Source organism: Desarmillaria tabescens (genome assembly GCF_030435595.1).
Source record: "Desarmillaria tabescens strain CCBAS 213 chromosome Unknown EV420scaffold_64, whole genome shotgun sequence".
Lineage (NCBI taxonomy): Eukaryota > Fungi > Basidiomycota > Agaricomycetes > Agaricales > Physalacriaceae > Desarmillaria > Desarmillaria tabescens.
The window spans coordinates 130,572-242,988 of NW_026848363.1; the positions used below are offsets into that span (position 1 = coordinate 130,572).

Here is a 112,417-nt window from a genome sequence, read left to right on the forward strand (position 1 = left end):
TTGACATGACATTTTGAGTTTATGAAGCTGGGCTTTTCTGAGCTACCTGAATACATAACTCGAACTATACGGGAATCAGATCCGCTCCTCGCACAAATGCTAATCATGTGTGTAAAACCCAAGCCAAAGTGCTGAGTCGAAGTATCCCCCAATGAGCGAGCTTCAACGCATCAAGCAAGCGTCAACATTTGGTACTTACCTTCATTCTAATTTTTCACCGGATAAGGCCACTATTATTAATAAATGCCTCTAACGACAGCTTGCTACTTTTTAAAAATTGCTCCTAGTCCTCAGTCCCTCTCATTAATAATTTCCGCTCCTCCTCAGGGGAGGGCTCCTGCTTATTCAGCCTTTGTGTAGCATCAAATCCCGCTGCCCGCCTCTCGCGTACTTTTTGCTGAAAGGTAACGATCGATCTTTCTTCAGATCTATCTCATCTCTGTACCTTGAAGTTTGTACCTCATGATTCTTGCGCGCGCGTTGTCCTCGTAGGCATGGTCCGGTTCCTCCGCGATCACGTGTACCATATCCGCGCCGTAGCTACACCCGCGACTATCACCAGCGATTCCCCATTCCCTCTCTTGGACCTAGCGATACGGTGCCACCATCATCGAATGAGAATGGTCCGCTGTGTCCTTCTTCACCTGGAATCTCTGTCATCGCTTTCGTCGTCGTCTACGTTACCAATCCGCAACCAATCCTCAACAGAACTCCATATTCACTCACAGTATGTCTTCATCCGCTGCCGTATGTCGGCTTGACGAAGAGCATAGGCACGTGCACCGCCCGCTGCGCCTGGAAGGGCATGCTGACTTCTGTTGCGCCAAATACCGGTGTTGTAATTGTGCGAGTGTAAAACTCTCTGCATCTCCTCTCGAAGGAGAAACGACATTCTTCGTCCCACCACTGCATGCGAGCTCTTAATTTGCACCATTCAATTCGCAGCGCTAATTCGTTGGTCAGGAAACTGCTAAATTTCAAGCGCTGTAATGCTATTGACTCTCCCAAAGTTTCCTTGCTACTGGCATCTCTCCTCTTCCTCGGCTTAAGACCAGATATCGGCACAGCATCCTCGATTCTCAGAATCCTGTACCTGCTCTTCCATTCCTTCATTTCCAGAGGCCCCGCCAGTCGCCGGAGTGCTTCGCACACCCGATTATATGGCGCTATACTCCAGGCCTTATCTACATGGCAGCCGTCGAACAGGTGGTTTGATGCGGTCCCAATTTTCTGGCCATGCCCATAAATGCCCGTGTGATCGATCACGTAAGTCTCCAGGATGATTTTCCGCCTCACGATGCCCATCGGCTCCGTCGCCTGAGCACATCGAACTTCCCATTTGTAATGCAGTAGTCGCTTATCGCACACACAATCTTGCGTTATGGATCTGCCGAGATCCGGAGATGCGAGCACGAGGCGAGGAGTGGCGATCCTTCAAGTGAGGTAAGATCGATTAGAAATGTTGTACGTCGTTACTAGGGAATATAATGGATTCAGGCGAGGGTTCGTGAGGAGACCTGAGTGGTCCGGTTTGCGAAATAAAGGGATCAGTAAGCGGGAGGCAATTACTGAGGGAAGTAGCCGGTAAGCGCGGAGCAATTACCGATATAGAAGGCCTGTAAGCGCGAAGCTATTACGGGCCGTGGGTGAAGGCAAGCGCTAAGCGTAACCTTCGTGTTGGTGTCAGAAAGCGCTAGGCGTAGCTGAGGGTTCACGCAGTGAAGGTGTCCTGAAAGTGGTAGATTGGTAAAAGCTTTTTTAATACAATGTTACCTACGAGTTTATATACTAAGGAGAGGTTCGAGTCATTATTATTCTATAATGTTCCATGATATTCTAGTATCAATAGGAAGAATAGAGAAAGTAACAGAAAGTACGAGCGAGTCAGTATTAAGACCGAGAAGGCCGAGTACGGGCATATGTTGACTCATGCACCGAATCAACGGATACCCAATATCCATAACAATTCTCCACCTGCGGTGCGATCCTGTTCATCGTGGATAGAGCGAGCCTCAGGCATGTAGACCTACTGAACCATGATTCAATCCGTCCTCACGAACCTCTACTCCTTCAACGGAACCACTTTCTTTGGAGGTATCGGCAAAGGAGGAACACCAGGATTAACCCTCTTCACGAACAGATTGTCCGTAACGAGACACGGAGACGATCTCGACTTGGGGACAGTCGGTAGCGAAGGAGGTGGAAAACACCACTCTACTCCGTTTCGAAAGACGATGCGCTCGAGGGTAGGACACGCAGTAGTTAGACGAACCGCGCGTGCACATTCGCTCGCTACCATCGAGTGGCCGGAGTGACTTATGGTTGAGGACATCGAGTGTGTCCTAGGTCGTTTCGGGAGAGGGAACCTCTCGTCGAACTCTTCCTTCGCTGGTTTCACTTGTGCGATCCCCAGTTTACGCATAACCAGTACCCGGAGAGACTTAATGTGGGAAACGACGCCACCCCAATACGCCTCGCCGCCCTCTCCTTCGATCTCGAGTTCCTCAATGTTGGGGTATGTGACGACCTCGCTTCGGAGATTCTTTTCTTCTTTGCGTTTACCGACGGACTTGAAGACAAAGTGGAGACAGCGAACGGAGGGAGGGAGAGATTCGAGAGTGGATGTAGGACGAAACCCGCATATATTGGGGTGGAGATGGTTATAGACACGTCGATTAGAGGGCGAGAGGGTGCAAGGAGGATTATTAGGTGTGGCGGGGCATGCAGGGTTGTGAGATTAGGGAGAAGGGTAGCGACGGGATGCGTGAAAGGATCTTGAGTGGGTGTTGGAGTCGGTGGTAGCGGGGATAGCGGAGGCATCGGAAATAGAGACAGCCGACTAGCTGTGGTGGGGCGCGGAGAGAAGCTGTGTACGCATCCGAGTGGCGGGAAGTGGCGTAGACGGTGGTGACTCGTCACCATCGTCATCTTCAAGCAGGGACGGAAATCGCAATGAAACGACATTAGTTTGGCCATCCAACCACGTGAGAAGGTCTGCCTCGGCCTGCCCGGAGAGGTGGGTGTCGCCAAACTCGATATGCCGGAGACCAAAGGCGGAGTGATGTCGCACGATGTGAAGGTCAAAGGAGGGGAGAACGAGGGAGTGGGGGTTGTCCGTGCGGGCAAGGACGCGTGGTATGAGGTACATCCAGGCTTGCGGTGATGGCCATGCAGGGACGCGAAGAGAGTGTGTGAGCGATGTGAGGTCCCGTCGTGTGACGAGGAATACCCGCAGTGCGTCGGGGCTCTGCACACCGGTCATGTCGAGGTCGCCATATAACACGGCTTGGGCTGCAGCGAGGAAGTCGCACGAGAGCAGGGTGAGTGCAGGCATGGACGTGCGTGAGAGAAATGAAAGGATCGCAGTCAGCACCTCTACTGGAAGAAGTGGGGCTTACGCTGCACCTGGGGCGGGCAGTATGCTGGGAGAGGCGGGACCTAAACACGATACTCATGCTCCTTAATCGACAGCCTGGTTCCAGACAGCCTGCGAATATCATCCATCGATGACTCACTTGATGACGCCGAAACCTTAACCCCCCTCCTCTTCAGCCTGTGACACTGACTCTTCCACATGTTCCACCACCACTCGTGGTTTGCTAAAAAACAGTCGACATCCTTATCACTAGCCAGCATTCTGTTGCAGCGTTGCGAATGGAGAAACATGATCGACGTCTTCGACCACTGGGAAAAGCGAGGTTTATCTCATCTAGCCATCGTAGGGAAAGGCGCCAACGGACGTACCAAATTCTAGAACCAGTGGTGGCCGCGTAAGAGATGAGACAAGCGAATGAGCTAGCCAGGAACAGTCAGGGATCAGGGCTTCTTTTCATCCCGTTCTTCAAACTGAGGGTTGTTGGGACACAATCAGCGAGGATGAAACGAAGCACCCTGCTCTAAAGTCTAGAAAAGCTACGTGATCGGCCCGATCTCGCCGATGTTCTCCGTCCGCTGTCATCTTTCTAAATTCTGCCGTATTCTTTCGCGTCTCAAGCCTTTGTAGACGTTGTCCCTGTCTTCTGACGAGAGACAAGAAAACAACACCCTCTTATCCCTCAAAACCAGTTACCACTGAATTGCGGGCAACATGATATCCTTCCAGTTTGGTGTAATGGCACAGATGATGCATGTCTGAACGGAAAGGCTTCAAAGAGTAGACTGGTGTCCTTAATCTGTGAGGGATGAGTCAAAGTTCCATGAATGCCTTAGTAAGGGATCGAGAGCCTGGCATATCCCGCTCCAAGGCTCTTAATTCCATGTTATCATAGGCTCACAAGGCACGCTTGACCTTGAAGTGCTGTTTTTTTGGTAGGGCTGATATTCAGGGATACTCAAGGATACCGAATGGTGAAGTAGCGCGTGTACTCCTCCTCAAGTACAATAATATCTCAGTGGTTCGAGTCTTATCCGCCATACTCTGAATATCCAGCGCTTAGACGCCGGTTAGCTTTTTATGGAGAAGAATCTCGCAAGTTCTTTCTACTAAGTCTTATCTCCCCGCCTCCTCACTCTTTTCGAGTAGTACGTCTCAATGGTCCGGGGCTTCAACAAGATCAACGTGAAGGGTATCATTCACTTCCACGCCCAGACTGGAAATATGAGACACGTACCAGTACTACAACAGGGCGATGGCTATCCTTCCCGAACCTTGACTTTTAGGCATCACATTTGCGGAGACCTGCTCTTGTTCATCGGACGCAGTTTGAAACATCGTCGCTATCAATGCAGACGGAAGATTGTTCCACAGGTTCTGGGTTCTGTCTTTGCAACCTCAATTCCTTTAACGGAAGTTGTTTCTTTTTCTGAGGAGGTAATGCCAGAGGAGGAACGTTACGTCTCGTATGATTTTTTTCACGAACACGTCGTGGTTGGGACTCTAATCCTTCTGGAAAGAAAACATAGTCGAGAGTAGGAAACGACTTAGTTAGATGGACGTGTTGATCTCCCGTCGAGTTCTAGGTTGTCTATCTTGTATTCTGACATCCCCGCATTACACATTACAAGCATACTTCACGGCCCTCTCCCCCATCTCCGATTGTTCAATGCCGGGGCATACAACGACAGCAGTGCGGAGCCTTATAGAGGTATCGATTGGGGAACGGGGAGGGTGCAAGATTATGTTCAGATAGAGAGACCATGCAAAGTCGCCAGATTGGGGTGCGGAGTAACGGCTAAGTATGTGTGTGGAGGTATCTTCAGTCGGCGGCACCGGAGGCACGGGAGATATAGAGAGCCAACTCGGAGCAGAGAGGGCGGGTACGCGTCGGAGTGGAGGGAAGCAGGTGGACGGTGTTGAGTCATTGTCATTATCATTATCATTGAGCTAGGCTAGAAATCGGAGGGAGACGACATTGGTCTAGCCATCCAGTTATGTGTATTACTATCACAGCCTAAGCCTTCACGCAAAGCCGAGAGTCGACAAAATCGATACAATGCACACTGAAGGCTAAGCGATGGCAGACAATGGGTAGATCAAAGGGAGAGGATACAGACGGGAAAATGGTGTCCATATGAAAGAATACACTGGATATAAAATAGGCACGCGTCTGATATATCTTCCTTGGACAAAGAGAGTGTACTGACCGCGTATCAGATTTCTGTCGTTAGTTGAACGGAGAAACACACGATTTCCTTAGTAACTCAGGTCGACACTCGTAATTGTAACAAGGGTCGAAAAGTGAAAATCAACTTTAATTTCTATACTATGGAATCAGGCGTAGAAAAAACAAAAGAAATTCAGCATCCTCAACGCGAGCCTGGGAATTCGTACTGAGATAGCTACAACTGTGAAACTGGTCGACTCTATCCTCAAACCGTCTTTTCTGTTCAAACCGCCTTCTGAACCACGCTGTCAAGATGTGCACTGCGGAACGTAGTAGTCTGATTAAAGTACAGATGCCTTCACTATTCAGATTGTGGATCATCCTTGCTCAATATCTTTCTCCGTGAGACCCATTTCAAGCTTCCTAGAACCGAGTAGCATTTCTTCCACCTTCTCCATCGAAGTCCGTGATGAGTCTCCGACGACCCAGTGCAGGTGTAAGTTTTCCTCGATGGCTCGGAGAGTATTCAATCGACGGTAATCGGAAAGAGGCATATGGTTTACTTACCCGATGGACACCGCTGCTGTGATCGTTTGTGGCCCTAATACAGTCTGTAAGAACATTGACAACTTCTTTTAGATTCTTTTTCAGACGTTTCGCATCACCTGGAGGTATGACTTCGCGACTGTCGGAATAGTAGCTTTCCAGGAAGGAGTCCTCATCTATGTGCCAATCCGCGATGTTAAGCAATGTATTCCATTCATGGTGATCAGGAGCAATTAAAGCCAGTGCAGATAAGATTGGACGTCGCGGGATTCCATTGAGTGCGACGCTCATACAAATGGAGAGAATGACGGATGCTTGATGCAGGTCTTCGATATGTGATTGAAGTACCTCAGACTAAATACGTAGAGTGTGATGCCCCATGGCCGTCTCGTCAGTCGCCTCCGAAAGTAGGGTGATATAGCCCTGAAACCCTTCGATGGCCCATATATGAAGTGAGCCTCGCTGGGCGATATACTGCAAGCTTCGTTCCTCTCTAAAAGTTTCGTATGCATTGAAAATACCACCAGAGAATCCTCGACCCAACAGAAAACTAATTACCCCAAAGAGAGAGCCAAAGCGCTTATAGGGTACGCGATGGTTGCTGTACTGCTAATATTCATCGCTTTGGGCCAGGACGCGAAGGAGATTAGAAAATAGGGACCTCATGGCCCATTCAGTGAGCGGCACGACGCCGCCCAAGTCAGAACCTTGCTCTATAAACCAAGCCATACATGCAAGTGCGTGAGCACGACATGTCCAAACGAGGGGCCTGTACTGTGGCAAGCCTTTCTGAGAATGTGTAGAAGTCCCAACGAATAAATCAGATGTGATGTAAGAGAGTATCACCTCGAGTACTCCACGATGACAAAATGGAAAAGGTGAAGTGTCAGGATCGTGAATGCCCCTACTAATCGCATACCGCATACAATGCAACGATTAACAGTCGGTATTTGGAGATCGTAGAATTATTATGGAAGAAGCGACGCTGACTCGAATGAACGCCGGTCAAGTTTAACTCGGAGTGTTCCGAGTTGAGTACCAAGAGACGCATGATTGCGAGTAGAAGTGCCGGCCTTGGTCGACGTTCCACAGACTTCTGATACAAATCAAAGTTTTCAAAGAAGGAGAGAAGATTATCGAGAACTTCGTCAGGGAAACATTCAGCTGCGGTGTCCGCCAAAGTCATCCAGGATGATGCGGAAGAGAGCCGGTCTGGGAGAAATAGGGACGCGACTAAACTGGAATCGCTCGCGCGACTAAATAATCCCTGATCAACCGCACAAGTGAAGAGGATTTTCCATACAACAGGATGGTGAACATCATTATATGTTAACGCGTTCATAACGACTTGATTTTGCCAAGGCAGGCTTGCAGGCATCCGGATATGTGCAGCTTCGAGGCAAGTTAGCATTGCCGTTAAACCACAAAAGTAAATGTGCTTCTGTGAGAGATCCAGATCATAACTTCTGAACTGAGGGCGTAACGGAGGAAATCGAATCTCCAGCCGGAGGAGCTGCTCAATCTTCCAATCGATATCTGAAATATCCTTAGGAATCCACCGAGAACTCCCACCTCTGTTCCGGACCTGTTCCATGCAATCCAGCAACATCACTTCTTTATCGTCGCGTGTTTGATGCCAACACTCCAAAAATAAGGAAATTTCCGGAACGTTTCTGGTGAACAAAAACTAATTTCGGAAATCGTTCCACCGTATCTCCCTCGCCGAGATTTCTTTATACAGTAGTCCGTCCCGGGAAAAATCCCATACCCTTACTCGATATGGATAACCCCCGGATGTGGCCGGGGCCGAGTAGTTTCCGTAATTAGTTTTCGGACAAATGAAAGCGTCCGGAAATTTCCTTATATTTGGAGTGCAATGTGGTCCAAAAATGTGATCGGCTAACTCGTTGTAGTCAGCAGGCAATCCGGATAGAGCCCGGACTACGTGATGACGGATGGCCGATGATGACGATCTCACATACAGCCAAAGAAGAACCTGAAGATGCACGAATAACTGCGCCTAGTTCCTCCTCCTCGTTCATTAACTTGCTTCCTCTTGACTGTAATGTATCCACTGATCGCTCTTCAGAACTTCTGAAGCTACCCAGTACACCGCCACCGCCATAGCGACTTCTTCAGGCGCATGTGTTATCCCCGTCGGTGCCATTATCGGAGTCGCTATGTATCTGTTATATCCCTCACCACGAGCACCCTGCTGCTATACCTATTCATTCGAGACAGGAGGAAGCGAGCGCAAAACAACTCGGACACAGAATCCACTCCGCCACCCTCGGAGAAAAAGGGCGACCATGATGTAAAGCCAGAACGCGTCGCGCGGCCTACCTTGGCGCCGCATCCTCGGTCCGTCCGGAATTCGTCGATCTCGTTGGAAGCCAGATAGGCCGCTGCTTTACGGGACTTGAGGGAGCAAATCGGGTCCCTTCGGCGAAGCCTTGCAAGCGCCTTCAAGTCTGAATCCCGGGCGGAATTTGGTGAGAGGCTAGGTCGTGAGAAGAGCGACTCGCTGGGAAGCCAGTTCCGGTTGTGGGTAGATCGTGGTAACCAGGAAACGCTGCCACCAGAATACTTATCCCACCGGGCTTCTGTGGGTATAAGTGCGGGATGACGGCAGTGTAATTTATTGATATCTTTGTTTATGTTTCTGCATTCGCTGGATGGCGCGTGCGTGGTCTTGGATCAGTACGAGATTGTATACCAGCTGAACCGTGTACAGGAGACGCGTTTTTTACTATACAAATTCAATATTTTGACATGATGAGGGGATGCCGGGTGCCATGTGTGCAGGAATCAAACATATGCGATTTTGTCAGGAAAAGGCCAGTCTTTGATGTTTTTTTCTTCTTGCAATTAATGCGACGGCTAGAAGAGGTATAACACGGGAAATTTTTGTCTTTTGATTTTGTGGGAATTAAATGAAAGGATAGTAAAGAGGGCCAAATCCCGTCCCGCCTTGCTTGATGGTTCCCACATTCCGCTCTTTACCTTGATGGGATTTGTTTCTCGTCGAGCGTGCTTTCTTCGACATGGATTACGGGAAATCTTCATCTACCATCCGAAGGCAGAACTTTAGGTGGATGGTTCTCACAGGTGTGTGAATAAGCGACCTTATTTAAGTTCTCTGTGCGATGAGAAGCATTTCATTGAGTACCCCCAGTTCAAACCCGCGCCAGCGCCGCAACCTGACTAATGATTCTGGCTTCGTGATTCACGTTCAGCCATCGTGACTGCATCGTGTGATCCGATGTTTACCTGCGTGCTTATATTGGTCGAAGCATTGTCCACGGTGTCTACCTTATCTCTCTTTCGATTACCATGATGTCCTGGTTGCTCGATTTGCTTGCTTGTGTCCTTGCAGCTACTCTTGTTGTATTCATACGTTCCCATTATAGTTCAAGGTCGCTACCACCAGGACCGCCTGGCCATTGGTTATTCGGGAATGAGATTCCAAAAAAGCGGTGCATCGTTCGTAGCGTGTTTTGCTATAATCGGCTTATTCTCGCAGGGCGTTCTTGAAGTATGATGAATGGACGAGGGTGTACGGGCCTGTTTTCTCTCTGACTCGGTTTGGAAAGGTATATATCGTCGTTGGCAGATACGATGTATGTTCGTATTTTATGCTGAAAAACTATGAGACTGATATTCGAATGTAGGCGGCTATGGAAATAATGGAGAAGGGCAGTATCCAGACATCGGACAGACCAAGGGCTATTGCTGCCTCTGAGACGTTCTCTGGAGGTCTGAGGTCTATCCTGCTGAATGATACACCGAGATGGAGAGCTTTGAATAGGTTGGCCACCTACCATGGTGAACACAAAAATGAGTTTAATGTAACGTTTGTAGGGCTTTCCATGCACACTTAAAGACCAATAAGGCAGCGGCATATGAACCTATACAACTCCGTCACGCGAAGAAACTGATTGTTAATATCCTTGACGATCCGAAGAGGTTTACAGAGTACACAAAGATGTATGGACTTCTTTCGTTCCTGGGTATACATCGAGCTCATCCAATTAACCAGATATGCAGCATCTGTGATTCTTGCCCTGACCTATGGGAAAATGACACCGACGACATACAATGATCCTGATCTTCAACAAATGATTCTGGAGGCAAACCGGCTTCGAATGACAAATAGCCCGGGAGCCTACCTCGTGGATACGTTTCCCGTTCTTCGATGGGTTCCAGGGTATCTTTCCGAACTTAAGAAGTGGCATCAAGATTCGCTTGCTTTGTGTCGTCGGTGTTTAGGGTATGTTCAGACAAGGATGGTGGGTGCATTGAACACTGTTTTTTATTGGAAGATACTTATGTGCTTGTCCAGGATGCTGGAGAAGAAGTACCCGCTTGTTTTGGGAAGGATCTCTTGCATAATAAGAAGATGTCGTTTGACCAAGCTGCGTATCATGCTGGTGGGATGTTTGCGGCAGGATCGAATACGGTTCGTTTTCCTTTTGCCCGTTTTCTGGTGACTGCTGAAAACTCTAGACCGAGTCTGCAATAATATTCGTTATCATGGCAGCTGCTTGTTTTCCTCATGCTGCAAAAGCTGTACAGAGAGAAATCGATGAGGTTGTTCCTAGCAATCGATGTTAGTAATTCGGTCTCTTCAGGTACATTCTTACTAAATACGGAATGGGTAGGTCCGACGTTTGAGGATAGGGAGCGCCTCCCGCAAGTTATGGCGTTTGTTTTTGAGTGTTTTAGATGGTGAGTATGTTTTTCTCGAAGGTGACATGCGGCTGCTTATATAAGCTTCAAAAAGGCGACCGTTGTTCCCAAGTGGTTGGTCTTCCGTGGCTTATCTGCCGATGACGAGCTGCACGTATATTAGGAATTGCGCATGCCGCTTCTCAGGATTTCATCTGGGTTAGTGCTCTTTTAGTTCTATGGCTTCGTCTCACAAGCATGCTTCAAAAATAGCAAGGCTATGTGATTCCCAAAGGAGCTACTATTATCGCATCGCCTTGGTATGTCTGTATTCCTGTAACTTTGAACGCCCCTTGTTCAAATTGATCATAGGTCCATATTCCGTACTTCTGATGTCTTTCCGAACCCCGAAGTGTTTGATCCTCAAAGGTGGATCCTTGACGGTAAATTGAGGGGCGACATCAGGCAATTCGTTTTTGGATTTGGTCAGAGGCAAGATTTCTTGTGTGTCTAAGGCTTTCCGAATTGCTGATGTGGATGTCTGCAGAGTTTGTCCGGGATCACGTGTTGCGAATAGGTGAATGTCCTTTATTTCTATTTTCTTCCGGGTGTTTATTTTATTGATGGCGAAAAGGTCGCTGTTCATTAATACGGCACTTCTTTTATGGGCTTTTGATATTGTTGCGACTGAGAAGATTGACATGATGGCGTTTGCTGATGAACCGGGAATGCGTCCTGGAAGTTTTGGGGTACGCTTTGATCTGCGGCTGGGGAAAGAGAAAGAGGTTTGGGTTAGGTCGTTGATGGTCGACTGAGCGAATGGAACATCAAAGATGGAGATTCGGATCCAAAGCATTGGAGAAAATAAGGCAAATATTCATACTACTTATGACATCAAGAACCACCCGTTAAAAGCCTAGTAATAGATTATTCAGTGTAGCGGTAAGACTATTACTCCTTGCCATTGTAAAGGATTTTTAGCAGAGGAATCCAAGCCAGGTATGGGGCCAAACAACGCTCCACATGTTGTCATCACGGGCATAGTTGCATCATCGACGTGCTTGATGTGCTTGACGCCATGGGCCTGTGCGCTCCCGCCTTCAAGCGCCTTGCTGTTAAATTGGGCCCAAATTCTCCGCTGATTTTTTGATGTGCTGAGCTTCTTTTGATTTTTTTTATCAACGCGGACGTACGAGCTCAGTGATTTTTGACAGTTTTTGATGTACGGAAGTTATTTCTGTCCACCTTTATGTCGCTGTCACCTGTTGTCCTCCCTCCTCCGAAGATGATCAGGTTCGCATGTTTTCCTTGATATGTCGTCCCTTTTTCGGTGTCAGCCCCTCCATATGTTTTTTTTAATGATATTTTTCCACCGCTCCGACATTTCTTCAATGTCATTTTCTATCATTTCTAACATGCTTTTTTTTGGGCCTGCCGCAAAACGAATATAATCGAATCTGCTGTACAAGATCTACATGCACCGTAGCTCTATCAACAGGGTTACCTTTTCTTCAGCCCGTAAATACGCTGGATTGGAATTTTTTTTACACCACTGGGGTTCGAACTAAAACACCGTCGATGATGATATACAGCGTGCAGTGGTACGACCTAGGCCGCAGAGCCATTGTTGTAAGTGGTAATAAATACAATATATCCGATTATTGGGCTGAAAAAAATGCCCGTCGTCGTGCCGTGCATGCGGGGTGTAGGCGCTGGGGGCGGGGTCGTCGGTAGTGTCGATACCATCGCTGTTGAAAGATGAGGCTGCCTGAGAATCTGGGGTGATAGCCCGCAGGTGGAGCACCAAAAAGGCAGCAAGGCGAGGTCGACGGCTGTTTGACAGTGATGAGGGGCCAATCCAGCAACATAGACTATGCTACTGCATTCTCAGTCATTGAAAACGGGGGTTGTGAGGTCATTACGAAAGCGGCGGGGCTGTAAGGGGTGATACGAGGAAAAAGAGATGAGCATCGTGATGCGGAGCGAGCAGGCAGCGAGGACGGTGGTGAGGGTAGATATAGACAACATAGTTGTGTTCCCCCACTCAAAAAATGGGAGATGCATGAGCTTGGGGACTGTATGCGGGCTGCATGGCATGGTAGGGGTCACCCCTTCGTGTCCATTCTACGTAAAAATCCCTATAACTATAGTGGAACCACTTTTGTAATAATCCCTATAACTATAGGCCTGTCAAATTCATGTATCCGCTAGAAAGCGAAGTTATACGTAGCCATGAATTTTCACATGCAATCCATTTCTTGGTCTCTCCCCACCACGTGCCCAACCAATTCCCGCCTCGGGTTTGCCGCTCTTGCATTCCCTATTTACGGGTATCAGTAATAAAATATTTAGTATTCATAATTAAAGCATTGTAAAACAAACAAATATATATAAAATACTATATAATACAAAAATAAATTAACATATAGGCAGCATGGGCTAGGGATGAGCTAGGGAGCGATTTAGGGATCGATGGCACTAATGAACGTCATGGCGGGCTCGTGAGAGAAAATGGAGACCACCATCGGATCCCCCATGTCTTGGAGGACATTTGACGCCCAAACGGACGTCAGTGTTGCTGCCGTCGTTGGACGTCGGCGGCCCGATCTCCATCCTGCCCTCCTGCCCTCCCCCTTCCTCCCCAGTATGCTGCCCAGTCTCCCTCTACATCCCTAGCCTAAGATCCACCCTAACCCTCGTCGTGCTCGAAGTCTCCTGGCTTTTCCGTCGTCGTTGTCATTGTGGTTGTCACTGTTACAGGTGCCGTCCCGCTGCATGATGAGGTCCGATATGGAAACCCTAGTGATATCCTGTGTCGTCATCGTGCCGCGCTTGCGTGTCCAATGATGATCGAGGTCGATGCGCGTGTGGGGGGCATGGGATGGGTCGTGGCAGAATGTGGGTCGTATCGGGGCAATGGCAGGGGTGCATGGGTCACGTCGTCAACGTACAGTGTTGCGGTCATATCTGGCAGTGCTGCCTCGGGCGAGGGCTTATGCGTGGGGTGGGGATGAAATGATCACTACCCGGGGATCTTGGGGCTGCCGGATACGCCAAAAAGACCTAAATTTGACATGTCAGTATAAAAAACAATTCAAACGTACCATATACCCATGACAATGGGCAAACCAGATGAGTGAGAGGGCAGGAAAGGAAGTGGACGTGGTGGAGAGGAACAGAAAACGGTGCTGCACAGCCACTCGACCACGGTACGGTTGTGCGGTCCGGGGTGATCGACCGAGCGGAATGCATCATCGGGATGCTTCCACTGCTCGATGTACACTCTCCGATGCCCCAAAGTGTATCGGAATCTTGTATTATAGGTATAAGGATTGTGTATATATAATTTTTAATGCAACAGGATACCCTCATCTCATGATAATCCTCAATTTACATTGGTTGCTCCACATTTTAGGGCACTTGTAAGCAAATATCAGTTCTATATATCTGTGCACCATCTCAATAGGTATGTTTTTTGTTGAAAATGCAAGGTTATGTCTAGTATAAGTCAAAATAATGGTCCGATCCACCCTGATCTGCTTATAGTCTCACCATTATACCGTTTCATGCATAAGAAGTGAAAATGGAATCAGACAAAAGTTCACAAGCTCGTTTTGTGTACTACGAGTGTTCATAATATATTCACTTCAGGGCAGATCCATATATGCATTTGTATCATTGATAATTCACACAAGAAGTCTTTTTCTCATTTGTTATATCATTATTTAGATGCACATTGTGCTGCATACTTTTGTAAAAGTTGAATTCAACAATTGTCTCACCATTATTCACATTTATTGGTCGAATAAACATGAATTAAAGGCTAATTTATTGGCCTCAAATGTAAAATCATGAAATGTAGATATGACTATCATATTTTCGAGGTACAGAAAGCCCTAGGAGTACGGGACTGCAAGGGTATTCTATCCTACGCCCCTAATTGGGGTGCATCCGGCAAATTCCGACTATGGTGAGAGTGGCATTTTCCTGTTTGCGTATCAGTTGAATGACAGTATTTGCACTCTGTTAAGCATTTATATATCACATAAATGTATTCTAATTAAACCGAGCCTAAATAATCTGTGTGCAATGCAGAATTTTACCAAGCTTTCAAACCCAACAGAGCTGCTACTGCATTGGGAATGATATTTTCCCACAGTTTTATATGTCCGAGTACGCACGGACGCATCCAGCCAAAATAGGCTGCGCGTGGGTCGGGAGGCAATAGTAAATCATTAAATATTATTTTTCTGGGCTGTGATTTTTTTTTCGGGCCCAAGCAATGAACACCGATCCAGTGCCCGTGGACCCTAACTTGGCAGCCATATGGCAACAGTTTCTGGACCTAGCTAGGGCTGGCGAGACTGCTACAAGGGATACATATAATTAGGAATCAAAAAGTGATGGCATCCCTACAAGATACGTATCATTTGACATTACTATAGTTATAGGGAATTTTTGTAGCGAATGGACACTATAGCCTCTAGGGGTCCATGTTGGACTAGGAGGGGGTGGGCAGTAGCGGGCGCTAGGGCGGTCCTACAGCCATGATTATGGGCACATCCGAGACGCTGTACATTTGTCCATCGATGCCCCAATGTGCGCAGCAGTGTTTGTCGTTGTCGGTTGTCCACATCCCGAACATCGTGCCGCGGTCCCTCCTAATACTTTCCTGCCCTTTTCCGCAACTCTGCATCATCGACCGACCTCCCCATCCTATTCCTACACTCCAGCATAGCTCTGCACCATCGTGGATCCCCTCCAGTCCCTCTCGTGGCTGTCTTCATCCAGTCTGTCATCGTCGCTGCTCCGCTGATTTTGCATTGAAACGTTCCCACAGCTGCAGATGGGGGGCGATAGTGAATACTCCTGCTTTCTGGTGGTCGTTTTCATGTGCAAATCCCATGTACCACGGCGAGTGGTGCCGATGTGGACGCTGGGGTCGTTGCATGATCGAGATGGAATCGAGGCTGGCTTTTTCTGCCATGGCGCGTGTCGGTGGGCATAATCGTCGCTATTGATGATGGAGAGTGTGTCGTCAGTCGTTTGGGGCTGCATAATGTGCGGCCTTGTGAGAAGGCTTACGCGTGGGGTGGGAGGGGCAGTATGGTCACTATCCGGGACTTTTGGGGCCACCGGATGCATAAAAGGTATCTAAAATGAAGAGTAAGCAGCACACTAATAATCACATACCATTTTACATCTGTGAAAGGCTTTTCAGCGAGCAAATGGGTTATCGTCCATGGTGTTGGCTGCTCGCGAGACCGTATGGGTGGGGGATGTGGATGCAGTGGGCCGTGGCAGTGTCCCGGGCAACATTACATAAGTTCGCATGCCAAAAAAAAAACATTCGCTGGCTAGGTAGATGGTCCCCTACAATGAGCAAGCGTCGACATCACAGGTCTACTGGCTAGGCCAAATATACGATTCCTAAAATTCATGCCTGAATTCGGGCTTCGAAATTACACGGAATACCAGGAAAACATATCCTGACATATAAAACCGGAGGAGGGAATGATTTGACAGATGTGAAATATGATCAGACCGAAAATAGAACTCACATCAAGTTCTAGGCAGGTCATGATGGGCACATTGGAACACGATATTGAGCAAGGATGATTTGGAATCCTGGCGGTGTTTTGAAGAACGAAGATTACATGCAACTGGGTTTAAATCCTCGAATCAAGAAAGGAAAGTAAGGACAATTATTGATAAGAATATATACATAAAGGGCAGTGGAAACCGATAGCCGTGAAATGAAATGTACATAAATTATGACACAATGTTAGTATGATTCCCGAATAGCAAAGTGCGAACAGACAGACACATACCGGGTTTTGTCCTTACGAAGCTCTGCTCCTTCAAGGGAACGAAGTTCTCCTTCTGAGGGTATCGGCACAGGAAGAATATTATGTTCGATATTCTTCACAAAGAGATCGTTTGCGGCGAGACATGATGAGGATCTCAAGCAGGGGAGAGTCGGTAGCGAAGGAGGCAGACGACGTCACTCTATTCCTTTGGGAAAGACGACGCACTCACAGGGAGGGCGCATATTGGCTAGACATGGCTACGCATGCAGGCTTGCTCACCACTATCGAATGGCCGGAAGAACTGATCGTAGAAGACGTCAAACGCATTCTGGCTCGGTTCGAGAGAGAGGACTGTCCATCGAGCTCTTTTTTTGCTGCCTTTACTTGTACCATTCCCGGTTGTTATATATCGAGCACTCCCAGCGGAATGACGCTATACCAGCATGATTCACCGCCCTCGCCTTCTATAACCAGCTCCTCAATGTTTTGGGCATACGAAGACCCCGCCCCGGAGGCTCTTTTCTTTCGTGCACTTACTGACAGACATGAACACGAAGCGTAGAAGGCGGAGAGACGAAGGAAGGGACTCGTGTATGGATGTAGGACAAAATCCAGTATATGGTCAAGCGGAAAGGGTGATGCAGAGGTACGGATGGTACGAGGAGGATTGTCGGTGCGGCGGACGGTGTAGGTTTGATAATAGAGTGAGCACAGAGAGAGCGCAGGCACATGCAGGAATGCCGGGTAATAGACGGTGATGATCCATCGTCGTCGTCGAACAGAGACAGAAATCGGAGGGAAAAAACGCTGGTGTGGCCATCCAGCGACGCATATAACTTAGCTAACCTACTTCTCCTCATTTGTGGAGAAACGAGTGCTGACCCACATTTGGTACAGTGCGCACCAAAAGCTGAGTGATGGCAACAACATGTAGATAGAAATCGAAGGCTGCAGAGATGGAGACGGTGTCTTCAGACTGATGAGGTTCCTTCATATATGACGGTAGTTACCCATAATGACTTAAGGATCCCGCACGTCAAAGTCACAGTCTACGTCGCGCAGAGAAAATGACGCAAACCCGGGACACGAGGAGAAATGATGTGACAACAGTGAGAACTTCTACTTGTAGGACTGTATTTCGCACAGGACGATAGGTGCGGAAAGGAGGAACCTGGAGATACGCACTGATTAGTGTATGTTTCTCATTGCTTCTTATCCCGATGAGTGAGGAACAATCCATGTTATGGATATTGGGTATCTGTTGATTCGGTGCATGAGTCAACATATACCGGTACTCGGCCTTCTCGGTCTTAATACTGGCTTGCTCGTACTTTCTCTTGTTTTCTCTTACTTTCTACATTCTTCTTACTAATGCTAGAATGTTATGGAGCATTGTATAATAATAATGACTCGAACCTTTCCTTAGTATTTAAACTGGTAGATAACATTGTATTAGAAAGACTTGATCAATCTACTACTTCCAGTACCCTCACACTGCGTGAACCCTCAGTTACGCCTAGCGCTTGCTAAACAACCCATTGGATATGCCTAGCGCTTTCCAATACCAACCCGAAGGTTACGCTTAGCGCTTGCCTTCACCCTCGGCCCGTAATAGCTTCGCGCTTACAGGCCTTCTATATCGGTAATTGCTCCGCGCTTACCGGCTACTTCCCTCAGTAATTGCTTCGCGCTTGCTGATTTCCTTTATTTTGCAAACTGGACCGCTCAGGTCTCCTCACGAACCCTCGCCGGAATCCATTATCTTCTCTAACGACGTACATCATTCCTAATTAATCTTACCTCACTTCGATCACTACTCCTCGCCTCGTGCTCGCATCTCCGGATTTCGGCAGATCCATAACAATCCAACACTACTGCCTCTCTACCTCGGGTTCTTGCTCGGTGAGGTAACAGACGAAGATCCCATTTCGTTGGAAAAGGACATGGCTTCGGCTTTGCCTCTTCGTCCTTCAACTTTGACGCGCGTGGCCGTGTACGTATTTGCTCCAGCTAATCTCGCCTAAAATTCAGATTTGGAGCACGGTTGGAAGGAAGGGGAGGATTCGCATGTAAGAAAAGCGTTCCCGAATAATTTGGCAACGAGAAGTAGAAACGAACTTCTTCTCAACTGAGCGCGATATCTATGCCAGCCGTGGAAAAATAAACCCTGGGTTGGGTTTTGTCGACAGGTATATAAACAGAGGATCATCTAACGTCGATCCAAGTAGAGAATTGCCGTGGTTGGTGGAGAGAGAGATGGGAAGGGGGTATATGTCGACTGCAAAGGAAAACCAGAGCGGGGTTGTATTAGCGAGAGGAGTAGGATATGTATCCGTGCAACGTTGTGGGTTTTTTGACTGATGGGTAGAACGGGGCCCAAATTTTCTCGGTATAGGAAGGGGAGGGAGGGGAGGGGGATCCTGATTCTTGAGACGAGAGACGAGAGATTATCATTATTTCGGCAGCGGGGACCGAGGGCGATATTTACGAGTTAGTCTCCCGAACTGAACGGAACATATTTGATGGATGGATGGGAGGGAGGGGTAGGAGGAATGGAGAAACGGGGGAGACGGTGAGGCACTTAGAAACGGGATCTGGCGATGTTGGGATGGATATGGGTGCTGGTGAGAGAAGTGTATTTTCCAAAGGGTGAAGAACAATATACCTTGGGATATGACGCATCTCGCGGAACACATCAGAGGGAAGGAGAATCGTTGCCGCTGTGGCCTTTCCTGAGTCTATGATGGGCAGGGTACTCAGCCGAAAGGGAGGGTCGACAACTTGGATGATCGTGTGAAGAGAGATGCACGATAGGGAAGGTCCGTGAGAATGAGAGCAGAAATCGTGCATAGTGGTTCACAAGGCTATTTTTACAAGATGATACAGTGTAACCGTGACCACCGAAGTAACCGAAAGTCCAGAATACCGGCTGTCGTAAAAGGGTGAGGTTATCAAAGATATGATCAGAAGGACAGAAAACATAGGTCATTGAGGGGACGCCAGATACGCCGCAATATTTACATGAATTGAGGATCGGGGGACAGAGAGCAAGTTGTAGACGGGGGAAAGAAATCAAGAAGACAACTCCGATTCGTAGGGCAGCGCTTTGCACCGGGGGCCGTGGAAATTAAATTTCGGAAGCATCCGTGGAGTAAATGAAATTGACGTCATCACGCATGCAACGGCATCAATTGCCGTCAAGGGCAGCCAAAAACTCTAGATTTCTGATTTCCCTTTCTCTCCCACTCTTTTTTTTTTCATGCACGACGACGACGACGTTCCTCCAACGGCGACACACTGCCACGACGATGACGCCAGTTAAAGCTGGAGGACGGTTGATGAAGAGGATGTCGACTATTTTTAGCAAGCCGTCGTCGCAACGTGTGGAACGGGTGGAGGAGTCGGTGTCAGAGGCTGAAGAAGGAGGCGGAAGTAAGGTTTCGGCGTCATCGTGTCACTCGTCGATGGATGATATTCGGAGGCCTTCTGGACTCGGGCCGTCGATCGAGGACCATACTAAGCATGCGTATCACGTCCAGGTTCCGCCCCTCCCACTAAGGCTTTGACTTTTCTACCATCGACCGATATTACTCCACACGACTGCGTCGTTCTCTCCTTTATCTAGCTATCTGGCTACAGTTGTGACTTCAAATAACCCATACACTAGACGTGTATGGAAATTCGACAATTAAGTGCGTTCTCTTCTCTCGTTGAAATTTAGTACAACGTGGCTCTAGGAACAGCACACGACGCAAGGGCACGGTGCTTCTTTTTTGGTAGTGCGAATTGTTAAACGTGTGATCCATCATGACCTCGTGTAACCCTCTTTCTACTACCGCCACCTCCAGGAGTCATCAAATAACTTTAACGAAGGTACAGCTATCCGATTTCTGTTGTCTTTTGCCCTGTAACTCATTTTCTGAAACTCGCAGATGTCGTCAACGACTAATCCTCCCGATGCCTGTCCTACATGTGCTTGCTTCACGGAAACAACGTTTTCAGGCCACGAACGTTCACCTCGTGTCTCAAAGCTGTTGAGATGCAACGATCCTCCGTCTGACGGAGAACTCTCCGATTTCCAGAGCACCGTCAGGAGCGGCCCTGGGCATCTCGCAGACCTTGACCAGAAGATAGTGCATGCCAAGGAACACCTTACTACGCTAATTCACGAGCGTAGCGTTCTTGAAGCAAAAATCGATGATGCTCGAACACTATCTTCTCCTATACGAAGATTGTCATCTGACGTTCTCCGCGCCATTGCTCTCGAGACCATCCCTTCCTCACACGAGGTCATGAATTCCACCTTGCAGCGATTCGACAGCTGCAATAGTCTCGATAGCAGGGAATCGCCCTGGACGTTGGCGCAGGTCTCTCATAGGTGGAGGTCAACCATTGTGAACGCACCGGAGGTGTGGTCATCCATGTCACTAGTGATCAAACACGATGACAAACCCACAATAGTCGTCCGTCAGATGTTTATGACTGGACTCCGACTTGAGAGATCTAAATCTTTCCCTCTCACTGTGTCGCTTTCAAGTTCTCCAGATGCAGATATTTCTAACCATCCCTTGCTCTTTCTCATTTCCACGCGCTGTTCCTTAATAAGAAACCTTCGCATCGGCGCTTCCCTCATATCTTATCCGGTGTTCTCATGGTGGCGAGGACGTTTTGATCAGCTCTATAAACTCAGTCTTACATCGCCGCCTCTGCCTAATCGGGGGCAACTGTCATCGGGAGGTGTAGAGTCTGCCATTGACGTTTTCGAATATGCACCGAAGTTGAAAACTGTCGGCCTGTGGATCAGCGATGGCCTTCATTTTTCTTTCAGATTCCCATGGACTCGGATTACTCACCTTGGCATTCAAATTTTTGATCAGCAAGATATCGATATCCTTCGACAATTGAACAATCTGAACCATCTCCATATTGCATATGGAAAGGGTGTATTCGCAGTCCCTGCAGATCATAGAGCCATCTCTCTCCCGGATCTTACCTTGTTGACCCTCACGTATCGATATAGAAGGCCAACACCTTCCCTTCCCTTACACCCCGAAAATGACCAGATATTCTCTTTGCTTTCTATCCCCAATCTCACTGATCTGAGTCTCATCTACCGTAGAGGATTCAGCGTTTCCCCCGCCATACCGGCGTCCAACACGATTACAACGCTAAAACTCGAGTTTAGCGACGAAGGTGACGACTACCAGGCTCTAACCATACTGTTCCAATCCCTCACCAATCTACGCCACCTTACTATATCGTCTCCCTATGACATTCCAACATTCATTATAGTATTAATGCTGGTACCCCTGCTTCATCTACGAACCCTCGACTTCCGCCAATTGACCATCACTTGTGAATACGCCATGTTCGTTCAGATGATCAGGGCTCGCAGGAAAGGGAATGACCTGAGTATAGACCAATTGGAGAGCGTGTACCTTCGTTCTCCCCTTACCCTCAGCGACCCCTACACTAGTATGTGGCAGGATCTAATTGACGAAGGGTTGAAGGTCGTGTACGGGAAGTGACAGGAACCTCTGCGCTTTGAACGTCCGGAGATATGAATCATTGCATTCTCTATGTAATGTACCCTTTAAAATTTGGGGTGTATAATAGGATGGCCGTAATCACATAACTGTATCGCGCTCTGTTTTTACTTACTATTCCATTGGAAAGACGACTCGCTCGAGTGCAGGACACGTTTTGGCTAAACAGGCTACGTGTGTACGCTTTGCTCATCACCATTGAATGGCTGGAGAAATTGATCATAGAAGGCGTTGAACGCGTTCTGGTTCGCTTCGTGAGAGAGAACTGCTCATCGAGCCTTTCATTCGCTGTCTTTTACCGGTTCTCGTATGACGAACACTCGGAGGGACTTGAAGTGCGGAACGACGATGGCACTGCGGGGTGTCTTTTCTTCTGTGCGCTTATTGACAGACATGGAACACGAGAGAAGGATGGGTGGAAACAGGGACTCGACTGTGGAAATTGGACGGAAATATGCGTAGGTTGGGCGCAAACGGTAATAGCCACAGGATATCTTTCGTGAGGCTAGCGCGTTAACGTTAGGATCGGGCACTAGAAATTCAGCGTGGTCACCTGCGTGGTACCACGCGTGCGTGGCGCGTGGCCACGCACGCCACGCAAGTCATTAGTTGAACTTGAGTTGAACTTGCCTTGACAGTACATATATACTGTGTGATGATAAGAATACTTCGCTAAACATATCCTTTTATCTATTTCTCATTCATTGGTAAATTGTCTGCAACAAATAGACCTTTGTTCGAACATATTTCAAACCAATTAGAGTTTTTAAACCTTCAAATCTCGATTTCTAGGTACTATTGTATCTTCCATGAGTGTATTTAGGATTATAAGAAAGTTAAATATCAAAAATTAGGTACCCTCTCATTTTGCCAGCTTGAAGTTATTAATCCAAAGATGTCGCGACACTATGAACATCAATTCAACGTTGCCTTCGTATCAATGGTTCCTTGATTGCTCCAATACCACCAAACTGATCATTTAATTTCCACAAGAACGATCTTTCCTTAAGTACGGATATACCTTGGACCACGCAACCAACCACGCTTGCGTACCACGCAGCCACGCAGCCACGCAGCCACACCACGCAGGCTGACCACGCACAGCCACGCTGACTAACCACGCAACCACGCAGGCACCACGCAGGCTTCGCATAGAGACCACGCCGGCCCATATAAGGTTACCCTCAGAAAGTGCATCCTTTGTATAATTGCCTCTTAATTGGCTTGTTTCTTCGGTGTCATTCACATCAAATATAGAAATCCATATTCCTTCTCATGTTGTCCTCTTCACTGTAAACCCCACATTGTGTACCTTATTACTTATAGCTTAGCAGACCACCTCTAAGGCCTTTTTATACTGTTAGGATACTCGTAAAATTATTTACTTCAGCTACAATACTTTTGATGTTCTTAAACTTCGCAATCCAGTTCGAAATTTTCATGATATTGACCATATTTTGAAGTGTTTCGATATCCCACCAAAGCTGTCATATTTAAATCTTACAGGCATTGACAATCCAGCTGATTCTACGCAAGGATTGACAGAAAAGAACGGAACGCGTCGACTCTCGAGTCGCGTTTGATGGACTTGATCAACTTTTGATGGGAGTCCGGCAATTTGTCAACCACGCTGACGACCACGCAACCACGCACCACGCAGCCACGCAGCCACGCAGGCTACCACGCAGAATTCTTCTTGCCCGTTAGGATCCGAAAGATCCCGCATGTCGATTTTGCCATAAAATACGCCCTGAAAAGTGCAAAGTGACAAAGAAACAGTAAACGTCCTAGCGACAACATACGTGGAAGAACTGAGGTATGAGAGTCACCGCATCCACTGGAGTCTGGAAATGGCGGAATGTGACGCAGCTCTGACACCAACTCTTCTGCACCTCATGCCTGGATTTTCTTCGACTACGCGTCACTGTTGTTTGACCCCGTTGTATCAAATATCTGGCATGTCAAGGGTATAGTGCAAAACTGTCTACGTGACACAGATAAATCCGTGAGAGAGGAGCGCAAAAGCACCGTAGGAGAAATGATGCGATGTCAGTGAAAACCTTTACTGGCAGAGCTGTATTCGTACAGTTGTTTGGCCGGTGATAGGTGCAGAAACTTGGCGAAACCTGAGCACAGGACCTCAATGCACCGACTACTGTATGTTTCCTGCTGCTTCTTTTTCGCACCTTCTACACACATTGTAACGGACATCCGAAGAGACTGGAAGTGAGGAACAATTCCATGCCACTGCCCTTTCCTTTCTTGCTTAGGTTCCTCCTGCCATCTACCGCCAGGAGATCCAGATTGAGAGTGCTGAAACTGCGAAGATTGGCGGTTCTTGGAAAGAAACGGGATATATAACAGGCAAAGACCCCCGTTTTCATTTGAAAAGGAAGGAAGGAAGGAAGGGTACCTGATGCACATGTGGCAGGCGGCCCGACCCGCCTTCGGGTTTCCTTCCGACTTCAACTGTGGTGCCCGCGTTTCTCTCCAACTAACCCCCACCCCCCCTCCGCTCCCATAAAAATTCGGATTTGGAGCCCTGACCTCGCATCTTCATTTTTCCTGCCATTCATACGACCACTATTGATTTTATTCTGATAGAGTCAACAGCGAGGATTTGACTTCTGATGGGCATGTATGTTATCCCTGATTCATGAATGTTGGGCGAGTGTGCCCTTGAAACCATGGATATACCGCTGGGTGACAAGGTCTAATTGAGGTATCCTCGACAAACGCTGAACGTGTCTACATTATAATGGAGGGATTTTCTTCTCAGACATGATTTCCGGAGACTGGAGCCCTGTTTTTATATCAGTCAAGTACATGCGTGCGAGGTGGGGAACCTTGTAGACGACTCCTTATTGAAAGGGAATTCTTCCCGTGGTTCGAGAGGCCAGGAAAAAAAAAAGTGGACGTGGATCGAGCGTGCTTGATTAGTTTTTTTTTTTGCCTTGTCGCAGTGTGGTGGTGGCGACAATTTGTGTTTGGACTACTTGAATTAACTCCTCTCGATCTGGAGAAGAGGGATCAGCCCACCCTCATTGGCGTTCTGGGTATTGAGTATTCAGGGAGGAGGGGAGGAGCCTCAAATATTCTTACTTCAGACGAGACGAGAGATTGCTGTGGGAGTGCCCGCGAAATCTATAGACACATAGCGTATAGATAAAGCTACACGCGGGCGATTTTATATCCACTGAATACGTCCGTACTTGTCCACACCACAGTAAAAATTTATTTCGGAGAACAGCTTAGTGTGAAAGAGGATTACATTACTCGCTGGCAAAGCACGACTATAGCGATGTCTACCTGAGAGATATGCGCCTCGGAAGGAAGGGGAGAACCGCGCTCGAATAACTGGGCAACGCTTGAAATATCCATCAGAGTCGAATGTCGAAAGAAGTATATACATAGAGACGGCCTCTTCTTCTTAACTCCCGAGTTGTTCAGGGACGGAATGAAAAGAAAGTCCCCATGCCCGCCGTAAAAAATAAACTCTAGGCTTCGTCGACAGTAATATTCGAGGAAATCCAAACAGCTGGGAAGCAGAGCTGCGTATAGATCCGTCTAACATCGGAACCCGTCTGTGAATTTACCGTGATGGTGGAAGAGTGGATGTGTTTAAGAGATGAGAGGGGGTGTATTGCGACTGCAGAGGAAAACAATTGTCCATGGCGCCCATATATGGACCACGAGGCCGAGTTTGAAGTACCGGGGTCGTTTCGCAGGGGTATTAGTGAGAGAAATTGGATATACTTTATATGTATCCTTGCGATGACTTGTAGGTCTTTGCCTTCTGTTCGCGACTAGGGATAATTCCGTTGAGTACCTGATGACATGTAGAGCTGGATCCAGCTTGTCTTTAGCATTTTCGGGATTAGTATCCATTATCCAGGAAGGTGTCCTGATTCTTGTTTGGAGAGATTATCATATTATTGCGGGGAGACGGAGCGCGATATCGACAGGGAACTGTGGTTAAGTAGACAAGTCTCCCTAAACTGAACCAAACCGAATTTGGTGGATGGATGAGAGCATCCTGTTTAAAAAAGTGAGGAACAATCCAACCTGGGCAACAGACGGAAGATCCCGTTTCGTTGGAACGGGAATCCTTCAACTGTGATGCTCTGCCTAGGCCTAGAAATACAGAGTTGGAGCATGGTCGGAAGGAAGGAGGAGAACTCGTGCACCCATCGAGAAGTAGAGATGGGGGGCTCCTTCTCAACTGAGCGCGATATCCATGCCCAGCGTGAGAATAAACCCTCTGCTTCGTCGACAGTTTTATAAACCGTAGTGTATCCGTTGGATGACTTGTAGGTTTTTTGGCGATTGAGGACGATACCCGATGATAGGTAGAGTCTATTTTCCGTATAGGCAGAGGGAGGGGGGTCCTGATGCTTGAGATGAGAGACAAGAGATTATCATTATTTCAGCGAGAACCCTAGTTAGTCGCCCCCGAACGGAACTGAACCTGTTTGATGGATGGATGGATGGGCCCAGCGTCTGTTTAGTCGGGGTGGGAGGAATGTAGAGACGGGGAGATGGACGGGTACCTCCTAGCAACGGCATCTGGCGGTGTTGGGATGGGTGCTGGTGAGAGAGATGTATTTGCGAATGATGAAGAACAATATACCATGGGATATGATGCGTTTCGCGGAACACATCAGAGGGAAGGAGATTGGTTGCCGCTGGGGCCTTTCTTGAGTCTATGGCGGGTGGGGAACTCATCCTGGATGATCCTGTGAAGAGAGATGCACGATAGGGAAGACCACTCAAGTCCGTGAGAATGAGAAAACAGTGGTTTACAAGGCTATTTTTACAAGACAGCACGGTTTTGGTATAGACAGGCTCGTAACCGTAACCACCGAAGTAACCGAAAGTCCAGAATACCGGCTGTCATAAAAGGGTGAGGTTATCAAAGATGAGATCAGAAGAAGAGGAAATGTAGGTCGTTGAGGGGGATGACGCGATATTTACATGCATTGAGCCAAGGGAAAGAGAGCAAGTCGCAGAGAGAATTGAAGACTCCGAGTACTTTGCGGCGGGGGCCGTGGAAATTAAATTTCGGAAGGATCCGCGGAATAAATGAAAGTGACGTCATGAGGCATGCGATCTGTATCAACGGCATCAATTGTCGTCAAGGGCAGCCAAAACTCTAGATTTTCCTTTCTCCCACTGTCTTTTTTTCATGCAGGGTCTCAGAGACCACCATGTTCCTCCAGCGTCGACACACTGCCACGACGATAACACCAGTCAAAGCTGGAGGACGGTTGATGAAAAGGATGTCGACTATTTTTAGCAAGCCTTCGTCGCAACGAATGGTGGAACGAGTTGGAGTTGTGGAAGAGTCGGCGTCAGAAGTTGAGGAAGAGGTCAAAGTGTCCGTGTCGTCGAGTGAGTCATCGATGGATGATATTCGTAGGCCGTCTGGGCTCGGGCCGTCGATTGAGGAGCATGCAAAGGTTATGCATGCGTATCGTGTTCAGGTCCCGCCTCTCCCTGCATACCGCCCGCCAAAACCACTGTATGATACCCCGCCTTTGCCAGTGGAGGTGCTGTCTGCGATACTCTCGTTCCTCCCGCGCACGTCGGTACCCGCACTCGCCCTACTCTCTCGTGACTTCCTCTCTGCAGCCCAGGCTGTGTTATACGGCAACCTGGACATGGCAGGAGTGCAGAACCCCGACGCACTGTGGGTATTCCTCGTCACACGACGAGACCTCACATCGCTCACACACTCTCTTCACGTCCCTGCATGGCCATCACCGCAAGCTCGGATGTACCTCATACCACGCGTCCTCGCCCGCATGGACAATCTCCACTCCCTCGTTCTCCCTTCCTTCGATCTCCACATCGTGCGACACCACTCTGCGTTTGGTCTGCGTCATATAGAGTTTGGCAACACCCACCTCTCCGGGCAGGCCGAGGCAGACCTTCTCACGTGGTTGGATGGCCAGACTAATGTCATCTCGCTCCGGTTTCCGTCCCTGCTTGAGGATGGCGATGACTCGCCACCATCTACGCCACTTCCCACCACTCCGACGCGTACACGGCTTCTTTCCGCGCCCACCACACCTAGTCGGCTGTCTCTATTTCCCATGCCTCCGCTATCCCCGCTACCACCAACTCCAACTCCGACTCAGGATACATTCACGCATCCAGCGGCCACTCTTCTTCCTAATCTTACCACGCTGCATGCCCCGCCCCATCTTATCATGCTCCTCGCACCCTCTCGTCCTCTAATCGACGTGTCTATAACTATCTCCACCCCAATATATGCAGGTTTTCGTCCTACCTCCACCCTCGAGTCCCTCCCTCCCTCCGTCCGCCGTCTCCGCTTCGTGTTCAAGTCCGTGGGTAAACGCACAGAAGAAAAGACACTCCGTAGTGCTGTCGTTGTATGCCCTAACATTGAAGAACTCGAGATCGAAGGCGAGGGTGGCGAGGTGTGTTGGGGTAACGTCGTTCCCCACTTTAAGGCTCTCCGGGTACTGGTAATGCGTAAACCGGGGATCGCACAAGTGAAAACGGCGAAGGAAGAGCTCGATGAGAGGTTCCCTCTTCCAAAACGAGCCAGAACACGCTCAACGTCCTCGACTATCAGTCACTCTGGCCACTCGATGGTAGTGAGCGAGCGTGCACGCGCAGCCCGGCTAGCTACCGCTTGTCCCACCCTCGAACGCGTCGTATTTCCAAACGGAGTAGAGTGGCGGCGTCCGCCTCCTTCGCTACCGACTCTCCCCCGCTCGAGATCCTCGCCGTGTCTCGTCACAGACGATCTGTTTGTGAAGAGGGTTAATCCAGGCGTTCCTCCTCTGCCGCCCCCTCCGAAGAAAGTGGTTCCGTTGAAGGAGCAGAGGTTTGCGAGGACGGAACCGGTGGAACGGGGGTTTTGTCCTTGATGACAGTGAGGATGATGATTTGTTCTTCAAACCCAGTCCGAGGAAGGAGAGTAGCTCGCTGCAAGGATGTCGCGAACAAGTCGAGGTTGATGTTCAAGGTGCTAGGAAGATGGTCATGGCGCTTGTATAGCACTTCGTGCGTACTCGTTCCTTCCTCCCGCTATTCAAGAATTATGCTAATACCTCCTCATAGCTCATCTATCGTTACCCTCAAGGCTATCGCCTATTCATGTACATATACTTATCCCTATCTATCCTTACCTTCCTTCCCTTATTCGCGGATTTATACCCCAATTACCGTGCTATATTCATTCTTCGCCACTTCGCTGTAAACGCCTTTATTCGAGACCATCCCTGATGAACTAGCCATTCCGAAAAACCAGAGATTATGCCGCAACCCAAAAACCCGAATTGTGCCCTAACCAACTGTGACCGCGAATTCCGACTTTCCTACTCGTTCGTGCTTCTCAACGTCGACTCCCTGAGGAGGCCGTATGTGAGCGAACGCGAGGATATGGTGGGCGTGAAATTGAAAGAAAAACCCCCTCCATTGCCCTTGGTATTGAAACGGGGGGAACTTGCCCTCCACGATGGTTCGCGGATTCGTCAGTGCTTGGTGGCGTGGTATTCCAAAAAGAAAAGAAAAAAAGGCAGCTAAGACACAAGTTCAGGCCCAGGTCCCGCCTTTACGCGAATATTCGTTCTCTCCCACGACGCGCGCTAACGGGCGGGTGGGTGGGTGGGTAGTTCCTCACCACACAGACACGTCTGCCTTCTCCACATTTTTCGAGCACGGCACGCTGACCACTTCTATCTCGCCGCTCGCTAGGGTTTGGTAAATGACCTTTTCTCCTTCGTTACTACTTACCTTTTTTTCATCGCAAGTATGTATCCTCATAAATCATGGATTTATACCCAGTGTTCACCTCGACCGTAAAGGGTATCCTTCTTCCTGGCGAGTCAAAAGCTTAGTATGGAAGGTACATATGCTTCTACGCTAAAACGGACCTGGCACCCAAATTCATCTCCACGTTCGATCTCGAACTTGAGGGTGTGCTGGAACTGCGATGGCGTAGAGGATGTCTCTCTCTTTTTCTTTTTGTTCCCGTCTAATTGCAAGGCTGTCATTTTCATAAGTGCCAAGATAACTGCGGCGAAATTTGGTTGGCTAACTCGGCTGTGTCCTTTGTAAGCTAAGAGAGAGGCACTGTTTAATATAGATACAAGTCAAAGTTCTCCGATCCAAAAACCAATGAAATCCTTTGCGCCTCGGGCACTAAAACGAATATGAACGTTTGTCGAGAAGAACAAAACCGGATCTTCAGCCTCGGCCAAAGAATCATCACCAGGCGTGAATCTGAATTGCTGTCCCTAAGGAGGAGTCAACGGTGGTGAATTGAAACTAGGTTTCACGGTGCCAATACGTACGTACGTGCATCGCGTTTAGATACGGGGAATGAAGTAAGCCTAATATTTTAAGTTGATGGCAGGGGGAGATGAGAGACGGGGGCAGGTCAATGGGGAGTGGACGAGCCACGATGAGAACGAGGACACTCCCATGCATGCACTGTGGAGTGAGTTGGATTCTAAATGAAGGGACGAGTAGCAAGCCCTGATATCACGGCACAGCTGGGCCCCATTAAATGACGTTCGATGGGAATGCAACTTCCACGCGTAGAGAAGGCGATGATGAAATCGGAAAGTGCTGTCACTGACAATACGGTCTATATAGTAAAGGGGAAGGGGAGATTAGATATCCTTGTATCTGGGGAAGAGGCAAATTCGATAATATATTTTTTTTCGGGTGCATTGTGAGACTGAAACTGTAACTTGTAAGACGTAAGAAGAACCATGGCGCGAAGAAATGACTTGAATAACTATGGAAAGTTCTTCCGTTGAAGGAACAGACGTGGTTGAGTGGTGTTTTGACCTTGATGATACGATTTATTCTTCATCGAACCGAGTCGGAGGAATGAGGGCAGCTCGGTGCAAGAAGTCAAGGTTCTAGGAAGATGGGTCATGGCACTGGTATAGCGTTCGGTATGTTGCCGTTTCTTGCATGATCCATCTCGTTATTTAAGCATCACGCTAGTAGTGTCTCGTAGCTTATCTATGGTTACTCTGAAAGCCATTGTCAATATACTTATCGCTATTTAATATTACCACCCTTTTATACCCAATTAGTATGCTGTCTCCGTTCTTCATTCCTTCACCATAGACTTGTTCAGCATTCTTCATTCTCCCCGCTTCCTTGCGGCAAGCCAAAAGAGAGGAAAGTACTAGCAGAAGGATATACAAACTATGCGACTTTGGTAAAAGGTTCGAAGACCCACCGAATGAGAATCGGCGAGCAGAAGGGAAAAGCGCACCTGGCTGTTTTCGCTCCATATTCAGCTGTGCGGTGATATCTCGCTTGTATTCAGATAGGATGAATGCCGTCGACCGTGTGTGTGTGTGTGTGTGTGTTGGAATTACTGTACTGGCAGGCATTTCTGTAATAAATCGATAAACACTGGAAGCGCATCGGCCATCGTTCGATTCTCCGAAATGCCGGCTCCAAGGTGATGAGACATAGTCCTAGTATGTTATATGTTCCCTAATGAGGCAGAGTAGTCCCTCGTCATGCGAGGATCTGTTCTTGACGGCAAGTCGTAAACTACACGTCTGTTATATCCGAAGTGATGGTCATACTAGAGCAATATCACCCCCCCTTCCTCCTTCCCTCCCGCGAGAACCTTTTCTCGTATGTCCTAAACCTGGACGTAGCTCGTTGCTCCCACATCCTACCTAGACCGCCGAGGCTACGTATCCGGTGAGTGAGAAACTTTCTCGTGCAAGTTTTTAATCATGGATCTCAAGCGTAGCCTTTAATAATTAATAGATTCGAAATCACCCGTGAACTTGGGGCCATTGATATGCCATATTATCTCTCCAGTCGTGTTATGAACACGATTTATAAATACAATTCACTACATAATATTTACCGACCTAGTACTATTATTCATTTGAACATCGAGATTCTCCTTTGCGCGATGCAAAGAAGAACTGCTCTCCATCGGAATACTGATGTGCTGAAGAATAAATATCAGATCAACAAGGGACAGCGATACAATGTCTACATACTGTGGCTTCAGTACCAGAGTTGTGACATGTGAGCGCCGGGGCATTTGGTTCTGACGATGCATCCTTCATCCGAGATTTCCGGGAGTTTAACCTAGGAATGCTCGGTTTCCAATGAGGGTGAACGACAAGTCAACACGTACATGGCAAGTAGTGAGTTGATATAAACTGCGACATGTTAGATTAGTCATGAATGCCAATAAAAATATTGAAGGCCCACGTTTTGGAAGGATTAAAGCAATGCCATAGAAAATAAGAGTATTCGGCCACACCAGGTACTGTAGTTCAAAGTCAGATTGTCAAACGATATCATATGATAATCTTCCGTACCGTGATTAGAATTAGTAAAGAGCATGCGCTTTCTGTTTGTGAGTTTCCGTGTAATTTAGAATCCAAAGAGTCATGTGTACCTTGTAGCCAAACCTGAAATCACACCGAGCCGCATCATACCGAGAACCATGTCGGATGTTCTACAATAGCTTAATGTAATAATGCATCAACAGTACGAAATACTTACTTGGAGAAGCCGGACACCTGCCTGCTTTTGTGCAAGTAGTAGCACATAGACAATGCAATGATGAAATCAGAAACCATTGGGATCGAGTGAACGATGTATACTGATCCCTGGAGGATACTTCAGGTGACATGTGCATTCATGCTCATATTCATATGCGGCGTACCTTCAACCTTGGTAACGCCTGGAAAGTGGATACAGAGTACCTATTCAGAATGATATAAGCCTTCGCAACAAACTCACAGAGGAAAGTGGTTTTGTTACATATTTTGGACAAAATCTAATTATCTCGCGTGAGAGAAATACGACTGAATGGTGAGTGATAGCTTACAAATTCCGTTTCCTGGATACATTGTGAATCAAACTAGAGAGGCCGGAGATGTGATCGCTCACCGACAGCTACTGTGAATGTAAGAACCTGCCAGTGTATTGTTAGGAACAGATATATTCGTGCCGATGGACAGTGCACACCACAATCCAAGGGAGAATTCGATGGAAATAGCGGCCAACTATAAAGGGTTGGAGATATGTTTGTCATAAAAAATGGGGAAAACACGAACGTTTCCAGATCCGAATAATGTATATACTGTGTGATACATCAGCGAATATGTGTGGGGCCAAGTTGGAAACATACCCTTGGACACCTATGATGATGAGGATCTGGGAATGCAGATCTCAGATTCGGATCATATCAGAAAGATATATGACAAACAGCGGTCAGTAAGTGAAGCTAACGATATAGCATGGTGATTAGGCGCTACTCTGACAAAGGAACCAAGATGTACATTAAGGCTCCTGGTTCAGGAAATTCAGTAAGGTTCACAGAACGTTCCTAGAATTTGATCCCTTACATACCAAACGATATGATGCAGCCCATCATAGTTCCCGAACAAGTCGATTAAATAATGATACATGGCATGGGTATTCAGCACAACATGAAGCGCATCAAGGATCCTGGGTAACCATCATGGAAATCGTGTCTTGAAATGGACTCGTACGTACCACAGTATGCCGACCTGATGAATGAGGTAAATAAATCCAAATTTTGTCGGATATCTGACTTATGGAGTATCGAAGTATCCACCAGTCGTCAGGATATTTCTTGTAATACCTGGCGACTTGTGTAGTCGTTATTCCGAAAAAGCTGTTACGGTAGTTAGTAAAGAGAAAGGCGAGGACAAATCATACTTGCATGGCGGCTATCGTTGCACAGATGTAAGCTACCCCGAAAGTCATTCCCAATGATGGAGCAGCGACTGAGAGTTGCGATGACATTGTAGGGTACGAGAGCGAAGACAGGAGAGATAGAGCCAAGAATTTGGGAGAGCCAATCTCTTTATATCGCCCGCAGAGAGACATTGATGGAACAACAAAACAGTCTTCTCTGCGACCTTGATGACGGATATCTATTGGACACAGCACATGGAAAAGGTACAGGGTTTCATCACCAACGTAGAATGAATCATGCAATATCAAGCATAACGTTACCGGACGTCCGATTGGCGACAATATCACGCTTGTCTGTTCATCTCATTTGCATTCATCAATATAGACATCTCTCGGGACTGGCATCGAGTCGGGTTCAGATTAGCACCTGATTATCTGGACTTAACAGCAGGCTCAGATGATATTCATCTCGATGCTTACCCCAAATCTCGTGTTACTCGGTCCGAATTGGGGTATATTCATTAAAGTCCCTGCAGTTTTGAGTTTCTAGGTCAGAGACAATCCCGAGCACCGACAAACCAAGCGTGGAAGCCATTTATCAGGATCCTACGTGGTAGCAAATCAAAATGATGCACAGAAACCGCAAAAAAGGTGATGTATGCTCTTCTTCCTCCTTTAGATTTGTAGGATTCCGGGACGAGTATCCTCGCAATGTTATATTACATGAATATATGTTCCTCGCCGAGCCATTTCAGTGAGGAGGTAATTCAATGATGTCGAACCAGAAGCGCGCTTCTTTCAAATGCACACCTGGTCTAAAAATAGATGTGAGAATTGTTTCGGATAGAACCCCTTAATTCAGACGCTCAAAGCTAAACATAAATACATGCTTTCACCTGTTGCTCTAGCTGGTTGGTGGGTAGCGCTGTCCTAATCAGCACAACAATAGATCTTCTTTTCTACTATACCTGACGATAATCAAAGGCAATACCGGTGGTTTCGAGGCGTCGGGTCGGATAATTACCCTCCATCTGCGGGAACTAGACTGGTGCAGGTTTATCCCAACTCCTCTCATTAATATGGAGGCTCGTTCCCAAGATCATTTGGGAAGCGCTGAGAACTGAGGTGTTCCGAAGAACGAGGTCATGGCCCTGTACGTACCATCGACGGATGATCTTCCTTCCTATTCTCGCAAAAGCAATTCTCTAGCCCCAATCTTTCATTCATGTACATATTTTCATCGCTATTTACTCATTGCTACTACATATCCCTCTGTATGAGATAAGCGCTAGCTTCGAGAACCCAAATTGTTAGGATGTGGACCTTGTCGCTACATGCACGCAAAGAAATGAAATGATACAAATCAGATACAGGCTCTTCCCCCTTCATTGTATCTGCATGATTCCGAGACAAGCATCCCCGCGATGTTTACATGTATGTCCCTTGCCAAGTTGTTTCAGACTGAAGAGGTAACTCGGTGATCATTCGAACCAGAAGGGCGTGCTAGCATGGTAAACACAAGATTCGCTTCGAAAACAATGTGAGCATCGTTTCCTTGGAATCCCTCGATCTAGACGCTCGATGATGGACTAAAAATATAGGTTGTCACTTGTTGCTCTAGACGATTGCCAGCGGTGCATAAGATGTTGTAGTCAGGATACAAAAATAGACCATCTCTTCTATGATACCTGATGATAATCCACAGCAATACCGGTGGTTTCAAGGCGCTAGAATGTCACCTTGCCACATCCCAAATGAGATATCTGCCGAAAGTCGAGCACTTGCCCTCGATCTGCGGGAGCTAGACCAATGCATATTTCGTAAAGAGACGAATGATTTTCCTCAGGTATAAGCCGAACGAATAATGCATACTCACCTACTGAAAGATAATATCAGGTCTGTTAGTAGGTAAATGGTCGAATGAATTGGTACGGCGCAATTCGCCATTCTGAAATTTGAAGAAAATATCCTGTCAGAAAAAAGGAAGATTAGACGTACGGATAGTAGATGAAAGCAAGAAAGAACAAGGAGGCGACGAAATACGACATTGAGGTCAATACTCCAATGCCTGAGTGCGAAGTTGTAGGCGGGGTTAGCCGGAGATACTTGCATTCGAAATACAAATACCTACACGCCGTATATTTTGTTGATTTTAAATATGGAGGAATGTGAAACTGCTCCGAAACGAGAATAGACGCGGGGGGTATGGACCTGGTGGCGGAAAGTCAGGAATCGCCTGTAATCGGGCCGGTCCGGTAGTCACGTGTATCAGGCGCCCTTCCTTTTGAAATTCAAATTTTGGTCTCGAAACGGGAACTTCGTCTGTTACCTCCTCGCCGCTCGATGCAAAGCTATTAGTGGAGTCGCGTTTCTCTCAAACACAGTGGTTACCAATGTCTGCAGACTCATCTCACTGGGTCCTGATGTGTAGATGTCCGGAAGAACTCGAGGTAGAAGTCAGGGGTAGCGAAGAATGCTGTGGTGTGGCACTGTTCCTCGTTTCCGGACCGCCTAGGCATTGGTTATAGTGCATTGATGAGGTATGAAGAAGAAGAAAAAAGTAGGAAAACACTCACTAATCGGTTGATCAGTGCTCAGCAGGTTGACGTATTGCATTCAGGTCCTGCCTCTCCCCGCCTACTGCCCCCCAAAACCACTGTACAAAATGCTGCTTTTCCGTTGGAGGCCTTATTTCGATTGTCCCACGAACCTCGGGTATCGCATTCGCACTGCTCTCCTACCACTTTCTCCGCACTGTGCAGACAATCTTGTACTCTGACCTTGACATGTGGAACGTTCGGTGACAAGACACCAAATCATCGCAGCGAGTAGTGGAGCAAGTTAGAGGCGCAGAACAGCCGGTGTCGGAACTGCGTCACGCTCCGCTTTTGCTAGTGGAGGTGGCGCGAATACCGCTATCTTGCGACTTACTCTGTATTGAGCAGGCCGTGTTGTATGGCAACCTCAACCTGCAGAATGTTTGGGATCGTAACATCGTGGATATTCTTTGTCACATAGAAGAACCTCACACTGATTCCCTGCATGGCCATCACCGTAGACGAGTGCCTATCATATACCCCGCGTATTCGCTCGCATGGACCTCTGCTTTTTATCTCTCCCTTCTCTGATCTCTACATCGTGCGCCATCACTCTGCCTTCGGTCTTTATCATATCGAGTCTACAAACACTTGTCCCTCCGGGCACGCCGAGGGTGATCTTCTCACGGGGCTCGATGGCCAGAGAAAATCCGTCTCACTGCGTTTCTTTCACTATCCAATGACGACGATGGCTCACCAACATCGACACCACTTCATACTGCCACTACGTGTACCCGCCTCCCACTCTGAGCCCGCTAAGCCAAGGCGAATCTCTCTTTCTCCAGTACCACCGCTACCACTGACTTCAATATTGACTCAAGACGCGTTCATTCTTACAGCCGTTACTATGCTTCCTAATCTCACTAGTTCGCACGCCCCACCACACTTGATAATCCTCCTCGCGTCCTCTCGTCTTCTGGTTGACGTGTCTATCACCGTTTCCACCTTAAATTATGCTGAACCCCATGTTACGGCCACCCTCGAATCCCTCCCTGCATCCGTTCTTCGTTTCAGCTTTGTTTTTAAGTTTGGGTAAAGGCACGAGACACTCCGCTGTGTTATCGTTGCCTGTTGGTAATGCATAAGCCGGGGATTGCTTCAATGAAAAAAGGGAAGCAGAAGCTCGATGAAAGGCCCGCTCTCACGAAACAAGCCAAAACATGGTCGACGTCATCAACCATCAGTTACTTACGCCACTCGATGGTTTTCGATGGTTTTAAGTGAGCATGCACGTGCAGCTCCTTTAGCGAACCTGTGTCCTGCCCTGGAACGCGTCGTCTCTCCCAATGGAGTGGAGTAGCACGGTCCATCACTCACCACCGACTCTTCCCTATTCTTGATCCTTACCATGTCTCACCGCCAACAATCTGTTCGTAAAGGAGATCGATGGTATCGTTCCTCTTGTATCGGAGCAGGTCGAAGTTCTGGAAAAAATGCTGATGGTACAGGCGTAGTGCTGGTGCATATCAATTTCTCTGTTCTTGCTATTCAGTATGTTGACAACGCCTTGTAGATTATTTACTGCCATCTTAGCAAAGCCTACGTTCTGTTCTACCCACCGTCACGTTCACAAGCATCTCTTCGTATATCTGCGTTTTTATTGACATTCATCAATCTCAGACTGCTCCTGCAGATCTCGATGTCCACATCGTGTAGAGCGCCACCATTCTACTTTTGGTCTACCGCAAGGCCTGAAGCAACTCTACGTTACCATCTCCGGTTGTATCTCCGCTTTCCGTCTCTTTGCAATGACGATGATAATTCGCCCTTGCTGACGTCACTTCCCGCCACTGCCATGCATCGTCGCATCTTACTCATCTTAAAGTCCGTGGTAAACGAAAGGACGAGAAGATGCTTCGCAATGCCATCATCGTCTACCCTGACATCTTCAATTGAAGAATCTAAGGTAGTGGGTCAGGGCGGTGGAGTGATAGTACACGTGGCTCATCTAGCAATCGTGTGCTCCGCCTTTAAACATGCCATGTTCCAATGGCATAGATTGACACCGCCCGCATCCTTCCCTCTCAATACACTCTCCCTCTCGATCCTCATCCTGTCTCACCGCCGAAGATTTCTTAGTGAAGAAGATCGATTTCGGCATCCTCACTGCGCCACCACCTGCTCAGAGGAAACTCGTTCCCCCAAAGGAGCAATTTTCTGTCTGGCCTGACGGCTACAGTGACAACGACCTGTTCTTTAAACTGAGTCTAAGTCGGTCTCTGCTAAGGTTGAGGCTCGAGGTATTGGGAAGATGTCGATGATGCTGGTATAGCATCCAGTATTTATCCATTTCTTCCGTATTACTTTTAGGGATCATGCTGACAATTCCTCGTAGTTCGTCTATTGCTACCATCACAGCTGGTTTATTGCTTGTTCATGTATATCTTCTCACCGCTATTTATCATTACTGGTGGATTTATACCTATAGCATGCTATCTTCCTTCTTTGTTGCTTTCTAGGGTGCGGGGTGTCGTTTCGAGATCGGATCGGAACAGGATTGCCCGTGTTCGCTCCCCCGCGGTTAGTTCTTGCGCTAAGTTGTAATTTCGCCTATACTCGACCATGGAATGTTCACCAGCAAAGGAGGAATGCAACTGGTCCGGCGAGGGCTGACGTCGCATGGTAGACCGCGTGTGTTGGAATGCCTATACTGGCAGCCTTAGAATGATTTCAGATGACCCGATGCTTCCATCCGACTCGGCGCCCGTCGTTCATGCATCGTGTTGACCTCTTGCTGGGAATTTGTTATGGTCGCCGTACGGTCGGTGCGTTTATCCAATGCGTGTCCTACCATTATGGAACATGTGGGGTTCTGCTCCGTCTCTCGATCTCTGCGTCCCCGTTCATGTTACGCTCATTCATGTATTTTTATCACTATTCTTCGACTCTTTATTATCGCTTCAGAGCTTACTTTGTTTCAAGAACATCCGTGCTGGTCCAGCCAGCAAAGAGGTCTAAAGGCTTTTTTCTCACGCGACTCTGACAAGCGCTGGTGATATCTACTACACAATTCGGGATGTATTGGAGTTACTGGTGGCTGTACGAGCCGTCAGGAATCAACTGGCTCCGAACCCGTTACGTACCGTACCCGCAGTTTTCTTTTCTTTACCGTTTACCATCATGTCAACATACATAGGTTAAATGAGTTGCTCTTTTCGTTCCCTCCCGTGCTCGAACTTCAACAATTCTATAGACAAGCAACTTACGTGAAGATCCAAAAAATTCGTGAAGGCCGAAAGAATGGGTCAGAAAGCATGATCGACATGGAAATCTATCGTACAGACTCCGGACCACGTCCTGCGTCATTGTCGCTCAAAATCTTTGTCCTCAGGCTGCATGTCCTCATCGAAGTCTCCGAGTCCTTTCTTCCCCTTTTGCGATCCGCATACGTGGTGAAATTTCCGCCACCAGTTGTTGTAACTGAGTGTCTTCGACGGCTATGAGAAATCTGTCAGCCCATGACAGATTGGAGAATTTATATTGTCTACATACCCAATTGACGCCGCTCTTTCCATCTCGTTCTGCCTCAAGACACTTGGCCAGAATACATACAGTCTCTTTCAATTCCTTCTTGTAACAGATTTCATCCTTTAACCCGTCAGACTCCGAGGGAGTGCGATCGTAGGTCTCAGGGTTCAAAGTGTCTATGATTTCTGGCCAGTTTTGGTGATTTGGAGCAATCGATGCCAGGGAGGATAAGATGGAGCGTGACTGGATACGGTTGCGCGCGATACTTGCACAAATTCCATGAATGACGATAGATTGATGAAGATTGTCAATGTGACGTTGAAGGAAGCTCTCTGATTGAATATCTCGGTACTTTCCTGTTTTTTTAGTAGCTTCCGAGATCCCTGTGATATACCTCTGCAGTCCTTCGATAAGCCATAATTGGAGTTGACGTTTCTGTGTTATATGCATCAACACTCCTTGCTCTAGAAATGCATCGTACGCATCGGCGATTCCCCCAGAGAAGCCTTGACCTAACAGAAAGTCCACTGCCCGAAATGGAGAGGCATATCCTTGACCATAATGGAGCTGGTAGCCGGACGGGAACCGGTCAAGATCATCCGAATTGAAATCTTGAAGGACGATTCCAATGATACTGGAAAAGAAGGCCTTCGTGTCCCATTCTGCAAGTGGTACACTGATTCCAAGGGCGGGTTCCCGATTCAGAACTGAAATCATGCATGAAAGAGCGTGATCATAGCAGGTCCAAATGAGCCTTGTGACCTCAAACCTGATACCGGACGGGTGGATGCCGAAATCTCCAGTGAATAAATTGGATGTGATGAAAGAGACTATCACCTTACATGGCCCGTCATGGAGGAATGGTGAAGGTGAGTTGTCAGGGTCATGAAGATCTCTCTTCACTGCCTGTAGTACGACCTCCAAGAGCCGGTATTTGGAGATGAAGGTTGAATAATCACCAGGGCTTTGCCCCAGAGTGCCAAAAAGGCTTGCTGGTGGAGAGTTCTCCGAGTCAAGCACAAAGAACTGTATAATGGCGAGCAGAAGTCTTGGTCGATGGTCCATTGCGTCTTTATATGAATCGAATTCCGCAAAGAATGAGAGAAGAGTATTGATACAGTGGTCCGGAAAATCTTTTGCTGCAACGTCTGCAAAAGTACAACTGTACGACGTAGAAACATCAGTTTCAGACATATATAGGCATGCCACCAAGTTTGCACACATCTCGAGTGTGAAATTAGGGTTGTCATGCCTCTCGAATAGCTTATGAAAAACGGTGGCATTTTCACCCAATATTAAGCTCTGCCAGACACACGGATGGTGAAAGCTGAGGTCCGCTAAAGCATTCATGGCGACTTCATTTCGTGAAGCAAGGTGCATAGGCTTCCTAATGTGGGTATCTTCCATAGAAGACAGAGTCAATGACAAGTTATCAGAGATATCCTTGGTTGAGAAATCCAGATCATGTTCACCAAAGAATCCGGCTGGGAACTTCCGGCGTAAATGAGGGAACAAAACCTCCAGTCGGAGGAGCGGCTCAATCGTGCGGTCGATGTTGGGAATATTTTTTGGGATCCACCGGGTAGATCCATCAAGTTGGGTGAGCTCCATACAATCCCCCAACATTTGCTCTTTCTCATCTCCTATTTCTGGCCAGTATTCCGTGAAAAGATCACGAGCATATAATACTTGCTTTATAGGCAATCCAGCAAGAGCTTGGATGACCAGACGACGCATGGCAGAGGTTGATGCTCTCGTGTAGAGCCAAAGAAGTTGATCCACCTCGCCTTTTGCAGATGATATTTCTGCACCGTACATCTCAAAATCTTGCAATGTTTTGAGTCCAGGACGAAACTCGATTTGCAGTGATGAAATTGACTTCAGTACCGCAACGAATTGTTGAAGGATCCACGTGGTGATGACATATGCAACCAAAGATAGGGGTGTTTTATATGCACAGTCCGGGTATATTATTGGGAGGGTGTTTGTCACAACATAGACGATAAAGGTTATGATGGATATGATTCCTACCACAATTGAGGTTTTCTGCTGCTGAGGTAGGAGAGATAGCACAAGGCCGATGAAAAATAAGAAGAGGGAAAGATGCAGCATGAGTGGTAGGAGGCGAATAAAGGCGCCGACACGCCAACTGACAAGACCATCATAACGTAAATGCCGAGTACGAGAGCGAACTTGGGGGTTTCCGGCGACAGAGGACTGATAATGATAATACCACTCATCGACAAGAATTGCAAATAGCGCAGTTGCAAGACTGAGAGTAAGACTCGTGAACCATAGTCCGTTTATCCATAAATCCGATGTTTTCGGAGTAAAGGGAGCCATGGGGTCAGTGCCTGATGTGGTGATACGGTCAAGGGAAGTGCCGTTGGCAATGGCGCGCTGAATATTGATTTGATCGAACGTCAAATATGCCGACAACTGCTGATAGTCTGGCTGTAGATTTGCAAAGGATTGGGCAATGAACGCGCTGACAATTGCAGAGAAGAGTCCTGCCTACAAAATCCAGAATTGAAGTTATAGATCATGAAATGACTGAATCAGCTTACAAAAACGAAGAGAACATTGACTTCTCCCCTCTGGTTTTCCATGATATCCATATCATATTTCCAGCCTTCAGCCAGACAGGTCCCCCAAATGCGGGATGTTGGATCTACTTCCTCAAAGGGTTGGCCTGGTATAGTCCATGGGGAATCATCTATAATGACTTATGAGAACAGATGTAATCACTTCAAGAAGTCTGCGTACTGATTTTAATGCCTGTTGCATCTCGAGTTTTGGAGCGACTACTGGATAGCATGAAAAGTGTTCGCAGGGAGCAAAAGGGGGGTGGGGGCGTTAGAATGAGACGAATGGTATAAATCAGATTTTGATGTTCCTGTATATGGTAACAGGCGGTAAGAAGGTACCATTTATATATACGTGTACCTAAGAATAGATAACCAGGCATGTTCGGTACCGTGTAATATATTTCTACTTGCCTGTAACCCCTTTGCTCAATTGTTACGTGCCGCCGTATTCGGATACGAGCCTTCGTCGCCACAGCACGTGGCAAGCTTGTCATGTTTGGGCTTTGGACCCGGCCGTTCCTTATTGGGACCTTGTGTGCCGGTACCAACACCAACACCAACAACCAACAGCATGGTCGCGGACCATATTATTGTGAGCTTTAACAGGTATTGTCTGGTTTTATAGCAGCTGTGAGAATCCTACCAGACGGTCATTAGCGAGTTGTACGGTCCAGCGTCGTCTCGCTTTGACGGTTTGTGCGAGATCAGGATCTTCAAATCAGAAAATCGCGCCATGAGCTCAATCCCAGTCAGCCTCGGGTATCGATACGTGATCCCGATGATGCGTTGCTGCAGTCGGAGTACTGAAGACACCGAGCGGCTAACAAAGAAGAATTCTCCATGTGGCTGGGCATCTACAAGATGAGGTGATTAGTATCGATTAAGACAGCTTGAATGTTGCACACTCTGACCTCGATTTCAGCATTACTATTGTATTGCGTAAGTCAGCGTCGGTCTCCCTGTGTTACCATTCTTCACCTCTCTTAGCTCTGCAGGGAGGAATTCCCGCTTGTGATGAGAACCGGCGGTGATGGAAACGATTATGTGGGTGTTAAGGATTAGGGTATTTGAGCTAATACACGAAGTAATGATTACTCGAGGAAAACCCGAGTTGTGAGCGAAGATGTCCGAAAGCCAAGTTCCAACCGCCAAGGGGGATCCCTTCCCTAGTTACTGCAGGCTTTTCATTGGACCTCTCATATTTGTCGGACTTCCCATTAGACATTTCATATACGGACACACTTCTTTCTACTACACAACTTTGGACACTTTTTTCTTTGATTTCTCTGCTTATGTACTGTATTTACTGGCTCAGACACACGACGCGCCGAAGTCGATGTTTTTAGGGCCCTGGAGACGTTTTCGGGGGGCTGCTTTTGGCTACCATCAGAGTCCTAAGCGAGCGACGCAATTAGATGTATTTTATCTATGAAAATTCTTTCTCTCCGTAGCGATCCAATTTTTTGGGTCCTGAGCAGAGGATCATACGTGGAAGTTAAGATCTTCCTTTGCACCATCCAAGAACCGAGAATCTTGAATTGGAATGCTGACGGTCTGATCGAATAGCATGACTATTAATTAGTCTGGAAGGACGCGGTGAGGACATACCACGTCCTCAGTCTGAACCCCAGAATCACTAGGCATGAATCTTATCGCTGTTATTACCGAAGATTCACTTTTTGTGCACGTTTGACGTTCCCCCCGTGAGTTCAACCTAGATAAAATCAGCATCCAAACGTATTGAATATGTGAGCGGATACATGCATAGCAAGTAGCGAGTTGATATAGACTGCAAAACCAAATTAGATCGGTCGCGAATGAGATACAATGTGGCCAAACATTTTGGTAGAACGAAATCGAGAGCAAGGAAGATGAGAGATTCTGGCCAGATGAGATACTAAGATGAGGATCAGATATCTGGAGAGGACCAAGTTGGAAGCCGATGTACCATGAGGAGAATAAGTACTTCGCAAGGGCTGGGCGTTTATCAGGTCCCGTGTGAGTATTAACCAAAGTGAAATTTTACCCTGTCGCTAGTCCAGATATCACAACGAGTTGCATTAAACCGAGAAGCATCGCAGACGTGCTAGCATCGTTAACTGAGTAAGTTTCAAGTTGGATAAACATAAAATTTCTGTCACCTGGAGAAAGGGGAAACCTGTCTGCATTTGTGTAGGTAATAGCACATAGCAAAGGCGATAATGAAATCGGAAATTGCTGTAACCGAAAATACGGCGTATATCGCTCCCTGAAATGTATTTCAGGCTATTCTAATAAAATGGCCATCCGTCACATACCCTAATGCTCGATGTCGACGAGAAAACGGATAATTGGTACCTATCGAGTGTCAGTTAATATAGGCTGCAAAAATAAATATTTTTACACGTCATAAACTGAAACTGCAGGACACGTTGTAAGCACGAGAAGACCAGGGCGCTAGCAAATGTCTTACAAACTACAGTGCCTGCATTGACCACAAATCAGTCAATACGAGGCGGCCTCTACGGACAGAAGCACTAACCCAAAGCTGCCGCTACGTTCAAAATCTTTGCTTCGATCATTAGGTGTAGCTTTCCCCGGATGATGGAAGGCACCCACTACGAACCACGGAAGTATTCGATGGAAGTGGCGGCCGACTTGAAGGTGTTAAATACGGTCGTGTAATGATCTTCAGGGAAAGAAAACGCACGCTTCCAGAGCCGAACTACATATACACTGTATATCACGGCAGTGAATAATGCATAGTGGATAGTGGACTTGTTACAGAGCAATTTGAAACGTACGCTTGGACTCCGATGATTATAGCTTTCTGTAGCAGACATAAATCAGTATGGGGAGGTAAGACAGTCAGGGAGACGAACGCTGATCAATATTTGAAGCTAAAAGCGAGGCGAGTGTTACGCGATTCTTGCCGATGACAAAACTGAAGACAAAATACCTTGAAACTCCTGTTTCAATAAATCAGCAAGACTCATAGAAAGTCCCTTGAATTGCGATGTACCACACAATATGAGACAGTCCAAGGTAGTTCCCAAACAGGTCGACGAGGTAGTAGTATAAGGCATGCGTGCTGAAAGCAACATGAAGAGCGTCGAGAAACCTGGGGGGAACACAATTTCTCAGCACAAACACGATATTAACAAGGAGGACTTCGACATACCAAAGTATTGCGACCTGATTTACGAAGATAAGCTGACTAAATTTGATGTTACATGAACTTTAACGTACTGAGTATCGGTATATCCACCCATCATCTGGGTATCTCTGGTAATAGATGACCGTTTGTAGATTCGTTACTCCGAATAAGCTGTCTAAAGTGTTGGTACAACTAATAATGAGATTGAGTCGACCTACATGGCTGCTATCGTTGTAGAAATGTAGACCGCGCCGAAGGTCATCCCCAAGGATGGGACAGCATCGGACGACATTGCTAGATAAGAGGTGAAAGGAGGCAGAAACGCTCGAGGTCGAAGGTCGCTTGCTTTAAAGCGCTCGCAGATACAGTCCTGAAACAGTCACAAAGTTAGAATAGGTCCCTGAAATTGATGGAGAGAACGTAACATTTTCTACATTCTCAATACACTGAAAGAATGTGTATGAGAGACACGTACCGATTCGATTGCTGTTTTCCCAGTTAGATGCTAAGAACAGTATATTTTGCGTTGAAAGAATAGATTCTGGAAGGGAGAATCTGAAGACGGGCATCTACAGTCAAGGGACGAGTAGCGGTTCTGCTCTACAGATTATGACGAAAATGTGCGCGCACGGACATAGAGTCTATCTTTACATTCGACGCTAATGACCAACAGAGTACCTACCGTTTCAAGGGGCTGGATCCTCCGAGTCGGACCTATCGTCACCTATCTGATTCAGCTAAAGAATCAATGGTATATGTGCCTTGAATGCAGGCGGAACTCCAATACTGGCAAATGTTGAAACTCGAAATGGGTACAAAGACCCATCGATGGTTGAAGCTAACTTCACTACAGTGATGCCAATGCGAAGTTAGGCCCTATTGTGGTGCCGTTCTGACAGATCCGATGGTGTCGGAAAGATATCGATGCGAAGGAATCGCAATAAATTCATCAGATTGGGGTGATGGTAGAAGAACGATATTCGTCGCCTGTGAAACACGTGGTACTGTCAGTCACGGACGAAGGCGGTCCGGCCTACCCGACTGCGATCTCAGCGGCCAATTTGTCACAACTAAGGTTGACCCAAAGTGTGGAGGGCCAAACGCTGGAAGTCATTATTTATTCTGATTTCTTTTGTATTTCCCAGCAAACAGTTTTATGAATACGATGCTAACCTACAACTTGAAGTTTCTGTCGCGACTCGCCTGGTTAAGGTACTCCGTTTCGGTATTCGTCTGTCTCCATCATTCGAACTTGTTGAGGAATAGAGTCTTCAGATTGTACCAAACTGACTTTCACAAACTTTGATGCATCGTGCCAGATGTGCCACTGCTTGATATTTTCTTATTGCTTGGATAGATCGTTACAAAAATATTTCAATCCCCACTGCTTCCACATCCGCATCGATATGCAAGGCTACTCTCTACCTGTAGTACGTTGTTCCAAGGAATTCTTGCCTCGGAGTCACAAAATTAGCTGCGTTCACTGATTTTGGACAAAGTTAATTTAAGACGCTTGTCACCTACTGCGGGAATAGCTTTTCTGTACTGAGTTTCTTGCGAACTGGTGCGCCGAAAATAAGGAAGGATTACTAACTGTCATTTTGAGTAGTAGTCGTAGAAAATTAGTAGGCGAATTGTGGACTCTTGCAACTACGGAAAAACCTTCCGAGCATCTCCAAGTGATTGAATTGTACATTGGTGTATCTCTTGCGATGTGCGCCCTTCTGAAGCATTAGCACAACCACTGAGCCGTACCATATTTTATCCGGCTCCAGAGAGCAAGTGAAACTGACGATTGTGTCGTTCACTGAATTGGGACATTCGACGCCCAGCTGCATTTGGTTCTTGCTGTACCAAAGCTCAAACGGTGGGTCGCTCCCTCGTCCGCCTACCCTTCGACACGCCAACTGCGTTGGAGGAAAGAAGTCGTTAAGCTGTGGTATACAGTCTAGTAGTTTCCCGTCGTTTCCATGTTGGAATATGAATGACAGGGCGACATTTTTGGGAGCAGAACCTTCGGCGTGAAATCAATGTTAGAGAATACGAGGACGAGGTGGATGTAGGTAGGGGCGCATACGATAATGATGAAATACGAGTCCGCGAATACGGTTGTTTCCAAGGTCCGGGCTAATAAGTTCGTTGGAAAGTCTGGGGTAATGATCCACGAATTTGTGATCGAAGCAGGGGTTCTGGAAGATATGATCTCGAAACTGAATGACCTCGTCTTGGTTCAATGAATGAGAGCAATTTCAATCATTACGCACCGTGCTGAGGCACTTCTCAGAGCACCAAAATTGACCGCAACAACATAGAGTGACTGGTTCGGAGGCGAGGTCCATTCTTTGACAGTTGTGGCAGAGAAACAGTGGAGACATGACTCGCAGATCTGTGTTCTTCGGAGGTAGTTAAGTGGAGCGTTCACAGAGGTACAGAGCGTGTGTGCGCGTGAATTCAGAAGTTTGGCCGGAGAAGACTGAGAAAAGAGCAGTTCAGATGCTCGTTGTAGTGGAGGGTTCGAGGTTGGTATCAATGTCGAACCCTGAATTTAAAATGTCCGCGAACGGTGTGCCACTGAATCAGAGAAAAGAACAACAACAAACTACAACTCGAGGTATGACGACAAACAAAAGAAAACAGCCTCCGAACAATGTTTCCTACCTCCCTCGCCTACAAATTTGGCCATCGACAGAAGCGGGGAAGATCAACGGGAAGGAGAAATCTCTGCCACGCTGACCACGCGAATTATGAATTTTCGCGCAGTGCAATAATACCATTCGGGGGTTCTGAAGGATGCAAGGGAAATGGACTCTTATAAGCACACAAAACGTGATGATGTACCCAGTGTAAAAATTCTGGGACCTTATCCACTGTATCAGCGCCATTTCAGCATCGTTGAGAAAATTCAAGTGGTACGTAAATCGTCAGTCTAGTGAGGCTCCCTAGCCAATTTATGGCTGGAGACAATAACAAAATACGCGCCATGGAGGCTGGAGTAGTTATTTTTTGAATCGTACACGTCTTTAGGCGACATTCGTGTCCTGGAATCGCTTTACAAGACACACCTTTGCCAGAGGAATTAATCTGGGTGGATCATAGAGATATGACAAATATATGGAGTGCGATTATTATGCATGATGCCGGAGGCGTGTGTTATGATATTGCCTGTGTGTCTTGATGGGTGTTGAAGCGCTGACTACTTGAAGTGAACCTCCGTTTCGGTGTATGCATTTGGTAACTGGTTAAATGGCACTGGTAGACACAATATTAAGAATATAGTTACGCTACATAAAATGGCGAGCAAAACAGTTACCAATGTTTTAACCGGGATCTCAGCAAGATTTCAGCCACCTGGATCCAATCTGGGTCCTCGCTTGATCCTCGCTGCAGCGTCACGATAGACCAAGAACTGGAAATTTTTGTTTTCAATCGTGAGTTTGGAGGATGCCGGAGAAGCATAAATGTGGCTGAAAAATATCTCTTACAGGCGACTGCCATCGTGGAATGGGACTGCACAGCCCCGTCGGCGAGGCGTTAGTGATGACGTCAGTATTGTCACGTGGTTGCTGCCTTCAGTGGCGGCCATATCTACTTTCGGAATTATGCACGTTAACCGGAACCACGATGTCGTGACGACTACTCCCCGTCGCGAGCACTGTTTCGTTCTACATCTTATGGAAAACAATTCGTAAACCACAGCCTTCGACGAGAACTCACGAAGCAGTGAAAGTCTTCCATCAGAACAAGCTGGCAACAACTCATGGTTCTTTTCACTTTTCGGCACCGTTACCTTTCCGACGCCGAGCTCATTCTCGCGATGCAGGGTCCGAAATAACACTATCGTTCGATCTGTGTCTCTCATAGGTAAAAACATGCCGTCCTGAGACGTGCTTTCTTGCTATTGGTGCTAGACTGCCTCTCTTCGCTTGCGTGTTTTTCACAGAGGATCGTAAGGCAGGTCATTATGCGCTCATATGCACGAATTCCATCCCATATGTGTCTGCCAAGCTAATTCATCTCTTAGTTCGTTTCAGACACATCAAAAGCAGGCATTGTTACGTCGGCGCTGCGGGCCTGAGGAAATCACTTAAGAGAGGACACCTCTGGGGTCATATCCTTCGCACGCGTTCACTCTCTCATCGAACACAACGATGTTTGCCAGGGCTCTCCTCTTTGTCGCCTTCATTACCTCAGGTCTTATTTCTGACGTTCAAGCCGAGTCGCACACGGTGAAGATGGTCAATAAGTCAGTACATTACCATCTTATGCTATCTTCGCCCTGTTGACCGTGGTGTATAGCTGCGGGACTGGAACTGTACGCGCCTTACGAGAACCCGCGGTCGCTAGCTGACATCCGGCCATCGTAGCCCACCCTAAGCCAGAATTTCAACGTCCTCTCGACCGGTGCCGATTACACTGTCACAGGTCCCTTCGAATCAGCTATTGCGTGAGCTAATTCTTAGCAGTACTGACGTATTCTCCATTCTCAATTCCTGAGGTATTAGATGGCTCGAAACTGATGACTGCGCATTCAACGGACGGTATTGTACACTCGTGGAAATAACTCTGAAAAATCCCACGGCACCCGGTGCAGGATCTAGCGTGGACCTTTCGATCATCGAGCCGTACGTCGTGACGAAGTTTACTTGTTTCACTGCCTGACAGAGCTGCCAGAAACAATGTGTTCAACGTACCAGCCTCATTCTCATACTTTAATGGCTGTGACGGCGAGGGAAAATCATGTATGTGCCTTGTGTTCATAATGTATGGTTCCGGAGTCCTGATCACTGTTCTCCATAGGCAACAGTTCTGATTGTACCGATGCGTTTCATAAGGCGACTGACTGGGAAGCCCTGGTACAGTGTGAGGTTGATGATGTTAGTGGTCCTTGTTTTCGTCTTCATTTCGAGTGCTGACTAAGAATTCTCCAGGTTGGGATTATCATTACTTTTTGCTAGATTTATCCTCTGGGTGGCGTCGCGAACAAGTTGGACTGGTCCATTTGTCACGAGCCTGTATTTTCGTATGGACTTCACCGGAACGTGTAATATTTATCATGGACATACATCTGATCTTCTACATCCCGCCTTCCCTCTGATTCCTTTTGTCACACATGTAGTGAACGCTGTTTTCTCAACAGATGGAATAATAACATTGCATTGCATGTAGTGGCGTGCTCCTCATTTATGGAACCAATCTTCCCGTTCTTCCTGATTTGAATCGTCCGTAGGTACAAATTTCTGCAGTTATCGTCTGCTATGCAAATGGACTTGAGAAGACTTTTCGGTCGAGGGCCCGTCATTGGTGCTAACTCCAGGCCTCTGGTCGCTACACCAACCCGGGTTCGCCCGTCATTTCAAGAGTAATGAACGCTAACGAATCCTTACGAACTGATCAAGTGAACACAATTGGTTAGATTCTGACGCCGAGCCCGTAGTCGCCTGTTTGCATCGAGGGTCAGATGCGAATCACGTGAATGACGTGCCATGAAAAGATCTCAGATCTGACCCACCTCGGTGCCGACGCGGATGCTGTGCAAGACGGCATGTCTCCCTTTCCTCCTCATTTCACTAGCCGTTTATTTTTGGACTAAGCACCTTGTAGCAATCATGGCGTTAGCGTTCCAGTGGGAAACCTTCTTCCACAACCTCTCTACGTGAGTTTCAGATCAGAGTTGCCCACAATTCACAATACAGCGTGGATAGAAAGACATAGACGCCAGTTATATGCTATATTTTGACCTAGAAGCCCTATATTCGTGCTAATCAATGACATTAATCAGCCTTGCACTCCCGTTTCATTAGGTAGCATGACGTCCCAAACGAACGTCTCCTGCTAACCTTTCAATGCTGTCAATTCTCTTGGTGTTTTTTTGCTTGTGCTTCCGACAGATATACCTCTGCCACAGTATTGTGGTTGGAGCCTTAACTCATCGTTACTCTTGTCCAGAGATCAGACCACGGTAATACGAAAGTTATTCGTTTTCCTTAGCCGATCTCGATCAGTCCCCAGAGCTCTCAGCTGGATCCGCAGCCTTATCCACTTCAGTAGCTTTATATTATAAATCATCGACCTCACTGGAGATCTATCCTACTATAAAAGAAGCCAGCTTCATGGCTCAACTCACTTCCAGCACTTTTGCCATGCTCAGCAAGGCACTCTTCTTTGTTTCTGTCTTTGTTGCGGCAGTTTATGCAGAATCTCATACCGTCAGGATGACGAACAGGTTAGAGAACTCATTCAGAAGCTTTATACGATTGACAGTCCTTCAGGTGCGGGAGCGGAACTGTAAGTTTCTACGTTGAGGTCATTTATATCGTATACGACGCGTTTCGGTATTCATAGCCAATGCTTACCGACCAAGGCGGAAAGATTCTCTCGACGGGGAGCTACACCTCCAATGGAGCGCTTATGGGAGCCAGGGCGTAAGCGAATTCTGACGTCTTTCTTGTTTTCGCTTCTCACTAGAACACTTTAGCTGGCTGCAAACAGGCGCATGCGGTGGAAGTGGAGCGGGGTGTACCATCGTAGAAATTACTTTAAGAAACCCACCGAGTCCCGGCGCAGGTTCTAGCGTCGATATTTCTATCATCCAGCCGTGAGTCTTCTTATTCTCATTCACGATATGCGTTGATCTTCTCTTAAAGAGGCAACATGTTCACTACCGCAGCTTCCTTCGCGTACTTCAACGGCTGCAATGGTCAAGGGAAATCTTGTCAGCGTTCTATTACTTGTTATGGTTGATGTATTAACTCGTGGACCTTGGCAGGTAACAATGCGGGCTGTTCTAGCTCAGATGCGTTCCATACCCCGACCGACTACGGTGCTCAAGTTCAGTGTGAGGCCAATGATGTGAGCATTCTCTTCCATGATTTTTGCAGGGGATACTGATATCAATCTTTCAAGGTCGGCCTCGACGTCTACTTTTGCTAGATACGTATCTGTCATATTCAATGCAGTTTTTTTCATGCATTCCAGTGCCGTAATCTGCTAGATGTTTCTTCCGTATCTATTGAAGTTCAACCAGCGTGACCGTATCATGCGTGTTTCGGTTGGCTATATTGGTCGAAGCATTGTCCATGGTGTTTACCTTGTCTCTCTTTCTGTTACCATGATGTCCTGGTGACTCGATTTGCTTGCTTGTGTCCTTGCAGCTACTCTTGTTGTATTTGTACGTTCCCATCATCGTTCAAGGTCGCTACCACCAGCTCCGCCTGGTCATTGGTTATTCGGGAATGAGAGCCCAAAAAAGCGGTCTGTCGCTCGTAGCGTGCTTTGCTATAATTGGTTTATTCTCGCAGGGCGTTCTTGAAGTACGATGAATGGACGAGGGTTTAAGGGCCTGTTTTTTCTCTGACTCGGTTTGGAAAGGTGTATATCGTCGTTGGCCGATACGATGTGTGTTCGTAATTTATGCTGAAAAACGGGCACGGTGAATTCTGCGTTATCCACATGCGTGGATGCGTTGCCTTGCGTTATCGCTCCTGCGTTTGCGGTTGCGTTGAAACGCAAGCGTTTCCTTAAAAGGCAGTTGCGTTAGTTGAAATGCGTTTGCGTTTGCGTGCGTGACATCATTGCGTTTCACCTGCAGACGCGTCGCGTCGTAACATAACCCAGGCCGTCATCTTGGGATGCCTATCCTTACCTTCAAAAATGTTATATACCCTGTTCCAATAATCATCGACTCCTCGGTGTCAGTCAGTAAGTAGTACAGCCACAATCACAGAGTGATCGGCCATCTAAATCAGAATCCACGCTCTACTGCCATGTCGCACGTCGCGCTACTCTCCCTTCCTTCTCTGATTACTGTGCACCTTTCAACTCTGGAGCCAATGCATCCATCTCTAGCTACGCCTTCAAGACCTTGAGTTTGACTCTCCAATGCAGAGCATTCGCTATCCGCATATCTCAACCATATCTCAGGTGCGACTACGATTTTCTTTCGCTACCAGGGCTTACGGATGCTTTCCGTCCCTTTGCCGGTAATCTCAATGTATCTTTGTTTGACATAGCATATCTGTCTTGGAGAACGGTATCTCGGTTATATTTTAATTTGTAAGTCATTGTATGCATTCCTTACAAGTCTCTCTGATTCCATTCACAGGTATGCAATGCCTTAGCACATCAATCAATCTATTTCACACTACGTTCACCACGGCGTGCGACACCAATATTCAATTTCCGCCTCCTTATTCAAATTAGGCTAAGAATCATGCCGCGGCAGGAGCCCGTCAACTTGATATCTTGCCACAAAATTTTCATGGGTATCCTCGTAAGTCTCATTGATGCACTTACAGCATGTCTGTCTAGTACTTTCGATTAACAGAAAAAAATCAGGCGTGCGATAGCGACCTGGCCGTTGGAAGTTGATTATGATCCTAAGGATATAGATCGCGAGGAGAAAAAATCCACCATTCCTGGCGCAACGGACGCAGGTCCAGCATTAGGAACAAACATCGATAGACTCGTTCCTATTTATAGTCGTAAAACTGGTACGTTCTGGTGTCCTGCATTTCCAGCAATGATACGATTCGTCGTGTTGCTTTTAACTAGACGCTGTCATAGGATATGTCAGTCAAGACGATGCACGACCAACAATTAACACATCACGGCAGGCAACTGAAGTACGACATGCCCCAACCAATCTCAGGACTGCTCCGGCGCCACCTCTTCAGCCGTATATGAATGGAAATTCTCTTCGCATTCAAAAGGCCTCTGCAGTCCTTCCAGCTTCGAATCCACCGAAACAGTCACATTATAACCCTTCTCTTTGATACCACAACCACAACATCCTGATCACGAAAGAAAAACGGAAAATTCACCTCACGACTTCACCCACTGGCTGGAGATTGATCTTTCCAATCCGGTGCCGTTTACCATTTATATTCCTCTGGAAAGCCAGCCAGCTGCAGAGGCCCGCAGAGGGATTGATGATGGTGTGGTGTTTACCGCTCTCTCGCATATACCACATGGCTGGGATGGCTGTCCATTAGGTTTCTTTGCCATGGACGTATCGCCTGAAGAATTCAAACAAACAAACAAGTTACAAGTGAATTCGGCTACACGCATCAACGGCGGCGATCCAGGTGGCTGTAAGACTGCGTCGACAATTCACTGCGGTGGTAAAATCAGCAACATATGGTGTCTCGATGTCATTTACTACGAAACCCTGACTGTAAAATGGTCTGCAATCGAAGAGCAATGATTCTCGCTTGTAGACACTAGAATACTGTACCGTTTCTTGTCACAGGAGCGGTAATGGAAATTATGGAATGCCTCGAAGGCACTGTTAAACCATTGTTATGAATATTGTTGTTGGAAGTACAGAGGAGAGTATGTGAGAGAGAGAATTAATTAGCCTCTCGAGGGAGAGGCATCGTACTTAAATACAAGTTGTACTACTTCTAGAATTTACTACGGATTACTATATGTGTCTACTATTGCGGTTAAATGTTCATGCCGCTTAGTCATGCCGAAGCTTCGAGTGCATTCTAGCACTAACTCGGGATTGCTATCCCAACAATTGTTCGTGAAGTTAAGATGATTTTAAGGTATTTCATAGTAAAATATATGCGAAATAAATCAATACAAGGCCACGGTAGGACGAAAAGCATGTTGCACAAGTTCAACTCCAGTGACACGCAAATGTGACGAGTATGTCACACTTGCGTTCAAACCTTGTAACGCATGCGTTTTTGTCTCTTGACGTGCGTGGGCTGCCTGTGCGTTTGCGTAAACATTTGAACGCTTGCGAGAATGTTCAAAACGCATGCGTAAATCAAGTTAACGCGTGCATTAATGATTCAGACGCAACCATCACGAAGGTAATGCATTGCGTTCATAGGATGGGACTTGCGTTAGACCTGCAGTCGGTTAGTTATGTATCCGGAGCACCTTGTATGTAAGTTATTTGATGTATGTTGCATCTTAAACAACTGAATTAGCTCTACTAAGTATATATAACATTGTTCTGACATACTATGCTCTTCCGAGAATTGAGATATATTCAAAGGACTCAAGAACATTAAATAACACTCACATTCGCAGACAATGGAACGCACACGACACTATATACATGCAATGATGGAAACGTAAATGAACCCACACGAAACGCAGATGAACGCAAACAAAACGCAAGCAAACGCAAGCACGCAGCACGCAAACGCAGAATTCTCCTCGCCCCTGAAAAACTATGAGACTGATGTTCGAATATAGGTGGCTGTGGAAATAATGGAGAAGGGTGGTATCCATACACCGGACAGACCAAGGGCTATCGCCGCCTCTGAGATATTCTCTGGAGGTCTGAGGTCTATTCTGCTGAATTATACACCAAGGTGGAGAACTTTGAGTAGGTTGGTCATCTACCGTGGCGAACACAAAACTGAGCTTAATGTAACGTTTATAGGGCATTCCGTGCGCACTTAAAGACCAATAAGGCAGCGGCATATGAACCTATACAGCTCCGTCACGTGAAGAAACTGATTCTTAATGTCCTTGACCAGCCGAAGAAGTTTACAGAGTACACAAAGATGCACGGACTTCCTTCTTTCCTGGGTATGCATCGAGCTCATCTACTACACCAGATATGCAGCATCTGTGATTCTTACTCTGACCTACGGGAAAACGACACCTACGACATTCGATGATCCTGATCTTCAACAAATGACTCGAGAGGCAAAACGGCTTCGAATGACAAATAGCCCAGGAGCTTACCTTGTGGATACGTTTCCCGTTCTTCGATGGGTTCCTGGGTATCTTGCGGAGCTTAAGAGGTGGCATCAAGATTCGCTTGCGTTATGTCGTAGGTGTTTGGGGTATGTTCGGACTAGGATGGTTGGTACATTTGACATCGGTTTTTACTAGAAGATATTTATGGTTTTGTCCAGGATGCTGGGGAAGAGGTACCGGCTTGTTTTGGGAAGGATATCTTGGATAATAAGAAGCTGTCGTTTGACCAAGCGGCGTATCATGCTGGTTCGATGTTTTGGGGCAGGATTGAATACGTTTCGTCTTCGTTCTTCCATTTTTTGCTGACTGCTGAAAATTGTAGACCGGGTCTGCAATAATCTTCGTTATCATGGCAGCTGCCTGCTTTCCTCATTCTGCGAAAGTTGTACAAAGAGAAATCGATGAAGTGATTCCTCGCGATCGATGTTGGTGATTCTGCCTCTTCAGGTACATTCTTATTAATTACGGAATGGGTAGGTCCGACGTTTGAGGATAGGGAGCGCCTCCCCCAGGTCATGGCGTTTGTCTTCGAATGTTTTAGGTGGTGAGTATGTTTTTCTCGAAGGTGATATGCAGCCGCTGATAGAAGCTTCGGAAAGGCGACCGTTGTTCCCAAGTGGTTGGTCTTCCGTGGTTTATCTGCGGATGACGAGCTGAACGTACATTAGGAATTGCACATGCCGCTTCTCCGGATTTTATTTGGGTTAGCACTCTTGTCTTTCTATGGCTTTGCCTCACAAACACGCTTCAAAATAGCAAGGCTATGTGATTCCCAAAGGTGCCACTATTATCGCATCGCCTTGGTATGTCTGTATTCCTGTAACTTTGAACGCCCTTTGCTAAAAAATGGTCACAGGTCCATATTCCGTACTCCTGATGTCTTTCCCAACCCCGAAGTGTTTGATCCTCAAAGATGGATCCTCGACGGTAAATTGAGGGACGATATCAAGCAATCTGTTTTTGGATTTGGTCGGAGGCAAGATTTCTTGTGCGTCTGGGCCTTGAGGAATTGCTGATGTGGATGTCTGCAGAGTTTGTCCGGGATCACGCGTTGCGAATAGGTGAATGTCCTCTATCTCTATTTACTATGGGGTGTTAATTTTATTGATGACGAAAAGGTCGCTGTTCATTAATACGGCGCTTCTTTTATGGGCTTTTAATATTGTTGCCAATGAGAAGATTGACTCGATGGCGTTTGCTGATGAACTGGGGATGCATCCTGGAAGTTTTGGGGTACGCTTTGATCTGCGGCTGGGGAAAGAGAAAGAGGCTTGGGTCAGGTCGTTGATGGTCGACTGAATGACGGAAAATCAAGGATGGAAATACAGAACCATAGCTTTGGAGGAGACGAGGCAAATATTCATATTCATGATGATATCAAAGATGAAGTTCAACGGGATTTTCTAGATTCTAGGAATGCGCATCCCTCACGTCGAGCAAACTGAAATGCCAAAAATGACCCCCAGCCTCGTCGTTCATCGACAAAACCAAGCTGTGCGAAGTAGGACGCTCAAGAGAATCACCAACCATAAACTCATAGATAGTTCCCACGGAACATGTACTGAAGGCTGACTGGAGCACAACGCATGTCTTTTCAGGCATTTATCTGAGTAGGCCGGTACTAATTATATTCAATACAGTTTTCATGCATTCCAGTGCCGTAAACTGTTAGATGCTTCTTCCGTATCTATTGAAGTTCAGCCAGCGTGACCGTGCCATGCGGGTTTCGGTTGGCTATATTGGTCGAAGCATTGTCCACGGTGTCTGCCGTGTCTCTCTTTCGGTTGCCACGATGTCCTGGCTGCTCGATTTGTTTGCTTGCATCCTTGCAGCTTCTCTTGCTGTATTCATACGCTCATATTATCGGTCTAAGTTGCTACCACCAGGTCTGCCTGGTCATTGGCTATTCGGGAATGAGATCCCCACTAAGCGGTGTGCTGTTCGTCGCCTTACTTGCCACCATCAGCTTATTTGCGAAGAGCTTTTTTGAAGTACGAAGAATGGACAAAGGAGTTTGGCCCGGTTTATTCGCTGACTAGGTTTGGAAAGGTGTACATCGTCGTTGGTCGATATGACGTGGGTTAGTTGTCTGTTCTCGATTACTGAGGCTGACATTCGATTGTAGGCCGCTATGGAAATAATGGAGAAGGGTGGATCACAGACGTCGGACAGACCAAGGTCTATTGCCGGATCTGAGACGTTTTCTGGAGGTCTAAGGTCGATTATGCTGAATGATACGCCGAGGTGGAGAATCCTGTACAGGCTAGTTATCCATCTTGACGAGCACGAAGCTTACGCTAACGTATTATTCATTAGGGCTTTTCATTCACACTGGAAGACCGACAAGGCAGCGGCCTACGAGCCCCTACAGCTACATCATGCAAAGAAGCTGATTCTCAATATCCTTGATAATCCGGTGGGACTTACAATGCACGCAAATACGTATGTACTTTGTCAACCTCCGCTGAAGCTATATTAAAGCATGGCTAAATAGATATGCGGCATCTGTGATATTTACCCTGACATATGGGAAAACGACACCGACGACTCTTGATGATCCCGATTTGCAGGATATGGTTCGAGATTCACGACGTTTTCGCATGGTAATTCTCCCTGGGGCTTACCTCGTAGATACCATTCCGATTCTTCGATGGGTTCCTGGGTATCTTGCCGAGCTGAAGAGGTGGCATCAGGATTCGCTTGTGTTAATCCGTCGGTGTTTAGGTAGGATTCAAACGAGAATGGTTGGTGTATTAAACATTGATTTCTCCGGAAGGTTCTATTGATTTATTCTAGGACGCTGAGGAAGACGTCCCGGCTTGTTTTAGAAAAGATCTCTTAAATAATAAGAAGATGACCTTCGACCAGGCTGCATATTTTGCGGGGGCAATGTTTGGTGCTGGATCGAATACGGTTCGATTTCTTGCTCTTGTTTTGTTGGTTGCTACAGAAGTGTTTAGACTGCGGCCCATCCGTCTGTAAATCATTACGGAAAGTCACCCACTCAGAAACTCCGGCAGAAGCGCTTGATCTTTCCTATCTCCTTCCATCTATCCCTTATCTCGTTGAGATATGTCTACCTTGGATCTTCCCGACGACTGCTTTTACCGCTCAGTACCCTGAACTTCTTCTGATCATAGTACGGACCTCCAGCTTCCTCGTCGAACCTAGCAAAAATGAAGAATAATCACTCTTACACTACAGCTAGTATATCCTACTTCCTAAACTTTTCCGGTCCTATCTTAGACGTACCTATCGCGTTGCCTGCCTTGATTGTGGCATTATCGTCCACAATAGAGTAGCCAAGGATCTTCTCCTCCTTTCCAGCGCTTTTCAGATAAGAAGGAGCGTTTTTTCTATCCAGACACTTGGAAACGACAATGGCGCCGTCCTTGGACTCGAAGCCTGACCACAAAGACGATGTCGAGTCAAACGTCCCCGACGTTGCTTATGATCCCAATGAAGAGCCTAGTCATAACATCGAGGATTATTACAGGTTCGACCCCAAGGTGGAGCAGAGGGTCGTTCGGAAGCTCGATGCGAGGCTTATGCCACTTATCTTCTGCCTGTACATCTTCAACGCCATCGACCGGTCGAATTTGGGTGAGTAGTTGTTGGGTACACGATGTGTCAATTCGCTGATGTGTAATGTCTACCAGGCAATGCAAAGACGGACGGACTGGAGACCGACCTACACTTCCATGGGAATGACTATTCGATAATGCTTTCAGTGTTCTGTGCGTGACTCTTTTCGGGCTGTACGTTAATCTATCGTCTGACTGAACTTTTTTTAGACATATCATTCTGTACCCACACTGTCCCGACGATCGCACTCTCAAAGAAAATCGGCGCCAAAGTGGCGCTCCCGCTCTACATGTTCACTTTTGGCGGAATGTGTATGATTAGCGCTGCGTACGTCACCTCGAGAGACTTTGGTTGACGTCTCTCATTCATCGTTTAGGGTCAAGAACTTTGCTGGCTTTCTGGTGGTGCGGCTATTCCTCGGTGCAGCAGAAGCCGGGTTTGCTGTGACCATCATCTGGTATCTGACTACTTTTTACACGTATGTTTCTCTTTTCGTCCCTCTCGTGCATATCTAATACATTACTAGGCGTGGTGAGCTTGGAAAGCGTGTTGCCGTGTTCTACTCAGCTTCTGCTTTTGCGGGCGGATTCTCTGGGCTGATCGCATACGGGGTGTTTCAGCCGAATATCCGTCTTCATGGTTGGCAGGTACGTGAATATATTTTCCTGATTCGAAAACCCCTTACCTATCTTTCTTAATAGCTACTCTTCCTCGTCGAAGGCGCTGCAACTGTCTTCTTCTCGATCTTGGCAATGTACGCTACCTCCTCCATTTTCCTGGTGCATTCTTGACATGTTCACAGATTCATCCTGGCGAATATCGACTCGAAGCCCTTTTTCTCGTCAGAGGAAAAGCATGTTGCACGGACACGTATTCTCCGTGACTCGTCTGCAGTCATTAACGAAAACTTCACCTCTCAAGCTTTCTTCGCTCCCCTCAAAGACTGGAAGCTCTACGTTTGGGCGTTAATAGCCATCTGTTATGGAGTAGCTTCTGTCTCGACTGCGACTTTCCTCCCTCAGATCATTGGACGAATGGGAAAGAGCAAGTTGACGACGAATCTGCTCACGGTACGAACTGTCCTTGTCCATTTTATCATTAGGGATGTGCTGAGCGAGTGTCACATATATAGGTCGCACCCAACTTTGTCGGTGGTTTTGCTGTGCTACTCACAGCAGCCTCATCGGATTATTTCCGAGAGCGGTCGTTGCATATTGCTGGTGCGATGACTATAACGATGATTGGCTTCATCGTCCGTGCGTTCATCTTCCCTTCTCATATTATACGGCCTATTTATGGGCGTTTAGTTGATGTTGTTGATGTATCGAATACTGGTATCCAGTACTTCGGTTCCTTCCTATTGTGTCTTGGAGCGTTCACGCCTTCGGCAATTTTCCACGTGTGGCATAATTGCAAGTAAGTAAAGGTTATTTAGGTTGTGGGTGTCAACTGATCAGGTTACCTCTGCAGCGATACATCTGAAGTCGGACGTGGTTTCCGTACGGCACTTATGGCATTCTTTGTAAACTGTACGTCTCTCTCTTTACAACATAACTCTTCATCGGCGCCTAATCCGTGTACTTAGCTTCTGGTCTGATTGCTTCCAAAATCTTCACGGCGAAAGAACAGCCCTACTACAAGGGCAAGAAGAATTCGACGTGGTCGCCTGCGTGGTTGCGTGGTTGCGTGGTGCGTGGCTGCGTGGTTGACAAATTACGGGACTTCGATCAAAAGTTGATCAAGTCCATCAAACGCGACTTGAGTCGACGCGTTCCGTTCTTTTCTGTTAGTACTTGCATAGAATCAGCTGGATTGTGAATTCCTGAATGTTTAAATATGACAGCTTTAGTGTGATATTGAAATGCTTCAAAATATGGTCAATATCATGAAAATATCATTCAAACTGGATTGCTAAGTTTAAGAACATCAAAAGTATTGTAGCTGAAGTAAATAATTTTATGAGTATCCTAACAGTATAAAAAGGCCTTAGAGGTGATCTGCCAAGCTAGAAGCAATAAGGTACACAATGTGGGGTTCCCAGTTGAGTGGACATGATGAGAAGAATATGGAGTTCTACACTTGATATGAACAACACCAAAGAAACAAGCGAATTAAGAGGCAATTATACAAATGATACACTTTCTGAGGGCAAACTTATATGGGTTAGCGTGGTGCCTGCGAGGTGCCTGCGTGGTCTGCGTGGTTGTGTGGTTTGTCAGCGTGGCGGTGCGTGGTCAGCCTGCGTGGTGTGCCTGCGTGCCTGCGTGCCTGCGTGGTACGCCAGCGTGGTTACTTGCATGGTCAAGGTATATTAGTACATAAGGAACGAAAATTCTAGGGAGAATTAAATGACCAATTTGGTTAGTATTAGAGCATTCAAGGAGTAATTGACGTGATGTCAACGTTGAATTAATGTTCATAGTGTCATAACATCTTTGGATTAACGACTTGATGCAGGGAAAATGAGAGAGTAGCCAAGTTTTGATATTTATCCTTCTCATAATCATAGATACATGCATTGAAGATGCAATGGCACCTACAAATCCGAGATTTGAAGGTTTAAAACCTTTAATGGGCAACAATTGAGCATTGAAACATTTTCGAACAAAGGTCTGTTTCTTGCAGACAATTTACCAATGAATAAGAAATACATACAAGTATATGTTTAATGAAGCATTCTTATCATTGCGCAGTATATATGTACAGTCAAGGCAAGTTCAACTCAAGTTCAACTACGGACTTTGCGTGGCCCGCGTGGCCACGCACCACGCACGCGTGGTACCACGCAGGTGACCATGCTGAATTTCTAGTGCCCCTACTACAACACTGCCCTCGTAGTCAACTTTAGCTTCCTCGCTGTGGGCATAAGCCTCATTCTCAGCTTGCATACATATATGATGCTTGACAATAGTCAGAGGAACAAGGCTCAGGGTGTGAACTGGTCGAGCAAAGACGTACCGACGGCGGCACTCGCTGTCTGCGTGGCGAGCCCCGAGTTTAGGCATTTCATTTAACGAAGGACGTCAGTTGTCTTTAATTACATTAGGAGTATGATGCTATTTTACGTCTTTGATGGCACGTAGTACGAATTTACGACCACTGTGGGTATTTTACATGTAGTGATGAAAATGTACAAGGTCAATAAAGTACATTATTTGATAAACTATCTACAAGCATAAGGTAAATCGAAGCAAGAAGAAAAGACAAGGACAAGCTTTAGTGGTTAACGGTGACAGTAACCTTTCGCCCAGGGATACCTAAAGGATGAGAATTATCATCCTCCGTGACAACAGTGATCCTACCCGAGCAAGGGCCCTCCGGCAATTTGGACTTCGAAGAAACAACCCAAGAACTCAAGTCGCTTGCCCTCCGCTTCAACGGCTTCTGCTCCTTCGACTGGCACTTGCACTTGAAGATACGCCTATAGGTACCAGGAAGATGTGTCCCGTTGAAAACATTCTCGAACCGGCTAAAATGATGCTGTCAGACCGCGCTCGCACCAGCAAGACGAACAACATACTCGAACTTGAGCTCAGCAAAGGACAGGAGATCTTTCGACACAAGCTTGGTACGTTTCTGATCATTGATGGATGCGATGGAAATGATGGAATGGCAGGCGTTCACGAGCTTTGGCTGGGCTTTGATTAGCTTGTAGAAGTCGGGCAAGGTGAATTTTGCATTTGCGTTTGTCACGCTTGCGTTTGCGTGTGCGAACTTGACAAAGATGCGTTCGTGCGTAATAATACTTTTATGTACTTTAGCTATAAAATAAATGGAATGTAACAGTCTAACCTACTCGTAAAAGATCTCAGCACCGTACTTTGATGGCAACAGGGTCTCATCCCATAGAAGGACAGTCTCCCCGACTAAGTGTGAACCCACCTGATTACTCATGTGGATATTTCCCTCCGGAAAACACGTCTCGAGGGCTTCCAGGGATATTGGACTACGTTAGAGGTATGAAAATAGGATGAGCAATATAAACAGATCAGAGGAAAGAGAACCAGTTCAAGGGGTCTCAGCTAAATCTTGGAAGGTTTCCGCAAATTATAGTGAGATATATATAGCAGGAATCCATTAGAGACTCTCTTAATCTTGGAGAATGTAGCAGAGCACATATGAAGTGCAACGGGGGAAGCCATCACAGTTCAACTCGAGTTCAACGCAGCCTAACGCAAACGTGACACGCCGTCACAACCATCGTCACATTTGCGTTCTCGTTTGCCTTTTGTCTCGAACGCATGTGTTTATTACAACGACGCTCGCGTTCAATTTATTAACGCATGCGTGACTTATTTTTGAGTTGCGTAAGCGAGTTGCGTCGATTCGAGAGGTGCACACAAGTTTTTCGGTTTACCAAAAGTCCAAAAAATGCAAGGGTTCACACTATTTCAATGCGAAATGATACTGAAGTAAGAGTATTATGTTCTAATACATATACCAACTAAAATCCACGCCTTTATGACTTTCCAAGATAGTCTCACACTGTTTCTAAGTCATAGAAAGCTGCCAATACAGGTCCAGGAAATACATCAAAAGTAGGTAAGTACGCCATGTAAATACACATGATAGTATTATTCTTGAATGTAGAGTAGCTCTTAGCAATTCACGCATGTGAACGCATCGAAGGAACGCAAACGCATCCGAGTTGAACGCATTCAAACGCAGTTGAACGCACGCACGCAAGGGTCGAACGCAGAATTCTCCTCGCCCGTAGAAGTCGGATGCTGTTTGGACAACGAATGTTCCATTAGCTCCTTTCTGGAAAGAAAAAAAAAAGTAAATAAGCAGCCACGAGAGAAGCAAGCAGAGCACGTACAGGGGCAACCCGGGTGTCCTGCACTGACTCCGTTACTTGCACTTCCCATAAGATCTGTCTGACTCTTTTCTTCTTCGCGTTCGCATCCAAAACAACATCCTCAGTCTTCCTTTTTATCCCAACAACTTCCCTAATAGCCATTATTTGCTTCTTTCGTTCGGTGGCGCATCTTCCCTGGTATTCCCGTTTCTTGGTTAGACATGGCTCGCATGATTTATAGAGTGCATCGTTGGGCATTGGCTTTTTGCATGAGGCACAGAATCGACTGCTGGCAGAGATTTGGGGAGCACCCAGCATCTCAATATCCATGATGGTGGTGATAAAAGAGTGAGCTCGTGCGGTGTCGTGGAAAAAAACGGTAACGGACGCGCCTGTAACGGCACGTGATTGTGACGCGTTGATCAACATCCATGCCGGCCCGGGGAAGCGAAACTGCCTCACCCTCTTTCAAACGTCGATGAATCAAAGCTTCAAGAGCAACGAGAATGGACCAGAATCTTTCTGCTCATATTTTTTCTGCCATTGCCACCAGTTGGATTCTGTAGATATGATGATCTGCTGAACCTCACAACCAGAAATGCAAAATATCGCCGAGGCATCTCGAAGTCTTTGGGTATCACCTCTCTGCCGCAATGATCTCTTCCTGTCTAATGAAGATATAAGTTTTTTGACTGATAATTCCTGTCTGGAGGGCCTCGCGAGGGGCCAGGTAAAGGCTATCAGTCACAAAAGTCAGACGACAGGTTCCTCAAGCAGACTGAGGTCTGCCTTGAGATCCTGGGGAATGATACCACAATCGGCAGCGAAATATGGCCTGTGGATCTTGTACCGCTGGCAGAAAAATGGGACGATACTTCCGTCTTTGTGCTCAAACCTACTCTCAAGAGACGATCTCTCGCCGCCGCCGACGAAGAAGATAATCAAATACTGTGCGAATTCAATGTTTGCTGCAAGTAACGTGGAACACATATTCCCAAAGGATCCATCGTGAGTCAAATGAATCATTGGCTTGTGACATACGAAATATAACACCGCATGCTAGGTCGTCGCCAATATATGGTAAGCAGACTTCGTATTACTAACCGATTCTCATGTTATGTATTTTTAAGGGCCATTCTACGTGATGAAAAACTCTATCCCAACCCTGACATGTTCAATCGGGAACACTTCATGAGCAAGGGTCAGAATCCTTCAAAGGATCCAAGGAATCATATCTTCAGTTTCGGAAGGTTTGCAGATAGTACACGGCCCTCTCTGTTCTGACTGCTTTCGTACTAGATGCTACCCCGGCGCAGATTTGGTTGAATCGTCCCTTTGGTTGCTCCTCGCCTCGATGATTGCGACTTTAGATAAGTATCAAAGAAATCTGGGGAGGACCCAGTGCAAATCTAGTATAGCAATTATTCCTTTCGCTGGTATGCCTATGGTCTTTGTTTGTTTGTCCGAACTGAAGCAAATCGATGGTGTAGGGTGCCAAATAGACTGGCTTGCGATATTAAACCGAGATCTGAGAAAGTAAAAGCCTTGATGGAAATTGAAATATAAAGTGGAGTGTCTCGAAGGTTCTAGTCGCTAGTTCACATGTCGTCCTTTTAAATTCCAAGATTTGCTAACCATTTCCCCAGTATATTATTAACTCCTCGGTATCGCTGTTGCTGACTGGATTCAAATTGAAATGGCTATCCATTTCGGAACATGTACCAAGTCGACCTCATTTCTTGTCTGGTCCAGGATCCCCTTGACTGAATTCACGGAGCTGAAGTACGGGCTCGACTCCAGATCCTTTTCGCGAATATCGGGTCCCCCCCCTGGTGCCTAGAACATTTGACGTGGCAATAAACGCGCTTGGCCCGAGCGCCAAAGAAGCGCTCATCTGACCCGACCAATATTCGGGGCACTTAGAATCCGATGCTCGGGAATTCCTATCTTGGACTTGGGGGTCGTTCTCTGGTCATGCGACAGATTAACAATAGTAGCGAAGTTCGCGCTGAGACCCACGGAAGCCTCGTCTCCCAAATCAAGCATGTCTTTGTTTCTATCGGTATGGGCGTAATAGCGTGCAAAAAATGTGATGAACGCAAGTTATATATTTTCCAGTTGCAAGTTACTTTTAAGTGCGCAAGTTCACGTTCCCCCCCGCAAGTTAAGTGTTTTCCTATAGTGATATACACATCATCAGTTGTTGCCATAGATCTCTAAATAAGATCTGGGGGGCAGGTTCGGAGCGAGACGAGATGGCTGGACCGGCCGACATCATTTCGGCGATTAGATATCACGAGTTTTCCTTTGTTTCCGTGGTGAGCCAAAATCCTTAGGCATTAAGCTTTGATTTCTTCTACCTTACCTATTTCTTTGTTGCTGTTTCACGCGATGGAGCCAGATTTTTATTTGTCTTCAATATTTTGATCTCTGAGTTTGATCCTCAGTAGCAAACTAGTACCCTCAATGATTCGAATTCAAGGCATGTATGAATGTCTCTTTTGAGATAATTGATTTCTGAACTGGAATTCCGTTCAACCTTGTCCAGACAGTTAACTCTGGATTCAATTGCTCTGCGATCCGATGATAAACCGAGATACGATAACAAATTTTCACGGAGTTGCAGGGTTCACCATACGGCCCGCTGAATGACGTAGGTACCGCATTTGTTCCCAAAAAGTTGACATAGGTACGGTGCATAGTCCATAATCAGTTGTCTGGACCACGGCGCGACAACAAATCACAGACTCCTTATAACAGTAAACTTGCTTCAAATGACCCTTAACTTGCGGAAAGATTTGAGCGAACTTGTGCACTAATAACCAAATTTCGGGTAGAAACACCTTACTTGCGCGTGCGTGAGTTTTTGCACGCTATTACGCCCATATATCGGCCTTCTCTCCCGCAGCAGGTGTCAATGTAAATTTACATGGTCGCTCGAAACCGGATTTTTGGCGGGTCATCATATTCTACACTTGAACATTTTCAATGTCATTCAACGGGTAGCGCAACTTTAGCTGTGCGATACACGCAGGCCTACAGGCGCTTTGTCACTGCCGAGCCATGATGTAGCGGAGTCATCGATCATCATGATCAGTCGAAGAATGATCAATAGCGCTCGCCGTTTCGTTATCATCATGACTCTCTGAACACAAGATGAACACTGATATCCCGGTATCAGTACCTACTGCAACCTGAGCACGGTAGACGTAAGATGATTTCTCAAATCCTTGATTATACCATTCCGTTCAGCATGCACTCTGACATCTAGCTGTCGTTGGTCACGGCCCAAAGCTGCTCTGGTTGCCTGTATGTGTCGGTGTACCAAGGCTAGTCGACTCCATAGAATCTGATTCTTGGTTTGCCATGGCTTGAAGTTGGATTTTAGGCGACAGACCATATCCTTGAAGGCGTCATTGTCGATATCGCTTCAAGCTGCGTGACCTCGGGTTCCTTGGCGTATTGCCCTCCCCCCAGCAGACTTTTCGGAATCGGAACTAGACAGAGACGGTGGGATTGCAGAGGATTCTCTACCTTTGATTCTTCAGCTCTTCCGCCGATTGACACGGGATGGGTGCCTCTGGAAGCTCACGATCGAGAGTTGCTGCAATGGTTTTTTGAAGTTTCTGAATTATAGAGATGGAGCAGGGTCTTTGAATATGTCTGGAATCAGTCATCTGGTTTTATATGACCGTCTGGAGGATAGGGCCGAGGGGAAAACCTCCAGAGGGTCGGTCCCCGGTATAATACCTGATCACGTGATGCATAAAATATTCGAATTTTGAAATTTTCTTCATCCTTTTTCGGGGATTTTTCAGGATATTCAAGTCATTTTGAGTCTTACCAAGCGTAAAATTAGTGCCAATTACCATGGAATTGGAGCTATTTGATTGCGTAGGCAGCTACAAGCTCTGAGAGCTGCCAATTTGATTGTTATATCAGGACTTAATGGCTTCACGTGATTGGGTATTATACATAACTAAACCCCCTCCGAGACCCCTTAGGTATAATACATGGTATAATACCTAGTATAATACTGTATAAAACCATTTTTGGTAAATAACCTAGGTTTTCCCCTCGGCCCTACTGGAGGATTCGAGTGGTAACGTGGTGTCCTTCTTACGTGATCGATTGGAGCTGGGTACGGTTGACGGCGTGTACAAGGATCCGATTTTGGAGACACTGGATCTTGTCGTGAGGGAGAGCGTGGAGGAAGAGTTCGACACTCTTGGAGAACTGGCATTGGCGGAACATATGGAAATTTTTTTACTAGTTCTTAGTATGATTTTCTCTTTTCAGGACACCTTTTAACGACCATGATTGGTAGAATACTTCCAGTACACGTGTTGATGCAGAGGGAGGATAACAATATCACATTAATGTTTTTGTCTCTTAGCACTGAGAACCAGATGTATCCGCAAAAAGCAACTAGAAATTGCATTGGCACTAATTATTAATTTCAACGCTACAAATTCGGACCAATGCTACGTGTACCGCACCCTCCCTTCACGCCACAGGTTTTCGGCAGCAGGGTACACGTATAGTCACGACCCACCTACCTCTGCCAAGAAGCTCGTGGCAAGCTGGAGACGAGACTTCCTGCTGTCAAGACCGCATCTACTGAGGAGCGCGCCTTCGTCAACAAAGTGTGTAATTCGATACGCCGAAAGAAACGCAGAAATGCGACGTCACTTTACAGGTCTGGGCATATGGTCAAGCAGAAGACCTGAGAACAGCGTAATTGTTAATCGCAATTTACAGATATAAAAACATAGGCTATAGTGAGTCAGAAGTGCCGTCTGTAAGCGAAAGATGTCGTCCACATAAAAAACCTGGACGGTAGGTATGATTGCGCAGAATGGTCTATCGAGATTCAATGGATCCGCTCTCCATGCCCTATCCTGTGGAGGTATGAGATGTAGGGTTGTATCAATGGAACGGGGAAACTGGCTCGGAGTAAAGGTTAGAAAACAGGCTGTAAGGCGTTGCACATCAAGCTAACTTAATTGAGGACGATTTCCTTGAGTATCTGCGCAAGATCATTGAAAGTGAATTCATGAGGCCGTGCTTCATCTTTAATTTGTGACGCATTCCGTCCATGACCATCGAACCTAAGAAATAAACTGAGCAGGGGCAACTCATACGACGGAGACAGCTCCAAGGATGGCAAAGCTCACCATCCTCAACAACTCCCTTAAATTTGATCCAGTCTTTGCACTAAGGGTTCGTATATCACCTAATGAGGTCCGCCATAGCCTTCCTGCTTTAGCCAAGTCAGCGTTTGGCTAAGTCCATACGCTGAACAAGTACCTCGAGTTTCGTGTCCACGTCTCTCGTATCAAGAGAGTAAATTGTTTTCAGAGACAGATGGGTCGGTGGTGCGCAAGGTCCAAGCCCGGTTCAGAGTCAAAGATATCTCAGCGTGGATGAATAGCAAACTTGGTCGTATGATGCCGGTACGTTTGTACGAGGGATTACTCCATTCCACGAGTCACATCAGTGAACAGCGCACAGGGCATGTGTAAACTTCTCGGACTCACCTGTAGTGAATTTCTCAATGAAGGAAGGAGCTAATGGTGTAGCTTGAAGCATTACGTGTCGCATCTGAGCGTTAGATATATACTTTTCCGGAGATATCCAGGGTAACGAGAGAAATGCATTGGGAGAGATGGACCCGTGAAGGGAGATCCCAGTGAACAGGAAGGCGCTCGTTAGTTTGCCATATTTTCAGGTGTGGTTCCGTTCATTTGTGAGCACAGGCGGTAAGTAAACCTCTGAAAGAAAAGACGAGGGAATTACGCATCTAAAGAGACCGTTCGTACCCAACAATTGTGAATTTGGTGGAAAGCGACAATATTTTGCAGCATAGCCGTCAAGAAGTACAGTAGAAAGAATTCTCGTGAGAAGGCAAGAAACAAATCCCAAGGAATAGAAATCAAAGCACATGAAGATTAAGAAAAAGTTGAGTGGAAGTATGTCTATATGTCATCTAAGGCTCTATAAGATTTTCTTTCTTCTTGCCTCTACTACCCCTGTGCGTGTAATTGCATCTAAGCCTGACGGGCACGCTTGTTCGGGCCCTCCTCACCCACCGTCGAGAAGTACTCCTTGGAACCCTTTGGATCGGCCTTCATGGTCTTGTCACCTTCGTGCCAGTTAGCGGGACAAACTTCTCCGTACTTGTCCTAGTGACAACGTGAGATGGAAGATCAAGATAGCAAGGGTTCAGATGACGTACGGTGAACTGGAAGGCTTTGATGAGACGAATGGTCTCATCGACGGATCGACCGACGGGAAGATCATTGACAGTGATTTGCCTGGCAACGAGACGATGATCAGCGACCAGTAAAAATGTTAGGTAAGAGTGGCGACGTACCTGAGGATACCCTTAGGGTCGACGATAAAGAGACCGCGGAGAGCGATGCCTTCCTCTTCGAGAAGGACACCATAATCGCGGGAGATGGACATATTTCGGTCGGCAATGAGGGGAAGCTTGAGGTCGGGTCCGAGTCCACCCTCCTTGCGGGGCTGGTTGGCCCAAGCAAAGTGGGAGTGCTGGGAGTCGGTGGAAACACCTAAATGACGCGAATGAAAAGCAGAATTTCGTCATGGACAAGATAAACGCACCGAGAACCTTCGTGTCAAGAGCCTTGAACTCGGCCAGGGCGTCGTTGAAAGCGAGGATTTCGGTAGGGCAGACAAAGGTGAAGTCCCTGGTTGTCGTCAGACTGGAGATGAAGATAATATGCGGCGATGATGTACGTACATAGGGTAGAAGAAGAGGACGACCCTAGGAACGATCAGTTATCGCCCCGGCAAAAAGTATTGAAAGGGACATACCATTGGCCGAGGTAATCCGTCAAAGAAATGTCCTCAAAGAGACCGTCAACGACGGCGGCAGCCTTGAAAGTGGGAGCGGGACGTTGAACGAGAGCAACCATGATGAGTAAAAAAAATAGTGATGATGGCGGTAAGAGAGGAAGAACGCTTTTTGACGTCTGGGTCGCGCTATTTAGTGTCATTTCTTGGGGATAATTTTACCCCAATCCACTCCAAATGAGGATATTTCATGTGTAAAAGCTGCGGGAAATCCCTACATCCGGGGAAATCATCCGAAAGATGGTCCGAAGAATGACAAAGAATGGTGACTAAGGGCTCGTGACTATACGTGACCGCGTCTTAGTGATAATCGCCCGTGACTGTTCTGGTCTACCAATACTCTGACGCGTCCTACAAGCATTTACGACAGCCTTTCCCAAAAGTGGATGGTATTTGTGGCGCCACTTCTTCTTCTGTATCTTATCATGATCAACAACATCCGCGGCGGCAACCCTTGACTGATTCTTCTTGAGCTCGTCATCATTCCGATACGGACCTTTTAAATCACCCCGGTTGTCAAACGCACGAATGCATAGTATTGACGCGTCAAAACCAATCTTTACCCCAGTGCAGGTAAATGCTGAAATTTTTCTTTTCTTATCAACTAATTGAGCGCGTCTGATATGCTCTGGAATGCCTTCGTCGCGACTCGGAACATGACCTATTGAATATCATTAATGGCATTCAATCAATGGGATGCGACTCCATGCCGTTTCCTTCCTAGATGATCCGTGTAGCTTGGCGGCCGATGACTCGCACTCTTAAAAGATTGCCTTGTACGTCCTGCCTGGCATTGTACCGGACCGATTTTACCGATGCAGTAAAGGCTGATAGTCAGATAAACAGCGTCTACTGGCACATTCCGGTTTCTGTTGCTAGTTGTTTTGTTACCCAAAATCAATCCTCATCCCATCATTGCGATCACAGCGGACTTGGGCTGTTTTGGATTCTCTAAAAAGTGATACCGTTCATCGAGCCTCAGGTCTCCGCCCGACATGATCCTTGTGGCGTTGTATATCGTGCCAACCTCTGAATCGTTGGACAGCCTCGAAGCGTTTGTCATGCTTCAACGACGGCAATATCCTGAGTACCCTTGTGAATCTTTTATCTCTTTCATCTCTATCCCTTCGACCTAGTCCATGCTGGGCTATCAGGTGTCGGATATCACATTCGGGGTGCTCTGTGGCTGAGCGTCAACGAGAACCAAAATCCTCATTGGAGTTGGGTCACTTTCTCCTTGCTTCGAAACATCAATTCAATTGTCCATTCATCAGGGTATACAAAACAGATAACCAACCTTTGATGATTCTGGCGCGTTTGCAGGGAGTTCCTGTTACATGACTGGATAATTACAGTTTATCCTAACAGTTTATCCGGCCGCTGCCATATTTGTTCCCTTGTTGGCTACGTAGTCAACCTTTCCCTTTACAGCAACGTCTTTTGTCTCTAGCGTTGTTCCACTCATATCGATAGAAAGTACTACGCCAGTCAGAAACTAAGTCTCTGACGCGATATCATCAATCGGTGCAAATGAACTGGACTAAAAAAAGCTCCTGACGCGTCCGTCACCGCACTAATGTGATGCCAAAACGTGTCCGACGAGGAAAATTTGAGTGGGTCGGGGGTCGAAACGCGTCTCAAAGAAAGGGTCTCTCCATAACGCTCCTTTCCCGAAAATGTACTAGCAGCTGGAGAGACTCTAAATGGCGTCTGTTTAGCAGTGAAGGAAAGGCTGAGAAGGTAAATAAATACAAGACGCAGGTTTGCATTACCGTAGAATCAAGCTAGTGATTTGGAGGAGAAAACAAAGCAAGTAAGCGTTGGTGACGGAATGTTCGCGCGTTCAAAAGCAAGAGTTGCGAGCAGACCAGAGTACACGCCGCGATGTGCATTTCTAGAGAAGAGCCACATGGTGTTAGCCACGTTTATGGTTCTCGTAGTGTCCCGATACCGTCTGGCACAGAGAACCATGATAGAAAAAAGGGACTATGGATCTAAAGGGCTAAGAGTTGGTTCGTCGTTCGAGCTTTGAATAAAACAAATCTGAAGAAGAAATTTTAGAAAGAAAGAACTGCTGTGGTATTGTGAGCGTGTCGACGGTAGCTGTGATTCACAAATATCCTTTGACGATGAAAACACGCGAAAATTTAGATGCCTGGCCAAAATCTGGTGAATGGACTCTGGTACTCGGTCTTCAGAATACTGGTCCAGAATCAGGCGGAGCGTTCATTTCCAAGAGTTCAAGTGTCGCGAGAAAGGTTCGAAGAAGCGTTACATGTTACTCACAATCCCCACAATATGCCACGAAAGTAAACAGGAATGATTTGTAAAGATCATATCCCGTACTTGCCATACCACCAGTCCTCCAAATACTCCTCCCTCAACGCCCGCATCTCCCTCTCCCTCGTCGGCTTATCATAAAACTCATGATCCGGATCCCACAATTCAGATCCCTCAAAATCGATCATCACGCTCTGCACATCAGCAGGATCGACAGCAAACCGCACTGGGCAGTCTTCCTTGTCGCAAAAAGGATTACCTCCACCGCGGAGGGGGGGCCGGATGATGAGGTTCCGCGGGGCCATGTCGCGCTGCTTGACGCCGCTCATGAGGATGTCGTAGAAGACGGTGACGGCTGCGTTGACAATGGAGGAGCGGTGGGTGGGACAAAGCTTCGTTACTGTGTCCTCAGAGTCTGGAGGCGAATCTGATGTTGGGGAGGGGACGAGGTAGCGGACGTCTTTTCCTGGGACGTATTCGAGTAGGAGAACGTAGACTGTGCGGTTGCCCTGAGAGGGTGAGGGTGAGACGAATAGTCCGAGGAATTGGGGGACTTTGGTTCCTTGGAGGGATTCGAGTCGGCGGTAAGCTTCGACTTCGCGTGATACGGAGAGGTCGACAAATGGGAATGGGTCGGTACCTTCGTAGGGGTCGATGAAGTATAGAGGGTCGAATATCTTCGCGATGACGGTCTGTCCCTCAGCGCCCCTGGTGGCGGTCCATACGTGTGTTACGCGTTCCTCGCGAAAGCCGCCGCATAACTTCTCACATAAGACTATGGTTTCTGAGGGTTGGGAGGATGGGGGGATGGGTATACGGTGGGTCAGGGACGCGGCGTAGAGACCGGAGGTTTTCTCGAGGCGGAGAGAGGATTCGGTGTACATGCATTGGTCGTGTGGGGGACATCGTGGGGGTGGACAGGGGTATAGCTCGAAGTGGGCATTGGGACGGTAGAGGGTATCGGGATCGCTGACTTCGGAGGGGAGGGGTATGACGGGGAGGTGGTACAGCTCGTGCATCCGTTCGGGATCTGAAACCATCTGGAAAGGAGGCGAGTTTTAGTTTGAGGGAAAGAGATGGAAAGAGAGTGTTTTTTACTGGGTCAGTTAATGGTTGCAGACGCGAGCGTAAGGTGCTTGAAGCAGGGCCACGAGCGTTGGACGTCGACAATGAAGTCGCATGGTGAGTTGTGTTGGCCCTGAGATTTCTTGGCGGCAACATGTCATGCGGGCCGAGGCGCCGAGGGATGTAAACGGGATAACGTCCGAACCCGATGGATTTGGTTGTCTTCGCAACGTTGTGAGATCTGAAATGATGAACGTTTGTTTCTTTGCGGGGATGTTCATTCTTTCAATCGCTGTTCCTAAAAAAAAGACTGGCAGTCTTACGGTAGTGAATGGTCTCACCCGAAATTTAGAGAAAGAGAAGTATCTGTGGTAATTTCAGCTTCGGCGGAGGGAGATATTCCCTGCAAGCGAAAGAGAGATGATCAAAAGAAGATGACAGAAGGTCAAGGTCGGAGAAAGGATGAAGTTACCGCGGCATCTCCGCGGCTGAATATGGTGGCTATGCGTGAGAATACAATGCCATTCCGAGGGCGAACAATATGCAGCCATTGTTCCTCCGCACGGTCACCACGCGTAGCCACTGGATGACAACAGCCATGCTTTGTACTCTTCCCTACCGTTTCTCTCTTGCTCCGTCATCTACACGATGCTTTTCTCGCTCTTTTTTCTTTCCTTATTCCTGTGGATCCCGAATGTGTGCTCATACTGGTTAATGGCCGCAAGTCCGTTTTTTATGATTGCCTGTCGGACGCGCCACGAGCTCATTTCATAACAGATAATGTTCTGACAACGCAGCGGATGGATCCTATTCAATACCCGGGGACGGTCGGGTCTCACGTTCATTCTGGTCTGGTTTTGCTTCCTTCCATCGGCTTTGGAGGCGTTTCTGAAGTCGCGCGTAGTGCTAGGAGGAAGCAGCTTCAGCTTGAACATGTCGACGGCGGATCTGCGAGGGAGCGAGTGTACGTCGATACCGATTCAGGAAGATAAAAGCAACTACTGGTATCCGGTACGTTTCTCTACGTGGTGCTCTGGGATCTCTGCTAATCCAGTCTCGAAAGCATCTTTACTGGCAGTAGGTACCCTTGGCCCTCCTGCATAAATCTCAACTGAGATACTTCCCCTCTAGGAAGAATGACGGATCGTTTGTGACTGTGAACGGGAGTGCTGTCATGTGCGTACCCTTCAATTATGTCCACACTCCCCATTGACGCGTATTCCAGATGTACTAGGCTTTTTCTCTCCGACGTCTTTCGACTGAAGTACGATGCAGACTACCTCTTCAGTGACAATTCCTCTTTGACGGCCCCGTTCCCTGATGACGTGAGTCCGCCGTTTGTCATTGTTCTCGCTTTGCTGATGCTAAGTAGTTCAGAATGATCTCTGGTCCGCATCCCATTTGACTGAGACCTGCCTTACCTAATACGGCTTCTAGGTGATCCCAACCTCCGTACCCTGAACGCGTCGAGCTTCGCACAACAAGCTATCACATTCCTTTGTCTCAACTTTGCCGGAGTGTCGACCAAATACAACGAGCTTCCCGTTAACCAGGACTGCACGTCGGGTATACGATCGCAAATTGTGCGTCCTAGTTCCCTCAGCGCTGTGGGTTCCGCTAATGCCGCTCTGCAAGTAGAACTTTCCAAGCTGTTGGGACGGAAAGGTTCGTAAAGTCCTTTGGAAGAGTGCTGATCTGACGTCTCGCAGAATGTGGACTCCGAAGATCACAAATCTCATATCGCTTTTCCTTCGACGGGACCGGACAATGGGACATGTGATGACCCAAACTATCCCGTTACGCTTCCTCGGATTTTCATGGAGGTATATGCGCCTGCCCGTTTGTAAAAATTGTCGCTCATCAGTTCTTGCAGGTGTACTGGGTTACTCAAGGCTTCCAGGACCAGCGAGGCGAAGCTATGACACCTAGACAGCCTTTTGTGTGAGGGTGCCGTCTCCGCTCTCGTTCTATGTATCTGACGAGACTCGTAGGTTCTCCAATGGCGATCCCACTGGATACGGCTACCACGCCGACTTCTTCAATGGCTGGGAGTCTGGCGTGCTGCAAAAAGCCATCAACGAGTGCCACTGCAACCCGTACGGCGACCCTTCGTGTTGCGTAGCCGCTGGAACCTTTACCATTGACCAAAATGCGAGGTGTTATATTTCGAATACTGTTGATGAAATCAGTATGTCCCTCTTTTCTTGGTTCGAAAATGTACTTGAACGCGTTTTTAGCTACGGGAAACCTGACGACGCTTCCTGGAGCCAATCCGGTTCAGGCACCTTGTTATGAAGAATATATCGCGACCTACACTCCGGCGATCGTCGAACCTGTGTATGTTTCGACTAAGGATGGTGTTCTGCCGAATGGTACAACCGAGGTCGTTACACCTGCCTCCACGATTGCTGCTCATCAAAAGGCTGCTGGAACGTGTCTTTGGACTGGCGGCGCCCAGGAAAGAAGAGCTCCTATCGCAGGGCTGCTGCTTGGTCTGATGGCAGTTCTGTACTGCCTACTCTAACTTTTTCCACCTCTCACCCCACCCTTGGAGTCCGTATATGTAGCAAGCAAAGACGCGGTGTTTTGCCGAATGATACAACGGAGGTCGTTGCACCGGCAACCACGGCTGCTGCTCGTCAAAAGTCTGCTGGAGCATGCCCTTGGACTGGTGGCGCCCAGGAAAGAAGAGCTCCTAGGATCGTGCTATTGCTCGGCCTTACGGGAGTTCTTTATGGCCTCCTCTAACTCTTTCCACCTCTGTCTCTCTCTACCTTTACTGTATCTTTATGGGCTTTAATCAATGTACAATCGCCGAATATCGGTCCTGGGCTTATTTTTTCGATCGACAAACGCCAAGGTACCTCCGCCATACACTGAAGCAAGACGTCTCGCAGGTTGGTTTGTCCCGAGTTGCTGCTTGTATTACGGCTCTGACAGACCTATAGAACCCTTTTTCTGATTCACGAGCTCAGGCGCCATCAGGCGACCCAACATCCCGGAAGTATATACATCCGCACACCCCAGCTCCCGGAACAACATTGTCTGTCCCGCCTATGCTGTGGGAGGTGGGCCTACCAGACGTCGCCTATAAGAAGCAAAGGAATCATCGACATGTCTTTTATCTCCCCACTTTTCTCATGGATCCTACCGAGAAACTCGTCGTGAACACCATCCGCACCCTCGCTGCCGACTTATCGTAGCAATTCAAAGGCGGGCACCCCGGTACCGCAATGGGCGCGGCACTTATAGGCGTAGCCCTCTGGCGGCATACTATGCGGTTCAACCCGAAGAACCCTGAGTGGTTCAACCGGGATCGGTTCGTCCTCTCTGCGGGCCATGCATGTTTGTGGCAGTATATACACCTGCATCTGGCGGGGTATGAGGTGTGGGGAATGGATGCGCTCAAGGGGTATCATAATCCCGACTTTGAGATTGCAGCGGGGCATCCGGAGATTGAGTTCCCTGGGGTGGAGGTTACGACGGGGTTGTTGGGGCAGGGGGTGGCGAATGCGGTGCGGTTGCGGTTGCGGAGAAGCATTTGGGGGCGGTGTATAATAGGCCTGAGGTGGCGGTTGTTGGTGAGTTATTGGTTTTTTAGTTTTCGTGTTTTTCTGATGGGATTTCGTAGATAACAGAGTGTATTGCCTTGTGAGCGATGGATGTCTTCAGGAAGGTGTTGGGCAGGAGGCGCTTTCTCTTGCTGCTCATTTGAAGCTGGATAATCTGACGGTGATTTATGACGACAATTCGGTTACTGTCGATGGGTCGATTGATCACTGCTTCACGGATGATACGTCTGCGAAGATGAAGGCGAATGGTTTTCACGTTCTTGAGGTGATGGATGGGGATAACGATGTGAGTCTGATAGACACTTTCTGTGCGTTTGCTGATTTCGTATTGCAGCTTCATGGTATCATCTCTGCACTTGACACTGCGAAAACTATCAAAGACAAGCCGACGTTTATCCATATCCGCACGACTATCGGCTACAGCTCGCGGAAGGCTAACGCTGGCTCTGCTCATGGTGCAATGCTGGGAGTTACGGAGGTCACCTACGTCAAACAGCAGTTCGGCTTTGATGTCGACAAACGGTTCGTCGTTCCTCAAGAGATTTACGGTGAGTTTCTCGGTTACATCTCCCTTTGGCCATATCTGACATATCGCTCAGACTACTTTGCTTCTCTGACCGAGCTTGGAGCTGAGTACGAGTCTACCTGGAACGAGCTGTTCCATACGACCTATGCGAGAGTACCCCGCGGAATACGCCGAGCTGAACTCGCGTGTGTATGCAAAGGAGGCGCCTACGTTTGATGCTTCGCTGCTTCCGCCCAAAAACGAGCTTCCGAAGGCCCCGCAGGCGACGCGAAAGTCGTCTCATATCGTCGTCAGTACCTTCGCCCCATGGTACAAGACTTTGATGCTCGCTTCTGCGGATTTGATGGAGAGTACGTTCGTTCACTGGCAGAAGAAGTATGAGGAGGAAGGGTTGGAGGGGATGATTGAGTTTCAGCATGTATGTCTTCCGTTATTTGGTCATCTCGCCGAGTTTTGGTCTGACCTTCTCGCAGCCTTCGACCTCTCTAGGCACGTGCGCAGGCCGGCAGATCCGGTATGGGATCCGCGAGTTCGCCATGATTAGTGTGGCGAACGGGCTGAACGCGTATCAGAACGGGATGATCATCCCGGTGTGCTCGTCGTATTTCCAGTTTTGGCTGTATGCTGCTTCGGGGTTGCGTATGTCGGGGTTGCAGGGCTTGAGGTTTATAGGGATTGGTACGCATGATTCTATTGGTGTTGGGGAGGATGGACCGACGCATCAGAGTATCGCGTAAGACCCTTTTTCTCTCTGTCGTTGAAGAGACGTGTACTGATCCTGACTGTTTAGTCTAGGAACCTTCTTCCGGGCGTTACCTAACTGCAACCTTCTCCGACCGGCAGATGTCGAAGAGGTTCTCGGTTGTTGGCTCCTCGCGCTGAGCCCGTCGTCCAGCCATACCCCGACGATTATGTGTCTGACCCGCCAAGCTGTGCCTCATCTCGACGGGACCGATCGTTCTAAAGTAGAGAAGGGCGCCTACGTCGTCTGGGAATCCCACGAAGGTACCGTTCCCGAGATCACGCTCATCGGTACCGGCTCTGAAGTGGCGCTGTGCCTCAGAGTAGGCGAGCTTCTCGCGCCCAGGCGTGTGAGGGTCGTGTCGATGCCTTCGCAGGATCATTTCATCCGGCAGATGAAGGCGTATAGGGATGACCTGCTGGGTGTTGGGGAAGCGCTTGTGGTGGCTGTGGAAGCATGGGGGAGCTACGCCTGGGCGAGGTGGGCCCATGCGAGTGTGTCGATGCATACGTTTGGGTTGTCAGCCCCTCAAGAGACATTGTATGAGATTTTGGGGTTTGGCCCGCAGACGGTAGCGGATAAGATTGGGGATTTGGTGAGTAGGAGGACGGGGAGGGATGGGGTGATTGAGTTACCGGAGATGGGAGAGTTTGAGGAACTGTTGGTTGGGTATGCGAAGATGCATGCTGGACCGCATAATATCTAGGGCCGTTATTATTCTTACTTACCTCTTGCGATCTCGTACATACCCAGTGATTATTTTAGTGGCGTTTTTTTTGTTTCGACGCGTCCTCCGGCAATTGCCACTGCAGTCACGCACTCAACTCCAAATTCAAATTTATAAGCTCACTGGTCTCCTCTTAACCACAATCATCTAACTTGGTAGAAAATTCTAACAGAATTGCTCAGTGACCAGTGAGTTCTCATCATGGAGAAATTTATTCTTTATTCACTTGCGACAGATGACGCCACTCCCCCAAGAACTTTTCGATGCTATCGTCGACCAAACGCAAGCCGGACCTGGGAACCAACCATTTGTTCAGAGAAGCAGGAAGCACCTGTTCCATAGTCTGTCCTTTTCGACAGCCGAACGACTCAGCGATTTCCATCAAATCTGTCAAACCTCGCTCGTCAATATTCCAGCTTTGGTCAAACTTCTTTGCATCGACAACGAAAGCATGGTGGGTCTACGTTGCGACGAGATACTCTCTGCCGTCATTTCGTCCTTGAAGAATATGAAGGGTATCCATTTACGCTGGTTCGATTGGGACCATCTCAATCCAGCCGCTCTACATGCGTTGGGCGCCCACACGTTCCAGTCTATCAGCTTCGACACTTGTACATTCGAAGATCCTGTACTGTTGTGTACCTTTATCTCAGGATCGGCTACTACCCTTTGCCGACTCTCCTTTGCCAGAAGTAAGATCTTCACACAGGATTATACGTCGTTTGCCGGGCCCAAGGCCGGTTATTGGACACCTAACGCTTTTCAGACAAGGAAAGATGTCAGTTGATATGACTTTGCTGCTGTTGGGAAGTTTCTTCCTTGTCGGTTTCAATTCTCTCCGGATTTCGGATATTTGTATTTATACGCAGCAACACTTCAATTCTCTACAGGAGTTCTTGGCTAGTGCTACGACTCCTCTTGAAGAACTCATAGTTTACCATGTCGAAGAATACTTCCGAGGTACGTTTTAATATCCTGTTCTCGTACGATTATTCATGAATGTTTTACAGGCCCCATCGATAGCAAGTGGCTGGATATATCTCTCATACTAGACAATGTCCGCTCCCTCACTCTCACCTTCGACGACTGCATCCGGTCTAAGTACTCCGACGAGGTCTTTTTCAAGGGCTGGACGCGGAACATAAAGTGTTGCGGACATAACAACAAACTACGGCATGTCACCTTGCGTGGGAGACCCTACTTCATATTGGGATTCCATACGTTTGACATGGACGAGTTATGGGATAGTCTTGGGACGGCGTTGAACGAGGCTGAAGTTGAGACCATGGTGGAGGTGCATCCGACATTTGCCCAAGAAGAGACATCAGATGGGATCAACGCAAGAGGTTCCATCCTTCGTAAGCTATCGCGGAGTGTCTGCGGGGGTGTCAATGCCAGGACTTGCATTGTTAATCCTGGTTAGTATTCTTTTACCCTTGCTCGCTGGCTCTGATTGCAGATTCACCAGAGGCACTCGAGTATGACTTGTATGATTCGCTGGGCCCGTTCTAGTCCTACAATTAATGTTCAATGCGAACAAACAGTGCGCGTCGGTGTAACAGTACTTATGGTCAATCACCCAGCCAAGAAATCACGATTGAGTATTTATATCTGGAGTAGATTTTATTCTCAGTCTTTTACATGATTCTACTTCGAACCGTCCGAGTCGTTAGTCTTTTCCACCCTGTATTGAGATGCAATCATACCATTTTCCTTGTTCCCGCGGACCCGAACTGACCAGGACCGGAACCTCCCGCTTCAAATTCAAATTCATCGATTTTCCTTTCGACCACCATCATCGAGAAGCGGTACGGTCAGTTCTGATGATAAAGAAGCTGCCCTTTCTTGATTTATTCCCCTAGATGGCGACCCTTCCCCCGGAGCTCATCGACGCCATCGTGGATGAAACTCAGAATGATGAAACCGCCAAGCCGTGGGAACGGTGGAGGTCTCTTTTGGCGTGCAGTCTGGCTAACAGGTCTTTTGTTCCAAGGGCGAGGAAGTACCTTTTCCGGAGCCTTATTCTGACCACAGGCAAGCGATGCCACGAGTTCTATGGTATCTGCCAGTCCTGCCCCGTTGATATCCCTTCCCTGGTCGAATCACTCTGTATCGACAACGAACGTTTGGATAGTGTGGATTCAGACGATACGTTTCCCCACCTCATCTCATCGTTCGTCAACATGAAGAGCATCCATTTACGCTGCTTCGAGTGGGACGATGTCAAAGACACGGCTCGGCAGGCATTAGCCTCTCACGCGTTCCATTCCATCAGTTTCGATGTCTGCCAATTCGCAAACTCGGCATTGTTGTGCTCGTTCATCTCTGGATCTGCGGGTACCCTTCGGCATCTGTCATTTGCGAGATGTGATGTTGACGGGTCATCACCAACCTTTTGTTGGGGCGAAGCCTGCGATCGAGCGTTTGATTGTCTACGGGCGGGGAAAGGAGGCGTTTGATTTGGAGTTTTTGATGTCTGGGACATTCTCTCCAATCATGCTTAATTCGTTACAGGTTCTCGATATCTGCATAGATACACGGGAGGACATCCCTTGTGTCCAAGCATTCCTGGATAGGACTACCGTTCCGCCCAATGAACTGAAGATTTCCCACTTGCGGAGAAGCCGCTTCACAAGTATGTCTTATTTTACTATCCTTCTCGAAGACTACTTGATGAGTTTTCTTCTCCTAGATCTCCTCGGCAGCGATTGGATAGCCTTGCCCCTCCGATTGGGTAGTGTACGCTCTGTTACCATCGTCATGGATGACTGCCCCGACCGCCATCAGGCCAATTTTCTTGTTTTTTTTTGGTGGATCAGCAATTTCAGGCTTTGTAGACCTGGCTGTGGACTCGAACGAGTTAAGTTTTCCGTTGGGCGGCTTGCAGTTCACCCGTGGAAAGACTTAGACGATTCTCTGGCTGCGGTGAAGTCGCTTCGTTTCTTTGAAGTGGAGGTTGTATTGTTGGATGGTCAGCATGTGGATGAGTTAATTGCGGTTAAAGTCGAAATACAGCACCAACTTCCAAGATTGATCATGCGGAACGTGGCCCAGGTTCGGCTATGTGAGCCTAGTGAGTTGCCTTGTCGACTACGATATGATGTGCCATGCTGATGTATCCCTATGTACTTATAGGCTCTCCAATGGTGCTTCGAGGGGTACACGGTGTCCTAGGACCTTTCTCGTCTTCCGAACAATAAACCATATATTTCACCCAAGACTTAGTTCCTTTTACAGCGGGCGTCGAAGTCGTCATCTGGCATGACAAGCTTCTGACTGACATAAGAAAGAATTGGGGTCTGATTCCGACAATGCGAAGAAGCAAACCCCGGGTGTCGGGTAGGGCGGGATTGCGGCTGGGATATATGTGGCTGCTCTCATGCCACCTCTTTGAGACCCGCGATACTCGTTCCCACCAATTCCATTTGTGGTTCCATCCGTTCGATGGGCTATCACTCCAAGAACAGATGGCTCTGAAACGGGACCGAATCCTTTATGCGGAGGGATTCGATGAACGGGGCGTACCTGATGTTTAAATGAACAGGGAAGCAGCGGGAAATTCAAGATCATGAATGAGTATTATTACGCCTACATACGCATAGCGGGAATTGAAGCGTAGGTCAAGAGTACCGTCATCCTTTATTTTATGTGGATGAGAATGAATAAACAGCATATGGAGTACCGGATTTTTCGTTGGTGCGATGCTATGACTATCGAAGCAGAGTAGTGTAACACTACGTTAGCCTTGTGGTGGTGGAAGAATTTAAAATGATGGTCCGGTTGTATCCGGATTCGGCCATCACCGAAGACAGATACCGTACGAAAGGGTTCTCGACCTCTCTGCTTCCCTCCTACTCACCTCACGGCGTGCATGCGTAATTCGTTGTCGGCCTGCTTATTTCCTCATGCCCTTGGTATGTATCTTTTGCCCTTGATTTCATTTTGCTTGATATTCTTTGACAAGGATCTCGCCGGCGATATAGACCAATATATTTGAAGCACTGATACCTCAATTTTGCATCGAGCACAGCAGCTCGGTTGGGAAAGATTATGAATTAAGCGTGGCTACAGGGTGCGTCAACGAAGTTGATCTATCGAGGGCACTAACCTTACGGCCGCCTAGAAACTTCTCATGATACAGGCGCATTTTTCCCACTGACAACCCTGATTCATTTATTTGTGACAAATGACGGCACGACATGGCTCGACAATAACCGAACACTTGCTCTCACCCCCGACTCGACGTTTCCACCGCGAGCACGAGCACAAGCTCCTGCTTTTACTTTGGCCTGGGATGGCAGGAATGGTTATGTTCAGCATGAGTCTCTGGTACGCCGCACTTGCTGTCTCGGTGAAAGGAAATGCTCACGTGTTCAAAGGTTCACGGTTCTCTTCCTTTTGGCACCATCCTTCGCCCTCAATATCACAGTTCCCAGCATCGTGCACAATGGCGAACCGACCAACCTGTACCTCGTTCATTCCCCCCACGATCCTTCCGAGTTCTTTTTGAAGAAATTTTACGAACAAAATGGCCAGTCGCTTTTGTCGAGTGAAGCGGTTTGGGTGAACAACTTTACGAGAAATGTGAATGCCTCGCTACGGTTTAACGAAAATGGGTGAGTCAGGACTTTGTATATCTGGGACTGTTGCTGATTCTCCGCGCTCGGTAGCTTGTTCACTATACATGCCTATGCAAGATCAGAGTACGGATTCTGTTATTCTTTGATCAATGACTAAAAATGGTCTAGTCCTTCCATCGATGATGTCCCCCTTGCGCAGAGTCAGCCATTCGAAGTGCAGCGGGTGGATACGATTGCACGAATAACTACGACTAGTTCCTCCTCGTTCGTTAACTCGCTTCCTCTTGACTGTAATGTATCCACTGATCGCTCTTCAGAACTTCTGAAGCTACCCAGTACACCGCCACCGCCATAGCGACTTCTTCGGGCGGATGTAGTATCCCCGTCGGTGCCATTATCGGAGTCGCCATAGTATCTGTTATATTCCTCACAACGAGCGCCCTGCTGCTATACCTGTTCATTCGAGACAGGAAGAAGCGCGCGCAAAACAACTCGGACACAGAATCCACTCCGCCACCCTCGGAGAAAAAGGGCGACCATGACGTAAAGCCAGAACGCGTCGCGCGGCCTACCTTGGCGCCGCATCCTCGGTCCGTCCGGAATTCGTTGATCTCGTTAGAGGCCAGACAGGCCGCTGCTTTACGGGATTTGAGGGAGCAAATCGGGTCCCTTCGGCGCAGCCTTGCAGGCGCTTTCAAGTCTGAATCCCGGACGGAGTTTGGGGAGAGGCTAGGTCATGAGAAGAGCGACTCGCTGGGAAGCCAGTTCCGGTTGTGGGTAGATCGTGGTAACCAGGAAACGCCGCCACCAGAATACTTGTCCCACCGGTCTTCTGTTGGTATAAGTGCGGGATGACGGCAGTGTAATTTATTGATATCTTTGTTTATGTTTCTGCATTCGCTGGATGGCGCGTGCGTGGTCTTGGATCAGTACGAGATTGTATACCAGCTGAACCGTGTACAGGAGACGCGTTTTTTACTATACCAATTCAATATTTTGACGTGATGAGGGGATACCGGCTTCCATGTGTGCAGGAATCAAACGTATCCTATTTTGTGAGGAAGAGGTCAGTCTTCGATGTTTGTTTCCTCTCGCAATTGATGCAGCAGTTAGAAGAGATACATCACGGAAAAATTCGGTCCTTGCATTTTGTGGGAATAAACGAAGGGACGGTAAAGAGGCGCAAATCTCGTCCAGCCTTGCATGATGTTCACACATCCTGCTCTGTTCCTCGATGGCATTTGTTTCCCTTCGAGCGCGCGTTCTCCGAAATTGACGACGGGAAAATCTTCATCCACTATCCGAAGACAGAACTCAAGGTCACGTTTCTCACAGGTATGTGAATAAGCGACCTTAATAAGTTTTCTGTGCTATGAAAAGCATTTCATTGAGTGCAGTCATCGTGACTGCATCATGCGATCTGGTGCTTACCTGGGTGCCTATATTGGTCAGAGCATTAACCACGGTGTCTGCGTTATCTCTTTTTTTCGTTACCACGATGTCCTGGCTGCTCGATCTGCTTGCTTGTGTCCTCGCAGCTTCTCTTGCTGTATTCTTACGTTCCCGTTATCGTTCAAGGTCGTTACCACCAGGTCCGCCTGGTCATTGGTTATTCGGGAACGAGATCCCCAAAAAGCGGTGCGTCGTTCGTAGCGTGTTTTGCTATAGTCGGTTTATTCTCGCAGAGCGTTCTTGAAGTACGATGAATGGACGAGGGGTTTTACGGGCCTGTTTTCTCTCTGACTCGGTTTGGAAAGGTGTATATCGTCGTTGGCCGATACGATGTGTGTTCGTACTTTATACAGAAAAACTATGAAACTGATGTTCAAATCTAGGCGGCTGTGGAAATAATGGAGAAGGGTGGTACCCAGACATCCGACAGACCAAGGGCTATTGCCGCATCCGAGACGTTCTCTAGAGGTCTTAGGTCTATTCTGCTGAATGATACACCGAGGTGGAGAACTTTGAACAGGTTGGTCATCTGTCATGGCGAACGCAAAGCTGAGTTTGACGTAACGTTTGTAGGGCTTTCCATGCACATTTAAAGAGTAATAAGGCAGCGGCTTATGAGCCTATACAGTTCCGTCACGCGAAGAAACTGATTCTTAATGTCCTTGACGCGCCCAAGAGGTTCACGGAGCACACGAAAATGTACGGGACTTGTTCACTTCTGGGAATACAACAGACTTAGCAACTTGATTTAGTTATGCAGCATCTGTAATTCTTACTCTGACGTACGGGAAAACGACACCTACGACATTCGATGATCCTGATCTTCAACAAATGATTCGAGATGCGAAAAGGTTTCGAATGGCAATCCGCCCGGGAGCTTACCTCGTGGATACGTTTCCCGTTCTTCGATGGGTTCCTGGGTATCTCGCAGAGCTTAGGAGGTGGCATCAAGATTCGCTTGCGTTATGTCGTCGGTGTCTGGGGTATGTTCAGACTAAGAAGGTTGGTGCTTTGGACATTGGTTTTTACGGGAAGATATTTAGGTGCTATTCCAGGATACTGGGGAAGAAACACCGGGCTGTTTTGCGAAGGATCTGTTGGATAATAAGAAAATGTCGTTTGACCAGGCGGCGTTTCTTGCTGGTTCGATGTTTGCGGCAGGATCGAATACGGTTCGTTTTCGTTCTTCCTGTTTCTACTGACCGCTGAAAATACTAGACTGAGTCTGCGATAATCTTTGTTATTATGGCGGCTGCTTGTTTCCTGATGCTGCGAAGGTCGTACAGACAGAGATCGATCAGGTGGTTCCTCGCAATCGATGTTGGTATTTCGCCCGCTTTAGATAGATTCTTACCAAATACGGAATGGGTAGGTCCGACGTTTGAGGATAGGGAGCGCCTCCCGCAAGTTATGGCGTTTGTTTTCGAATGTTTTAGGTGGTGAGTATGTTTTTCTCGAAGGGGATATGTGGCTGCTTATAGAAGCTTCGAAAAGGCGACCGTTGTTCCCAAGTGGTTGGTCTTCCGTGGTTCATCTGCCGATGAAGAGCTGAACGTATAATAGGAATTGCACATGCTGCTTCTCAGGATTTCATCTGGGTTAGTGCTCTTTTCGTTTTATGACTTCGTCTCACAGGCATGCTTCAAAGTAGCAAGGCTATGTGATTCCCAAAGGAGCTACTATTATCGCATCGCCTTGGTATGTCTGTATTCCTGTAACTTTGAACGTCTCTTGTTAAAAAATGATCACAGGTCCATATTCCGTACTCCTGATGTCTTTCCCAACTCCGAAGTGTTTGATCCTCAAAGATGGATCTTTGACGGTAAATTGAGGGACGACATCAGGCAATTTGTTTATGGATTTGGTCGGAGGCAAGATTTCTTGTAAGTCTAAGCCTTGCCGAATTGCTAATGTGGATGTCCGCAGAGTTTGTCCGGGATCACGCGTTGCGAATAGGTGAATGTCCTTTATCTCTATTTACTATGGGGTGTTAATTTTATTGATGACGAAAAGGTCGCTGTTCATTAATACGGCGCTTCTTTTATGGGCTTTCAATATTGTTGCCAATGAGAATATTGACTCGATGGCGTTTGCTGATGAACCGGGGATGCATCCTGGAAGTTTTGGGGTACGCTTTGATCTGCGGCTGGGGAAAGAGAAAGAGGCTTGGGTCAGGTCGTTGATGGTCGACTGAATGACGGAAAATCAAGGATGGAAATACAGAACCATAGCTTTGGAGGAGACGAGGCAAATATTCATATTCATGATGATATCAAAGATGAAGTAAACGGAATTTTCTAGATTCTAGGAATACGCCCCCTTCACGTTAAGCAAACTGAAATGCCAAAAATGACCCCCAGCCTCGTCGTTCATCGAGAAATCAAGCTGTGGGAAGTAGGAGACTCAAGAGACTTATCGACCATAAAAACTCATGCATAGTTCCCACGGAACATGTACTGAAGGCTGACTGGAGCAAAACGCACGTTTTATCGGGCATTTAGCTGAGCAGGCCGGTACTAATTATATTCAATGCAGTTTTCATGCATTCCAGTGCCGTAAACTGTTAGATGCTTCTTCTGTATCTATTGAAGTTCAGCCAGCGTGACCGTGTCATGCGGGTTTCGGTTGGCTATATTGGTCGAAGCATTGTCCACGGTGTCTGCCGTGTCTCTCTTTCGGTTGCCACGATGTCTTGGCTGCTCGATTTGTTTGCTTGCATCCTTGCAGCTTCTCTTGCTGTATTCATACGCTCCTATTATCGGTCAAAGTTGCTACCACCAGGTCCGCCTGGTCATTGGCTATTCGGGAATGAGATCCCCACTAAGCGGTGCGTTGTTCGTAGCCTTACTTGCCACCATCAGCTTATTTGCGAAGAGCTTTTTTGAAGTACGAAGAATGGACAAAGGAGTATGGCCCGGTTTATTCGCTGACTAGGTTTGGAAAGGTGTACATCGTCGTTGGTCGATATGACGTGGGTTAGTTGTCTGTTCTCGATTACTGAGGCTGACATTCGATTGTAGGCCGCTATGGAAATAATGGAGAAGGGTGGATCACAGACGTCGGACAGACCAAGGTCTATTGCCGGATCTGAGACGTTTTCTGGAGGTCTAAGGTCGATTATGCTGAATGATACGCCGAGGTGGAGAATCCTGTACAGGCTAGTTATCCATCTTGACGAGCACGAAGCTTACGCTAACGTATTATTCATTAGGGCTTTTCATTCACACTGGAAGACCGACAAGGCAGCGGCCTACGAGCCCCTACAGCTACATCATGCAAAGAAGCTGATTCTCAGTATCCTTGATAATCCGGTGGGACTTACAATGCACGCAAATACGTATGTACTTTGTCGACTTCCGCTGAAACTATATTAAAGCATGCTAAATAGATATGCGGCATCTGTGATATTTACCCTGACATATGGGAAAACGACACCGACGACTCTTGATGATCCCGATTTGCAGGATATGGTTCGAGATTCACGACGTTTTCGCATGGTAATTCTCCCTGGGGCTTACCTCGTAGATACCATTCCGATTCTTCGATGGGTTCCTGGGTATCTTGCCGAGCTGAAGAGGTGGCATCAAGATTCACTTGTGTTAATCCGTCGGTGTTTGGGCAGGATTCAAACGAGAATGGTTGGTGTATTAAACATTGATTTCTCCGGAAGGTTTTATAGATTTATTCTAGGACGCTGGGGAAGACGTCCCGGCTTGTTTTGGGAAAGATCTCTTAAATAATAAGAAGATGACCTTCGACTAGGCTGCGTATCTTGCGGGGGCAATGTTTGGTGCTGGATCGAATACGGTTCGATTTCTTGCTCTTGTTTTATTGGCTGCTACAAAAGTGTTTAGACTGCGGCTGCACTAACGTTTATTGTCATGACGGCTGCCTGTTTTCCTGATGCGGTAAGGGTTGTACAGAAAGAGATTGATGAAGTGGTTTCTGGTGATCGATGTCAGTAATGTCGATGTCTGAATGAACCCTTGAAGTTGCTGACCGTGAGTTTGAATAGGTCCGACGTTCCAGGATAGAGAGCGGCTTCCGCAGGTTATGGCATTTGTCTATGAGTGCTATAGATGGTACGCGTGTTCTGTCGACGGGTCTTATGATAGGACTGATAGAAGTTTCGGAAAGGCGGCCGTTGGTGCCAAGTGGTACGTGCTTCACAGTCAGTATATCAATGATGGGCTAACGATTTATCAGGAATTGCGCATGCCGCTAATCAGGATTTTATATGGGTCAGTTGTCTCCTCCCATAGCATCTCATTCCTTCATAACGCTCCTCCAAACAGAAAGGCTACGTTATTCCCAAAGGAGCTACCATTGTCGCTTCGCCTTGGTACGTCTATGTTTCCGGGTCCTCGAACATCCTGTACTAAAAAGAGTGTAGGTCAATTTTCCGTTCACCCGATTTCTTTCCTGATCCCGAAAATTTTGATCCTCAACGATGGATCGTTGATGGAAAATTGAGAGAAGATATAAAACAATTCGTTTATGGGTTCGGTAGAAGGCGAGATTACTTGTGTTCACTTGTTATCGGTGGTTGTTGACGTGCTGTTTCCGTAGGATTTGTCCCGGAGCACGCATTGCAAATAGGTGAACGTTCTGTGTGCCTACCATCTTCCCTGGATGTTTATGTTTGTTATGAAAAGGTCGCTGTTCATTAATACCGCGCTTCTTTTCTGGGCTTTTGATATTGTTGATACCGCGAAGATGGACCCCAATGCGTTCGCTGATGAGCCGGGGATGTATCCCGACAATTCTGGGGTACGCTTTGATTTGCGGGCAGGGAAGGAAAAAGAGGATTGGGTTAGGTCGTTGATGGCTCAGTGAGCCCTCGGAACAACGGGGCCCGGGCATACGAGATATAGATGTCATGGGAAGAGCACAAACAATTTGAATGATAAAAAGGAATAGTATATCAACGTAAAAGTATGATATACGAGAATATAGAAAGTCGCCGTCAAAAGGGTTGTAGCTTTGGGGAGAAACAGCAAGTATCCGTTCAACCCCCGAGGTCAGGGAACAAAGAGTTCAACGGGATCCTCAGGATTCTCGCAATACAGGGCTCTCACTACGAAGGAGCCTAAATGCCCGAGATGGCCCTCCAGCTTCGTAGTCCATCGATAAACCAGACTGTCCCAATTGTTAAGAATCAGGGTATTTGAGCTAATACACGAGATAATGAGTACTCGAGTAAAACCCAGGTTGTGAGCGAGGATGTCCGTAAGCCGAGTTCCAACCACCAAGAGGGATCCGTAAGGGTGTTAACAAGCGCTAGGCGTAATTAACGAGGGCGTCAGCAAGCGCTAGGCGTAACTGACAGGGTTTCCGAAAGCGCTAGGCGTAGTCGGGAAGCAATTGATTGGCAAGCGCTTGGCGTAACCGATCAGAGAGCTTAAATCACACAATTAAGTGGACGTTCGAAGATGAGTAAAATAGCTTAAGATTCTAATACAAGGATAAGTACAGTATTTATATACCAATAGTAAGGGATCGTGTCATGATTATTCTAGTATTATCACGAAGAAGAGAGAAAGTAAGAGAAAGTAAGAGAAAATGAGAGAAAATACCAGTAAGCCGAGGTCAAGGCCGAGAAGGCCGAGAGTAGGCATGTGTTGACTCATGTACAGACCGGAAAAGACATGAAATCCATGACAAAGCCCCCCCAGTCTACATATGCTGGAACGAGGCGCATATGAAGTGAATGAAAGGAATTAGAATAAGTAAATATTGTAGATTTCACTTATTCTGCTGATTGTAGCCATAACTTCATGAATCCTGGAATCCAAGTGCTTCTCCACCCTTCACACAAAGATCACCAGATCGATCACCTTCGGAAATGGCATTACTGGCAGGCTTCTTGCCGTTACATGAGTTGAAGATCGAGTTGGACTGAAACTTGTTGAGCAATAACAAGCACGTATACCGATGAATACCAAAGGACAACCTTTGAAGTGGATTAGAACTTCCTTTATGCTTGGATAAGTAAAAACGAAGTTCGGGTGATAAGTGAATCGAGGAAGGCTTCGTGCGGGAATCAGCAAGTGCCGTTTCCAAAACGAGAATGATATTGATGATCCCATCATATTGCCATCTAATCGATTCTGCCATCGTTCCAATCACGCTCGAGATTGTGTTCTCCTTCGGGCATTGCCTCGAGGACTCCGTATCTTTCACCTCATTTCCTAATGCTTGTAGGCATCGCTTAAGGCTCGAGGCTTCTATATCAACCTCCGATAACGGCGCAGTCAGTGCTAGCAGGCCTGTTGAACGTGCTAGAAGGCTGATTTCTGTATATCCAGAAGGGATACCGGGAGATACTGCGATAGGGGTGATGAAACCGTCACTGGGTACGTCGGTTGAGCTATTGATGAACCGAACACATTGATTTAATTGATCGTGTTCAGTTTTCTCTGTCCAATTGAGCTTCCATGATACTGTACTGGACTCGACACTCTGTGAATGATCTGTGAGTAGTCGTTTTGACTCCTTTTTGATTACCACCGCTTCCGTTATGATTGACACGCGGGGGTAAACTGAAAAACTATGGAAACTGATTGACTCCGGAACAAGCGGACAAAGGAATTCCAATCGAGGTGAGCGCAGAATCCTTTGGCGATGCTGCTGTCGATCCCTGCCGCCAGTTATGAGATCCAGTATCACAGTAAGAATGGATGAAAAACGGGAATTCTGGACTTTATGCAAAATTCGATGGACCGCAATTTCTCCAAGTTCCTTATCTGCCAGATTGAAGGTGAAGCCGGGAAGGCAATTGAAGAAAGTCGTGATGAGTTCACGTTCGGAGGCGGTGCTGAACCCTTTGGAGGCGGCATTTGGAAACGTCTGCGCCTTAATTCGGATAGCTAGTCGATGCGGATTACGCGCTGTCCTAATAGGCCGACTCTTTCGTGTGGTGCGTGGTCGTCGTTTCATCCGTTGGCTTCCCTTACAAATGTAGTAAAACCTCTTGCCAGGAATACGAACAGGACTGGTCGTATTCCAGTTTCCTATTGCTGTTAGAGAACAGCAGATGTTTGAAGTACGAAGGACAGAGAGTCGGTAGACGGGGTGATAGGGTAAGTCTTCTCCTTGCCGCCAACGAGTCTCTCGGCTGACGTGTTGTTTGAGAAATAGAACACATTGCCGTGTCATGGAGTGAACACGGGTCGATATTCTAGTGCCGCACCCTAGATGTAGGAGCTCTCTTTGTACTGGATAACGCTTCAAATACTGATGAAACATTTGAGCCCACTGATGTGTCCTTGGTTTAATATTTATACCAGATTCAAAACATTTTCCGTCCCAGGATGTGCCGGAATGCCGTATGAGAAATATGTGGACAGCGGATGGCTTCATCATGTGAGAGTAGCAAGGGGAATTGACTTTCGTAGTTGCCGGTGAGCTGTTTCCAAAACGGGAATGATATTGATGATGGTATTGATCGTGAACTTCATTTCGCTGTCGCATCGTTCCCAGTGTTGTTTTGCTCGCGCTCGCTGTAACGCGCAATTCCAGCTCCTCTCCAAATGTGTCGGAGTTTCGTTCAATTCTACTGCCAATGAAAATACTGAGCTTGATCGTGAACTTCCCTTGAATATTCTTGATCTCTCTACTCAAGGGTCTAGCGTACCGGCTTCTTTCCTGACGATGTCGGTCGCTATTGGCTGGGACTTCAACTTCCATGCTTATCCCTTCAAAATGACCTCCTGATGCAATCAATATTACGTTGTTTGAGCCCAACGATACTTGTATGAATCTCCGATATTGGCGAAGTCGGTGCTAGGTCTGTTGAACACCGGGAAGTATGCTGGTTTTGGTGTTTCCGGAAGGAAGAATAGGAGAGACTGTAGTAGGGCGTGATAAGAATGGTGCAGGGTACGTCATTTGAGCCGGTACTGAGCGGAATATTCTGATTTGATTGATCACATTCAGTTTTCTCTGGCAGTTTGCGCTTCAAAGACACTTTATTGAACCTGACAACTTTGTCATAGAGCAGTGGTTTGGACTCTTGTTTATTCACTACGACTTCTGTAAGGAATTCCAGTCGAGGTGAGTGCCAAATCCGTTGGGGATGCTGCCGTTGAACCCTGAAACTAGCCGTAAGAACCCGTACCACGGTAGAATTTGCTGAAGATCGGGAATTTTGGAAGTTACACGAAGCTCGATGTACCAGGAATTCTCTGAGTTCCTTCTCTGCGAGAGTGAAAGTGAAGCTCAGAATGTGATGGGAGAATGTTGTGATGTCCTCGCATCCGGTGGTGACGCCGAATTCTTCGAAGGAGGCATTTGGAATCATCTGTATGGTGATTCTTATAATGAGTTGACACAGATTACGCACCGTCCTAATACGCTGACTCTTTCGAGTGGTGCGTCGCCAACGTTTCAATCCTCTGGATTCCCCTATGAATACTGTAAAACCTTTTTCTGGGAATGCAAAGAAGACGGGTCGTATTCCAGTTTCCTACAGATACTAGAGAACCGCAGATGTTTGTAATATGAAGGACAAAGAGTCGGGAGATGAGATGATAGGGTAAGTGCTCTCCTTGTTGCCCATGAGGTTCTTGGCTGACATGTTGTTTGAGAAATACGATAATATAGATGCAGGATGTGCCGGAATGTCGTTTCGGAGATGTGTGGATGGAGGATGGCGACGTCGTGCGACAATAGCAAAGGAAATCGGCTGTCGTAGTTACCGGTTCGGAGTTGTTTCCAAAATTGGAATGATATTGATGATGTTGATCGCCATGGCCTTCCTTTTGCCATGCTATCGATACCATCATTGGTTTGCTTGCTCTCAAGATTGTGTTCAGCCTTGAGTCTTTCCTCAATGATCCCAGATATTTCTCTGCATTGATATCCAGTATAATCCCTATTTTGACCATGCCTCCCATGCTTGTACCTGGATCCCAATTCGATCATCAAGTTTCCTCGTGGACCCGATGCGCTGATTTCTTCCCTGATGGTGTCGTTTTTGGTCCTTCGGACTTCTATAGCTATACTTACGAATTCGCGATCGCTTCCGTATGCATGAATGATCCATTGTTTATGTCAAGCACACTCATAGTCTTCTCCAACAGTTTGCGCTTCAAAGATGCCGTATTGAACTCGCTACTCTGTGAAGGTTTTGTGCGTAGCCACTTCGTATCTCGTTCAGTTTCCTTAGCTTCCGGAATGATAGGAATGGTGGGAGCGTTTGTCGAGGATGTAAGAGATACATCATGAAATTGGAAGTCACTACCAGCAGTCAGCTGTCGTTTTGTAGGTATCACAATGCATACTTTGGCTTTGACTACTCTTGGTATTCGTCGATGCTTTGAATGACGACAAGATTTTAGGGTCAGGCAGTACGATTGGAGCCTCGTGATCTTGGTTGCTTTGCTCTCAGCTTCTGCTAAGGCATGGACCTCAAAGACCCAAAGCTCCCGGTCACTAAGTGATGGTACTATGGCGCTTTCAACTTCAATTCTGTTTCCGACAAGACATTTCCGATGTAATCGACATTCAGTTTGACCGTACTGCGCCATAAATTTCGTTTTCTGCTTGACACAAACCTCAGGCAATGTAGAAAGCATACGAAGTGCCATTCGGGAGTTGCACGCAATATATAAGTCTGAATCGAGGACCGTCTGCAAGATATTGAGATCAGGGGTACTGACTTCTACCAGAGCATGTCGCTTTGCTTTCCGGATGGTAAATTTCGACAGCCGTGGTACACATTCTCTTCTCCTTCCAATCAGTATATGTTGATGGTCACCATGGTGGGACATGACCTTGCGGGTGATGTGGAATACTTGCTGTAAACTGTTTCTTCTGCAGCTGGTTAATGCGACGTCTGACTTTACGTGATAGTAGGCGACTCTTGTTCTCTTCGGAAAAGGGTATGCACGGCGTATTTGAAGCAATTCGGAAGGTACGAATTCCGTTGCCGGCTAAATTCTGATCGATTGAAGTGTCGGTGTTATAGCACAGAGCTTCGAGGTTTGGAACTTGTTTACTTCGACTATACTGTTCCTCTTCTCTTGTAATGCTACTGTGTACTCCCTCCCAACTCAGGTCGGAGGCCGAGACCTGACAAGAGGTCTTCGACTTGAAAGGATTACACCGTGGTACCGGAGAAACAGCTCGAAGGTGATACTCCCTTTTCTCGAGATGGTCTCTGTCAGCATTGCGCTGAGCGGCCAGGAATTCTTCGTCTAGATATACACGTGTCTGAAGTTTTATTCCAGTCATAGACGTAATCAAGTATATGAAGAAAATGCTCGACACGGAATGCGAAACCGTAAGGCATGTATCTCGAAGTCGTTGGCTGTCAAAACCTTTTGCAGTGTCGATGGCCCATGCCGGTGGTCGGAGATCTGAATAACCAAAGGCCTTGAGTGACGATGAAGCTATTGCACAGCGAGTGGTCAATCTGGCACAAAGTTCCTGATAGACATTCTCATTCATCTTGTACACGATGTCCTTCGTAAATGTGGTGAAGGCAGAAACATATGTGAGGAGGTCATCTAGGATGTGCGTCTCTTCCGAAAAGGTATTGGTATACTGGTTGTGCGTCAATACACGAGCACTTCGCAGACCGTACCCAAGTTTCCGGTCTCTACTGAGCCTAAGTATCTGCATAATGCGATCCTTGCGCTCCTGCAGATGTGAATGTTCTGTGAACGTGAAAAGGGGAACACAGTTTGGCCATAAACAAGTAACATTCTGGCTATCAGTGTCGGAAATGTCTGCTGGGTCGACTGGAAACACGAGCGGTGCTGGAGGATCTGGAAAGCCAAGCGAGTCGCCAGGCAAATGCTGAGTTGGGGAGAAGATTGCGAAGCAGGTAAATGGACTGTTGAAAAGGATCCAGGCATAGTATTTGAATCCATTGCGAGTAGTTTCGAAGAAGTGCTGAAGCGAGCAGGAATTAATGAATAAAGTGATTCCCTCTACAAGGTGTTCCCCAATGTGTCCACCAATGTTAAGAATCAGGGTATTTGAGCTAATACACGAGATAATGAGTACTCGAGTAAAACCCAGGTTGTGAGCGAGGATGTCCGTAAGCCGAGTTCCAACCACCAAGAGGGATCGTAAGGGTGTTAACAAGCGCTAGGCGTAATTAACGAGGGCGTCAGCAAGCGCTAGGCGTAACTGACAGGGTTTCCGAAAAGCGCTAGGCGTAGTCGGGAAGCAATTGATTGCAAGCGCTTGGCGTAACCGATCAGAGAGCTTAAATCACACAATTAAGTGGACGTTCGAAGATGAGTAAAATAGCTTAAGATTCTAATACAAGGATAAGTTACAGTATTTATATACCAATAGTAAGGGATCGTGTCATGATTATTCTAGTATTATCACGAAGAAGAGAGAAAGTAAGAGAAAGTAAGAGAAAATGAGAGAAAATACCAGTAAGGAGCCGAGGTCAAGGCCGAGAAGGCCGAGAGTAGGCATGTGTTGACTCATGTACAGACCGGAAAAGACATGAAATCCATGACACCAATGCGCCAGTGACCACGCCGAATATGGAACAGCATTGACGATGACAGTTTCCAAGCTATCGACGTTATGAGCATGCTCAACTAGAGATCCCACAGCCAGTCAGAAGTGGCGCTTTCGAGATCATACTGGAAAGGTCTGGGCGACGAAAGGCGAGTAAGATTTGGAGGGGAGGGATGGCTTAGTGGAGACGGTTTTGAGCTTTTCGATGAGTCGTTCGAGTGTTATGTGGCCGGCCATGAAGACGTCGATCTAGATGGAGATGCTCGGAACGTGTAGACAGTCTAGAGAGGTAAAGTCCGTATTTGTTTGCCATAGATTAGCTGAGGCTGTGAGGTATTGAGAGATGCTCATATCCAAGGCACGTGGAATGATGCAGACTTGCTGCAATGACTTCAATGGTAACGAGTGGACAATCATGCTGACGCTGTCTAAACCGAGGTCCAAGAGGCATAGCTGATCGATGCGGGAGAAGATGGATATTCCGGAGCAGTTGGGGCGGAAGATGTTCTGCTCCTTCATATCTGTGTGAAGGTTCAACGTGCGCAGTGATGGTCCCTGGATTGTAGAAGTGTCTTGAGCGAAGGGAGGTTCCTGGATGTAGACGTCGTTCAAAGAGATGTATTGGAGCCTCGGGGGGAGGCAGCGCATGAAATCGAAAAGTCGTTGTGTAGTCGTACAACATTGATGTTGCCGGTAGAAGTGTCGGAGGTTTTCCCATGTGGAGCGTTGTTAGTGGATAGGTCGACAGGACGTAGGCATCTTTGATGAATCGGCAAAGTTCTTGGGAGCCCGTTTGTAAGTGTATGTGGTTCACGTTTTGCAGGAGTGGATGATATTCATCCGCGCATCAAATAGGTAAATGTGTAGGGACTTGACGAGCGGAGGGATTGAACTTTCGTCGGTGAATATTTGGGTGATTAATTTCCGCTTCGAGTCTGGGAATTGATATAGAACAAATACTCCGAAAATGTGGTATCGGGCCCTATCTCGGAAGGAGCGGGATATGAGGAGGAGTTTCGCTAGGGTTAGATGGTCGTCTTGGAGTTCGTCGACTAAGCGGTCGACGAGCTCCTACGGAAAGCTGAATTCTTGGACCATGATGGCGCTAGATAATAGATTCCTTTGTAAGTTTCCAGTATTCTTCCTGAAATGAATCATTACCTGAGCTGATTCAAAATTTTGGAAGGTCAAAGGCTGTTTGTGGCAGATGGAGGAGATAAGAAGAGATCGAGCGGAGGTTCGGCTAAATATTACATTTTCAGACTCTGCACACTATTGCGATTTGAGCATCAAGCATGCACGAGTGAGTGTCGAGTAATATAAAATACTTCTTCAAGGAGTCTTTGATGAGATATAATACTGCAGAACGCTAATGGTAGTACAGCATTAACGGTTGTATATAACTTAGAAGTTTCAATGTAAGTAGACAAACAGTTTGTATGGCACAAAGCTTGGAAACGGGCCGGATACAACTGAGCTAACGCGCAGAAAAGGGAATCAGAAAGACATCCCGTGGGACGGAATGGGGACAGACGTTCCTCAGGAGAATCTGAGGTTGTAACCCTAACCTGAAGAGATGATCCGGAACTTCTTGCACGTGATGGACGCGCTTCTATTGCGGCTGATTGCGGACCGTGGGGGGTAAATAGGCTTTCCTTCCTACCACGACAACGACGAGACTGACGTCGTAGCGTCGCTGCTTTTTCGCATTCTCTCTTTGCTCTTCCTTCCTCTACACATCTTTAGTCCCCTGTTCATTGCAATACCTTTTCCTGTCGCGAAAAATTGTTGTGGCGCAGTCATCCGTGGTAAACAGCTGAAATAATCGCGTCTAATAAGCACACTGTGAGTGTGTTTAGGTTATTTTAGAGAATCAGATTCCTTAATGAGTGCATTATTCAGATTTCTCGCGTTGGAGGCGATTTGGGAAGTGAGCCCTTGCCTCCACTTGATGTATCTGCATCTCACTCTGTCCAGTACCCTCCCAGTCCCAGCGTACTGGCTATCTAGTCGTTTCCCCGTTCGAGTTCTGCTGGTGGGACTGATCTGGTCTCTTGCGTGTATTTTTCCGTGTATGGTCTGGGCGCTGGCAGGTGCAGTGGCTGTAGTAAGGCGTTTGGACAACGATAACGTATGTTCTGTCCTCTACCCCGTCTATGCTCACTGAAAGATGTACCAGGTCTTGCTTTATGAGCGAGATCGTATGGCTTATCGGCGACTATGCACCTCTCCGGTTCTTCAATGAGACGTCGCCTTAACGCCCACTAGAAACGACGACTTTTGTTAATCGATGGATCCGTGGTCTTCCTCCATAAGTAATTATTGGTGCGTCACCCTCTGGCCTTCGCTTTTTCGTTGTTCTAATATACAGCTTCAGCGACGGCTGGCGGTAGTGCGGCATTAATGAGAATTGGCACCTTCGAATGTCCCTCCGAGGGTTGCTTCTCATGATCGCTATCATTCGTGGGTCTCCTCTTTCATAAGCCAATGTAGCTGCTCTCCCAGCAACCCCAACGGATCTAAGTACAAGAAGTCCAGCTCGACTGATGTCGATGCCCCCAAAGTATGTTGATCGAAGCCCCGCTCCAGCTTGATTTTGATTGTCCTTGATATCAGGAAGAACGTAGAAACTGGTCAGAAGGCGCGGCCTTCGCGGTTGACATCATAGATCTTGGGGTGGCGTATGCTTCGTTGGCGGTCTCAATGTCATATCAATGTAAGCCTCGTTCTAATCTACCTCTCCTCCGTTATGGCGGACTGACTTACATTCATCATGATTTAGTTCCCCAACTCCGTATGGTTTTGCCGGTCGTACTGTTATCGCTTGTTTTATGGACAGGTACGTTCTATATCATTCGCACCGTGTTCCTCGCCAACTTTGCCTCAGTCCCTGGATCCTGTAGGCTCCACTACGTGAGAATATAGGGTTAATTTCGGAGCATGTATGCACTTCTTATTCAGCTTTGTCATTTATCTCTGACCGACTGTCTTTGCCTGTTATTTTTAGTCTCTGCAGGAGTTTGGTTTATTCTTAGTAGGTGATTTATGCTCTAGCATTGTTCTGGCCCTAACTCGCGCTCACTAGGACGGCGAACTCCACCCTGGTCCGCCTTGTCCGGAAAGAGTGTCTCATGGAATCTCATGCTCAATATTAGGCGTCGTGGGAGATACTCTGGACTCTGTTTGCGGACTAGAGTGTCTTATCTACACAAGACGCGGAGTTGTGATACCGACGTTTCTTTGTGCACTCACTGGCTTAGCTACTCGTGCGTCGTAAAAGACTGTTAATTATAGCATGATGTTCGAGGACTACCCTTCGCTATGTCAAATAGCCCGAGCCATCCAGAACGGCGCAGGCTTCTTATCTTCCGTGGGTCCCCTACATACCGAGTGCTATTTTTAGTACTCACGCTAAATTCAAGATATGCACCGCATGGTCGTTTCCGGTTAGCGGGCCATCTCGCGCTGTTATCCCGGGACGAGTTGACATGTATAGTATATTCCGAAAACGGATTGGGCTTGGCTGAGAGAACGCCTGCGAAATCCGACACGCCCAGTTGGTCGCTCACCTTCGAACCTGAATAGGCCTGCCTATTCCCTCTTGATCTCTTTATCGTTTGATTGATGTATCATTCCGTGTTCGTTCTGGACTGTTTACGCCAGTGGAAGCCTGTCAACTGCTCAAGCATCTCACCCCCAACATCAAAATTGACCTGGATTCCGAACAGTCCTTGGCGGCGCCTTGGCATCTATCATGGCGTGGAAGCGTCATCTATGAGGAATGCCGCGCCACAATCGTATTTCCCATCGCCATTCGCACTTGTGGCCGTGAACATCTTAACGCTGCTAGTCCTGTATGTATTCAAACATGACAGCAGCACATGGAAGGGTTGATCACCCGTGAAGTATATTACATATTGGTGGGTGACAGTCAAAATTGCTTGACCTCGTGGTTAATGTGGCACGTCAGGTCTCATGTCCTGAAGAAGGAAAGATATGGCGGGAGAGTACCATTTGGGCAAGCTATCTGGTCCATTGCATCCACGATCATGTGTACGTTCCATTCTCCCATGCGCCTTGATCGCATTCACATGTGTTTCTACCGCAGAAAACACCTCGCCACGCAATAAAGAAGGAAGAACACACTACCTCTCTGCTTGGAACGTCCGAAACCAAGCGGAAGGAAATTTACAGGCACGTGCTAGAGAGAAGCAAACATGGCGGACTTCTTCCTGCCCATATGCTCGCGTCGGTACGATAATACCCAGGTCCAGTCAACGTTCGGCGTGAGTTACCACCGATTCCGAATCCGGTGTGCCCGTTTCCCTTATCGTTTCAATAGCATATGGACCTATTCTTCCATCTGGGTACAAAAATGGTCTGTATTCTAACGGCCTTCTCCCAGGCATCCTTACTCTCCCCATCATGGCTGAAAAGCACGATAGCGTGTCGTCCCGCGATGCGGAGAAAGCTGTTGCATCTGACATTGAGGCTCTCGAAGCTATCGCTCTCCCGACTTTGATGATCCCAATATCGACAAGGACGCCGCTATTGCCGGACTGTTGGGTGAGTAGCTAACTCCTACTTCGTCGATAACACTCTTACCATGTACGTTGTGCAGAGGACGACTCTCCGTACCCAGAAGTCCGTTCGGCGGTGGCAAACACTGATGACCCGTCCATTCCTGCGTCAACGCTGCGGTCGTGGGTGCTTGGATTGATCTGGGCCATCATCATTCCGGTACTTCCACTACGGCCCTTCCTTTCTGCTCGACTTTTCTAAATCAGCTCTTACATCCAGGGTCTCAACCAGTTCTTTTTCTTCCGTTATCCCTCCGTCACGGTTACTGGTATCGTTGCGCAGTTGCTTGTCTTCCCTATCGGTAGGGCTTGGGCGAGGATCGTACCCAATTGGAAAGTTCTTGGTGTGTCGCTGAATCCCGGGCCGTTTACTATTAAAGAACATGTACGTTCGCGATCAATTTGGGTAATCTTCGCTAATGCTGGAATGACAGGTGTTGGTTACGATCATGGCTTCGGTGGGCTATGGGAGTGCCTACGCCACTGATATCGTTGCTGTTCAAAGGGTTTATTATAACCAGATGTACAACTTTGGATGTAAGATTGTGTATTACATGCTATACATTCGCTAACGTTGCGTCTGTAGATCAATGGATGGTGGTGATGTCTACCCAGCTTATCGGCTTCTCCATCGGGGGGATTGCCCGTCGCTTCCTTGTCCAACCGCCTTCGATGAGTATGCGGCATCTTTCAGTTTAACTTCGAACCCCGTCTAATTAGTTTTAGTTTGGCCGACTAATTTGGTCACCTGTGCGCTGTTCAACACCTTGCATGCTCAGACTTACGCTGGTATCGGTAATCGCGGAGGTATTAGCCGAGAGAGGTTCTTCTTCTACGCCTTCCTGGGTGGTTTCTCGTGGTACTTTCTGCCTGGGTATCTGTTCCAAGCGCTCAGCTACTTCTCCTGGGTGTGCTGGATCGTTCCCGATAATGTGCCAGTGAACCAGATGTTTGGATACGTGCATGGTATGGGTATGAGTCTCATCACGTTTGATTGGGCCCAGGTCAGTACTTGCGGATTCGTAATGTTCTTGCATGTGCTCCAACCACGGTTCTTTTTAGATTGCATATATCGGGTCTCCACTTGCCACGCCCTGGTGGGCTGAAGCTAACATCTTTGCCGGATTCGTGGCATTTTTCTGTGCGTGTCGCCTGCGTCCCGTTCTATTTCCGTTGGCCTAATGATGTCTATTCTTAGGGATCCTCACTCCTGCGCTCTATGTATGGATTCTTCTCTTCCTTTTTGGTGCATGATCTGATCCATATGTTTAGTACTCGAACGCATGGGACAGCAAGTACATGCCGTGAGTATTCATTCTGTCTCGAAGTACTTTACCCCAACTGATCTTGTGGCAGGATCTCTTCCCGAGGGTCGTATGATCATTTTGGCGGCACTTACGAACGTTACCAAGATTGTGAACCCAGACGCCACATTCAATGATGGAGGCGTACAGGGCGTACAGCCCTCTGTACATTTCGACGACGTTCGCCATCTCCTACGGTTCTCTCATTCGCGAGTATCACCGCCACGATTACACATGCCTTGTACGTTTTCAATGTCGGTCTGCTGTTGACGCCGAGTCTGATAAGCGTGGGTTAGCTTGTACTTCCGAAAACAAATCTGGACACAAGCACGCCGAGCTATGCACGAGCAACCGGATATCCATGCACGCCTCATGTCACAATATCCGCAGGTGCCGGAGTGGTGGTATGCTATCATATTCTGTAAATCTTCTTTCTCCATCTCGTGATGTTATCGCCATGCTGATGGGTACTCTAGTATCCATGTTCGCATTTGGCGTTATCTCTATTGAGGTTTGGGATACCAAATTCCCCGTGTATGCACATTTCCTCGTTTAGCTCCATCCCCATACTGAGGATAGCGCAGACAATTCTTTATTCTCGCTTTGGTCATCTCTTTTGTCTACGTCATTCCAATCGGAATGATCCAAGCTATCACCAATCAGCAAGTTGGGTTGAATGTCGTTACCGAGCTAATCATTGGATACGCCCTCCCTGGTCGCCCCGTTGCAATGATGATGTTCAAGACGTGGGGATACATTACCATGGCACAAGGTACGTGCAACTTTTAGACCATCGGCCGCCTACTAACAGCCACCGACCGATAGCTCTGACGTTCACGTCTGACTTCAAGCTTGGTCATTACATGAAGATTCCCCCACGCTCGATGTTCTGGGCGCAGGTTATTGCCACCGTCATTGCTGGTACGACGCAGCTCGGCGTCCAAGCGTGGATGTTCACCAATATCGAGAACTTGTGCGATCCCGCTCAAAAAGATGGCTTTATCTGTCCGTCGACGGAGGTATTTGGGACTGCTAGTATTATCTGGGGTGTTATCGGGCCGGCGAGGCAGTTCTCCCAGGGACAGGTCTACTACGGTGTGTTGAGTTGCTTACATCCCAATGGCGTTGCTTAATCTCTTGTTAGCGCTGGTATTCTTCTTCCTCATCGGATTCGCCTGCCCGGTTATCAGTTACCTGATCAGCTTGAAGTGGCCCTAACAGCATTATCCGCTATGTAAAGTACGTTCTTCCTTTCCGCATACACTTTCCTAAGACCTCTAACCTTCTCCTTAGCTTCCCAGTCATTTTCAGCGGGACCGGCGCCATTCCTCCTGCCAGCGCCGTCAACTACGTGCCCTGGGCTATTGTTGGCTTCATCTTCCAATACGTCATCCGCCGGCGCCACTTTTCGTGGTGGGCCAAGTACAACTACGTCCTTTCAGCCGCCATGGATTCGGGTGTGGCGGTCTCGGCCGTCGTTATCTTTTTCTGCTTGCAGTATCCGAGGAATGGAGATATTGGCGCGACGACGGTGCAGAAGTGGTGGGGAAACACAGTGCCATTTAGTAATGCAGATAGCGCTGGTACGCCGCTGTTGACTGTGTCGGACGGTAGTTTCTTTGGGTAAGCCCCTTCAATTTATGTGACGCGCTCGCATTGAATTTTTTTTTTCGTAGGCCGCGTACTTGGGCCTAAAGAGAACGGAAAATTTGTAAGATTAAACTTGACGGTTGTAGTAATGAGTTTATCTGGTGACGCTACTGTTGTTGTAGATCAATCATGTATCTTTTTATGTTGTAATCTTACGACTTTCGAGACTCCGAGTCGCAGGTGGGAAATGTATGCTACTTTCTTTGGCCGACAGATGATTGACCGGATAAATTGTCGGTCATTCTTATTGTACTGTTCGTTGACTGAGGGGCAGTCCGTAATGCTTGGCGAGATCGTCTATTGATTTTCCGTTTGCTTCTTGAAGGATGTATCACGGTCAAAGCTTAAATTCGAGTCTTCAGTTCCTCTAAAACATGGATTTATATATAGGCGCTAGAATGATTTATGCTGTATAATTGAGGGCTTACAAGTACTAAAGAATATATCGACTTTGGGTTAGATTCGAATGCTGTGTGAGCGTTACGTTGATCCTCCAACCTCGACAGAAATACCGCTGTGGGATCGTCATGTGATCTAATCCGTCTTATTCATTAACCACGATCTTCGCTCTCTATTCTGACTGGCACGTCCTTACCGCTTCATATTCGGATGGCCTATGCTGATCAGTTTCCCTTTTCAGACATGTCTCAAGTCCCAGAGTTCATTACGATCCCAGCCAAGTCCAATCACAGCGCGACCGTGATTCTTATCCATGTATGAACTATTTTTCTTCATTTTCGTAACAAGTCATGAAAGCGACGCGACGTTCAGGGATTGGGAAGCAATGCCAACGAGATGAAAACTATCGCGGAAGACCTTGCCACTGATCCGGGATTGGATCACATCAAGTGGTTGATGCCTCAGGCGTACGTTTCCTTCTGCTTTCTTGTTATACAGTGATACCGAAGTAATGTATTTCTAGCTCCCTCCGACCGAGTACTCGTCTCGGTGGACGAGTAGTACCAGCTTGGTAGGCGCTTGCTTATGAACCAATCGCCTAAGCTCTAAGTTGAGTGTTTTCAAAGGTACGACAGTAGGTTGGGTCCAGATGACGAGGAGGGGATCTTGGAATCAGTAGAACCACTGTGTAACATTGTTCGTCAAGCACAAGAAGAGGGAGAGAAGAGGGTTGTACTAGGCGGGTTCAGCCAAGGAGCGAATATGTCACTTTTTATCGGCGCCACCAAGAGGGACTTGAAACTCTCTGGCATAGTGATGCTCAGCGGAAGGATGTTGATTCCAGAGAAGTTAGTCGAAGTGCGTCTTCTACCGGAGAGCTTTTGTACACTGCTAATAATATGCAGAACATAGCTCCAGATGCGAAGGATATACCCATGTTCATTGCGCATGGGACGGACGACAAGGTGATAGGCCTGCAAACGAACAGAAAGTGCGTGGATGCGCTGAAGGCCGCAGGATTCGTGCTCAGGGATAGTACGGATGAAGTTGGAGGAATTTCGTACTATGTCTATGAAGGAATGGGACATTCTGTGGACATGCAGGAGATGGATGATTTGAAGGATTGGTTAAAGAAGAATATATCATCGGATTAGTAGGCTCTTCGTCAAAGTACGTTCTCTTTTGAAGAGGTAGTGGAACATATTATAACATGTTATTGTAAGGATAGAGATGAAGCACAATATCCGGCGGTTATGATGCATGGTATCATACCTTCTCTTACGCCTGTTCCTCTGGTTCTCTAGCCATCCCATATATGGTTATTCCTCCTGGTCCTTCATGTCGTAGCTAGTGACGATTGCGCATACGACGGTGATGTGACGACAACTCTGGCTTTGAACGCTCTTCGTGTGTTACGGCCCACGAGGCAAGGCTGGTTACGGAATGACGTATGTCTCGGCAAATGCCGTGTGGCAGTACTCGATCTCAGCACGCCTTCAACTTTTCCTTGTTTCGCTTCCTTTCGCTCCTTTTCTCCTTGCTGTCTTAGTGCATGCCTCATCTCGATCATTCCATACGACATTAATGGCTCTTAAGCGCCAACTGCGCCCTCGTCAGGGCCCTGCTAGCGACTCTAGCGCTGGTCAAGCCACCTCTGTACGTCGTGATGAAAAGATGCAACGGAGATTTTTTGCTGATGAAATGTAGGGAAATTCTGGAGTCGCAGGACAGGTTTCGGCTACGGATGGTACTGGAGCAGCTCTTCCTGATACGAGTGCCACGGGTTCAGGAGGAAGTGCTGGGCCGTCGACACCCCCACCGAGCGACACAAGCGGGAGCACATCCATAAGCACGAGTGCTTCGTCGACTAGCTTGACGTCGGAGAGTTCGACGATCTCCTCTACGTCATCGACGGCAATCATGTATGTCGCTGACGCATCTTCTTTCGAGTTTAGCTGACATTTTTCCAGAACGACTAGCAGCAGCAGCGAGTCGTCCTTTTCAACGTCGACGTCGAGCTCAACGTTCTCCACGACTTCTGTACCGCTGTCTACTACGTCCACGGTGGCCACCATTACCTCGACGATATCACTCCCACCCACCACCACCACGTCGTCAGCGCCGTCTACCACCTCCCAAACAGAGACCACCACCCCTTCGCCGTCTACCACCACGACCTCCTCCGATTCAAGCACGACTTCTCTCACCACGATTGTTACCTCCATATCTGGCCAGCTCACCACGTATACCACGAACATGCCCACGTCGCTCGCCACCTCCGATTCGGGCTCGAGTAACGTCAACCGCACGGCCCTCATTGCTGGCGTCACCGCCGCCGCTGTCGTCCTCGCCGCTCTTGCTCTCGGTGCCGTCTTCATCTACAAACGCGCCCAGAAACGGCGGATCGGGTTCATGGAGACTATCAAGCGCATCAGGCGGGAAGGCAAGGGCGCAGGTGCCGTTGGACTGCTCGACGACGAGTTTGAGGATACAACGAGGTATCGGGATCTGCCGAACGCGCCCGTGTCAGTGCCTCGATCTGTTCCGCCTCCCTCTCCTCCGCCTTCCGAACCTTTGAATTACTCGACAGCTTCACTCGTCCGTGGTGACTCGGGGAGCATGTTCCGTGAAGAGGTCTGGCCACCACCACGTGAGGCGAGTAGGCATTCTCGAGAGCCGAGCATCGAGGAGGATCCTTTTAGGGCTATCATGCCCTCGCCTCTTCCGCCTGGAGCTGCCTAGTTCTTGTCTTTCTTTTCAGGACTCGTGCATGGATTTTTTATACTCACTTGTACATCTCTAACCATAGTGGATTGTGTAGTTTTACCTACTCGTTTTTGGATACAAGGACGGTGTTTGAAATGAGCAAATGTTTGTTTCAGCAATCTCGTGTTCGTGACCAATGTCAATATTTTACTTTATTATGGGGGGGGACTGACTTAATGGTTAGGCGGTACGGATTCTGCTCATCAGGCGGTCATCAGAGGACCGCAATCCTAGAATAGGGTTAGAATCTACGGCCAGGAGAGGGTGAGAGGAGTGAGACTGACCTGCGATCGCATCCCAGAACTCACGGGGGTGGGGTACCAGACCGCCGTACTGGTGGGCAGCGTCCAACGGCTGGTGAGATCGATAGCGTGTCACTCATGGATCACATACGGTGGTACAGTACCACGGCATGACACCTCTGCATCCCACTCTTGCTTGCACGCATGCAGGTGGAGGTAGACGTTGCGTGTCTGGGTACTGTACCACGCATCGAGACCACTACCTCCATGACCTGTGATGCGGGCATCCTCGTGCGAGGAGGTGGCCCATCCCATGCGTGGTATAGCACCGCTGTCGCGGTCTCTCCAAACGTCTAGATTTCAACGGGCTAGGAGAGAGCAGACGCATAACTGCAGTTACATCACGAAATCACCGGCAACGATCGGCAAAGTGTACCACGTGACGCGATCTGTGCCCAAATTGAAATTGGCAGGTCCAGGTAATTTGCCACTTCGCACTAACCATGGCCCTCGCTCCCGCCGTCTCGCTCTGAGATGGTCGGGCGAGCTAGTAGGACCTTGGGATGATGTCAGGTGGTACCTGGCATGGGTTTGGCAGTACCTGTGAGGCGGTAGAACTGCAAAATTGATGTGGGGGTCGATTTGGTGTCTTGGTGTGTGAATTCACTCTTTTTTACTACTATGGCTGACAAGTTCTCTTAGGATCGTTATATTCTCATTCCCAGTGAAGTAGGAACCTCCTAGCAACGTTGCAGATACTCCCCAATTGTTACAAGGCTCGCCGTTACCCCTCGACGACTCAACGCCTCTCGTGGCACTCCAGATTGAGAATCCAACGACGATTGTTTTCCTGCATTCCTAGCACCGCGGCTGTGGTTTACATTGCAGCAGGAGGACTGGAAGACACGTCATGGTCCATTTTTACAGTCCCCACGTTTGTCCTTCACTCGCCGCCGTCGTCGATTCTCCGTCTTCCCCCAGTAACGCGAAACAACGACGGGCCATGTCTGCAGGGCGTTCGGTTCACCGGAGACGATTTCACCACCCTCTTGAGGAACAATGGCAGTGTTGTAGACCATTGCCAAGTCCCTCGTCGTCTTATTCAAGGAGGTTCACCCTCCTATCGTGGGTGCAGGACCGTGACCACATCTCCGCTGAGCCATGTGCTTTGCTGCTCACCGGGAGGGAGCCGTCGCATCATGATCTTGCATCGCGAGATCACCGGCAGAAAAACGGCAAACAGCCACGTGGGTACGATGCCCAATTTGGCAGGTCCGGGAAGATTGCCACTTGGCACTTACCATGACCCTCCGTCGCGTCGCGTCGCTCTCTGGCGACGAGGCGAGCTCACTGCAAGATTGGGTTAGGGTTAGCCCCCTGACCTTCGCGGCGAAGCCGCGTTGGGAGGGGGGTACGAGCCGGAGGCTCGTAAGAGGGGTAGGCAAAGCGGCACTCACCGAGGCTTGTTTGCTTTGCTTGTAGAGCATTGCAGGTCCAACAGGGGATGGGGATTAGCCAACCCGACCTGTTTCGCTTTTAAAGCTCTTCAGGGACCGTTAGGGTTAGGGTTAGCCCCCCGACCTTCGCGGCGAAGCCGCGTTGGGAGGGGGGTGCGAGCCGAAGGCTCGCAAAAGTAGTAGACAACGCAAGCACTCACCGAGGCTTTGTTGCGTTGCTTGTAGAGCGATGCAGGTCCAACAGGGGATGGGGATTAGCCAACCCGACCTGTTTCGCTTTTAAAGCTCTTCAGGGACCGTTAATCGCGCAAGCCAAGACTATGCGGGTCAATTGCTATTGGACCAGCAGCGCTCGCTAAGCGAATTGCAACAAATCACGCCATTATGGCGCGACATTAGTAATAATAAAAGTGGGACCACTTTTATTTATTAGTAAGATTAAATGACTAATACTAACCGATGATCCGATTAGTCATACCATATGACTAATGTGCCGGATCGGGCCGAGAAATGCCGACCGGTGTTCGGACCGGAAGCCGAGGTCTCCCTTTCGGCCGAGGCGTACTAAGAGCGGGTCGATTCCCGATAAACGGTCCGCCCTCCGAGGAGGCTGCGTCATTTCGCTATTAAGCGGACCGATAACCAAGGTTCGGGCCGTAGGCCCGGTTAGCGTTCGGGTTAACTCGGTTAGAGTTAGCGTCTAAATAGTTTAATCAGAACGTTTAAGTTGCATTCGCAGCGTATTGCTACACTATAACTTACTAGAGGGTTAGGGTTAGCCCGCCAGCTGGACACACCAGCCTATTTATCGTCGAAGAATGCGATAATTAATAAGTTACTAAGCGAGGAAGTCAGACGAGAATTTCCTGTATTATGTATAAAACGAGTACCGAGTAAGCCGTTGGAAGACGGCGAAGGGGAAGTACTAACAAGAGCGTCTGGTTACAGCCGCTGCGTTTAGAGAACGAGCATTACCTCGGGGCCAGTCGGCCCTTGTCGTATTAGCCCTCTACCGGCCGCAGACTCTCCACGAATCTAGGGCGTAAGAAATAATGGTAGAGTTTTAGATCTAGCCACACTAAATTGGCACCGCTCGCCGCCGAGGCGGGTCTTAGCGATAGCGTGCTTGCTATAACGAACTACTCTTGGCCTCCCGCCGCCCGCGACTTACGTCGACCTAAGCGAACCGGGTATCTTGGTTTTATACATTTCGACGAGGATATTCGGGTTAATATCCGTCCGATCGTTGGAGTCGATGCTAGCGACTGACTCCTCGGACGAGGATTGATGATCCGAATCGAGTTCGGCCTCGTCGAGGTGGGAGAGTACAATCTTTTTCCATAGACTGGTCATATCGAATAGGTTACGTGTCCGTTTTTTGGACACGATCATTCGTCGATTGAGTATACCTATTTTTCTAATGTCGGGAATCTCCGAGGGCCCGGCCGGGGATCTTACTTCCAAACATAGTTCGGAAGGGATCTTGCCAGCCGGATACTGCCCGTAGAGAACGGCACTATCTCGGGGAACTGTCCCCAGGCGTTCGATCGATGCGATGCGAGTCCGCCAGGTATTCATAATTGTATCTCCTAATTCTCGTGCAGAGAAGTAATCCCAAGCTGTATTATACTGCGACTTAAGTACTAGAACGCCGTTATCCTCTGTTTCCTTCGGTGTCACCCGAATTCGACTATTCCATCGTTCTGTAAAGTTTTCTCTAGTCCAGCGATATACTAATTCGCTAGGATAGCCGCGCGAGATGTACAAACCGATTAAGGTCTGAATGGCATCATCGTAGTGCTTGCGTACACTACTTAGCGTTGCTAAACGGGACTTAGGGTTAGGGTTAGGGTTAGGGTTAGGGTTAGGGTTAGGGTTAGGGTTAGGGTTAGGGTTAGGGTTAGGGTTAGGGTTAGGGTTAGGGTTAGGGTTAGGGTTAGGGTTAGGGTTAGGGTTAGGGTTAGGGTTAGGGTTAGGGTTAGGGTTAGGTTAGGGTTAG

At 47.6% G+C, this 112,417-nt stretch overlaps 35 protein-coding genes across 35 annotated transcripts; 22 read left to right on the top strand and 13 right to left on the bottom strand.

Annotated features, from left to right (window-relative positions):
- Nucleotides 1-2,354: 2,354 nt before the first annotated feature.
- On the bottom strand, nucleotides 2,355-3,207 carry EV420DRAFT_1076857 (uncharacterized protein). Its single transcript, XM_060465687.1, has one exon. It carries the CDS (start codon nucleotides 2,974-2,976, stop codon nucleotides 2,395-2,397), a length of 582 nt encoding a protein of 193 aa, XP_060324323.1. The 5' UTR covers nucleotides 2,977-3,207; the 3' UTR covers nucleotides 2,355-2,394.
- Nucleotides 3,208-5,920: 2,713 nt separating this feature from the next.
- Nucleotides 5,921-7,698, bottom strand: EV420DRAFT_1485327 (uncharacterized protein; the record flags this gene model as incomplete). Its single annotated transcript, XM_060470200.1, has 5 exons — nucleotides 5,921-6,049; nucleotides 6,111-6,415; nucleotides 6,452-6,639; nucleotides 6,751-6,878; nucleotides 7,009-7,698. The coding sequence occupies 5 exons, from the start codon at nucleotides 7,696-7,698 to the stop codon at nucleotides 5,921-5,923; spliced, it is 1,440 nt and encodes a 479-aa protein (XP_060324324.1).
- A 1,727-nt stretch (nucleotides 7,699-9,425) lies between these two features.
- Nucleotides 9,426-11,808, top strand: EV420DRAFT_1315289 (cytochrome P450; the record flags this gene model as incomplete). Its single annotated transcript, XM_060468653.1, has 14 exons — nucleotides 9,426-9,565; nucleotides 9,613-9,709; nucleotides 9,761-9,897; nucleotides 9,951-10,076; nucleotides 10,129-10,378; nucleotides 10,432-10,548; nucleotides 10,596-10,698; nucleotides 10,751-10,817; nucleotides 10,873-10,892; nucleotides 10,942-10,976; nucleotides 11,031-11,077; nucleotides 11,130-11,261; nucleotides 11,305-11,334; nucleotides 11,392-11,808. 14 exons carry the CDS (start codon nucleotides 9,426-9,428, stop codon nucleotides 11,570-11,572), a joined length of 1,482 nt encoding a protein of 493 aa, XP_060324325.1. The 3' UTR covers nucleotides 11,573-11,808.
- A 1,484-nt stretch (nucleotides 11,809-13,292) lies between these two features.
- EV420DRAFT_1485329 (uncharacterized protein) lies at nucleotides 13,293-13,771 on the top strand (the record flags this gene model as incomplete). The annotated part of the gene is made up of 2 exons (XM_060470201.1): nucleotides 13,293-13,401; nucleotides 13,518-13,771. The coding sequence occupies 2 exons, from the start codon at nucleotides 13,293-13,295 to the stop codon at nucleotides 13,769-13,771; spliced, it is 363 nt and encodes a 120-aa protein (XP_060324326.1).
- A 1,708-nt stretch (nucleotides 13,772-15,479) lies between these two features.
- EV420DRAFT_1485330 (uncharacterized protein) lies at nucleotides 15,480-15,953 on the bottom strand (the record flags this gene model as incomplete). The annotated part of the gene is made up of 2 exons (XM_060470202.1): nucleotides 15,480-15,911; nucleotides 15,951-15,953. 2 exons carry the CDS (start codon nucleotides 15,951-15,953, stop codon nucleotides 15,480-15,482), a joined length of 435 nt encoding a protein of 144 aa, XP_060324327.1.
- Nucleotides 15,954-19,992: 4,039 nt separating this feature from the next.
- EV420DRAFT_1768823 (uncharacterized protein) lies at nucleotides 19,993-22,095 on the top strand (the record flags this gene model as incomplete). The annotated part of the gene is made up of 2 exons (XM_060480992.1): nucleotides 19,993-20,440; nucleotides 20,500-22,095. The coding sequence occupies exons 1-2, from the start codon at nucleotides 20,375-20,377 to the stop codon at nucleotides 22,093-22,095; spliced, it is 1,662 nt and encodes a 553-aa protein (XP_060324328.1). The 5' UTR covers nucleotides 19,993-20,374.
- A 972-nt stretch (nucleotides 22,096-23,067) lies between these two features.
- Nucleotides 23,068-23,325, bottom strand: EV420DRAFT_1578393 (uncharacterized protein; the record flags this gene model as incomplete). Its single annotated transcript, XM_060474560.1, has 2 exons — nucleotides 23,068-23,222; nucleotides 23,243-23,325. Coding segments are annotated over 2 exons (213 nt in total), but the record flags the coding sequence as incomplete, so codon positions are not given.
- Nucleotides 23,326-23,440: 115 nt separating this feature from the next.
- On the bottom strand, nucleotides 23,441-24,312 carry EV420DRAFT_1485332 (uncharacterized protein; the record flags this gene model as incomplete). The annotated part of the gene is made up of 6 exons (XM_060470203.1): nucleotides 23,441-23,470; nucleotides 23,499-23,597; nucleotides 23,618-23,640; nucleotides 23,767-23,863; nucleotides 23,916-24,066; nucleotides 24,200-24,312. 6 exons carry the CDS (start codon nucleotides 24,310-24,312, stop codon nucleotides 23,441-23,443), a joined length of 513 nt encoding a protein of 170 aa, XP_060324330.1.
- Nucleotides 24,313-27,250: 2,938 nt separating this feature from the next.
- On the top strand, nucleotides 27,251-29,235 carry EV420DRAFT_1077026 (uncharacterized protein). Its single transcript, XM_060465688.1, has 2 exons — nucleotides 27,251-29,148; nucleotides 29,206-29,235. The coding sequence occupies exon 1, from the start codon at nucleotides 27,321-27,323 to the stop codon at nucleotides 29,010-29,012; it is 1,692 nt and encodes a 563-aa protein (XP_060324331.1). The 5' UTR covers nucleotides 27,251-27,320; the 3' UTR covers nucleotides 29,013-29,148; nucleotides 29,206-29,235.
- A 502-nt stretch (nucleotides 29,236-29,737) lies between these two features.
- Nucleotides 29,738-34,005, bottom strand: EV420DRAFT_1768825 (uncharacterized protein; the record flags this gene model as incomplete). The annotated part of the gene is made up of 23 exons (XM_060480993.1): nucleotides 29,738-29,964; nucleotides 30,021-30,205; nucleotides 30,263-30,383; nucleotides 31,997-32,083; nucleotides 32,136-32,226; nucleotides 32,276-32,300; nucleotides 32,353-32,410; nucleotides 32,463-32,490; nucleotides 32,543-32,602; nucleotides 32,650-32,756; nucleotides 32,813-32,852; nucleotides 32,911-32,926; nucleotides 32,978-32,989; nucleotides 33,040-33,064; nucleotides 33,118-33,155; nucleotides 33,207-33,232; nucleotides 33,281-33,306; nucleotides 33,359-33,376; nucleotides 33,432-33,441; nucleotides 33,502-33,600; nucleotides 33,649-33,662; nucleotides 33,758-33,790; nucleotides 33,835-34,005. The coding sequence occupies 23 exons, from the start codon at nucleotides 34,003-34,005 to the stop codon at nucleotides 29,935-29,937; spliced, it is 1,320 nt and encodes a 439-aa protein (XP_060324332.1). The 3' UTR covers nucleotides 29,738-29,934.
- Nucleotides 34,006-36,724: 2,719 nt separating this feature from the next.
- Nucleotides 36,725-37,602, top strand: EV420DRAFT_1077090 (uncharacterized protein). Its single transcript, XM_060465690.1, has one exon. The coding sequence runs from the start codon at nucleotides 36,856-36,858 to the stop codon at nucleotides 37,444-37,446; it is 591 nt and encodes a 196-aa protein (XP_060324333.1). The 5' UTR covers nucleotides 36,725-36,855; the 3' UTR covers nucleotides 37,447-37,602.
- EV420DRAFT_1077064 (uncharacterized protein) lies at nucleotides 37,603-38,861 on the top strand. The gene is made up of 3 exons (XM_060465689.1): nucleotides 37,603-37,869; nucleotides 37,924-38,688; nucleotides 38,746-38,861. The coding sequence occupies exons 1-2, from the start codon at nucleotides 37,759-37,761 to the stop codon at nucleotides 38,578-38,580; spliced, it is 768 nt and encodes a 255-aa protein (XP_060324334.1). The 5' UTR covers nucleotides 37,603-37,758; the 3' UTR covers nucleotides 38,581-38,688; nucleotides 38,746-38,861.
- A 698-nt stretch (nucleotides 38,862-39,559) lies between these two features.
- On the bottom strand, nucleotides 39,560-41,519 carry EV420DRAFT_1578408 (uncharacterized protein). Its single transcript, XM_060474561.1, has 2 exons — nucleotides 39,903-41,519; nucleotides 39,560-39,847 (listed from the first exon to the last, which is right to left on the bottom strand). The coding sequence occupies exons 1-2, from the start codon at nucleotides 41,502-41,504 to the stop codon at nucleotides 39,713-39,715; spliced, it is 1,737 nt and encodes a 578-aa protein (XP_060324335.1). The 5' UTR covers nucleotides 41,505-41,519; the 3' UTR covers nucleotides 39,560-39,712.
- Nucleotides 41,520-41,556: 37 nt separating this feature from the next.
- On the bottom strand, nucleotides 41,557-42,708 carry EV420DRAFT_1341015 (uncharacterized protein; the record flags this gene model as incomplete). Its single annotated transcript, XM_060468930.1, has 3 exons — nucleotides 42,645-42,708; nucleotides 42,446-42,594; nucleotides 41,557-42,392 (listed from the first exon to the last, which is right to left on the bottom strand). Coding segments are annotated over exons 1-3 (1,035 nt in total), but the record flags the coding sequence as incomplete, so codon positions are not given.
- Nucleotides 42,709-43,991: 1,283 nt separating this feature from the next.
- On the bottom strand, nucleotides 43,992-46,321 carry EV420DRAFT_1077155 (uncharacterized protein). The gene is made up of 21 exons (XM_060465691.1): nucleotides 46,078-46,321; nucleotides 45,821-45,947; nucleotides 45,695-45,773; nucleotides 45,627-45,640; nucleotides 45,468-45,566; nucleotides 45,405-45,414; nucleotides 45,328-45,345; nucleotides 45,250-45,275; nucleotides 45,156-45,181; nucleotides 45,065-45,102; nucleotides 44,988-45,012; nucleotides 44,919-44,930; nucleotides 44,850-44,865; nucleotides 44,764-44,803; nucleotides 44,608-44,714; nucleotides 44,493-44,552; nucleotides 44,415-44,442; nucleotides 44,306-44,363; nucleotides 44,227-44,255; nucleotides 44,075-44,180; nucleotides 43,992-44,020 (listed from the first exon to the last, which is right to left on the bottom strand). Exons 1-20 carry the CDS (start codon nucleotides 46,169-46,171, stop codon nucleotides 44,139-44,141), a joined length of 948 nt encoding a protein of 315 aa, XP_060324337.1. The 5' UTR covers nucleotides 46,172-46,321; the 3' UTR covers nucleotides 43,992-44,020; nucleotides 44,075-44,138.
- Nucleotides 46,322-49,643: 3,322 nt separating this feature from the next.
- Nucleotides 49,644-50,632, top strand: EV420DRAFT_1077208 (Glp-like protein). The gene is made up of 7 exons (XM_060465692.1): nucleotides 49,644-49,845; nucleotides 49,899-49,914; nucleotides 49,967-50,046; nucleotides 50,105-50,224; nucleotides 50,274-50,341; nucleotides 50,400-50,476; nucleotides 50,531-50,632. Exons 1-7 carry the CDS (start codon nucleotides 49,751-49,753, stop codon nucleotides 50,555-50,557), a joined length of 483 nt encoding a protein of 160 aa, XP_060324338.1. The 5' UTR covers nucleotides 49,644-49,750; the 3' UTR covers nucleotides 50,558-50,632.
- Nucleotides 50,633-51,712: 1,080 nt separating this feature from the next.
- Nucleotides 51,713-52,532, top strand: EV420DRAFT_1649685 (uncharacterized protein; the record flags this gene model as incomplete). The annotated part of the gene is made up of 7 exons (XM_060478345.1): nucleotides 51,713-51,825; nucleotides 51,872-51,887; nucleotides 51,945-52,024; nucleotides 52,078-52,197; nucleotides 52,247-52,314; nucleotides 52,369-52,451; nucleotides 52,506-52,532. 7 exons carry the CDS (start codon nucleotides 51,713-51,715, stop codon nucleotides 52,530-52,532), a joined length of 507 nt encoding a protein of 168 aa, XP_060324339.1.
- Nucleotides 52,533-55,829: 3,297 nt separating this feature from the next.
- Nucleotides 55,830-57,626, top strand: EV420DRAFT_1622970 (cytochrome P450; the record flags this gene model as incomplete). The annotated part of the gene is made up of 12 exons (XM_060475881.1): nucleotides 55,830-55,951; nucleotides 56,005-56,118; nucleotides 56,183-56,432; nucleotides 56,486-56,602; nucleotides 56,650-56,752; nucleotides 56,805-56,871; nucleotides 56,927-56,946; nucleotides 56,996-57,030; nucleotides 57,084-57,130; nucleotides 57,184-57,303; nucleotides 57,359-57,388; nucleotides 57,446-57,626. 12 exons carry the CDS (start codon nucleotides 55,830-55,832, stop codon nucleotides 57,624-57,626), a joined length of 1,206 nt encoding a protein of 401 aa, XP_060324340.1.
- Nucleotides 57,627-58,209: 583 nt separating this feature from the next.
- EV420DRAFT_1578437 (cytochrome P450) lies at nucleotides 58,210-59,295 on the top strand (the record flags this gene model as incomplete). The annotated part of the gene is made up of 6 exons (XM_060474562.1): nucleotides 58,210-58,259; nucleotides 58,307-58,403; nucleotides 58,453-58,589; nucleotides 58,644-58,769; nucleotides 58,822-59,071; nucleotides 59,124-59,295. Coding segments are annotated over exons 3-6 (679 nt in total), but the record flags the coding sequence as incomplete, so codon positions are not given.
- Nucleotides 59,296-59,707: 412 nt separating this feature from the next.
- EV420DRAFT_1315295 (major facilitator superfamily domain-containing protein) lies at nucleotides 59,708-62,926 on the top strand (the record flags this gene model as incomplete). Its single annotated transcript, XM_060468654.1, has 12 exons — nucleotides 59,708-59,930; nucleotides 59,987-60,064; nucleotides 60,122-60,239; nucleotides 60,289-60,390; nucleotides 60,439-60,559; nucleotides 60,614-60,666; nucleotides 60,715-60,982; nucleotides 61,045-61,168; nucleotides 61,220-61,328; nucleotides 61,383-61,441; nucleotides 61,498-61,573; nucleotides 62,761-62,926. The coding sequence occupies 12 exons, from the start codon at nucleotides 59,708-59,710 to the stop codon at nucleotides 62,924-62,926; spliced, it is 1,497 nt and encodes a 498-aa protein (XP_060324342.1).
- Nucleotides 62,927-63,076: 150 nt separating this feature from the next.
- On the bottom strand, nucleotides 63,077-65,040 carry EV420DRAFT_1578444 (uncharacterized protein; the record flags this gene model as incomplete). Its single annotated transcript, XM_060474563.1, has 3 exons — nucleotides 63,077-63,381; nucleotides 63,433-63,626; nucleotides 64,732-65,040. The coding sequence occupies 3 exons, from the start codon at nucleotides 65,038-65,040 to the stop codon at nucleotides 63,129-63,131; spliced, it is 756 nt and encodes a 251-aa protein (XP_060324343.1). The 3' UTR covers nucleotides 63,077-63,128.
- An 804-nt stretch (nucleotides 65,041-65,844) lies between these two features.
- Nucleotides 65,845-66,082, top strand: EV420DRAFT_1238660 (uncharacterized protein; the record flags this gene model as incomplete). The annotated part of the gene is made up of 2 exons (XM_060466611.1): nucleotides 65,845-65,960; nucleotides 66,010-66,082. Coding segments are annotated over 2 exons (189 nt in total), but the record flags the coding sequence as incomplete, so codon positions are not given.
- Nucleotides 66,083-70,312: 4,230 nt separating this feature from the next.
- EV420DRAFT_1077372 (thioredoxin-like protein) lies at nucleotides 70,313-71,691 on the bottom strand. Its single transcript, XM_060465693.1, has 6 exons — nucleotides 71,551-71,691; nucleotides 71,477-71,500; nucleotides 71,338-71,423; nucleotides 71,087-71,285; nucleotides 70,949-71,027; nucleotides 70,313-70,895 (listed from the first exon to the last, which is right to left on the bottom strand). Exons 1-6 carry the CDS (start codon nucleotides 71,649-71,651, stop codon nucleotides 70,761-70,763), a joined length of 624 nt encoding a protein of 207 aa, XP_060324345.1. The 5' UTR covers nucleotides 71,652-71,691; the 3' UTR covers nucleotides 70,313-70,760.
- Nucleotides 71,692-73,771: 2,080 nt separating this feature from the next.
- EV420DRAFT_1077386 (uncharacterized protein) lies at nucleotides 73,772-75,386 on the bottom strand. Its single transcript, XM_060465694.1, has one exon. The coding sequence runs from the start codon at nucleotides 74,907-74,909 to the stop codon at nucleotides 73,923-73,925; it is 987 nt and encodes a 328-aa protein (XP_060324346.1). The 5' UTR covers nucleotides 74,910-75,386; the 3' UTR covers nucleotides 73,772-73,922.
- A 117-nt stretch (nucleotides 75,387-75,503) lies between these two features.
- On the top strand, nucleotides 75,504-77,594 carry EV420DRAFT_1077422 (uncharacterized protein). The gene is made up of 13 exons (XM_060465695.1): nucleotides 75,504-75,658; nucleotides 75,712-75,783; nucleotides 75,839-75,945; nucleotides 75,998-76,011; nucleotides 76,066-76,112; nucleotides 76,210-76,259; nucleotides 76,307-76,322; nucleotides 76,372-76,517; nucleotides 76,573-76,599; nucleotides 76,644-76,757; nucleotides 76,808-76,875; nucleotides 76,926-77,122; nucleotides 77,172-77,594. The coding sequence occupies exons 1-13, from the start codon at nucleotides 75,583-75,585 to the stop codon at nucleotides 77,456-77,458; spliced, it is 1,221 nt and encodes a 406-aa protein (XP_060324347.1). The 5' UTR covers nucleotides 75,504-75,582; the 3' UTR covers nucleotides 77,459-77,594.
- A 480-nt stretch (nucleotides 77,595-78,074) lies between these two features.
- Nucleotides 78,075-80,480, top strand: EV420DRAFT_1622974 (Transketolase, thiamine diphosphate binding domain-containing protein; the record flags this gene model as incomplete). The annotated part of the gene is made up of 9 exons (XM_060475882.1): nucleotides 78,075-78,098; nucleotides 78,138-78,449; nucleotides 78,473-78,515; nucleotides 78,566-78,792; nucleotides 78,841-79,054; nucleotides 79,106-79,185; nucleotides 79,208-79,407; nucleotides 79,484-79,765; nucleotides 79,823-80,480. 9 exons carry the CDS (start codon nucleotides 78,075-78,077, stop codon nucleotides 80,478-80,480), a joined length of 2,040 nt encoding a protein of 679 aa, XP_060324348.1.
- A 148-nt stretch (nucleotides 80,481-80,628) lies between these two features.
- Nucleotides 80,629-82,208, top strand: EV420DRAFT_1578459 (uncharacterized protein). The gene is made up of 4 exons (XM_060474564.1): nucleotides 80,629-80,689; nucleotides 80,737-81,461; nucleotides 81,512-81,919; nucleotides 81,970-82,208. The coding sequence occupies exons 2-4, from the start codon at nucleotides 81,068-81,070 to the stop codon at nucleotides 82,011-82,013; spliced, it is 846 nt and encodes a 281-aa protein (XP_060324349.1). The 5' UTR covers nucleotides 80,629-80,689; nucleotides 80,737-81,067; the 3' UTR covers nucleotides 82,014-82,208.
- Nucleotides 82,209-82,363: 155 nt separating this feature from the next.
- EV420DRAFT_1649695 (uncharacterized protein) lies at nucleotides 82,364-83,701 on the top strand (the record flags this gene model as incomplete). The annotated part of the gene is made up of 4 exons (XM_060478346.1): nucleotides 82,364-82,954; nucleotides 83,016-83,136; nucleotides 83,194-83,574; nucleotides 83,637-83,701. The coding sequence occupies 4 exons, from the start codon at nucleotides 82,364-82,366 to the stop codon at nucleotides 83,699-83,701; spliced, it is 1,158 nt and encodes a 385-aa protein (XP_060324350.1).
- A 601-nt stretch (nucleotides 83,702-84,302) lies between these two features.
- Nucleotides 84,303-86,095, top strand: EV420DRAFT_1578465 (uncharacterized protein). Its single transcript, XM_060474565.1, has 7 exons — nucleotides 84,303-84,415; nucleotides 84,466-84,573; nucleotides 84,625-84,830; nucleotides 84,881-85,117; nucleotides 85,172-85,204; nucleotides 85,250-85,345; nucleotides 85,399-86,095. The coding sequence occupies exons 3-7, from the start codon at nucleotides 84,688-84,690 to the stop codon at nucleotides 85,934-85,936; spliced, it is 1,047 nt and encodes a 348-aa protein (XP_060324351.1). The 5' UTR covers nucleotides 84,303-84,415; nucleotides 84,466-84,573; nucleotides 84,625-84,687; the 3' UTR covers nucleotides 85,937-86,095.
- Nucleotides 86,096-86,475: 380 nt separating this feature from the next.
- On the top strand, nucleotides 86,476-88,818 carry EV420DRAFT_1578468 (cytochrome P450). The gene is given in 15 exon segments (XM_060474566.1): nucleotides 86,476-86,726; nucleotides 86,797-86,865; nucleotides 86,917-87,053; nucleotides 87,107-87,232; nucleotides 87,286-87,535; nucleotides 87,589-87,705; nucleotides 87,752-87,772; nucleotides 87,811-87,853; nucleotides 87,906-87,962; nucleotides 88,082-88,131; nucleotides 88,185-88,231; nucleotides 88,285-88,404; nucleotides 88,460-88,489; nucleotides 88,547-88,784; nucleotides 88,797-88,818. The coding sequence occupies 14 exon segments, from the start codon at nucleotides 86,580-86,582 to the stop codon at nucleotides 88,725-88,727; spliced, it is 1,395 nt and encodes a 464-aa protein (XP_060324352.1). The 5' UTR covers nucleotides 86,476-86,579; the 3' UTR covers nucleotides 88,728-88,784; nucleotides 88,797-88,818.
- A 402-nt stretch (nucleotides 88,819-89,220) lies between these two features.
- EV420DRAFT_1768841 (cytochrome P450) lies at nucleotides 89,221-91,525 on the top strand (the record flags this gene model as incomplete). Its single annotated transcript, XM_060480994.1, has 14 exons — nucleotides 89,221-89,360; nucleotides 89,408-89,504; nucleotides 89,554-89,870; nucleotides 89,922-90,171; nucleotides 90,224-90,238; nucleotides 90,296-90,340; nucleotides 90,388-90,490; nucleotides 90,549-90,615; nucleotides 90,671-90,690; nucleotides 90,740-90,774; nucleotides 90,829-90,875; nucleotides 90,927-91,046; nucleotides 91,103-91,132; nucleotides 91,189-91,525. 14 exons carry the CDS (start codon nucleotides 89,221-89,223, stop codon nucleotides 91,367-91,369), a joined length of 1,467 nt encoding a protein of 488 aa, XP_060324353.1. The 3' UTR covers nucleotides 91,370-91,525.
- A 783-nt stretch (nucleotides 91,526-92,308) lies between these two features.
- On the bottom strand, nucleotides 92,309-93,691 carry EV420DRAFT_1649699 (uncharacterized protein; the record flags this gene model as incomplete). Its single annotated transcript, XM_060478347.1, has 1 exon — nucleotides 92,309-93,691. The coding sequence occupies one exon, from the start codon at nucleotides 93,689-93,691 to the stop codon at nucleotides 92,309-92,311; it is 1,383 nt and encodes a 460-aa protein (XP_060324354.1).
- An 8,754-nt stretch (nucleotides 93,692-102,445) lies between these two features.
- On the top strand, nucleotides 102,446-105,759 carry EV420DRAFT_1727289 (oligopeptide transporter; the record flags this gene model as incomplete). Its single annotated transcript, XM_060479850.1, has 16 exons — nucleotides 102,446-102,590; nucleotides 102,642-102,760; nucleotides 102,821-102,985; nucleotides 103,035-103,137; nucleotides 103,187-103,276; nucleotides 103,327-103,604; nucleotides 103,663-103,728; nucleotides 103,873-103,904; nucleotides 103,957-104,003; nucleotides 104,191-104,325; nucleotides 104,381-104,438; nucleotides 104,489-104,676; nucleotides 104,730-104,999; nucleotides 105,049-105,112; nucleotides 105,198-105,527; nucleotides 105,581-105,759. The coding sequence occupies 16 exons, from the start codon at nucleotides 102,446-102,448 to the stop codon at nucleotides 105,597-105,599; spliced, it is 2,109 nt and encodes a 702-aa protein (XP_060324355.1). The 3' UTR covers nucleotides 105,600-105,759.
- A 306-nt stretch (nucleotides 105,760-106,065) lies between these two features.
- On the top strand, nucleotides 106,066-107,434 carry EV420DRAFT_1578504 (Phospholipase/carboxylesterase/thioesterase). The gene is made up of 7 exons (XM_060474567.1): nucleotides 106,066-106,137; nucleotides 106,195-106,268; nucleotides 106,326-106,420; nucleotides 106,477-106,524; nucleotides 106,580-106,811; nucleotides 106,859-107,123; nucleotides 107,177-107,434. The coding sequence occupies exons 2-6, from the start codon at nucleotides 106,197-106,199 to the stop codon at nucleotides 107,105-107,107; spliced, it is 696 nt and encodes a 231-aa protein (XP_060324356.1). The 5' UTR covers nucleotides 106,066-106,137; nucleotides 106,195-106,196; the 3' UTR covers nucleotides 107,108-107,123; nucleotides 107,177-107,434.
- EV420DRAFT_1578507 (uncharacterized protein) lies at nucleotides 107,435-108,696 on the top strand (the record flags this gene model as incomplete). Its single annotated transcript, XM_060474568.1, has 3 exons — nucleotides 107,435-107,609; nucleotides 107,661-107,875; nucleotides 107,924-108,696. Exons 1-3 carry the CDS (start codon nucleotides 107,538-107,540, stop codon nucleotides 108,693-108,695), a joined length of 1,059 nt encoding a protein of 352 aa, XP_060324357.1. The 5' UTR covers nucleotides 107,435-107,537.
- Between the last annotated feature and the right edge of the window lie 3,721 nt (nucleotides 108,697-112,417).

What these genes read in the sequence shown, in the direction of transcription:
- EV420DRAFT_1076857 (XM_060465687.1), bottom strand. Translation starts at nt 2,976, where the DNA reads ATGGCCAAACTAATGTCGTTTCATTGCGATTTCCGTCCCTGCTTGAAG.
- EV420DRAFT_1077026 (XM_060465688.1), top strand. Translation starts at nt 27,321, where the DNA reads ATGTTCCTCCAGCGTCGACACACTGCCACGACGATAACACCAGTCAAA.
- EV420DRAFT_1077090 (XM_060465690.1), top strand. Translation starts at nt 36,856, where the DNA reads ATGGCCATCACCGTAGACGAGTGCCTATCATATACCCCGCGTATTCGC.
- EV420DRAFT_1077064 (XM_060465689.1), top strand. Translation starts at nt 37,759, where the DNA reads ATGTCTCACCGCCAACAATCTGTTCGTAAAGGAGATCGATGGTATCGT. An exon ending in ATGGTACAGGCGTAGTGCTG is followed by an intron (nt 37,870 to 37,923) that starts GTGCATATCAAT and finishes AACGCCTTGTAG; the next exon opens with ATTATTTACTGCCATCTTAG.
- EV420DRAFT_1578408 (XM_060474561.1), bottom strand. Translation starts at nt 41,504, where the DNA reads ATGTTGGGGGATTGTATGGAGCTCACCCAACTTGATGGATCTACCCGG. An exon ending in GAAAGAGCGGCGTCAATTGG is followed by an intron (nt 39,848 to 39,902) that starts GTATGTAGACAA and finishes GATTTCTCATAG; the next exon opens with CCGTCGAAGACACTCAGTTA.
- EV420DRAFT_1077155 (XM_060465691.1), bottom strand. Translation starts at nt 46,171, where the DNA reads ATGCCCGTCTTCAGATTCTCCCTTCCAGAATCTATTCTTTCAACGCAA. An exon ending in GGAAAACAGCAATCGAATCG is followed by an intron (nt 45,948 to 46,077) that starts GTACGTGTCTCT and finishes AGCGCTTTAAAG; the next exon opens with CAAGCGACCTTCGACCTCGA. An exon ending in CGATTTCGTTCTACCAAAAT is followed by an intron (nt 44,256 to 44,305) that starts GTTTGGCCACAT and finishes TTGGTTTTGCAG; the next exon opens with TCTATATCAACTCGCTACTT.
- EV420DRAFT_1077208 (XM_060465692.1), top strand. Translation starts at nt 49,751, where the DNA reads ATGTTTGCCAGGGCTCTCCTCTTTGTCGCCTTCATTACCTCAGGTCTT. An exon ending in GACCTTTCGATCATCGAGCC is followed by an intron (nt 50,225 to 50,273) that starts GTACGTCGTGAC and finishes CAGAGCTGCCAG; the next exon opens with AAACAATGTGTTCAACGTAC. An exon ending in TACAGTGTGAGGTTGATGAT is followed by an intron (nt 50,477 to 50,530) that starts GTTAGTGGTCCT and finishes AGAATTCTCCAG; the next exon opens with GTTGGGATTATCATTACTTT.
- EV420DRAFT_1077372 (XM_060465693.1), bottom strand. Translation starts at nt 71,651, where the DNA reads ATGGTTGCTCTCGTTCAACGTCCCGCTCCCACTTTCAAGGCTGCCGCC. An exon ending in TCTTGACACGAAGGTTCTCG is followed by an intron (nt 71,286 to 71,337) that starts GTGCGTTTATCT and finishes CGCGTCATTTAG; the next exon opens with GTGTTTCCACCGACTCCCAG. An exon ending in TCAAAGCCTTCCAGTTCACC is followed by an intron (nt 70,896 to 70,948) that starts GTACGTCATCTG and finishes CGTTGTCACTAG; the next exon opens with GACAAGTACGGAGAAGTTTG.
- EV420DRAFT_1077386 (XM_060465694.1), bottom strand. Translation starts at nt 74,909, where the DNA reads ATGGTTTCAGATCCCGAACGGATGCACGAGCTGTACCACCTCCCCGTC.
- EV420DRAFT_1077422 (XM_060465695.1), top strand. Translation starts at nt 75,583, where the DNA reads ATGCTTTTCTCGCTCTTTTTTCTTTCCTTATTCCTGTGGATCCCGAAT. An exon ending in CGGGTCTCACGTTCATTCTG is followed by an intron (nt 75,784 to 75,838) that starts GTCTGGTTTTGC and finishes AGTCGCGCGTAG; the next exon opens with TGCTAGGAGGAAGCAGCTTC. An exon ending in CGGGTATACGATCGCAAATT is followed by an intron (nt 76,518 to 76,572) that starts GTGCGTCCTAGT and finishes CTCTGCAAGTAG; the next exon opens with AACTTTCCAAGCTGTTGGGA.
- EV420DRAFT_1578459 (XM_060474564.1), top strand. Translation starts at nt 81,068, where the DNA reads ATGCGTTGGGCGCCCACACGTTCCAGTCTATCAGCTTCGACACTTGTA. An exon ending in TGTCGAAGAATACTTCCGAG is followed by an intron (nt 81,462 to 81,511) that starts GTACGTTTTAAT and finishes AATGTTTTACAG; the next exon opens with GCCCCATCGATAGCAAGTGG. An exon ending in GACTTGCATTGTTAATCCTG is followed by an intron (nt 81,920 to 81,969) that starts GTTAGTATTCTT and finishes CAGATTCACCAG; the next exon opens with AGGCACTCGAGTATGACTTG.
- EV420DRAFT_1578465 (XM_060474565.1), top strand. Translation starts at nt 84,688, where the DNA reads ATGACGGCACGACATGGCTCGACAATAACCGAACACTTGCTCTCACCC. An exon ending in ATGTTCAGCATGAGTCTCTG is followed by an intron (nt 84,831 to 84,880) that starts GTACGCCGCACT and finishes ACGTGTTCAAAG; the next exon opens with GTTCACGGTTCTCTTCCTTT. An exon ending in CTACGGTTTAACGAAAATGG is followed by an intron (nt 85,118 to 85,171) that starts GTGAGTCAGGAC and finishes CGCGCTCGGTAG; the next exon opens with CTTGTTCACTATACATGCCT.
- EV420DRAFT_1578468 (XM_060474566.1), top strand. Translation starts at nt 86,580, where the DNA reads ATGTCCTGGCTGCTCGATCTGCTTGCTTGTGTCCTCGCAGCTTCTCTT. An exon ending in TCGTCGTTGGCCGATACGAT is followed by an intron (nt 86,866 to 86,916) that starts GTGTGTTCGTAC and finishes GTTCAAATCTAG; the next exon opens with GCGGCTGTGGAAATAATGGA. An exon ending in TATGGCGTTTGTTTTCGAAT is followed by an intron (nt 87,963 to 88,081) that starts GTTTTAGGTGGT and finishes GCCGATGAAGAG; the next exon opens with CTGAACGTATAATAGGAATT.
- EV420DRAFT_1578504 (XM_060474567.1), top strand. Translation starts at nt 106,197, where the DNA reads ATGTCTCAAGTCCCAGAGTTCATTACGATCCCAGCCAAGTCCAATCAC. An exon ending in AAGTGGTTGATGCCTCAGGC is followed by an intron (nt 106,421 to 106,476) that starts GTACGTTTCCTT and finishes ATGTATTTCTAG; the next exon opens with CTCCCTCCGACCGAGTACTC. An exon ending in GGACGAGTAGTACCAGCTTG is followed by an intron (nt 106,525 to 106,579) that starts GTAGGCGCTTGC and finishes GTGTTTTCAAAG; the next exon opens with GTACGACAGTAGGTTGGGTC.